This window comes from Lissotriton helveticus, chromosome 8 (assembly GCF_964261635.1).
Source record: "Lissotriton helveticus chromosome 8, aLisHel1.1, whole genome shotgun sequence".
Taxonomy (NCBI): Eukaryota; Metazoa; Chordata; class Amphibia; order Caudata; family Salamandridae; genus Lissotriton; species Lissotriton helveticus.
Window position 1 is genome coordinate 1,380,383,443 of NC_136069.1, and position 144,179 is coordinate 1,380,527,621.

The following is a 144,179-nucleotide window of genomic DNA, read 5'->3' on the forward strand; positions in this document are numbered from 1 at the left end:
AAACAAGACGAAAACAATAAAAATCTCAAACTAGAACTTGAAATATTACATTTTAAAGTTTAGAATGAAAAACGTGTGCAAGAAGCAAAAAGCTCTAATGGGGATATCAGGTCATGCCTGACCGTGACAAAGTCAAAGGTTCAGGCCGCACAGGATGGTGTGTAGGTCGGCTACAGAGAGCCAGTTAGGTCTGCTGAACCAAAGTATCTTAATCCTCATTGCAGAACACATTCATGGATCCACGTTGAGCGGGTTAAGGTTTAGGCTTTACTGGGCCATGACCCATACTTTCTGACCAGGTTGAAACCAGAGTGGCTGCCTGGTCGTACCAGAGCTTAATGACTACTGACTGACCTCAAGATTACTTTTCACCTTTTTCTAGAAGAGATACATCTGGTTTTGGAGGGCCAGCATGTAGTTGACTATATCCTGGGGGTTTCCTGGGACCTTGCTCCCACCCCTCACTGAAAAGGCTCAGAAATCCTCTAAAGGATGGCTATAGAGGAGTTCAAAGGGGATGAATCCTAATACTTTCTGCAGCACCTCCTGTAGTCAAAGAGTAGACATTGAAGGAGGGCGTTCCATTTGCTCCTCATAGGCTCAATTAGGCCCATAATCACGCCCTTTAAGGGTGTGTCAAATCTTTGCACAAGACCATTTGTTTGGAAATGATAGGATGTGGTGAACTTGCAGGTTACTCCACACTTATCACACATGGACTGCATGCATGTGGACATGAAGTAAGTGCCTTTATCATACACTACCTCCTTGGAGAACCCCATGTGGTTAAAGAGCCCCATCAGAGTCCAGCCGCCATGAGTGCAGTCACTGTTCTCAGAATGATGGCGTCTGGTTAGCAGGAGGCATGGTCCATTAGGAACAGGACAAACCAGTTGCCTAAGGCTGTCTTGGGGTCCAAGGGCCCAATGGTGTTGATTCCCTTGGTTTCAAAGGGGGTGCCAATGACTGGTAGTGGGATCAGGTTTTTCTTTGATTTCCCAGTGGCCTGGCAGGTGTGACAGGACCTACCGAAGGCAGCTGAAGCTGCCTTCATTCTGGGCCAATAAAAGTAGGAGACACGCCTGGTGAAGTTCTTGTCTTTCCCTAAATGTCTTGCCAGGTGTATATCATGAGCCAAACCAAGTAGAAAGATCCTGTAACACTTGGGGGCCATCAGCACATAGGCTGCCCCAGAACCCTTTCATGCAATCCTAACATTTCCAAGTGTGACCAGGTTGTTGCCTAACAATCTACAGGCATAGCAAGGCTCACAGCTACTTTCAGAGAACCTGAGACTTCCCCCAACTCAAATTAAACCAGAGACACTGGTAGATGGCTCTGACCATTGTCAGCTGCAGACGTAACTGACTCTAGACAGTGTCCTGCCGGCTCCTTTGTCTCGCAAAGCGTCCACCCATTGCCCATTGATGGCGATCTAATACCTATACCATGAAATATAAGCTGGCATATGGGATTTTGGCACCATCTATTTATCCCCTAGCGAAACTATTGTCACCTCTGTCTGCCCCACAAAGCTAACTGGGACTATCTCCTCCCTGAGTGCTATACTCCCCAATCCAGATGCCTGCACATCGCTTGGGGGCTGTGCACTCTTGGGACATTTGGCATCACCCTTGGAGTGACCATACATGAAGCAATCAGTATATTGGGTTACAAACTGCCCTGTCTTGTGATCAAAGCACCCCTTCTTCTTAGTATCAGACTGGTACTGGTTACCACTACTTACCTGGAAGTTATTTTGGGGGCCTTTTAGATAACTGCTTATGTTTAATCCCCCTCTTTTTTCTGGTTGGATCCCTGACCACCTATGCCCCCCAGAAAACATTTTGTACACTCTGGTGCTAGCTAAAGGTCTGCCTCCTCAACAAGCTTCCTGGGGTCAGTCAGCTTACTGTCAACTAGGTGCTTGCCCAACTCTGTGAAACAGATACTGAGCATGTGATCTCACATGAATAAATTGTACAACCCAACATAATTATGACCTTTGCTGTCCATACCCAACCATTCAGTGCCTGGTAGTCCATAAAATCTACCTAGGATTGGTTGTGTAACACCCGACTGTCCCTGAATCAGTGGTCAGCCCAAATTTTGCAAATAAAAGGGCGTGTACTTGGTTTGGTCCCCAATGGGAGTAGTTTGCATTGTAGCGCTACGCGTAGCTACGCAGAGTTCATTTCGTACTACGCAAGCTAAGCGTAGCACTACACGAACTGCGTAGTGCAGTAAGAAATGCTGTTCACAATGACTGCACAGTGCCGGGTGCTCCGCACTGTGCAATCATTGCAAACGGAAACTTGCACAGTGAAAGAGCTAATTTTCTACCGCTCGAGTAGATTTGTACTCGAGCTGCAGTTTTCTCAATGCGGACTGGTTGTTTCTCATCGCAAGCGGTCACGAGCATGCTCGAGCACTCGCAATGAGAAACCTGACATCCCCGCATTGAGAATCCTGCCGGGAGGTTTATTTTCCACACTCGCGATCAGCAACTTGATGTTTCTGATCGCGAACGAGGAAAAAGTCTCGCCGGGTTATCATTTTGCTCGCTCACGGTCGCCAACTTGACGTTGAGGACCGCAAGCAAGCAAAAAAATTCCTATGTGCAATTCGCATAGCACGTAGTTGTGCAAACTGCACAAACTACGTGAGCGTATCATAGTTTTCCGACCAGGCCTACTCTTGTCAGAAGTGTGTCCTCCCCACAGTAATCGTGTGTTTCCACGGATCGCCCCTTCATTGGCAGGAAGCCATTTGCCTATGTCATCTCCCACCAAATAACTGGGCACCAAATCCTTTGGTATGCGGATATTTTTAGCTTCTTTGGGTGCTGCACGTATGCTGCCACTATCACTGCTGGAATTTGCCTGTCTGGGCTTGATATGGAGCTATTTCTGGCTCTTCTTATGAGCCAGGATCATCTTTCTCTCCACCAAGGCCCTTCAGCCTTAATTTAGCCATATGCAGTTTGAATTCTATCTCCTCCCTCCTCTCCACCAGTTCCTATGTGGGAAAGGAAGCAGGAAGATACCCTGCTCCCTGCCCTGGTAGGAAGCTCCAATTTAGGGTTCACCACCTCATCCACTGCAGATGATTTCTCTGCCTATTTTCCTCAGCTGCGGTTTCATCCAGTAGAGAGTAAGCATCTGCCCAGGCCGTCATCACCTTTTGCAGCTCCACCTTCTTGGTATTGCTTTTAGCAGGAAGCCCAGCCTCTTTGCAGAAATCTCTAAGCTGGATCACAGTGTATACCTCTATGTTGGCCAGCTAGAAATCCGTGCCTGGGGTTTTAGATCCAGTAGACAGGGACATGATTTTGAAAAAAATAAAAAATGGAAAATTATGGAGAATTTCAAATTAGAATTGGTCTTGGATGTGGAATAGTAGTGTACACCAATTCACGGTATGGCACTGCACAAACACAAGCCCTATCCTCACCGTTGATCACCAATGCTAGAAATAGGGTTAGTGGTTGACTGGAGTATGAACCCTATGCAAGCATCCACCACATTCCTAGCAAGGGTAAGAAGCAGGCAAACCCCATATTAGCCTTTTCTCACTCTCGGGTAGCTTGCCACAGAGCAGTCACTTCAAACAGTAAAACAGTGAACACACCACACAAAATGATTCCACACATCGTTAATAAATAAAACAAGACCAAAACAATAAAAATCTAAAAAGTAGAACTCAAGATATTGAATTTTAAAGTTTATAATGACAAATAGCACAGAGAAGCTAAAAGCTCTATTGAGGACAGCTGTTTGTGCCAGACAGAGACAAGATCAAAAGTTCAGGCTGATCACGATGGAGAGTGGGCCAGCTTCAGGGACCTAGTTAGGCCTGTGGAACCAAAGTACCTTAATCCTGGTTGCAGAGCACTGATGTGGATCCATGTTGAGGGATGCGTAGGCCAGCAGGGGCAATGTTTCTGTCCCAAAATGCGATGAGGCTGTGGTATGAGGTCCATTATGCTTCGGCGTTGAGAATCCCATCAACATGGCTTTTAATCTGAAGGGCAGTGTAAAGGATGTGAGGTGCAGTGGAGACGATGTGTCAGTTCCAATGTGTGGTGAAGCTGCGATGTGGAGGTTTGTCATTGAGGCTGTTGTCAACGAGAAAAGCATGGAGCTTGCACCAAGAAAAGCATTGCGCAGTGTGGGTTCTGAAGGTGATGTGTTGGTCCCAGATATGGGATGCAGCGGAGATACAAGTCTTTTGGGATGGGTCACATCCACAAAACAATGGTGATGTGTTGGTTCCGCTCGAAGATGGGACACTTAGCCAAAGAGATGAGTTGGTTCAGCTCGGAGATGCGTTGCACAGCATAGGATGCATCCTTAGGCCAATATCCAAGCATCCAGGACTGGGGTGACACCACTTGTCAGACTATAAAAACAAATGGAGTCTAGCTGCAGAAGCAAGGTGGGTCCCTGTGACTTCGGATCAGGAGGCCAGTCAGCTCAGCTAGTACAGTACTTGGAATCACTCTAGGTTCAAGTGATGTAGGTCCAGCCCCCTCACCCAGGCAATAAGCAGGAAGCAGGTCATCACAGCAAGGTAGGAGTACAGCAGAACAGCAGTCCAGCACAGTGGCAGTCCTTTAAGCAACACAGCAGAGACTTCACAGGTGCAGAAGTGTACTGAAGCCTTTGAAGGGGGTGAGACTTCAAACACAGCCTCTAAATTTCACAGTGTTACTCCCTTTTAGCTCTGACTCCAGACTCAATGCAGGCGGCTATGCAGCCCTCTGTGTGGAGACAGGACACAGCCTATTCAGGTGTAAGTGAGGCTGGTTCCTGCTCCTCCCTCCCATCCTGCCAGGATGGCCCATCAAGTAACATCTAAGCTCCCTTTGTGTGTGGCGGTCTCGGAGGAATTCACAAAGCCCAACTGTCATCCACCTCAGACATGTGATCAGAGACAGGCAGCAGGCACCACATGACTAAAGTAAGAAAATGGCAACTTTCTAAAAGTCCAATTTTCCAAATTGCAACTTAAAATCCAATTTCACCCTAAGTTAGGATTCTACACCAGGCTTGGGGGTTTTATCTCTTTCCAATTGGAAAATATGTTAATAGAATGTAATGAGGTATTTCATATATTTTCAGATGGGAGAGATATGCATTGGAGAAATAGAAAATGACTTTGGAAGTTTTCAACTTCTAGAATATGTGAAACTGCCTTTTAAATACATAACAGCCTGACGTCTGGGTTATCCAGGGCCTGCCTTAAGGGTGACTTATATATATAAAAAGGGAAGATTTGGTCTTGAGAAAAGGTTTTAGGACAACCTTTAGGACAGGGCAGTGTAAACTGCACACATAGGCTCTGCAATGGAAGGCCTGAGACATGGTTTAAGGGCTACTTAAGTGGGTGACACAATCAGTATTGCAGGCCCACTAGTAGCATTTAATGTACAGGCGCTGGGTACTAGAGACTCATAGGAACATTAAAAATGCTAATTGGGGATGAACCAATATTACCATGTTTAGGAGCGAAAACACAATCACTTTAGTGCTAGTTTGTAGTGATAGATTGCACAGAGTCCTAATACCAGCAAAAACGTGGAAAGGGGAGAGGCAAGCAAAAGGATGGGTGGGACCCACCCTAAGAAGGTGCGACCCACCCACCCTAAGAAGGTGCGACTCACCCTAAGAATGTCAGGTCTAAATCCTAGGTATTCAAACATCCTTAATTTTCCTTATAAGATCGTGTTTCTTAGCATCAGGAATCCTTTGGGCATCAGTGTGCTATACAGGCTAAAATACAAATTTAAAACTGGTCAATAACTAGGCCTGGGCAGAGTTCATGGAGTTCTGCTAGCGGGTGGAGTTTGTCGGTTTGCCTGTTCGCGTTGCTATGGGAATGGAGAGTGCATCCTCACACTCCAAATCGCGAGCGAATGGCACCATGTGGTTCTCAAGTCTGTCCACGTATTCTATACACCGATCTGGCACTAGAATATAACGAATGCCCTAACGAATGTGTCACTATATTTAGCCGGTCCTTATCACGATATGGATGACTGGCACTGAGAGGGATAAAACACTCCACTCGTCGAGCATGCACACAAAAGAGAGCATGCATGTGTATGGACTACGCACTGTGAATCAACTGTATATTCATAATGTATATATGATTTTGTTTCTCTGTAATCTTTTCTTGTGCCCTACAGATGGAGCCTGGCAATACAGAGACACTCTCATACACTGACAAGGAGAAGCTACTCTTCCCTTGAATGACAAATAGGATAGGGACTCCCCTCCTATAATTCCCCACACATAAAGGGGGATTACAAATTTGCCCTGAAGAAAGTCCTGGACCTTTACGGCCCTTGTGGACTGAAACATGTCAAGACTAGGGTCTTAGGACCATTAAAATCCAAAAAGACCGATTTTTAAATAATTTTTTTAACAACCCGATTTGACCCAAAAATAAAGGGAAACCAGGGGTCAGATTTAGGTTTTTTATATTTAAGTCCCCCTGTTTTCATCTTACTAAGAGCTACCCAACACTGTGGTTGAGCCCACCTCGACTTTTACGGGTCGGGGTGATCCGATGATGAAGCATGACACCACTAGGGTGTGTGAGGGTAACTAAAAAGAACTAGTTGTTTTCCCCTTACACAGCAGGGACATGATTAGCATGATCCCATTTCCCAAAATTGGCTAGGTGAATATTCCATACCACATTAGTTGTTTATTTTTATAAAACACACTATTCGAGAACTGGTCTTGAAAAGAGTGTAATTGGAATATTTTTTGTGATTTAGTTCTCAAAGAGGTCTGCATGGGCACGGCCATCTTGTATTTCTACTCTCTGTTCTGGTGAAATCTTAATCTCTCCTTAATCTGTGTAATCCTCCTCCTTTAAAATGTATTTACCACTCATTTTTATTTTTTATATTAGTGTGCGTCTTTGTGTATTTGATGTTTCTGGGAATTTTTTTAGTGTTTTTCATCACTTTTTGTATTTTGTTTATTATTTCCCCTTACTTCCTTATTTCTCCTTTTATATCCCTTCCTTTTCCTTCTTTTCTTCTACTCCACCGAGCGTCATGGCAGAGGGACAGCTTTCTTGTGGGCAGCACTTGTTTTTCTTGCACAGATTCACCTCACCTCCATGTTGGCAGTAGGCCCGGTGTGAGTTTGTTTATGTAGCTCGTACAGTTCTAAGTTATTTATTTCACAGCGATGTTTTGTATGCATCTATGTATTGAAGAAAAGGGAGATTGAGTTGGTCCATCAACGGGGTTGAGAAATCAAAATAGAATCAAAGCTCATTCCCTGCAATGCATTAGTTCCAAATGTAATTTTTATTGAGGAAATTTAGAATATGGATTTATGGATTAGTATGGGCAACTCAACGACAGTTGATAGACTCAGTCGAGACCCTAAACCAGTAGTACTGTAGGCTATCTGTTTAAGAGAAGTTTAATGTGACTGTGTTTGCTTGCCGCGGTAAAACCTTTGTGGAGTTTTTTAACTGAATCACTAATCTATTTTTTAAATCTTCTTAATTTCTTACATAAGCTCCCAAATGCATGAAGAGGGACATCATTGAGGGTCTGGGAGAAGCTGGTCAACCAGAGCCAAACACCAGTGCCACTGCTGAGGGTTTTACTGGCCCCAGTAAGTCTTATTATTCATTATTAATATTTCACTATTGTTGAGTTTTATGATTCTAGTAGACTTCTTAGGGTAGAATCTTGGGTATTGGAAGGTTGGTGCTGTCTATCGTGAAGATTCAGATTGTAGGCTCAAGTTAGCTAGTGTTATAAATAAAATTCACCAAGTATGTTTGTTGAGAAGGATTTCTTTACTTGTTCATGCTCTAACACAATTTAGTTCATGAGAGAGTGGCCATGGCCATCATGGACCACCCCGCCAATCTAGTGTGCTGTTGTCTCATTCCATTATAGTTACAGTATATTAGCATGGCTGGAAAAAAAGTATGAGGTCCCACTCTCATTTAGTTTACCAACCTACACCATATGTCTTTAGGTGACCCTTATTCCACCCCTGGCTTGTCTAACTTTGTGAACCAATCAAATGCCCAGATTGAAAGTTAGAAGATACTTCAGTACTAACTGAACTGTAGTGCTGTATTGCAGTTGTATTTGGGGCGGTGTATCTGGCATGAGGCCGGCTTCAGTGCCGCTGCAGGAGGAGACGGGTCAGTTGGAGGGGGAGAAGCGGCAGCAAGGATGGGCACAGGTAAGTCATTTAGGCCCAGATGTAGGCAAATCTCATTTACCGATTCATAAATACCGAATTTTACCGATTCGGTATTTATGAATCTGTAAATGAGATGTAGGTAAAAATTCGGTATTTTTTACCGAATCGGTAAGATTCGGTATTTACCGATTCGGTAAATACCGAATCGGTATTTGCTATTGAATCCTATGGGCCTTGAAGCCCATAGGATTCAATAGCAAATACTGATTCGGTATTTACCGAATCGGTAAAAATACAGATTTGCTAAGGGGGACAGGGTGTCACTTTGACACCCTGTTGCACCCCTGTAACTGGCGTTTGCGCCATGTGGCACACAGACATGCCCTTAGGGCATGTCTGTGTGCCACATGGCACAGGTGTACATGCACAGATGTGCATGTACACAAGAATTCGTAATTTACCATGCAATTGTATTGCATGGTAAATACCGAATTCTAAAGGCCCAGTAGCACTGTTAGAAGTGCTTCCTACATCCCAAAATACATTTTCGGTATTTTTACCAAATGGTAAATTTACCGATTCGGTAAAATTTACAGAATCGGTATTTTTACCGATTCTGTAATTTTACCGAATCGGTAAAATTACCGATTTGGTAAAATTACCGAAAATGTACGTTTTTTTAGCCCCTACATCTCCATAGCCCTTTACCGGTCGGAAACGGACGAAAATTGGTATTTTCGGCCGTTTCCGACCGGTAAAGGGCTACCTACATCTAGCCCATAATTTCTTGCAATTGCCAAGCTCACTAGCTTGTACCAGGTAGATAGTACCAGGGCATCGTCATCGACATGTGAAGTGAACCGTCCCAGAGTTATTATGGCCTCTTCTATCTGCAACACAGCAAAAGCTCACATAATGAGCATTAAATGTTTGAAGAAGGCATGACAGAACGGAAGGTTAAAAGAAAGGAAATGGTATATCAGTGAAATGGTGAGTAGATAAAAGGGTGAATGGGTGGGTGAAGGGATGGTTTGAAGAAAGGGTTGATCATAGATTGCAAATTTTGGTAAAAAAGAAAGTGAAGCTTAATCATGGTGGCTATGGGTGAACTAAAATGAAAGGATGAATGAATATATGGATTGATTGGATGAATAAGCAAGGCAGCTCTTTTCATGAGGAGCATGCTGCTCATGCGCAAGATGCACAACGTGGGGGTTTCCGTGGACAAGAACTGTGAGGATAAGGAGATGAGAGAGGGAGACAATCGCAAGGAGGAGGCAGCCCAGAGACGCCCCAGCAGGTAAGTGCCAGTTTTTTTAGAATTGAAGTAGGGAGGGTGGAGGGGAGCGGAGTTCTGCTGCGTTTTTTTCCAATTCTGTGGAACTCCGCATAGCAGCACTGTGCCAGCTACAACCGGGCTTATTCATGACTGCAGTGTTGGGTGTGCAATGTACGTCTGCTTCAGTTATTGTGGTATTTACAATGTTTTCAATGCATTGCAAACCAAACACTCAGCATGTATTGTTTCCCTTAACCCACTAAGTCACCTCCTAGTACACCACTCCTTTATTTTTTCCTAAATTCTTTCGTCCCAGCCTACCAAATTGTAAAATCCATTCTTGACATGTGCCACATTTCATTTTATAACCATGTGAAGTAAAGTGATGCCAGAATATATTCCATGGTTTGCCATAACAGATTTATTTTACAATTGTTCAGATTTTTCCCTTTCGAATTGTTCAGTGACTGAATAAGCCAAAGCTGATAAATCGATGATCAGAGTAGTGGCCCCTCTATTCTATATCAAAAAAGCTCTACCCTATCTGTCTAATCCCTCTACCCTACCCCCACCAGTAGAGTAAATCAAGTTTCCTTTCCCTGCTTTCTGCCAATGAATTTGTTGAAAATATATGGTTGTCTGTGTGGCCACAGATTAAAGTGTGAGTCAGTGTATGACTTGATGTCAAGTTTGGCATATGGGATACACAGTGACAAATGTGACAAATACAATCTATATAGCCTGTTCCTTTCCCTGTCGTGCAGACCATCAGATTCCTTTACCCCAATGTCTACTTATGGCCGACAGGATAATATTAATATCCTCATTTCATACTTGAGGTGTGTGACATACTATCTAATTTATTATTAATTTGCCTCTTTGGAGTCAGGGTAGTAAGAGAAAAGCATTGGAAAGAGCAGGACAAATGGAAATAAAAATAGATAATTGTCAACGACAGCTGCCCAGCTGCAGAAAGTAGCAAACTATTCCACGTTCTGGCTAGCAATGAGTATGGCTTCATTATTTTATCACAACACACAACTTGTACTCCATATAGTGCATACAGCTGTACTCATTGATGAGATGTAATTTATTTTTCAATTCAAGGTATCTGTATCTCGTTATGTGAAAAGCCCTTAGAAGAAAGAAATAACCAAACCCAGTTTTTTTTATCTTGTGCTGTTATTCTGCCTTTCAATAATTTTCTGCACAAAATCAGAGCTTTTTTATTCAAGGCATGTGTGGATAAAGTATAAAATTAGCCTTGTGACTCTCCTAATCATAATCAAATCAAATTCCAATGCAAAGTACTGCTACTGTGCCTCCCAGTAATTTCAATGTATTGTTTGCACAGATAATTATTTATAATTTGTCTTCTTAGTTTTTCTCAATATAGCTGCTCCTGCTGGACCAGCTGAAAAGCCCAACAGGCAGGAGACAGCGGCCTGTTTGTGGCAGCAGAGGCTAGAGCATATCCAGAAAGAGTATTGATGGCTGGTAGTCCTGGAACAAGAGGAGGAGGAAACAAACGCTCCTCACCTGGGACCCAGTGCAGCCAGTCCCCCTCAGCCTCCAGACTCCTGGCCATCCTGGCACCGTTGTCAGCCAACTGCTGCCACCCCTTATCACACTGACAACACGCCATTGCTGCACCTCATCCTGCAGTGTCTGGACATCATCAAGGGCTGGCTCACCGCGATGGAGCAGAGTCTGTACCAGCTCCAGACTTACATCCTTAATACCGTCTTCTAGCTCTTTAAAAAAAATGCTTTAGTGGGAGGGGTGTTTGTTGGGGCTGGGTGGAGAGGATGGGATGGGAGTTGGTACTGGAGTGACTTTTTCCTTGGACATTTTGAGTTTTGGGACTTTGAGACTTGGGTCCGTTTTGTTTGGGGAAAGGGGTGGGCATGTTGTTTGGGTGGAAAGTGTGTGTTTATTTGTAAACAAATAAAGGGGGAAACTATGTTATTTAATATAAATTTATGACTGAAGTAGTTTGTTTTACTTTTACATTGCGCTCCTGCCTTGAGCTAGTTGTACGTAGCCTGTTTATGTGCTTGTAACTTAACAGAGTGTAGCACTTAGTTAGAGAGTTATATTTCTATAGCTTTTAGTATTTATTTCTTGAGTGTGCATTTTAATGTATTAATGTTCTTACTTACTGGTTTTATTTTTGATATTTTTTACATTTGGGGTGAGAAACATGTTTGCAGGAGTGTTGTGTGGCCTTTGGTAGAGCTAACCGTAACATGCAAAATCAATAACTCAATCAGGGGATTGTTAAAGCGTGACTATTCACCCGTAAGGGTCTCAAGGCGCTAGGGGTGGAGGTGCAGGTTTCATTCCATCAAAGGGGGGACTGTCGAAGAGCCAGGTTTTGAGGTTTCTTGCAAAGATGGGGAGCGATGTTGTCTGTCTGAGGTGGAGCAGAAGGGCGTTCCATGCTTTGGCTGCGAGGAAGGAGAATGGCCGCGAGGAAGGAGAAGGAGCGGCCTCCCGATCTGGTCCTTCTGGTGCGGGGGACCATGGCGTAGGAGAGCTGGGCTGATCGTAGAGTCCTTTGGAGTGCATGGAATTTGAGTCGGCTGTTCAGGTATGCTGTTCCGGTGCCCTGGAGGGCCTTGTGTGCATGGGTGTGTATCTTGAAAGTGATTCTCGCCTCGACGGGGAGCCAGTGGAATGTGCGCATGTGCTGGGAGATGTGGCAGTGTTTTGGCAGGTTGAGGACTAGTCTTGCAGCAGCGTTCTGGATGTTCTGTAGATTGCAGGTCAAGTTTTTGTTCATTTCGGCGTAGAGTGCATTGCAGTAGTCGAGCTGCTGGTGACCAGGGCATGAGTCAAGGTCTTTTGGTGTTCGAGGGGGATCCATTTTAAGGTCTTATGGAGGAGGCGGATGGTATGGAAGCAGGAAGACGAGACAGAGTTGATTTGGTGGTCCAGTTTGAGCTCAGAGTCCAGGATGATTCCTAGGTTGCCTGCGTAGTCCGTGGGGGTTGGCAGGTTTCCGAGGGTGGGGGGTCACCAGGTGTCGCTCCAGGCATCGGGGTTTGGGCCCATGATGAGTACTTCCGTTTTTTTGGTGTTTAGTTGTAAGCAGCTGTTTTTCATCCATTTGGCAACAGCTTCCATGCCTTCTCGAAAGTTTTGACTGGCGGTGTTGGGTTCGTTGGATAGGGAGAGGATGAGTTGGGTGTTGTCCACGTATGACATGTTGTTAAGTCCGTAGGTTCTGATGATGGGGGCGAGAGGAGCCATGTAGACGTTGAAAAGCGTCGCGCTAAGGGAGGAGCCTTGAGTGACTCCGCAGGTGGTAGGCATAGGGTCCAAGAGGAAAGGGGGAGTCTGATCCGCTGCGTCCTGCCGGAGAGGAAGGAGCGGATTCAGTCGAGGGTCTTGTTCTGGATTCCTGCATCGTGGAGTCTGCGTATTAGGGTGTGGTGGGAGACTATGTCGAATACCGCTGAAAGGTCAAGGAGGATGAGGGCCATTGTCTCTCCTTTGTCCAGTAGGGTGCGAATGTCATCTGTTGCGTTAGGAGGGCGGTTTCCGTGCTGTGGTTATTTTGAAGCCGGACTGGGAGGAGTTGAGGATATTTTGTTCTTCAATGAATGTGGTGAGTTGGCTGTTGATGGCTTTCTCGATGACTTTTGCTGGGAACGGGAGCAGGGAGGTGGGTCTGTAGTTTTTGAGGTCAATGGAGTGCGCCAAATGTTTCTTCAGGAGGGGGTTGACCTTGGCGTGTTTCCAGTCCTCAGGGAACGAGGCGGTCGCCAGGGAGTGGTTGATGGTGTGGCGGAGCAAGGGTACGATGGTGTCGGTGGCTCTGTTGAAGATGTGGTGGGCGCAGGGGCCCGTGACATATAACGCATTGACACTCACTATCATATGACCAAATGCAATGCTAATGATCTCACCTTTGAAATTACTTATGTAATTACAAATGTCATAAATAAACTTACAGTTGACATTGTATAGCACATTAGCTTTAACACTATGGAAGAGACAACTACAAATGTTGCATGTTAGTGGTTTGAGTATGGGTTGTTACTATTAGTATAAACATGTTTATGCCTTAAGCATTGTATTTGGTGGGTGAGTTAGGGTTTACATTGCTTTTGTGGAATGTATTAAATGTTTCACGTAACAAGACAAGGTGAGGCATGACACACTTAAAACATGGAAGAGATTGCACAAATGACAATGTACATTACACTGTGTGATACATAAGACTACCTTTCCCAGAATCAGAGTCACAGTTCCAACCACTAAAGGACCAGTATACCAACACACAATTCTGAGTCAATAGCAGCAGTAGGGTATTTGACCTGACAAATACTGAGCTACCTTAGCTGGTAAACCCGGCTTTATCTTTGTTGTTTTCCCCCCGTTCAATTCCCCATGGTCCTTGCTTAGTGCCGTTAAATGTCTTAATGACCTATAGAGGTTTGTTACTGTCCTACGTAACTGTTTATTTTTTTTGTTTTTCCCTTTTACAGATCCTCCATTCTGGTTCTGCAGTGTCATTCATCATCAGCTCTTAAGTTCATTTTGTGGGGGCTAGTTACAGCATATAGACGAGTTGCACCAGTTAGGTTCCCATTTTTGTTACTTACATGTTTCAACTCCCTCCTTTTATGTGACCCTAATTAATGAATGTTCTGTCTCCCTTAGGTTGAGACCTAACATTTCTAAGTTTAGATTCAAACACTGTTCCTGAGGAATTCCATCTGAGTTCTCTGAATACCAACCTACAGGAACCTCTCTCTCTCTCTCTCTCTCTCTCTCTCCGCACCCTCTTTTTCCTTTAGTCTGGGTCTTCCTTACAAACCTTGACCTTATTGAAGTGAGTAAGTTGACTGCTAGAGGGACACAGAAGAATTACCCTCAAGATCTGCTCAATCACAGTCCCTAGTATATGATAGATTTCCACACAAAATGAAGTATGAGGCCAATCCCCTGCAGCTCATGGCAGAATTGATCGCAAGTCGGTCTTGAAGTTGCTCGCAAAGACAGTGTTTTTCTCTTAGTGAAATTGTAAAAGGCGATAAATCTGCAAAGCATCTACCGAGGGAACATTAACTCCCACTGTTCTGACTAACTGAATAGCAACCTTGATTCAGGAGATAGTTAAATTCTACCTGGTAATTTGTTAATATCTCCATCAATCTTCTCACTTTTGGCACCACCTAAAAAGTTCATAGGAGGCCTCTATTGCTTACAAGGTTGTATGGCTTAATGCTGTTTGCATTTTCTAGTGAAGCTGCAGCAATTTGTAAATGATCAAGCTAAAGTTACCTTTATGTTGTCCTGTTTTAGTTCTACACATTATCTTGAGTTAATTTGAAACCAAAGTTCCTCAATTACAATGCTTTATTTACATTTGTTCAGCTGTTTACTGCTATCTTAGGCGAAAGATAAACTTGAACCTCTGCACATGCAGTTTTACTTTCTCTACAACAAACAAAAGGAGGAATTAGTATCATACATTAGATAGTTTCAGGAGTCGAATGGATGGAAGAGCGTACAGCAGGGTCCTTTTTTCAAGGCTTGTGTGAATGAATGAAAGAGGCCCTTTCATTAGTAGTGAACCTACCTTCCATTACTACAGCCATTAAAGATCTCACTCTACAGACTGATACTCAAAAATACAAAGAAGACAAGAACAGCCATGAATTCCTACTAAGATGTGTGTTTCAGGGTCTACATTAGATTCCGAAGAAGAATACCTGTTCAGCAGAGGAAGCCATGCAAGTCAGAAATATCCATACAACATTAGCAACAAAAGGAGCCATCACTGAAGAAAAGAAGCCTTGTAAAAAAATGACTTATCACCATGGGAGATTCAAGAGCTTCATGCTCAAGTATATCCTTCAAATGCCTAAATCCTTTCACACAAGATGCTTGAGCGTATATTGCTGATGTCCCATTAGTCGTGAATGTCATGACTCGCTCCCTGCATTCTCGTGTCCACCACCAGGGGACTGAATTGTGAGGGTCTCCAGTGTTCTAAGAAGCGTCCAGACCCTGCCCCCCATGCATATACTGACTTCCAGTCATTTGGATGCCACTTGCAAATTACCATCCTTTCCAAATCCATGCCGGGTTTTGTGGAAGCCAGCCTGCTCATTCCTGAAACTCCATTACCAAGAATTCACTGCTCACTGCTTCGTCTTCACCCCTGCAGGCCAAGGATGGGTGGAGGAATTCAGCCCACCTGTGGCGGGCTTTTGCTAGCCTGCTCACACCTGATGCTTGTGATTACTGTGAGCTCCTTTAAGCCCCAGCTCCCTTCAGACCAAGGTTGGTAATTGTAGCTGTGTTCCGGTGAGAACGATCATTGTCTCCTGAGCTTTTGATATCCCTTGATTTCTGAGCTATAGTTAATGCTTGTTCCTTGATTCCTGGGCTATAGCTATTTCTTGTGCCTGAATTAGCACTGCCTGCAGTACCACCTTGTTTCGTGAGTTCCAGAGCTATAGTTCTTCTGTTTGCCTGTTCCTGAGCTTCAGCTATTGTTCCTGATTTGCACTGCTTAAAGTGCTCTCTTGACTCATTGTTTCCTGAACTATAGCTATTTCCTGTTTCCTTGAACTTTTTTGACTCCTGAGCTAAAGTAATTTCCTGATCCGGAACTAGCACTGACTGCAGTGCTACCTTGATTCCTGAGCCTTAGCTAACTTCTTGTTACTGTCCAAACACTGCCTTCAATGCTACTTTGTTTTCTTGATTCCTAAACCTGCACTATTCTAGTATACCCATGTAGCCTCCCCTTTTGTATATCCTTTTCCAGTCCCTGCCTTTCTTCCCATCTCCTTGTTTCTATTTCCTAGTTTGCTGCCTTTCTATTCCTGCTGTATTGCTTCGAATTACCTTGTATGTTTGTTACTTGCTTTCGGCCAAGTGTGTCCTGTGATTTCCTTCCTTTCCTATTAAGCACTCCTCCTTGCAGGTTTCTTGTCTATTCTGCTTATGTTTCCTCTTGCTGTTACTGCCTTGCATGTTTACATTTGATCGCCAGGATTGGTGGGCACAGCTGACAACCTAGGTGATGTTTCTTGTTCACTGTGAGTACTGTCTTTGAGTTACGTGAAAAACATCACCATAGATATCAGTTCCACATGCATATCTATGTGGGTATTTGCAGTCCGTATCTGTAACAGCAATTGTGGGTGAGGAACTTACTGAGCTCCAGTTTTACCGTTTGGAGCTCCTGAGTGCTTTACCCCCATTCCCTTTACCGTTAATGTTGTTTTTTATATATGTCTTACATATCCGTCTGGTGTGTGGTTTTTCTGAATGCAAAATCACCTCTGAGGGCCTGTCCTTTCCGCTCTTATTCTCTTGTACAGAGCTTACTCTTAAGATTCCCTTTCTCTTTGTACTCTCTGTGTGATCTTGGGCAGCTCTGCACCCAGTAGTCTGCCTACTTTGTCTTCCCTTACACCAGTCATTGCCAGAGTCCCTGACACTTGCCAGTGTCCCGGACTGAGCCCTGGCAGGGTCTCTTGAGAGGTTTATTTGCCTTCAGTTAGCTACCATTTTCTGTTACATTTATGTGTGAACATATTGAAGGTGTGTCATAATGAGAGGTGTAAGAAAGAAACACACCAGTGCATCATTTAGGTTTGTGTAGGACAGTGCCCCAGTGCCCAACAATGAGAGGCCAGCAGCGGCCGGTAGTGGGAGTACCTGCCGGGTGGTGACGTGGGGAGGGGGAGGGGCAGGGTGGGGGTACTAATGTATGGATTACGTACTTTAACAGGTAAGTAAACATATAAATAAATAAAACAAATTTCGTTGTGTGCACTGCATCACCAAATGTGATGCAGTGCGCGCAACGAAATTCGTTTTGTTTATTTATCTGATCCAGAGTCAATGTCTGTGTCAGCATGGCAAAAGGAGAATGATACCTTATTCTGCTTGCAGAACAAGAGTACTGATTCTTGCATGTCTGCTGGAAGTGGTTAATAGGTTAATATATAGCATGTTTAACCACACGAAAGACAAAGAAAGAGCAGATGCTTTATATAACCTCTGTTTTCCATTCATATGATATAGCTCAGAGTAGTGAACCAGTGAGGATCACTGTCCCTGATACTAAAGATACAATGTTTAACACTACATTCAAAGTAAACTGCAATCAGTTTAAGAAAAGAGAGAAAAGACCTACCAGAACACAGGCTGCTAAGAGTCAGTTTAAACAAGGTTTAGTTCTGTTGCTTGTTGTGAAGTAACCATGCCTACCCCTGTCCTTGTAGAGAATGGTCTACGGTCTTCACAGGATATAATTAAATTGAAGATTATGGAATTGCAACAAGAGAATAAAACATTTCAAACTCTGTTAACATGCTATAACCCAGAGTTCAAGTGGGAATTTAAAACCCCTGTACAAGAATACTTTTCTGAAGCTATGTTAGACTCCTTACAAAATAGAGAATAAAACCTTGCGCTGTCTTTTGCGTTCCCCTCAGAGCTGGTCTAGTGATTGCGTGAATAATATTGTGGCTAACCACTCAGAATAGCCATAGTGCTTGCCTCTAAGGACAGTTAATGAAAGTATTTGTTTGATTTCAGAATTTTCTAACTCCTCTGATGTGTTGTCGTCTAGTGCTAAATTACATCTAGGCTATACACCTGAGATGTGTCTCTCCACTTTTCATGAACCCCAAATACCAGGAAAGCCACAAAACATCTCTTTGCTTTCTTTTCCTGGTAGTGAGGTCAGTTCTATCTCAGAGATAAGCCATAGACAGGCTATTAACATACAGATAAAACCTGAACAATTGCCCCACATAATCCCTGATATGACAATATCTTGTGACTCAGACAACACACTTGATCGAGCTGCTGCAACTGAAGACAACCTCCTTGCTGCCAATATGCAAAATTCTGGCCCTGTTTTGTTTTCTTGCCTTCAAGCACACCACATATTGAAAAGTCAGGACATGATAGTACTCTATGCTCTGTTGCATCTGTACCACCTCGTAATGTAGAAGAACATGAAAAGATCTCCAAAGGCCAAGTGATCTTTGGCCTATTTCCTCTGACTGTGAGTTGTGAACTGCCAAATTGTGAAAGAAGTCTGACCATCAGCAACTCTAAGATAAGCACTATTCTTAGCCATCTGGAAGAAAGTACTTCCTTGTGTTCTAAGGTGACAAGGACCTATGAAGATGTCACACCTGACAAGAGCGAATCAACTGTTCACAAGCTACTACCATTCCCAGAGTTTAAAGTCTGTGAACCACTTGCCACTCCGCCCTCAGCTTGTGTTCTTGCAGAATCTCCAGAGTCCTCAGCTGATCTGCTGCCTTCATAGCCAGAGTCCTCAGCCAGTCTGCTGCCTTCAGAGCCAGAGTCCTTAGCTGTCCTGCTGCCGTAAGAGCTCAAGTCCTCAGCCGGCCTGCTGCCTTCAGAGCCCGAGTCCTCAGCTGGCCTGCTGCCTTTGGAGCCCAAATCCTCAGCCGGCATACCTACTGAACTTCTGTGGTCCATAGACTGAATATAATAATTTGGCTGGCCAATCTAAAGGCAAAAAACAACCACCGTGTTTCAACCTATATTACCTGCCTACAAAGGTCAAAAGGTCTTTTTACGGTAAAGAGAACTCCCTAGCTATACCAGTTATGCACAATATGCATTGCTGGAAAATAAAGGGTATTATCAATACCATATGGACTTCTAGTCTGACATTTACAAACAGACTCATAGCCAATGAATATTGAATATTTCTAAAGTGTATTTCTTTCAGGGGCACACAAGATCAAAAACACAGACAACATGTAACATTTATAAAGAGTAGGTAGCCTGTAGTTCCTATTTATTTCAAGATGACTATTTTTTTCAGTAATGTAGCGCTTTTGTGACGTGTCTGTTGTGGGAGAAATGCAAAATGCAATTTGCATATTTACTTGCAACAGTAGAAGTTTCTGCAAGGCAACTATCTTTATCTTAAGGTCATTTTTTCATTGTATAACCATGTACCATGTCTTGTCTTTATGATTGTGTGACTATAAAGGAGACGCTCCCTCACACTGATCCATGAAGACCATAGTTTAGTTTACATGGGTGAGTGCAATCCATATAGACCAAAGTACATGTATACAACATATCAGCATGATTTATTTTCATTTGGAATCACAGTTAGTTCCAAACAAGTACATGGTAGAGACACTGTCACATATATACATTTTGTTACAGTGTGCAATGTTCACATTATGGTGATTGGTATATTTGAAAGTAGGTTCAGACTTGGCAGGATGTCTACGTCTTTACTTTTTAATGCTGTATGCCAAATTACAAGGCTTTGTACTTCTGTAACATGTAAGAAGTTTTTTAATACATACTTGTATGTGTATGTACTTTGTGGACTCGGGAGATCAGCCCTAGGACTTGTCTACTTTCGCTTAGGTACCTTGTTTTTTGTTCAACTGCCTCTATTTAACTATCTTGATAGATAAGAACCATTAGAAGTCAGTAACATAGCGGAATTGCTTTCGGCTGAGAGACTTTCTTTTTTGAATTTTCTGGCGACAGCCTCTATTTAACTTTCTTGATAGAAAATGACCAGCAGAGGTCAGTAAAATATCAGAATCATATTAGCATTCTCTAGATTCCAGTCCATAGAAATTGTCTTTCGGAGCACCAGTAGACAATAATATTGTTCCAAATCTTGTATTTTCAGTGATATGACCACAGACTGCCCTAATTTTTCTATTAAAAACAGAGCTTTGCACTATACCATTTCACACTGAAAGGCAATATTTTTCTGCATGTGTCACCATACCTGGCATGTCATGCAGTTTTGTGCTTACGTTCCCTCCATGTTAAAGAACAGTTGATATTTCAGCATCCAGGCTAATGTGCTGCATGGCTAAATACATATAAGGTTCCAAAGACGAGAATGATTGCATTGCAAATACTTGTTTCCTTTCTCATGGTTCAATAATCAATAAATCATTTGTAAAGCGCTCTACATACCTGTGAGTGTCTCAAGGCACTGGGGAGTGGGGGGCCACTACTGATCGAACAGCCAGGTCTTGAGTATCCTCCTGAAGGTCAGCAGGTCTTAGGACTGTTGTAGGCTCAGTTGGAGGGTGCTTTATATCTTGGTGGCGAGGTGAGAGGAGGATCTCCCGCCGGTGGTTGTTCTTCGGATGCGCGGGATGGTGGAGAGTGAGAGGTCAGCGAAGCGGAGCTGGCGGTTGGTGATGTAGAAGGAGAGCCGTCTGTTGATGTAGGCTGGGCCGGTCTTGTGGAGTGCTTTGTGTGCATGGATGAGGAACTTGAAAGATATCCTCTTGTTGACGGGGAGCCAGTGCAGGTATCTCAAGTGGGGGGTGATGTGGCCGTGTCTTAGTACGTCGAGGATCAGTCGTGCCGAGGCGTTTTGGAAACGTTGTAGTTGTTTGATGAGCTTGGTCGGGGCTCCCGCATAGAGGGCGTTTCCATAGTCGAGTCTGCTGCTGACGGGGGCCTGGGTGACTGTCTTTCTTGTATCTGTCGGGACCCATCTGTAGATCTTGCAGAGCATGTGGAGGGTGTTGAAGCAGGAGGAGGAGACGGCGTTGACTTCCTTGGTCATTGAGAGCGTTGAGTCGAGGATGATACCCAGGTTGCTTGCGTGGTTGGTGGGTGTCGGGGCTGCCTCCAGTGCCGTCGGCCACCAGGAGTCATCCCAGGCTGAAGGGTAAGAGCCGAGGATGAGCACCTCCATCTTGTCCGAGTTCAGTTTCAGATGACTGATCTTCAACCAGCCGGCGACGGCCTTCATTCCTTCCTTCATGGAGGTTGGCTTTGTCGATGAAGGGGTCCTTGGTGATGGAGAGGGTCAGTTGAGTTTCGTCGGCGTAGGAGATTATGTTGAGGTTGTGCTGTCGGGCAAAGTGTGTGAGCGGGGCCATGTAAATTTTGAACAGTTTCGGGCTGAGAGAGGATCCCTGGGGTACGCCGCAGATGATCTCGGAGGCTTTGGAACGGAATAGGGGGAGGTGAACACTCTGGGTTCTGCTGGAGAGGAACAAGGTGGTCCATTCCAGAGCCTTGTTTCGGAACCCTGCGGTGTGGAGGCATGGGCGTAGAGTGCGGTGGTAGACGGTGTCGAAGGCGGTGGAGAGGTCTAGGAGGATGAGTGCTGCGGTCTCACTGTTGTCCAGCAGGGTCCTGATGTCGTCGGTGGCAGCGTTGAGGGCAGTCTTGGTGCTGTGGTTGCTGCAGAACCCTGACTGGGAAGGGTCCAGGATTCTGTTTCCTTCGAGGTATCGGGTTAGCTGTCTGTTGACAATTTTCTCGATGACCTTGACCGGGAAGAGGAGCAGAGAGATGGGTTGGAGGTTCTTGAGGTCTCTTGGGTCTGCCTTAGGTTTTTTGGGTAGGGCGTTGATCTCGGCGTGTTTCCAGCTCTCTGGGAGGGTTGCGGTCTTGAGGGAGAGATTTATGACATTATGCAGGTGGGGTGCGAAGGAGCTGCTTGCTTTGTTGAAGACATGGTGTGTGAATGGGTCTGACGGAGAGCTGGAGTGGATTGTGCTCATGGTCTTGATGGTGTCATCGACCCTCACGCTGGCCCAGGCTGGCAGGGGGTTGTGGTTGATGGTGTGCGGAGGGCCAGTTGTGTTGCTGTCTGTTGGGGCTGTCTGGGTGTTGAAGCTGTCGTGGATGTCTGCTATATTGCAGTGGAAGAAGGTGGCGAGAGAGTTGCACAGGGCTTGCGACGGCGGGATGTCGCTGGTGTTGGAGCTGGGATTGGAGAGTTCTTTCACGATGTTGAAGAGCTCCTTGCTATTGTGTGCGTTGTTGTCGAGGTGGTCTTTGAAGGAGGTCCTCTGGCCGCCCTGATGAGGTGGTGGTAGTTGAGGATGGCATCCTTGTGTGCTGCGTGGCTGTCTGGAGTTTGTTCATTGTGTCATTCCTTCTCTAGTTTCTAGCAGGCTTGCTTGGAGGCAAGGAGTTCTGGGGGTGAACCACCTCGCCCTCTTGCTGGTGTCTCTGTGGGGGGCTTTCTTCAGCGGGGCGAGGGTGTTGGCGCAGTCCTCGATCCAGTGTCTGAGGCTGTGGGCAGCGCTGTCGGAGAGTTTGGTAGGTGGGCTGAGAGCGCGGTTTGCATGTAGCTGTTCTCCTGTGATTTTGCTCCAGCAGCGGTGGGGGATCTGTTGGATGCGGTGGTGTGTGGTGGGTTTCTGGAAGGCGAAGTGAATGCAACGGTGGTCGGTCCAGAGTTCAGTGGTGTGGCTGACGAAGACATGCGGGCTTAAGGAGAAGACGGGGTCGAGCGTGTGGCCGGCGGAGTGGGTGGGCGTTGTGACGAGTTGCTTCAGTCCTAGGTTGGCGAGGTTATCGATCAGGGTTGTGGAGTTGTTGTCGTTGTTGTTCTCAAGGTGAAAGTTCAGGTCTCCGAGGAGGATGTAGTAGGTGGAGGTCAGGGCGTGCTTGCTGATGAAGTCAGTGATGGAGTCACTGAACTGGGGACCCTTGTCTACCGGGGGGTCGGTAGACAAGGGTGCCTCTGAGGGTGGAGTTAGGGTCTGTGTGGATCTGGAAGTGCATGTGTTCGACGGTGCTAAGCGCGTCGTCGGAGCTAGTCAAGACCCTGATGCTGTTCTTGTCGACGATGGCGATTCCTCCTCCGACTCCATTGGTGCGGTCTCTGCGGGTGATCTTGTAGCCGTCTGGGATGCCTATGGCGATGTCGGGTGCAGAGGAGTCGTTCAACCAGGTCTCTGTCATGAAGACGACGTCCGGGGATGTTGTGTCGAGCAGGCCCCAGAGCTCGATGGCGTGTTTGCGTGCGGAGCGGGTGTTCATTAGTATGCATCGGAGGTGATTGGGGTCTTTCTTGGCGGGTGATTTGTAGGTTCTGAGGCTTGTGTAGCTGCAGTTCCGGCAGGTGAAGGGACCATGTGTGCGTTTTGGGGTGGCCTTGAAGCAGGTGTGGGTCCGTCCGGAGTTGAGAGTGTGCAGAGTGCTGGCGTCGTCATGGCGGCGGTCATCATGGCGGGTGCGGGGTCCAGGGGTTCTGGTGCTGACCGTGGTCCAGGCACGGACGAAAGCAGATGGTTTAGCCTTAGGCGCGCCTTCAGCATATATGAGGAGGTGGGAGGGAAGAGCAGCTGGGAGGCGGTGGCAGCGAATGGGCAGTCAAGGGGGCGGGGCCGCAGGAGACGCAGCAGCGGGGCGGTGAGGGACAATGAAGGGAACAGAAGGCAAAAGAGCACAAAATCGAGGGAAAACGAGTGTCACAGAAGGCAAGAGGGCACAGAAATACAGGGAAAAACAAGTAGCACAGAAGGCAAAAAGGGCACAGAAATCGAGGGAAAACGAGTGTCACAGAAGGCAAGAGGGAACAGAAATACAGGGGAAAAACGAGTGGCACAGAAGGCAAAAAGGGCAGAGAAATACAGGAAAAACAAGTGGCACAGAAGGCAAAAAGGACACAGAGATACAGGGAATACGAGTGGCACAGAAGGCAAAAAGGGCACAGAAATACAGGGAAAATGAGTGGCACGGAAGGCAAACAGAGCACAAGAATACAGGGGCAGCTGAGAAACAGAAGGCAAAAATGGGCAGAGAGGCACAGGGGCAGCGAGAACCAAAGGGTGCCGCTCGCGAGGCTAATTCTGCTTGAACATTGTCCCTGGCTGCTGTAGCTCGCTACCGGAGTAGCTGGGAGCTGTCCTACCTCCTGGGGGTTATCTGCAGTTACTTCTGGCCGCAGTGGAGGTGAGAGGCGCGGCGAGCGGGACTGCGAGGACCAGCTCACCTTGCAACACCGACAGCTGGTTCCTCTTCCCGCCGCGCCGCGCCCCCTCCCAGTGCCACGCCCCCTTGCCTGGAGTCTTCATCACCTCTCGCGGCCCCCGCTTCGCGGGTGCCGCTCGCGAGGCTAATTCTGCTTGAACATTGTCCCTGGCTGCTGTAGCTCGCTACCGGAGTAGCTGGGAGCTGTCCTACCTCCTGGGGGTTATCTGCAGTTACTTCTGGCCGCAGTGGAGGTGAGAGGCGCGGCGAGCGGGACTGCGAGGACCAGCTCACCTTGCAACACCGACAGCTGGTTCCTCTTCCCGCCGCGCCGCGCCCCCTCCCAGTGCCACGCCCCCCTGCTATACCTAGGAGCACCTGGGCACGCGCACCGCGGGACGCGCGCGGGGCGATCCCCGGGGCGAAGACCGGGCAAAGAGCGGGCCGTTTTAGGCCGTTAGAGGCCGGAAGAGACCGGACCGGCCCACCCCTCTAACGCTCCCCGCTCTTGTCCCCTTGTAGCCTTTCCTACAATGGCGTCCAGATCCTTACGGAGCAAGTCTGTTCAACAAGGCTCAAGTACTCTGGAGAAATTTTTTCCTAAAGCGAGTGCTCTAACTAGTACTTGTCATTTATCTACAGACTCCCCCCTCCTGATGGGCCCTGAAAGTGTGTTCGTGGACCATGGGGAAACCCTTTCTACAGAGGCCAGTACACCTAATCCCCCGGATGTTACTCACATGTCACTACTGGACAGTATAGACCAGACTATTGAGTCGGTCCTCCAGCAACTAAGAACCCCCTTAACACAGAGGGTTAGGAATTCCCCCCGCCCACCTGGGATTTCTGACCATTCCCCCATCACGGACAATATGGGAATAGATTCGCCTGAAGCGGGTCAGGGCGTACTGTCTCTAGAGCCCGCAGTTAGTGGGGGGGAACACCCTACAAAAAGGAAAAGGTCCAGGTAAGTGAAGGGGGCAAAAAGGGCAAGAGTGGATACTGTTGAATCATCTTATGAAGATACCACAGACATCTCGCTTTCACCTGATCTCATTGTTGCGGAGTCTGTGGTAGACTCCGGGGGCTCTCCAGTCCCGGTGTCATTACCCTTGCCGCCGGGCCCATTTACTTTTGGGGGGATAACTTCTAACAGTGTAGATTTACTTATTAATTCACTTACAGCTATCATTAAAAACCTGTTAACCCCCATTGTAGTTAGATTGGATGCTATAGAGAATAAACTTCAAGCCCTTGGAACTAGCCACACTGGGAAAAATCCGGGGCCAGGTACAAACGTTCCAACAGCTATCGGGAATCCACATGGGAATAGATCACAGTCACCCGCAATGCCCAAGGCCCACATTGCAGCACCGGCGAGCACATCCGGCGCGTCGACGTCCCAGGCACGCCCCTTGGTACCTTTAGCGTCTGGCCCTCCTGTCCCGGCCCCTAGGAGATCCAAGCTGCCTCCTGCGCAGCGACCGGGGGGGTAGCGAGTGCCACCAATGCCCCGACTGGTGGTATCGCTCCCCCGTCCGAGAGGCGCAGGGTGGTTAACTTGCCTCCGGAAGCGGTCCCCTATACGGCAATTATGGTAGGAGTCCCGGAGCTAACCGATGGCACAAGGGAGACCCAAGATTCCTTACGCAATAAGGTTATCAGTTGGCTTAGTATTAATAGGCCGCTGCCTCCGAACCTGAAAGGCGAGGTCCTGATGGTAAGGAGGATTCCATGGATTGGCCCTACCCCAAAGAATAGGATAGGGGATTGTATCATCCTAAGCTTCAAAAGCCCACTTGTTGCTAACTACATCTGCAACTGGCTTGTAAGGCCTGACAGGTCCAACATTGAGTTAGTACCCCTCTCATACTTTTACCCTAGTGACAGCAATACGCTGACAGGGAGTAAGACGGGGTGGACTAGAGTAGGCTTTGCTGTGGATGGCTCGCGGTACAGACCTAGGCATTTTTTACCACCTGCCCAGACAAATTTCATTCACCCTAATAGATTTTCCTGCTTGGATCAGGTTGACTGACCACGAGCTAGGGAAATTTTTTCTGATTCAGGGAAGAGGATGGTTGAGGTGACGCAAGGACCGGTGGGCCCGGGTGGAACCCCTGTGACTGCCCCCAAGCGGTATGACAACGCCACAGAGCGAATTCCTGATATGGCTGATATGGCTGATAGTTCGGGACAACTGGGACCCTCCACTATTACCAGCCCTGTCCACACTCTGCAACCTGGGGTGGCGGACGTGGTCGAGCGTTCAGCTAGCATGGTTTGTTGCAATTGCCCCCAAGCTACTAATTTATCCTTGGCCGCCGTACAACCACCGTCTGGAGGCCAAGGTAACCTGCCATCGGATCGGGGGTTGAGAATTCTCTCATGGAATGTGGCGGGAATTGCAAATAAGGAGGGCACACCGGAGTGGGACCAGCTAGTAGCTGGCAGCGATATCCTCCTCCTCCAAGAAACATGGGCGAGGGACACCCAATCCAGGAGAGGGTTCGACGTATTCGAAATCCCCGCCAAATGGAGTGGGAGGGGGAGGCCATCGGGTGGCCTGGCAATCTGGATTGCGAGTCACACTGGGTGCCAGGCGGAGCAGATCCATACGTCTTCGCTGGACATTCAGTGTGTTCGGCTTACATGGCCCGACAAACCAGCGTGGGCCATCGTTAACGTCTACTCGCGTCCAGTAGCCTCGTCAAATGAATCATCAACTATAAACGAGCTGTCCTCCTTCCTGGGCCAACTCCCGGGAGGCCTCAAGGTGGTGCTTGGAGGAGACTTCAATTGCCACTTTGAACCTCTGGAGGGGTTATTGGATGGTGCCCTTACGGCCGAGGATGACTATTGGGGGGTGCCACCCTCGTCTTCTCCCCACCCCAAAGCCTGGTCTCCTCTAGCACTCCAACTCTTGTCCCTTACCTTGAATTGCGCACTGAGGGCTTGTAATGGTCGTACTCCTTCCGATACCCCCTCGGTGTGCACTTTCAACAGAAGGGGACATGAGTCGAGGCTAGATTACATCATGGTGGATATTACACTCTGGCCAAAAGTACTTGACTTTGGGGTGTTAAATAGGGCAGACAGTGATCATAATGCCCTCTGTCTAAGCATCCAGAGCCCTCTGCCCTCGGCGGTTGCATCCCCAGTAGAGCAAGGGGAAGACCTCGGGGATTTGCGCCTCTCGACAAATAGGCACCGGGTTAAGTGGGGGAAGCTGGTTAGCTCGGAAGAAGCTATTGCTAAGCTCTATGAGCTGGCATTCCCAAGGTTTGTGGAGGTGGATGTTCTCCTGGCTGAGCCAAGGATCCCAGAATTTAACGAGGAACTGGGTAATATACATCAGGACCTAGTGAGGGATCTGGCTGAGGTCTTCTACCCGGTGGTGCCAACTCGAAAGAAAAAGACCCATGCTCCAACCTGGTATACCTCCTCCTGCAGGGCAGCAAAATCCGAACTTATTGCCGCGATAAAAGAGGGGTCCAACAAGGCTAAGGTACGTGATCTCAGGAAACACTACAAATCAGTGATGGTCACTGCCAGGGCCGAGTGGGACTGGATCCACTGGCAGGATCTCTATGATGCTCTAAAAGCCAGGGATTCCAGGAAATTTTGGGCCCTTGTAAATAATGGGACTGGGGAGCTCACTAGAGCTACTGAACCTAATATTGCACCCGCAGTCTGGGAGGCCTACTTCGGGGCACTTTATCAGGACATTGATTCTTGCCCTGATGTAGCCCTCCAGGTGCCTCGGGGCTCCCAGGGTTCTGGCATGGAACTATCCTTGGGGGAAGTGGAATCTGCCCTGGAGCATCTACCATTGGGGAAGGCGCCAGGCCTAGACAAGCTACCCGGGGATCTTTTTAGGCATCACCCGGACATCTGGGGTCCATACCTTCTTATTCTTTTTAATGCCATCTTAGGAGGTATGCCAATCCCCGGGTCTTGGCTGGGGGCAGAGATTGTTCCAATCCATAAGAAGGGATCTACCCTGCTCCCCGCTAATTATAGGCCCATAAGCCTAATCGATGTCCCCCAAAAGCTTTTTGCGCGCCTCATTCTAAACCACCTCATAGACTGGGTCGAGGACAATGACATCATGAGCCCCCTTCAGGCTGGCTTCAGGAAGAACACGTCGACCATGGACCAAATTTTCCGCCTCCTTCTCCTATATTGGAAGACGGTCACGATAGAGGGCGGACGTTTGTACATGGTCTTCGTGGACCTGAGGTCAGCCTTTGACCTCGTCCCCAGAGGCAAGCTATGGGAGGTTTTGGAAAAGCTAGGAGTACCCCCCCACCTTCTCAGTATCATCATCAGGTTGCATGAGAACAACTTTGCACAAGTAAGGTGTGGGAGGGATGGCAAGCTTTCGGGCAAATTCCCGGTCCGTCGTGGCGTCAGACAGGGTTGTGTCCTGGCCCCTACCCTGTTTTGTCTGTACATCAACAGCGTCATTCAACACCTTGACGCTGTTAAAGACAATGACGCCCCACTTTTGGCAGGCAGGAGGGTCCCAGCAATAATGTTTGCTGATGATACCCTCCTGCTTTCCAAATCCCCAATGGGGATCCAGAGGATTGTGGACGGTTTTGGCATTTTCTGTCGCCAGCATGGGCTGGAGGTGAACACTGGCAAAACCAAGTTCATGATCTTCAACCCCCCTACCAAAACCAGACCCAACCCAACAATGGGGGATACTACTTTGGAGAGGGTCTCGACCTTTATATATCTGGGGGTATCATTGCAAGAAAACTTGTTGTGGGACTCCCAGGTAGCGAGGTCTAGGCTCAAACTTTCCCAGCTATCGGGTGCACTCCTGAAGGTGGCCAACAAGTCCTCCTTTAAGCCTGTAAGTCCGGCCCTGGAAACTTACAGGTCCCAAGCGAAGGCGGCAGCCTCTTATGGTAGCGAGCTCTGGGGACATAAGGCTGGTAAGGTCATGGCAGGGGTAGAAAATTGTTTCCTTAGGCGTTTACTTGCGCTCCCGCAAGGTACGCCACTCTTCCCCCTAAGACTTGACCTGGGCCTTCCGTCTTTTGCCGAGGATCTCCTGTCAAAGCCTGTGAAGTTCTGGCATCGGATCTGGACCACCGAGGAGTTGTATCACTACAGACAGGACCTCATTCACGTTATGAGGCTGAATACTAACAGCAAAATTCCCTGGTTGACACATATCAAGTCGGAACTGACTAGTTTGAATTTGCAAGACCTATGGGATGATCCAGCTCAGGGCTGCCAAAGGATCTCGCGAAAAACCCTTGCCCAGCTGTACAAGAACAAACATCTTGCTGCTATGGTTAATGTTCATGACAGTGGCACCCTGACGGGACGTTTTTTAGAATCCAAAAATTCTTATCAATTTGAACCTTTTATGGATTTTATTTTTCCTCTTTTAGCGAGGAAATTGTTCCTGCAATGGAGGTTTGGTACACTCCCTACCAAAGTTTTTACTTATAAATGGTCTACAGGGGGTGACAAACTCTGCCCGTGCTGTAAAGCCCACGACGAAGATGATCTACACATAATGTTTGGGTGTTATGCTTACCGGAGCCCGAGGAGGCGCTGGATAGCACCCTTGTGCAGGAATTTGGGCTTTAGGATGTACCCACAGGCCTACAGGGTTATGAAGACCAATACTCTGGGCCATATTGTGTTTGCGGTTTCAAAATTTTTAATGGCAGCATGGATAATAAGGAAGAAAATGTCCCCCTGATCTATATTACTTTGCTCGTGTACCTTATGCAGGCCTAGCAGGACCTCTTTTATTGTATACACTGTGTTTTAAATGTATGATTGTTTTTATTGCATCTTTTATGGCCTATGTGGCCGAAATAAAGAATTTTTGGAATTGGAATTGGAAAACCAGGCAGAGACACGGGGGCAGCGAGGGGTACAGAAGGAAAAACCGGGCTGAGAGACACGGGACAGCGAGGGGAACAGAGGGAAGAAAAACGGGCACAGACCACGAGCAGGCAGGGGGGGGAGACAGAACAACAGCAGTCTCAGACACAACATTGAAATACAGGCAATACAATAAAACAATAAAGCGGAAGATGAACAAACCTACGGCCTACCACTGGCAACCAGGGATGAGGCACAGGTGGTAGCCTGCGGGTGGTGGGGTGGTAGCCTGCGGGTGGTGGAGGGCCTCGAACTTCCTCAGCAGCGGCAGCTGGGGCAGGGATACACAGGCGGTGCTGTGCGGAGGGGGAGCGACGTACATGGTGGGGTGTATGCTAACATGTACTCGGATTCTTGATTCCCCAACAGGTGTACATCAGACTAGACATCCATTTTATATGGGTAATATCCTTTAATCTAAATAGGTGTATGTAGTGCATGACTGGTATTGCTAGGGAGTTCTCTTTACCCTGAAGAAGACCTTTTGACCTTTGTAGGCAGATAATATAGGTTGAACCATGTGGTTGTTTTTCACCTTTTGAGTGTCCAGATGAATCATCATATTCGGTCTATTGACCACATTTTTGTCGTTTTTACCAATATCAGGAGTACTTTGCAAGAAATGTCATCCCTTTGGGTATACCCCTAGGTATAATTATTTTTGTTAGTCTTCTGACTTGACCAATGACATTGTCCGTAAACCGTTACATAAGAACTCCCAAGTCTCCTCTACTTGGTTGAGTCTGATGAAGTAATACTATCCTACCCCAGTGAGAGAGGTAGCCGAGGATGAAGTATTCCATACTAAGTTGTTGGTGAGGCAACCTCTCAAATATCTGTTCGATAAACCAGTATGAATGTTCCCTTACCAATTCAGGACTAATGGGACATCATTAATATACACCCAAGTATCTTGTTTGAACGCATCTTTGCAATAGAATGCCCAGCCTGACAGGAAACTCCAAGACATAGTTCTGAAGGATAAACCCTGGTCAAGTCATTGTTCTATTCTGAAGTTCAACTCCAGCACAAGGGAATGTGGCAGAGAACATTTCGAACTCTAGGTAAAGAGCCCAGCAGCCATGATATCTTACTACTTCATATATCATTAATTGCACAGCTTAAAAGACAAAGTTTATCTAAACATTGCAAGACGGTTACATAACCTATTGTAGGGATTGTTGGGAAGCATTCGATTCCTGGGGAAGTATGTTGGGAAACCCCCTCCTTGAGAATTGCCCTAAACAATGGTCACTTTGAAACCATTCAATTCGTGCTCATTGAGAATACTCCTTTTACTATTGTATTGCGTACGCCATCACACAACTTAGTGGCAAAAACAAACCATTACATTTTCATCTCAAAGTTGTCACTATCAATTGTTTCCCTGGAAGGGGTTAGAAAAAATGCTGCTTTTAGCCTGCTATGCAGTGCAAGAAGAAAAGTAAAAGACAAAGATATCAGAGGCTTAAAAGGTATTCCATCATGTTTCCTGCAAAAAAGGAGTTTATAAACAGTCATTCCTTCACCCATATCACTGAGCCAAAGATTTGACACGCAAACCAAGATTACACATCCTTAAGAGTACAAGAAGATAAGGTTCTCCAAGAGTGCATAACTGAAAATTTAGAGAAGCAATTCATGTGCCATCTCTCTAAACTAGCTGTACATTAAATTGTTTTCATTCCTAGCCAGTTGGTGAATTTCAACACTGAATAAATTACTGTGAGAAAGCAACTATTTTTGTGTGATCACCCACATTTGTTTGCTGACTGTTATCACAGTTTTCAAACGATGCCAACTAGACTACTGCTGTCCATTACCAAGTGTATGCACTTTGCCACCAAAGTGTGGTAAATATGGCTAATTAGCAAGTGCAATATTTGCATTTCCTGTAAAGCAGTATAGGTTGCAGGAAAATACACCAATGTCATGGGTAGTGAAAAGTCACCTTTCAACTGCAGCACTTTCTTTATCATCCACTAAGCTGATAAAGAAAACATGGCTTAAGTTTGATCTATGTAGCCTGAACTACTGCTATATAGTAACTGGTAAACTTGGCTTTTTAAGCTGGTTCACCCCCTGATTTTTTTGCTTTTTGACCTCCTATTTTTGAACTTGTATTTGTTTGTTATAGGACTCAGGGCAATTTACCACTGCTATTCAGTGCTTAAGTGCATATGCTCTCCATGTAAGTCGTGTTTATGGAGTGCTGTTTCTATAATTAGCCTATTTGATTTACTACTACATCGCTAGTACAGTGCACAGGGTGTGCTCAAGGACTGTAAATCAAATGCTGCTATTGGGCCTGCAGCAGTATTGTGCCACCCACCCAAGCAGCTTTTCAAAGGTATCTCAGACCTGCCATGCAGTGTCTGCGCACAGTTTTAAACTGCAATGTCGACCTGGCAAGCGAATCCGTTTGCAAGGGCCTTCCCTTTTCTTACATCTAAGTCACCCCTAAGCTCAGCCCAAGGTAGCCCCATGGGCACGGTGAACAAAAAGTACTGTTAAAGGGTCTTCTGATTCCGCAGCCGGGCCGCACCGCCGTGGTCACCCTGTACCGTGGAATTTGTTGGGCCACAACACTGTGGTCGCTCCTGATTGGATCTCAACTTCAAGGAGATATATATAAAGCCTATATTTGCATTCACATTTTGATCACTGTATGTTGGAGTTTTATCATTTTGGTCTTGTTTTAAACAGATAAATATTGGCCATTTTTCTAATATTGGTGTGGTGTACTTTTGTAGTGTTTTCACTGTATTGCTGTGTGTTATGTGCAGATGCTTTACGCTTTGCCTCTAAAATAAGCCTGACCGCTCAAGCCAAGCTACCAAGGGGGTGAGCAGGGGTTATTTTACACGTGTAATCTCCTTATCCTGACTAGAGTGGTGGATTCTGCCTGGCTTAGGTGCCTACCCTAGCCAGCCAGAAAACCCATTTCTAAAACAGACAATTAGAATTTATCAAAGCAGAGGCTGAAATCATACTGTATGAGCATACCGTGTATATTCTGAGTTTCAAAGAAAAGGAAATCTAACCCCAGACGTTCTCACAAGAATTCACTTTTTTCATCAACATTTATATTTTCCTTGCTTCTCAGAAAATGGAGAAGATACACTTTGAAGGAGAAGATATATTAATATTCCAAGACATCAAAATACCTCATCACTGGGGTTTCTTGTTCCAACTGCTGTTCTCATTCCTTGTTTTGTGGGCTATGTTTCTGAAGAAACTGAAATGATGGAGCAAGAATTCACACGTAAAGCTACTTGCTTGTACTCATGAACCTCGAATAACAGTATTAACAAATAACCAACATGTTTGTCATACTAATTTGCATTTTCCTGAACATTCCGGGTTTCCGAGAGAAGCTTGCTTATGTGTTTACTAATACTAATACGCTTGCAATCTAAAAGGGCCACTGCTTCGCGGGAATTTAGACTGCACATGCGTCGGTCATACCCATGTGATGTGACGTATTTGTTGTCTTGGTGGGAAACTGTTTGCACTTGCGCAGTGGAGCTAAGATGGCTGCTTTGTGTTCTCACATGCCAGAAGCATGCATTGCTGCTTTTGCTAAGCTGTTCGTTTTGCTTAATCTTAATGCTATAGTTTATTATAAAGTAATGGGAGTAGTGTAGAGACTCATGGTATACAGAGAAATCATTTAGTCTGTGTTCTAAGACTGTTTCTTTTACCTTACATGTATCGTAAACTTTGGGCCTGAGAGACGGGAATACTCCCTTTTGAAAATTCCTTTGCACACGACACTCAACAAGAGGAGGGCTGAAATCATTTGTCATTGAATTCCAGCCAGATGGCAGCAACGGCCAAGATGCGCCTGGGAAAACGAACCCTCACCTAGCCTGAAGAAGCCGAACTGTACTGAAATTATTACATTGTATACAATGTTAAATTCACCTTTGTTATGTGTAAAGCATATGTCATGAGAACCTGAAATTTGATGGGCGTAGACGAAATTTAAATAAGGAGACTGTGAAAGTTCAAATTTTTAGGTGGTGTGATGACCTGTCCTCCTCCTTTGTCCAATCGAAATTGGGGATCCTTACACTTGCAACATTGGGGGGTGGTACACTGACCTGGAAAACAGTATAACTAGCGTAGGTTTAGCTAGAGAAATTGTCCCACTTGTCCAAATAGCTGACCTGTCACTGACCCAACACACTCAATAGCTGATCGAGAACAGAGGTGCTGCGAAGCACTCTGTCAGAAGACTCGCTGACCCAATCGGGATTCTGGGACCTGAAGTGCTGGCGAAGCACTTTGCTGGGAAATGCGATAACCCAATTGGGGTTCTGACTGATAGCTGCAGAGAGGGTGTAGCCCAGGCATTGCAACTGAACTGCGGGTGCTGGTCTCAACTTTGGTGGTCCGGTTCTGATCCAAATCTGGTTTCCTGACCTGTCTCTGACCTGCACTTGCTGGCCTACTGGCGTTTGCAACTTTCGGGGTTTCTTTTTTTGTTTTTATAATTTTTTTTTCCTCATTTGCCGACTCGCCACCCATACCTTCTATCTAATCCACCTCTGGGCTTTTTATCTCATAAGCTGGTTAGAGTGAAGGGGCATAAACTCCACCTATTTTGAGTCTGACCCCCAATCGATCGATTCTTCTTGGCCATGTGACTCACCAGGTGTGTCCACCTCTTACTCTATTACCGACCTGGAATCCCATATAATAAGTACCAGCGAGATAGGCGGGGGCTTAATCATCGGATGTCATATCAAATATTATTCAACCAAAACATAAAAGGAAGGGTACCCAAAATCTCCGATTTCTCTTGGTGTGATCTGAAGTATCAAGCTTAGCCGTATACCTCATAGCTAATATCCAGTCCATTAGTTTAGGGCTAAGTGGTGAGACCCACAACTTACATATTTCTCTACGGGCCAGTAAAATGGCATAAAAGGTAAGTTTTACGTTATCATTCATACATTTATTTTCTAAATCAAATCTCCCCGTTATTATTAGTTCGGGGCTTACCTCCATTCGCAGATTCAGAACTTGAGATAGGCAATTACTTACATCCAGCCAAAATTGCCTTATATTTGGGCAAAAAACGAACATGTGTAAATCATCCACATTTGGGGTCTTGCATTTCGAGCACCTCACAACTCCGCCGATTTTGAATTTTGATAATCTGCGAGGGGACCAATATGCCCTATGAATGGTAAACAAAAAATTTTGCCTTAAATTTGCAGGTTTAACAATACTGTAAAGCATAGACATCATTACTTACCATTGGTTCACTGTCGCGATCTTCGGCAAGCACTCCTTCCACAGAACCTCCGGAAGCAGTGTAGTGTAGTTCCTATCATCCCAATAGGCTCTGCGCATTGGAATAATACCTACAGCAGTAAAGGCCTAGGCCAGACGTTAACTAGGTCTACTACTGTCGATACTAGACTTAAAGTTTTGGGTTTGCCAGCTTAGCTCAGAGTTCACTAGAAACTTTCTCGAATGTTCAAGGAGGACTTAACTTCCCTGATTAGACAAGAAGGGATTTAGTTTCTGACAACCATAGAACATGACAACTTTGCTCTCCCCTAATCAAGAGTATATCTCGAGAGTCGTGTGAACAAAAGGCAATTTATTTTACTCAGTCAGTATGTGCATTCTTAGTCTCATCAGAATGTAGAGAAAAGGAAGAGACGGGCGTGTTCAATAAAAAGGTGTTATTTATTGATCAGTCTCTTTTCTCATACAAGAGAAATGGATCGATATTATTGCAATACTTATAGCTAAGTAAAGTGCATACATTATAAGCAATAGTATAAAATAATACTGTAAAAACATTGATATGGTTTCTAAGCCTTAAGATGTTTTAAAATGAATAAAATATATTACATACACATATATACATTTGACTAAACGTACTCAACTGGTGTTTCTAGATACGCCTACCGGGAATAGAAAGTTACAGTTTAAGTTAAGTTTGTTTTTGCCAAGTGAATAACTAAAGAATTCTCTGTGAGGGGTTATTCAGTTCTGTACCTGGAAGTTAGGATGAATGAGGAATGGTATCTCTCTCTCTGGTCTCGATATTCCAGGCTGCCTGCGAGGGCTACCCGGAAACGCCGGTGCTGGATTTCTCGGCAGGAGAAAGCAGCTTCTCTCAGCGCGTCAGGAAGGCGGGGCTGCTGCCAGCGGGGTCTGCTCTGCTCTTGGCTTCGGCAAGTATGGCTGCTCCGTCTCGTCACCACGCGTGTGTTTGCATAGGGCAAGATCGGTAATATTTATACCTTTAAGGTGCCGAGATTGACGTAAGGATGGACATAGATACGTCAATAAGGATGTCATACGACTTGCTCGTTAGCACATTCTTTTACTGAAGTTCTCGGTGAAATCAAAACAATGGCCGCAGGGTTTTGCCCAGGTTGTCATAGGTTTGATTTGTTATGAGAACTCCGTATGCCTTATCAGGGGCTGGAGGAATATCGCTTGTCTAATTAGATCGCAAGCGTTATGACCTAATCAGATAACACGTTCCTGTGCCGTAGTGTGACTGCGTCAGATAACGGTATCTGCATCATGGGGATTTTCTGCCTCATGGGCTGATTACTAGTTAACTTGTTAGTTTACTAACCAGAATAGGGTCAGGAATAGGGGGATCGATTCAGAACCTATAGGAATACATCACACCCACTCCACGCTAACTATGTACATATTTACTAATCTATGCATAGTATAACATAGTACAACATACTATAGAGTATAGTGTATACCTTACCACCCCAAAATACATAAATGCATTTTGAAATTTTTCAAATATACGGAAAAATTGCAGACATATGTATTGTATGCACTCAAGCTGTAGAAAAATGCCAAAGTAATCGCATTTGTATACATTATTGCTTATTTGGTATATGAGAATTACACATGAAATGGCTTCTTAATACAGAAAAAAAAGTTCGAGACCATTCCATCACAGAATAAAATATTTGTAAACGTATCAGCGGGCAGCTAATGTCTATAAGCTATCTAAAATTTAGAAACCTTAGTTCTCTAAGAATAGTTCTTACTTTAAGCAGAAGATAGTGTCCCGAAAAATATGCAAAAATATTTGGGGCTGCTGAAAAATTGCTGTCCGTGAACTGGAGGGAAAATCTGTTCATGTGACTTTATTTTTAAAGTTGAAGGCCGAATTCAGGGAACGCCGTGTGCGAGCTTGCTCAAAAGTCTCTATTTCTGTTCTGGAGAGAACATCATATCATTCAGGCTTTCGAAAAAACTGTCAACAGCTTCCTGGGAAAGTTCCACTAACTCGGAAATAGGTGTAATCATGCATTCTTGCGCATGATTGTCTCCATTGACATTCTGATTTGCATTACTGACAGAAGGTCGTACCTGTTCGATGCTGCTTTCATCTTGAACTTCACTACCCATCAATCGTAGTGGTGAAGCTTCCATGAATGCCGTCATCAGGATTGGTAGCCTTTCAGGGCAGCACAAAGCATGAACCTTGATCGGGCTCAACAATGTTTCTGCATCCATCGGCGCATCCGATTGTAGCGTCAGACAGGTGTCTAACACGCATTCTTCTCCGCATAGCAGACACCTCAATACAGGTAAAACACATCTTTGCCACATTGGTCGAAATGATAGAAACCAAGTCATGTTCAGGTCTCTAAGGCGGGAGAGTCCCAGGATTTTTGATATCCGGTCCCGGTATCCAATGGCTAGGATTGTTTCTTCTCTTGTCGCCAGAGTTTTGTCTGTGACATGGGTTGCCATAACGAAAAATAAGGACTAAGAATAGGATTCCTGCAATTAGTCCCAGGATCAGGGGAAGTCCGCCAAAAATCGAATGGACGAAATCTGGAAAAATACCCAGTATGGCTTTGAATGGTGTTAATGCCATCGAAAATACTGTCTTAAATACCTTTGAGACCCCATTGGTATCAGAAATATTTAAGATTTCATTCAGGATTTCCGCGAAATGTACGGGGGAATTAGTTGATAATAATGTATGTATCTCTGCAGTCGTCCTTGCGACTTGTAGATCATACGTTTCTTTTGATGACGAAAGCCTGGTAGGCGTCTGAAGAAGGACTGTTTTCATTCTGCTTAAAGTATCTATTCGAATAGAAGTAATTTTCAAATCGGGCCATGCCCTTGCCTCCCTGTCTGGGAAGGAGCTGGGGAACAATGAGCGTCCACAGCACTTGACCTTCGCAGTCGTAGTTACTAGATAAGGAGTCCCGGGCATAAGACTACAACATCTGCGGTCTACAATAAGAATGTAACTCCCATTATAGAGTCTTTGAAAGAATGGTTCTATTTCTGTTGCAGGTGCGCCTTGCTGGTGACATGAAAGGTTGTATGAATTCCCTTCACAGGCTCCATGCAAACTAATTCCGTTACACAGAAGTGTGCCACTTAGTGACATCGCACAATTGTTGCCACTAAGAAACACTTTCTGTCCTTTATTACTGACACATGCATGTGAATAGGGCAGGTTCCATGTTGTTTTAAGGTATCCTTTTCCCAATTTCTCGTACATGCCAGCCTGTATATATTTTTGGCAGTATTGAAACCTGAAGGTTGAGATTGGAATATTTATTATCCCATGTATTATCCATTCACTGACAGGTCGTTCTGACAATGTCACTGGTAATCTTTCGAGTTTTTCAATGCTCAAGATTGTATAATCAGCACCCTTTTGTGCCATACTGATTTGTCTATCAGTAAGGTTAAAGATTTGGAATAGTGACGTTGTGTTGATTAAACGCCAAGGCACATAGCCTGAACGCAGATTTTGTAACGTCCAGCCAAGCTGTACAATAGAACGCAATTGAGACTGACCGTGTTGTAATAACAGTAAGTCCTGCGATAATATGTCGATTGCTGAAGACACAATGCTGTCCAAAGAAAAAATTCTGGAGGACAGAGTCATTAACCCATTGTCCACTACAGAAAGTGATTTTTCCAAATTAATACGGTCAATTTCCCGTATTCTCTCTGCTGTTTCAATTTGAGTAACCTTCCAGGCCTCGTTGTATGCTGCATATACAGAGGCTGCTATGAAACGCTTTTGACGCTGTTTGCGTGGTCCCAAAGTGAAATCACGTAAGTCAGCACCATCAGTAAGTAAAGTTAGGTGTTGCTTAATTTCTGCCAGTGTGGAAGTTTGTAGCCATTGAAGGCATAATTTGCCCACACTGTAGGTTGTTATTATCCCTGGGTGATGTCTTTGAGGATATCTAGGGTCTGGCCTGGTCATTTTGAACCCCTGTGTTTTGTTCAGGAATCTGTCTTGACAGTTATTAGTATCTGTGGGCCAGATCAACCACTGTTTCCAATCAGGATGTGTTCTGTTTTGGTTTAATATATGGTTTACGTCTATCTCTTCATCTGTAGAAGTGTTGCTAAACATTGTTGGCTTTGGAATAGACGGTTTATTTAAATCTTTGATTTTGGCTAGGCCAAGACAGGTGGTTTGTTGAACAGTGCCATTTAAAAATATCATTTGTTCTGGGATCATGCAGGCTCTAAACAAAGCTTCTATACCCTGTACTTGCCATTCTTTTGTACCCCAAACACTTTTCAATTCAACATTTTTGTCCCAATAATCAAAACCAAAAGTATTCATTTTTTCAAAGAATGAGTCTGAATATAACAATTTTGTGTTGGTTATCACGGTCTTGGTCCCTGTTTTGTTTGATAATTTAAAATAAAATGTTTCAGCATTACTTGTGTTAAAACCTGAAAAATATGAATATTTGTCGTAAACGTTTCTTGAGCTCCCTTTTGGAGGTGTTGCACAATGTTCCCATTGATTATAATTTAAAACATTTCTAGGTTGTGCAGATCTATGTAAAAAGTGGTTACCATAGTGGTTATAACAGTACATACTATCATAATTTGTAGAACCCTGCAAATAATCATGTTTGGTAAATTTAGCAGACATTACTAAGTCAGACATCATATTATTAATGCTTTCGAAGTCCCAATCATCAGCAAATGAGTTTGGTTTTACAAAGTCACTCAAGGAGATCTTAATTTGGTGTGGATATTTCAGGATCTCGACCGGACCATAAATTTCATAGTCAGTGTTGTCCCAAGCTACCCCACCAGGTATCGGATTGGCTGTGAAGTTGGCTGAAGAAAGTTCTCTTTTCTCGACGTGTGAAGATGTGTGTGGTTTGAGGATCAAGTTGATTTTCTGACTTGCTGTGTCCATTTTTGCATATTTTCCCTCAATGAAGCGTCCCAAAGTTAGTATCATGATGAGCCAAAGTATGAGGATAAATGCACCAAAACCCACCCAAAATTCAATCCATGGAGAAATCAGATATGTTTCTTTCAGTTGTTTCAAAAGTTCCTTAGCTTTATCTTTAAAGGTTTTTGATGATGGCTGTGTCTTTGATTCACTGAAGCCTTCAGAGGAATCATCGAAGTTTATGAAGTAGACGGATGCAGTTCTGTCAATTGTTCCAATTGCTTCAGGATTTCTGTTTCTTGCATTTTCACTTGTTACTTCATTATAGATTGGTGTGTCTCTGCTAAATGTTTTTATTTGGGTTTTCAGAGGTCTTAGTTCTATTGCATTGTTGCATAGTCCATGTTGTTCTTCTGTAGGCGTTTCGAATGTGATGAGCCTCTTTGTTAGGACCTCTGTACTGGTAGCAAACCTTGGTGTTCTGCTACTTATTGGGAGTCCACTTGGCCTACTGTTTGTTATCGGCCACATGTTGTGGTTTTACCAGGTCGATGGATACAACTCGGTTCTCCTTTTTACCAGCAAGTGGCGGTAGTACAACTGATCTTGTCCCGTTGACAGACAAGACAGGAACTGCTTTTCTGTAAGAAGGCCCAAATTCCTTCTTTACCGCAATCTTTTCCCTGACTAGATCCCCGACTTTTGGAATCCAGACAGGTCTTGCTGGGACAGGTGGTGGTTCTTCAGTGGTTGTTGGCTGTTGTTTCAACTTTATGTTGCTCAGGTCTTTTCTTGTTTTGTTTAAGTCCTGCAAAATAGCCAAACGGTCTTTGATATCAAAGCTTTTTTCTTTCACCACTGAAGTCTGACTATCAATGTCAGAGATCATCATCCTAGTTCCAAATAATAATTCGTACGCACTGAATCCCTTCAGAGAATTTCTTGGCAAGTTATTGAGACTACGTTGGACACTTATTAGATGTTTGACCCACCCAGCTCCCGAACCTAATACCTTTCCGCTATAGATTGCTTTATGCCTTGGTTTTTTCTTTACACCATCCCGTACCCTCAGGAAGGAAGTGAGAAGATTCCCGCTGGGCTATGCTCATTTGGTCATGTTTCCCCTCAGGCTTGAGGGCTAGAGTGGAGACAATGGTCAAACGTAGCATGCTCTTAGCGTATATGCCATTTAGACTCGCAAATCTTTGTATAACAGTCCGGACGTCAGCCGAGTGCTGGTGATCTACATTATAAGTGGAACTAGCCTGTATATGTTAATCGCAACCCTTCCTTTTTACTCCTGATTTTTCCTGGAGTAAACCGACGAGGTATTAAACTGTTTCTCTCCCCACTGCGATCTCTGTTGCAGTTTGGGCAGTTTTTTACAAACATGGTGTGACGCAGGCTCATGCCTGGCCACCAGTACCTTGATTGTAATTCTTCTAGAGAATTTTTTGTTTGAGGTGTCTGAGACCCTCGCCCATATGTGCGTCTGCGATTAACAAGTTTCCCTGTCCATGTTTGGAATCACTCTATCCCCCACTCCAGGGATTCGAGAAAAAGGGACGGAGTTTGCATCGATTATGTATGTATAATTGAGTGGATAGTTGATCGGTAACGCTGAGCAGTCGCCTTTTGATGACGTTTTCACCGCCAGCACTGTTTCACCGTCAATGTATTTTAATGTACGCTTTTTTCGAACTACGGGAGCCGATTTAGTGGCTGCCGCTGTGGCTGTTTCGGCCAATGAATTCCCTGCAACGTGAACGCCATCACGCTGATGACTCAGTGAGTGTGTCACGTGAGTCTTTGGTAGCTCTTTCTGTAAAAGAGCTATTTGTTCTCAGAGCAGTTTTTGCTTTATTGGTGCATCTGTGTCATCTTTGTAACCGTTTTGAATCCATGTCTGCAAATCGCTGTTATATGATTTGACGCAGTAATATGAATCTGACACTATAAGTGTCGGGAATTCGCGATCCGCATTATCTAGCGCCATTTTCAAAGCTAATATTTCAGTTTGTTGTTCTGAATTAGTTTCTACTGAGTGTGTTTTTGTTAATAGAGGTTTTAGTTTACCTCCGCGCCACACTTCTTTTGTAATCCCACATGTGGGGTTGTATGCCTGTTCTCCCCAAACGGAGGGTTGAGCATGTCCGTCTGTATAGATTACACAGGCGTAATGTCGTAAAGGCAGAATGTCGATTGGCAGAGGGTATGTTTTTTCATATTCTAGATTTTCCATTTCTTCTAGTTCTGGATCAAAGTAGTAGTATACTTTGTCCGTTGTGATTGAATTCACCCATTGTATCCATTCCGGATTCAATGTTGTTGTTGGTAAATTACACGGTGTTGTTAATGCCTCAAAGGCTGATTCAGCTGTTCTGACTGTGATATGTCTACCGTCTGCTTGATCTTTTTCTCTAGCTATTGCGGTTTGAACTGCATGAACAATTTTTTCTTTGTTGCTGAATTTCTGTTCAGCTTTTGTGTACAAGTGTGATTTGAATGCAATTGGTACCTTTTCTCCCTCATTAGAGGTCAGGTATGTGAATCCGCATCTCCCTGGGATGACTCGAATCACAAGATTGCGTGTGTTATCACGTGTTTCTAATTTTGTTTTAATTAGCATGTCTGTTTGTAGGGATCTCAAAATTTCTGTGTGTATTTGAGTCCAATTGGATCTTTTAAAATCTGGTTTTATCAGATCATAAAGGGGTTTGACCCTTTCTGCGTAATTTGCAATGTATGTTTTTCCGAAATTTAGGAAGCCTAGAATCGACTGTAAGTTTTTTAGTGTTCTAGGTGCTTGGAGTACGGCACATTTCTCTAGGAAATTGTCAGCCAGGCTTTTGCCTTCACTTGATAATTCATATCCTAAGAACAGGACTGTCAGATGGGCAATTCTGGATTTTTTAAAGTTGAATTTGTAACCCTCTGCAGCGAACCCAAGTATTATGGTGTTCACTCTTTTCAAGTGAGTCTCCAAGTCATCATCTGTTAAGTAAATGTCATCGACATAAGATAATGCTTCATCATCATATAGTTGTAGTAATTCTGTTACTCTCGCTGAGAATACTCCCGGGCTGTTCTTGTACCCCTGGGCTAACCGACAGAATTGTTTTTGAGTGCCATTTATTGAGAATGCAGACAAATATCTGCTCTCTGGTGCTATGTTTTGACAAAAGAATCCATTAGAGATGTCTAATGTTGTTTTGTATTTTTTGCGCACTATGTTATTCATTAGTGCAGCACTGTGTGAGTTTTGCACTGCAAAAGTTTTGCAACATGTGTTAAGGTGTCGGTAATCCAAAACTAGACGATATGAATTGTCTGGTTTGGAGACCGGAAACAAAGGGTTGTTCATTTGTGAGGTGCAAGTTTCAATCACCCCCTGGTATTCTAGCTGATCTAGTATTTCATTTACCTGTTTTTTAGCTTCTTGCTTAATTGGGTACTGCCTTTGTGCAGTTGGTTGTGATTTTAACTGGATTTTGTGAGGAGGAGAATCCTCATCCCATCCCACGTGATTTTTATATAAAGCAGGAGCTAAAGCCACTGCCCACTTTCTAGCAAGTGTGTATTTTTTATGAATTGGAATTTGATTTGAGAAGGCAGGCATAATTACTTCTTCGCCATGAGGGCACTCCCTGACAAACTCTGGTGGCCAGTCTTTTTCAGCTAGAAGGATATCATAGCCCTTGGAGAGATTATCCCAAAATAGTCCCCTTATTTTTCTAGTTTTATCCCCCTCTATACGCAATGTTATTTCGTATATTTTGTGAGGTTTGCTAACTCTGGTGTCCGCAGTTTCCACTTGAAGATATTCATTCGTGTCCACTGTCTCCAGATGATTCATAAGGACTTTGCGAGCTATGCTCACTTCTGCTGCGCTGTCTAGCATTGTCTGAGCCCACTCTCCGTTTTTCAGTTGTGTCCTCAGTATTCTCGGCATTGTTAACTACCTTGATACTGGCTACCTTCTTTTTTGGAAATTGTAATTTCTTTTTTAGTTGAGCAGGTTCCTTGTCTTTGGACTTGGTGTGCTCTTCTCTTTGTTCTGATCGTCCTCTTCTTTCCGATTTCTGCGAGGAAGTCTGAAAAGATTGAGAGGGACGTGTATCAATGTCTTGATATCTATCAGGCTTTTTAATATTATCCCTATTTCTAAGGTTATATCTATTCCCAGAGGGGTCACTCTGGGGTGACCTGTGTCTTTGGTTCGGAGATTTTTCTCTTCGCCTAGGAGACCTTCCTCGGGACTGGAATTTCTTTTCTTTAGGATTGGATTGTTTGTTTCCATCCCAGTTCTTTTTTGGTGATGTAGATTTATTATTAAAAAATATTTTTTCTGGACTTTCAATCAGTTGCGGTTTTACTGGTATTCCACCTAAACTATCTCTACCTAGTTCCTCATGGGATTTTTCTATGATTCTGGCAATTTCCGCTGGTTGGTCTGCTATATCTGTCTCTTTTAACGTTTGCTGCTTCACCTTTTATGTTGGCTAATAATATAGCCGAGACCTGCTTGAAGTCTTTTAGTAATTTCATACCAAGAGTTAAAGCGGGTTCAGGGCCATATTCATCTTGAATTTGTTTTAGCACATCTGGTATTACCGAAATGGATGGAACACCGTGCGTTTTTGTGTAGATGGAAGCAAAGACTGTACCCCAAGTGTCACAGTCCTCAATGTGTGGTGCGATTCCCATTGGAAGACAGATAGTCAGAATCCTGTGCTTTTCTAGCGGGGTGGTGTCTGGAAACACCGCCTCTATTTGGGTGATTTTCTGTGCCAACCAGAATGGTATTTGTTCCCGTTTAGCCGGTACTTTACCTAGGCAGGACTGGATGTTCTGTGGTGTAATTTTATTTGTGTTCCCCTGGTGAGGGGTCAGCTGTGGGAGTTTAATCGCTGGCTGAATTGTTGAAGTCCGCATCACATACTGGACTAATTGTCTATGTATTTTATTAATTGTTTTAGCTGTGTTAAAAGGTTTGGTGCAGACATCCCATCGATGTCTGGATGTGGTGTGTATCCGGCTAGGACCGGCCACGTTGCTCCTGGTCTACCTAAAGGACCGAGCCTGGTGATGTGATTATTGTGTTTTAGGGCGCTATCAAATAAGAGCAAATGCTCTTGAAATTTAAGTGGTACTTCCACCTCCTCGAAAGGAGTGTACATTTCAGGAGGTTCCTCTATTTTGTAATAGTGGAAGTACTTTGTTACAGCATTTGCTGCTGGAAAATGTATCCATGAATAGTATACCTCTGTCTGCCGATATTCGTGTGCCTCAATTACGAATATGACTGTGCCACCTCTAGGTGTCAGTCCATTTTCTATAAGTTTTAGAGTTATAGATCTCCTTTTGATGACCGGGATGAGTATTATATCCTGGTCTGCTGCCTGCATGGTAGCATCAGCTGCTGCGAGTTCAGTTGCTAATCTAACTGCCTCTCTTTCATCCTCATTGTCTGACATTTTACTGACAGGATGGTTATTTCTTTTGTTTGCAGATAAGGTTTCTTATGGAAACAAAGGTTAGATGCACAATATTTTGGAACTGTTTATCCTTCAACGTTGACTATAACAAGAACCATACATAGGAGTTCCCTCCTGCGAGGTCTGTCGGATATAACCTTTCACCCACTCCAGACGTCTTTGGAGTATTATGGGAAAAGGGGTCTGAGTGAGAAAGCACGACTGAGTTACTCTAAATGTCTTACGTTAGTTTTATCGCCCTTTCCAAACGCGTTGGGCGCCATGTAGTGTAGTTCCTATCATCCCAATAGGCTCTGCGCATTGGAATAATACCTACAGCAGTAAAGGCCTAGGCCAGACGTTAACTAGGTCTACTACTGTCGATACTAGACTTAAAGTTTTGGGTTTGCCAGCTTAGCTCAGAGTTCACTAGAAACTTTCTCGAATGTTCAAGGAGGACTTAACTTCCCTGATTAGACAAGAAGGGATTTAGTTTCTGACAACCATAGAACATGACAACTTTGCTCTCCCCTAATCAAGAGTATATCTCGAAAGTCGTGTGAACAAAAGGCAATTTATTTTACTCAGTCAGTACGTGCATTCTTAGTCTCATCAGAATGTAGAGAAAAGGAAGAGACGGGCGTGTTCAATAAAAAGGTGTTATTTATTGATCAGTCTCTTTTCTCATACAAGAGAAATGGATCGATATTATTGCAATACTTATAGCTAAGTAAAGTGCATACATTATAAGCAATAGTATAAAATAATACTGTAAAAACATTGATATGGTTTCTAAGCCATAAGATGTTTTAAAATGAATAAAATATATTACATACACATATATACATTTGACTAAACGTACTCAACTGGTGTTTCTAGATACGCCTACCCCGTGTACCTGACCTAAGTCTAATACGTGGGCGGGAATAGAAAGTTACAGTTTAAGTTAAGTTTGTTTTTGCCAAGTGAATAACTAAAGAATTCTCTGTGAGGGGTTATTCAGTTCTGTACCTGGAAGTTAGGATGAATGAGGAATGGTATCTCTCTCTCTGGTCTCGATATTCCAGGCTGCCTGCGAGGGCTACCCGGAAACGCCGGTGCTGGATTTCTCGGCAGGAGAAAGCAGCTTCTCTCAGCGCGTCAGGAAGGCGGGGCTGCTGCCAGCGGGGTCTGCTCTGCTCTTGGCTTCGGCAAGTATGGCTGCTCCGTCTCGTCACCACGCGTGTGTTTGCATAGGGCAAGATCGGTAATATTTATACCTTTAAGGTGCCGAGATTGACGTAAGGATGGACATAGATACGTCAATAAGGATGTCATACGACTTGCTCGTTAGCACATTCTTTTACTGAAGTTCTCGGTGAAATCAAAACAATGGCCGCAGGGTTTTGCCCAGGTTGTCATAGGTTTGATTTGTTATGAGAACTCCGTATGCCTTATCAGGGGCTGGAGGAATATCGCTTTTCTAATTAGATCGCAAGCGTTATGACCTAATCAGATAACACGTTCCTGTGCCGTAGTGTGACTGCGTCAGATAACGGTATCTGCATCATGGGGATTTTCTGCCTCATGGGCTGATTACTAGTTAACTTGTTAGTTTACTAACCAGAATAGGGTCAGGAATAGGGGGATCGATTCAGAACCTATAGGAATACATCACAGCAGGAAAGGTCCATCTTCCATTTCCAATATCGTCCAATACCATGTGGCCACCTCCTTCTTAAAAGTCCCTATCCCCAGCTTCGACTCAAAATCATTTTGACTCCCAATGACAATTTCTGGATCGTTTGCCCAACTCTGAATCTGCAAATACTTGTATCTCGAAAAGACCTGACCCCACAATTGCTGGCAGAGGCCCAAAGGCACCAGTTTACCCTCCTGGAACAAATCTTTCCATCTCTGCAAAGCATCCTCTTTTTTAACTGGAAAGCCAAAGTATCCTTTGTCCAAAGTGGAGCTCCAGGAGAATCCCATATTGGGGCCATATAACTGAAATAAGGCAATTTTAATAGTCTTCTTATCTTATACCATACCTTTGCCAAATCCCGGACGACCTTAAGTCTCACCTTTTTGAAAAATGTAGGGTCTGCAAACTTATATAGAAAACCAAAATCATTATATCCGCAACTTTTCAGCATCACACCAAATAATTCTCCCATCGTTGATATAGTTAGGGTACCCAGCAGCATCCTACAATTCTTTAAACAAAAAGCCCATGCATAAATTTGCAAATCTGGAGACGCCAGACCACCTTTATTAGTTCTCCTCCTTAGTTTCTTCCACGATAATCGTGATCCTTTTGATGCCCAAATAAATGACGCTATCTCGCTCTGTAGTTTAGCCAACCATTCTTTCCTAAATCCGAGGGGGATAGTCTCAAACAAAAATGTAACTTTTGGCACAATCATCATCTTCACAAGATTAGTCCGACCATATGATGACAGGGGAAGATTCATCAATCCTTTTAAAGTGGCCACAACTTCTTTTTTAATCTTAAAAAAGTTGACTCTAGCAAGATCTGAAATATTTTGAGTTATCCTAACCCCCAGATATCTCATTTCTGATTTACTGATTAACCCTTCCGTATTTAAATTCCAAGCCATTATCTCTGTTTTATCCTGATTTATCTGATAGCCTGAAACGATTCCAAATTCCTTAGTTATTTTCACCAAACTTTCGGGGTTTCTGTCCTTAACTGACTCGTGGCCTGGTCTTGGTCTTCACACCGCTCTAGGTAAATATAATCGCTGTGGGTAACAAATAGTATAATTGTGTTTTTTCCTTACCCTCCCCTCAAATTTGCTGAAGTTATATATTGCATATGTTCCTTTTCTTTTCCCTTCCTTTGTTACAAAGTACCAAGTCGTAAATCTTGCCATTATTAGCATGTTCCATTTTCTCCCCTACCTTATAGTTGGATGTTGAGAACTGTCTTGAATAAATAGATGATCCTCTTTCTTTACCCTCCCTTTAAGGAAAACTGAAGTGGTTATCCTGATTTATTAGCGTTTTCCATTTTCTTACCTTCCCTACAGATACATAGTAAATTCAGATACGTCATTATAATTTGTGTATCCTCTTTTTACCCACCCTCTTGCAAACGATTAACTGTGACATTCTAGCATGTCCCTTATTTTACCCGTCCTTTAGAAAATACCATTCCAAGTCTGATTCCTATACGGTCATTTCCAGTATGTTCCTTGTTCTTACCTTCCCTTTAGACTTCTAAATGGTTGGCTTGATATATCTTTTGTATAGTTATAGTCTTTTCATGATTCTGGTTATTGATAGCTTGCTTGCTGTAAACCTTTGGTTCATGACTTATGAAGAAGATTAGATAAAGGTTTTGAAAACTTCTCGAGTCTGTGATTATTATATGAGTGCTTAAATCGTATTGCTACCGCTCCTATTATGCTATACTCCCTGATCCCATAGGTTTGTGGATACCAGTGACCAGGAGTGTAAGTCAAAGGGTATAGGACCTAGGAAAGTACAATATCTGGTAGTAGTGCTCAGGTTACCTGTCCTGGGTAAATAAGTAATTAAATTGGATATGGGCCCAGGTGAGTATCTGGTAAAATTATAGACGGGTGACCTGCGCGCTCTATCATCATCTTACAGCTTAATAAATCTGCTGATGCTGCCACCTAGAAAAAAGAAGCTTTGAAGTAATGCACTGAAACAGCTTGATGAGTTTAGAGGACCCAGAAACAACAGCGAACATAGTGATGCTATCAAAGACAGAAAAAACTGGTCATAAAATTGTTGTCACTCTGATGATTACTTACTTAATTTTGTTATGGTAGCTGACTGTACTAGGATCCCCACGCACATGAGGTATTACTTCTTTAAGAAGTTAAGATATACCTATCATTTTGTGCTTTATCTTTCCCCCTCTCACTATTTCTAACGGGCTTTAGAAGCTTTCCCATAAGAGTTTCCGACTTTTCTTTTTTACAGGTATCGCCAAATGAGGAGCAGAAGGCTATAGTGATTGATCTTTTTATTCTCATTCTCATTTTTCTACCGAAGGAAATGGAGCACCACTTGGAAGGCCTTAATCTCCTCCTTTATGGTGGTGGGAAATGGATCACTACATGTTAAGTTAGTCTGGTATATTACCAGGATTTGAACACCACTTACAAGAAAAAACATTGTAAATGACTAGGTTTTAAGGATGTTGCAATATCATTTCCACAAGAAACACATTTGAAGTTGAAGGATGTTCAGAAGCTCTACACCCTACTTACAATGAAAATATCATCCTCTTGGTCCCATGAAGACAAAGGGTGCAGTAATATTATTTAGAAATGTACTCCATGATAAAGACGGTTGAATCTGTATACTTGGAGGCCAGCTAGAACAAACCTTGGTTACATTTACTTGTATTTGTGTCCCCATTGATGAAAAAACTTCAATTTTTATACTGACATTTTCGGATGTTATCCAAATGAACGGAAATGTTTTTTTCTTGGGGAAATTTCAACATGATAGCCCCCCCACATTGATCAACCCACCTCTAGATATGGGCAACCCATAAACCAGCTGCTTTATTTAGTGACAATAGACATTTAGATCTACGGAGAGCCTGAATTTTTTTTTAATGTTCATAAGACTTCATCTGGGATTAACATGTTTTGTACATAGATAGATTATTAGGGCAGGTTCTTCATGTGTCAGGTGGAGTCAAAGGTTATGTTGAACCACATCCTGTTGCTACTAAATTGTAATCTAATAGTACCCAAAGCATTCCCACGCAGACAATGGCGTATGTATGGAATAGCATTCAAAGATTCAGTGATAAGAAAAGTCATCGAAGAAGTGTCAAACTACTATTTACAAGAAAATGATGAGAAATCCATACCTCTTTTAATTTGATGGAATGCAGGCAACGCAGTAATGAGAGGCATATTAATATCACATACTACACATTTCCTTAGGAGAAACAGGCCCCACAAGGATGCATTAGAGAAGGATATAGACTCTCTGAAATCGATACACCAAAACACTTCTGCAGAATTTAAAGTGAATTGCAACAAGCTAGTAGAGAGTTCAAACAAATTCTCCTAGGAGAAGCTGTGAGGAAAATGTTGCACACCAATCAATTGTATTATGAAAAGGGTGACAAAGTTGATGGGCTTCTTGGTTATAAAATAATACTATTTAAAAACAGAAACAACATACAGGCAATTTAACCAACAGAGGGCCTTAAGAGAATGAAGATTAAGGGAGGTGTGGCTTGGGCAGTGACCCTTGTCTTTTGGACCTGCACCATCCCCGGCCCGCATCGGTTGGGAGTGGTGGCACTTGAACCCAGATCACCTCTGTGGGGTCCAGTGCTGGTCTTCCCCTTTTGTTCCAACCTACTGCAAGTGCCCACCTCTTGGCCTGGAACTCCCATGCTGCCTGCCTAGGCCTGATGTTGGCGTCCTTGACCTGCCCAACTTAAGGCCCGCACCATACTCTCAACTACTGCACAGCACTGCTCCCTCCACTGTGTTGCGACCAGGTTGGGGACTGCAGATAACCTTCCCTCCTAGTCTCACTTCTACCCTGCACTGGAAGTGACTAAGTATGGGCAAAATTTGCGAATTTGCGGTCCGCGAATTCATGCGAAATGGCAAAAAAATCCGCGAGTTTGCGAATTTTACAGCGAACTCGCGGATTTTTATGCCAGTTGCACAAATATGTGACCACGTGTGCCTGTAACTTTGCCAGCGTGCCAAAAGGCGCTGGGTCCCTTGAGTGAGCTGGCCATTATAGTGGAGACCGGCGGGAAGACGCTTCATACCGCTAGTGTGTGGTGGACGGGGCCAAACGGGCAGGGCTTCTATGCGAGTTCACATGCATCTTGTTTATAAAGGGTCAGAGACCGAGCAGAGCAGAAGATGAGGAGAAAGCAGCCCCCTGGTCACAGGAGCTACACAGGGATGGTGCTCGGGAAACTCATGGATGCAAAAATACGTTTGGCACAGGACCCCAGAATCCTTCAGATCTCCAAGATAGCTCTGCCTCGCGTGTTGGTACAAAGCCATTTTGTTACTGCTCAGTGGGTTCCGGCGCATGCAGATGCTGCTGCTGGACAATGTTCCATTTCATACTAAACTGCCCCGTACAGACATATGCTGGCGCTGGGCAGTAGGGTGCAGTGGCATGCGGGTGCTCCACGCCTGGTACATGCGCATACCGGTGCCAGGAGGAACACGTGTTTATTGATGCTGTGTAGCAAGTTATGACTTTACATTTTGACTGCACCAGACAGTGGTACCACCTACATGGATCAGGAGCATCCAGGCACCAGACTTCATGGTGCAGGAGCATAATGGTGCTGTGCGGTACGGGTATATATGTACTAGGGGCACTTAGCACAATGTGTGCTCACACCCAGAGGGCTCCCAGGCAATTGAGCACAAATGATTTTCACACTGAAAGGGCTCCGGGGCAGTTCAGCAGCACGGGGGCTCACACCCACTGGGCCCCGGGGAAGTTCAGTAGCGTGTGGGCTCACAACCCCATGGCAGCTCAGCAGCACGGGGGCTCACACCCACAGGGCTCCCGGGCAGTTTAGCAGTGCCACACTCTGGTTCATCACTGCCACCCTTGGGTTCTTCACTGCCACCCTCTGGTTCACCACTGCCACCCTCTGGTTCATCACTGCCACCCTCTGGTTCACCACTGCCACCCTCTGGTTCACCACTGTCACCCTCTGGTTCATCACTGCCACCCTCTGGTTCACCACTGCCACCCTCTGGTTCATCACTGCCACCCTCTGGTTCATCACAGCACCCTCTGGTTCACCACTGCCACCCTCTGGTTCATCACAGCCACCCTCTGGTTCATCACAGCACCCTCTGGTACACCAGTGCCACCCTCTGGTTCATCGCTGCCACCCTCTGGTTCATCACTGCCACCATCTGGTTCACCACTGCCACCCTCTGGTTGATCACTGCCATCCTCTGGTTCAACACAGCACCCTCTGGTTCACCACTGCCACCCTCTGGTTCATCACTGCCACCCTCTGGTTCATCACAGCTGCCTCTGGTTCACCACTGCACCCTCTGGTTCATCACTGCCACCCTCTGGTTCATCACAGCACCCTCTGGTTCACCACTGCCACCCTCTGGTTCATCGCTGCCACCTCTAGTTCATCACTGCCACCCTCTGGTTCACCACTGCCACCCTCTGGTTCACCATAGCACCCTCTGGTTCACCACTGTCACCCTTTGGTTCACCACTGCCATCCTTTGGTTCACCACTGCCACCCTCTGGTTCACCCCTGTCACCATCTGGTTCATCACAGCACCCTCTGGTTCACCACTGTCACCCTCTGCTTCACCACTGTCACCCTCTGGTTCATCACTGCCACCCTCTGGGTCACCACTGCCACCCTCTGGTTCACCACTGCCACACTCTGGTTCACCCCTGCCACCCTCTGGTTCATCACTGCCACCCTCTGGTTCATCACTGCCACCCTCTGGTTCACCATTGCCACCCTCTGGTTCATCACTGCCACCCTCTGGTTCGCCACAGCCACCCTCTGGTTACAGCATCCTCTGGTTCACCACTGCCACCCTTTGGTTCACCCCTGCCACCATCTGGTTCATCACTTCCACCCTCTGGTTCATCACTGCCACCCTCTGGTTCACCACTGCCACCCTCTGGTTCATCACTGCCACACCCTGGTTCACCACTGCCACCCTCTGGTTCATCACTGTCACCCTCTGGTTCACCACTGCCACCCTCTGGTTCATCACTGCCACCCTCTGGTTCATCACTGCCACCCTCTGGTTCATCACTGTCACCCTCTGGTACATCACTGCCACCCTCTGGTTCATCACTGACACCCTCTGGTTCACCACTGCCACCCTCTGATTCACCACTGCCACCCTATGGTTCATCACTACCACCCTCTGGTTCAACACTGCCACCCTCTGGTTCCTGGTTCATCACTGTCACCCTCTGGTTCATCACTGCCACCCTCTGGTTCATCACTGCCACCCTCTGGTTTATCACAGCACCCTCTGGTTCAACACTGCCACCCTCTGGTTCACCACTGTCACCCTCTGGTTCATCACAGCACCCTCTGGTTCATAACTGCACCTTCTGGTTCATCACAGCACCCTCTGGTTCACCACTGTAGATTATGGGGAGAAAGCACACCTGCCCAGCCTCAACCGGGGGCGGGTTAATGTGTTACTGAATTTGAGCTTCAAGTCCAGCACCTGCTTCCTATTCTGTAAGTGCTTCCTGTTGTGGTTTAATTTTTGTGACATCCTGGAGCATTGTGCCATACTTGTAACTATTCTCTGACCCTGCTTCGAGGGTCAGAGCAGGGTCAGAGAATAGTTGCAAGTAGGCAACAGCTCTGGAGGTGGCGCTCAGGAAGCACTTACAGGGTTACAGCAGGTGCCCAAGTTGAAGTTAATTTCTTTGTAACCATTTTGTAAATGGTTACAAAGAAATTAGCTGCAACTTGGGCACCTGCTGTAACCCTGTAAGTGCTTCATGTACTTCAGTTTTTTAAAATCTGTCCCGCACGCAATTTCGCGGATTTTTCTGCAATTTAGCGAGATTCGCGAACCGCAAAATTGCAGAAAATCCGCAAATTCCGCAAATGGAACGGATTTTACGCCCATGCTTAGAAGTGACCATGACAGGAGTGATCCACGCTGCCCTTGGCAATACTCTTAGTGCTCCTGGCTCACAGCTTCCAGCCCCATTCATGGGTTGTGATAGACTCTGTCTAGTAATCACTGGATTGTCTGCATGTTCTGCTGCAGTGGTAAGCATTTCCAAAATGGAACTCCTTTGGGTCCCAAACCGATGGCCAGCCGTATACTGCGTTCAGCAGTCTGTTTTTTAACCTTTTTCCGTTTCTTAACTTCTTACTCTCTTTTTTGTCCTTTAGTTATCCATGTACACATATACACTGTCCCAATCCGCATGCAAGGAAAAAGCTATTTTCCAAGTTTCTTGTGCTTAAGCTGGGCCTTCCGAGCCTCATTCAAAAACACGTATTAAAGCCAGGTTCATAAAAAGCAGTTTATTCACACCCAATGCATTTCAAGCCATTCAGGCTCTTCATCAGGGGTAACTGCCAGCAGTCCTTCATCTCGCTAAAAATCCATCATCCTACTTACTCGCAAAAACAAATTATCTTATTTTCGAATAATAGAATTGCTTAGCTAGCTGGCCTGAGGATTTTTAAGTGTTCCACTCTGAATCACTGACAGAATATCGAAATCAAAAAATCGACATACACAAATATCGAGTCAAAAATATCGAAATACAAAATATCGACAGCCTATCTTCAAACAGGTAAGTACCAAAATATCGACTCCAAAATATCGACTTACAAAAATATAGACAGTAAAAATATCGATTTTTTTAAATGTCTTAAAATTAAGTTAAAAATAATATATATAAATATATTTAATATAAACTTAGAAATAATTATTAAATAAATGTAATATTAATAAATAATTAATATAAATAAAAAAATTATATCACCAAAAATAATACATATATATATATATATATATATATATATATATATATATATATATATATATATATATATATATATATATATATACATATTATTAAATAAACATATCATTATAATATAATTTAATTTAATTTAATTTCATTAAATTAATTTAATTTTACTTTATTTTTACACTGTACCCCTGTACCCCAAAAACCCAAAACTGACCCTGAACCCTAAAAATACCCCTTTACCCAAAAACTAAAAACTGACCCTGAACCCTAAAAATACCCCTTTACCCAAAAACTAAAAACTGACCCTGAACCCTAAAAATACCCCTTTACCCAAAAACCCAAAACTGACCCTGAACCCTAAAAATACCCCTTTACCTAAAAACCAAAAACTGACCCTGAACACTAAAAATACCCCTTTACCCAAAAACTAAAAACTGACCCTGAACCCTAAAAATACCCCTTTACCCAAAACCTAATAACTGACCCTGAACCCTAAAAATACCCCTTTACCCAAAAACCCAAAACTGACCCTGAACCCTAAAAATACCCCTTTACCTAAAAACCAAAAACTGACCCTGAAGCCTAAAAATACCCCTTTACCCAAAAACTAAAAACTGACCCTGAACCCTAAAAATACCCCTTTACCTAAAAACCAAAAACTGACCCTGAACCCTAAAAATACCCCTTTACCCAAAAACTAAAAACTGACCCTGAACCCAAAAAATACCCCTTTACCCAAAAACCCAAAACTGACCCTGAACCCTAAAAATACCCCTTTACCCAAAAACCCAAAACTGACCCTGAACCCTAAAAATACCCCTTTACCCAAAAACTAAAAACTGACCCTGAACCCTAAAAATACCCCTTTACCTAAAAACCAAAAACTGACCCTGAACCCTAAAAATACCCCTTTACCCATAAACTAAAAACTTACCCTGAACCCAAAAAATACCCCTTTACCCAAAAACCCAAAACTGACCCTGAACCCTAAAAATACCCCTTTACCCAAAAACCCAAAACTGACCCTGAACCCTAAAAATACCCCTTTACCCAAAAACTAAAAACTGACCCTGAACCCTAAAAATACCCCTTTACCTAAAAACCCAAAACTGACCCTGAACCCTAAAAATACCCCTTTACCCAAAAACTAAAAACTGACCCTGAACCCAAAAAATACCCCTTTACCCAAAAACCCAAAACTGACCCTGAACCCTAAAAATACCCCTTTACCCAAAAACCCAAAACTTAAATTTAATTTCCAAAACCAATTACTTTTATTTACTAAGTAAATTTTATTTAATGGTCAATTATTAATTAATTAACAAATTTAATTAATTAACATATTTAATTAGTTATTATTAAATTACTCCCCTCCCTATCCCCCTATAAACTCACAACCCACTACAGAAATTAATTTACTAATTATTATTTATTTATTCTTTAAATATTTATAATTACCAATTATATTTTAATTATTTACCAAATAATAATTAATTAACAATTATTATTAATTTACATATGTAATTAATTACATTTAAATTACTTCCCACCCTATTCCCCTATAAACCCACAACCCGCTAAAAAAAATATATAGTAAAAAGTAATGATTTATCAATTATTCAATTATTATTAATTACCAATTATAATTTAATTAATTAACAATTATTAATTAATTAACAATTACTATTATATTACATATTTATATAATTATATTTAAATTACTTCCAAACCCTATTCCCCTATAAACCCACAACCCGCTAAAAAAAAAAATATAGTAAAAAGTAATGATTTATCAATTATTCAATTATTATTAATTACCAATTATAATTAAATTAATTAACAATTATTAATTAATTAACAATTACTATTATATTACATATTTATATAATTATATTTAAATTACTTCCCACCCTATTCCCCTATAAACCCAGAACCCGCTAAAAAAAAATATAGTAAAAAGTAATGATTTATCAATTATTCAATTATTATTAATTACCAATTATAATGTAATTAATTAACAATTATTAATTAATTAACAATTACTATTATATTACATATTTATATAATTATATTTAAATTACTTCCCACCCTATTCCCCTATAAACCCACAACCCGCTACAGATTTATATTACACAATTATTACAAATTATAAAACACCTAATTTGACATATTTTTGTTGTCTATATTCTATCTACTCGATATTATGTCTAGTCTATATTTTTGAATCGATATTTTTGCTATTAATATCGATGGTAATCGATATTTTTGTAGTCGATATTATGTCTGGTCGATATTTTGTCTAGTCTATATTTTTGACTCGATATTTGTGTATGTCGATATTTGTGAGGTCGAAATTATGTCTGTGTACCTTCCACTCTATGTTGTATTGGATGTGTGTGTGGGAGAAAGCATTTTGCTCCAGTGGTGTACAATAAGTACTAAACTAGGAACCAACAGCCTGATTCATGAAGCTAAATTGCACTCGCAAAGGGCAAGATTCTCAGAATCTTGCCTTTTGCGAGTGCAATTTTGGCATTTGGGATTCACAATCCCAAATGCAAAAATCGCTAATGAAGAATTAGCTAATATGCGAGAATTAGCATTTAAGGAATCTCTATTAGAGATTCCTTAAATGCTATTCATGACACTTTCAAAAATTGCGATTTTGCAAATTTGGGCCGCTATTTACCGAGAGGTCAGACCTCTCGGTAAATAGCAAAAACTTAGAAAAATGCTTTTAAAAGCATTTTTCTAAGTTGCATGTTGCACACACACATGTCCTTTGGACATGTGTGTGCGCAACACCTGTTCAAATGTGCATTTTAGGGGTGCTACAGGGTGTCCTTTGGACACCCCTGGCACCCTTAAAATCGCTATCTTATTTGCGAGTAGTAAATTGCTACTCGCAAATAAGGGATACTCCCCATTCATTCCTATGGGCCTTTTGGCCCATAGGAATGAATGGGGAGTTATTCCTTTTTTTGCGAGTAGCAATTTTCTACTCGCAAATAGAGAACATGTAGGAATCGCTATTTATTTAGCAATTCCTACATGAATACCGTTTTGCGTGTCCTCAATAGCGAGTCGCTATGATTCGCTATTAGGGCCACGCAAAACGGCCCGTACATGAATCAGGCTGTTAGTCCCTGTGCCTGTATCAGATACACCAACAGATCGGAACGGGACAATCAATGGCATTTGCTATCCTATTGTGTAATGTCTGTCCCAGGCATCCACAGAAGTGGGGGCATCAAAGTGAGATAAATGTAATGTATTTTCTATGATATTACATTGGAGTGATTTCAAATTTCCAGTTGCAGATCCACGTGGGCAGCAATAAGTTTACTTTTAGCCAGGAGAATCTCTACATAATGTGGTGGCAATCAGACCAAGCACAATCGCTGATAGTCAGAAAAACAATGGTGTGGTCCCAAGACCAGAGTTTGTCCAGCAAGTGTCTTTCATAATGTGTGAGGACCCATATGTGATAAATAAATCAGAAGTGGTCAAGGTGTCCGCAAATTATTTAACTAGAGAGTCATCAGCAGCAACAACCGTGTGGAGATGAAAATGTCTCACTATAAGTAATAACGAGCAGTTGAGTAGACATGTACTATTCCTTTCCATTCTATTCTATTCTATTCTGTTCTATTCTGTTCTATTTTATTCGTTTCTGATTATAAAGCACATGGCTGCCCCATAAGGGCTTCCCATTGTTGATGTAAAATGGAACACAAGAACTGAGGATTAGAAAAGCCAGGTCCTTAATAGCCTTCAAATGAGTTGCAAAAAAGGTGCTTTCCGGGGAGGGAGTTTCAAAGTTTAGGACCCACAGATTAAAGGAGCACCCTTTCTGCCTCGCCAATTTTACTTGACAAATAAAAGCAAGATGCTGCTTGCTAAAACATTGCACATGACTCGGGGAATATGGCTGTACCAGCGACCTTAATAAATGGGTCAAGCATGAGTCATGACTTTGTGCATGTAGCATAGTAACTTGAACTGCATGCATTAAGTGGGGCAGCTGAAGGTGGAGGGAAACTGATGCAGATTTCAGAATGTGGCATAGAAATAAGGCTACCACATTCTGAACAGTGGAGGGAGGTACCAGCCAAAGTATTTTCCTCATACAGCCAAGGATACCAAAGCAGAAGGCAGCCACCTTAATACTTTTCTGGTGATGATGAGTTCATAATCCAGCCAGAATCTGAGATCTGTCATCACCTGACTGGGAGTCAGACAAGGCCCCAGTTCTTCCAGTCAGCAGTGAGGACCCAATAGATGGAGTTGATTTCCAACCAGTAAACCTTCAGTCTTGTTACCATTTAGTTTTAAACAGTTCCTCATCCAGCTCACAACCTCTGAAAGGAAAGGAACAAGATAAGGCCACCCTTGGCAGAGAGTGACACAAAAATCTCTGTGTCAATCACATAGGAGAATAGTGTCAGACTTTGCACTTCTATTATGTCTGTCAAAGGGCGGACATGAATATGAAACAAAGTAGGGTTCAAAGAAGGAGCCTTGTGGAACTCCATACTGTATCATGACTTGAAAAGAGTGATCTAGCAAAAAAGATATTAACCAGGAATGAGCGATAGCTAGGATGATTAACCAGGAATGAGCGACAGCCAGGATGTCAAGGTTATATAAACCCAAGGAGATGATGCCCAAAGCACTGAAACCTTTCAGACACTCACTCCCAGTTACAGATCTGGGTTGAATCCATCATCGTTCTTTAACTCACTTCACCATCCCAGTTCAGACCTATCTATATGCAAATCAGTCTTGACCCTGTTCCTTTTGGGACAGTCCCGCCTGAACTGGCAAGCCAGGTTTTCCCTGGACCAGAAACAAGCATCCTGGGACCGGTTTTGTGGTAACACCCCTATTCAGCCAGGCCAGCTTGAATCCAGTGACAAAGTGAGCAAGGGAACCAAGTCTGAGCCTACCCTTCCAACTTAGGGCAAACAAAGCATACACAAGGGGATGATAGACTGAGCGCTGAAACTTTTCAGACACTCACCACCAGTCACAGATCTGGGTTGAATCCTTCATCGTTCCTTAAATCCCTTCACCACCCCAGTTCGGACCCAGCTATATGCAAATCAGTCTTGACCCCATGCCTCTGAAGGAGCACCTGATAGGAAACAGTTTGAAAAGGAGAGCTCACGTCTAACAGGATAACATCAGCAATATCCCTGTGTCCAATTGCAGTCTGAGGTGTTCAGTTACACCTAACAGTGCCGTTTCCATATTGTGCTTGGACTGGAACCCTGATTACGGAAAGTGGAGTAAATTTTTATTCTCCAAATAAGCTGACAGTAGGCACTTGATAGGCTTTTCAAAGATCTTTGCGCAAATAGGCAGCAGTTAGAGCACCCTTTCTGCCTCGCCAATTTTACTTGACAAATAAAAGCAAGATGCTGCTTGCAAAAACATTGCACATGACTCGGGGATTATGGCTGTACCAGCGACCTTAATAAATGGGTCAAGCATGAGTCATGGCTTTGTGCATGTAGCATAGTAACTTGAACTGCATGCATTCAGCAATAGAGAGCCAGTGGGGCAGCTGAAGGTGGAGGGAAACTGATGCAGATTTCAGAATGTGGCATAGAAATAAGGCTACCACATTCTAAACAGTGGGGGGAGGTACCAGCCAAAGTATTTTCCCCATACAGCCAAGGATACCAAAGCAGAAGGCAGCCACCTTAATACTTTTCTGGTGATGATGAGTTCATAATCCAGCCAGAATCTGAGATCTGTCATCACCTGACTGGGAGTCAGACAAGGCCCCAGTTATTCCAGTTAGCAGTGAGGACCCAATACATGGAGTTGATTTCCAACCAGTAAACCTTCAGTCTTGTTACCATTTAGTTTTAAACAGTTCCTCATCCAGCTCACAACCTCTGAAAGGCAAGGAACAAGATAAGGCCACCCTTGGCAGAGAGTGACACAAAAATCTCTGTGTCAATCACATAGGAGAATAGTGTCAGACTTTGCACTTCTATTATGTCTGTCAAAGGGCGGACATGAATATGAAACAAAGTAGGGTTCAAAGAAGGAGCCTTGTGGAACTCCATACTGTATCATGACTTGAAAAGAGTGATCTAGAAAAAAAGATATTAACCAGGAATGAGCGATAGCTAGGATGATTAACCAGGAATGAGCGACAGCCAGGATGTCAAGGTTAGATAAACCCAAGGAGATGATGCCCAAAGCACTGAAACCTTTCAGACACTCACTCCCAGTTACAGATCTGGGTTGAATCCATCATCGTTCTTTAACTCACTTCACCATCCCAGTTCAGACCTAGCTATATGCAAATCAGTCTTGACCCTGTTCCTTTTGGGACAGTCCAGCCTGAACTGGCAAGCCAGGTTTTCTCTGGACCAGAAACAAGCATCCTGGGACCGGTTTTGTGGTAACACCCCTATTCAGCCAGGCCAGCTTGAATCCAGTGACAAAGTGAGCAAGGGACCCAAGTCTGAGCCTACCCTTCCAACTTAGGGCAAACAAAGCATACACAAGGGGATGATAGACTGAGCGCTGAAACTTTTCAGACACTCACCACCAGTCACAGATCTGGGTTGAATCCTTCATCTTTCCTTAAATCCCTTTACCACCCCAGTTCGGACCCAGCTATATGCAAATCAGTCTTGACCCCATGCCTCTGAAGGAGCACCTGATAGGAAACAGTTTGAAAAGGAGAGCTCACGTCTAACAGGATAACATCAGAAATATACCCTGTGTCCACTTGCAGTCTGAGGTGTTCAGTTACACCTAACAGTGCAGTTTCCATGTTGTGCTTGGACTGGAACCCTGATTACGGAGAGTGGAGTACATTTTTATTCTCCAAATAAGCTGACAGTAGGCACTTGATAGGCTTTTCAAAGATCTTTGCGCAAATAGGCAGCAGTGAGATCATACCTAATTGGCCCCAATCTGTGACTTCCAAATTCGATATCTTAAGCACAAGTATAACCATTATGTGTTTTGAGGACCATGGAACCATGCCATTTCACAGAGAGGTGTTGAGCAGAGTTATCAATATTGAAGAGAGTAAAGCTCACCATTCTCCGACTTTCCGGTGGCAGGGGATCTAAAGATGAGCTTGACTTAGTGACATCTAGGAGAACCACACATTTGGTGTTGGTAATGGGATGAAAATATGCCAATATAGATTCAGTGGGAGAAGCTGTGGATGAGTCATAGACCAAAGCTGCAATACAGGAAGCATGCATGTTTGACATCTTTTGGCAAAAACAAAATTAGCAAGTTTGTTGCAGTTTATTAGTGACAGAAAGGAAGGTGGTGATGCTGTAGCAGGATCCTGCAACGACATCACAATTTGGAAAATGTCTTTAGAGGAGTTTTAGGTGCTAGCAACTTTATCAGAGTAGTACACAGCACCTGCTCCACGACATGCTCTTTGGAAGTCCCTCATGGCCTGCTTAACATTTTGTTTATCCTCCTGGATATAGTGTTCACACCAGACACATTCCAAATGTTTTTAATTTTTCTTTAAGGCTTGTACGGAATCATTAAACCAAATGGTCTGGAGGTGAGATTTAAATTTAGTGCATGGTTTCAAATGGAAACAACATCTAATATAGAGCTGATCCAATTGATCACCGCTTTAGGGAAAGTGCCCCAGTCCCTCCTGACTCTGACATAGACTCTTGAAGATGGGTGCAGAAAAAGGCTGGACTAAATTTGGACCAAAGTCATATTCGGTTAATAGGACCCCAAGGAGAATCTACCATCTTAGTATCACGAATTAGAATGGGGACAGTATCATGATATAAGAAGGTTAGTAGGCACGGCCCACAGCTGGGGTTAATGGAGGGGTATATGTTGAGAAGTGTGAAGGTTCAGATAATTTTCAGGTGCTCCAGCAGGTGACGTAACTGTCCGAGTACGCCAAAGAAACTATTATGGGGTTGAGTGCATTACCTCAAGTGTAAATGCATCCCTCCTTGTGGGCACTCTGTTGTGGTTCGTTGTAATTAAAACATCCGACTCCCGGTGAATGTAATTAATGAATGTTTCTTTAATTTCAAATGTCCAAATTATATTTGCAGGCTTTTAACTGATGGATTCTCAGTTACCAAATGTTCAAACATTATCATAATTCATGATTAGTGGTGAAACCAAAATTAGCCTTGCGGGCTCCGATGCATTTCGGGCCGGTTGGCCCTTTGTCAAGGAGCACTGCAAAAGAATGCAAAATTACGATCTCATCAATAAACGGAATCCAATGATTAAATCAACAAGATATCATGGTTACAATAGTGATGCATGCGAATTGGGCAGTGCGAAGTAACATGCTTTAAGGGGGGGTGAGAATGGTCGGCATTGTATCGAATTAGGTGAAAGGGGATAAGGGGTGGTGGTCAGGGGGGACGGTAGTGAAATGCACGTCGGGAGCGGGTTAAACAGAGGTTCTGTATGCGTAGGAGGGACTGGGTTAGTAGCTTGGGTGGACACGTGGTGGTTCTGGCATAAGTAGATGGTGGCTAGTGCTTGGTGTATTGAGTTACAGTGATTAATGCGATGTGCTATTAAAAAACAAGAGAAACGTGTGGGGGTTGCCTCGTCTGGACGAGACTTACGTTTCAGGATACGCGCCCAAATTCTGGGAGCCTGAAACTGAAAAGACATAAAGCGGTGGTTACTAGAAAGGTCTAAACCTAGGAGCGCGTTCACGCGGTGCTCCGAGGAAAGTGAAAAGACTTACAATTCAGATCGGTTTTCGTCGTCTCCATGCGGGGTCTTCACGAGGCGTGTGTTAGGGTTGAACGGAGTTCAGAAAAACTCTGTGAGGATACAAGCGGAGTGCTCAGAGAGTTCCGGTTAAAAAGAAGGGGTGGCCACAACTGTGAAGATGGAAGACGGGCTGAGAGATGGGTCGCCGTGGGGGGCGGCCATCTTGGAGTGGAGTGAAGTGAAGGGAGTTCGAAACTGTGGTGGGTTAGTGGGAAAATGTTCAACATTCAAGTGTAACAGACCGATACAGATAACAATGTGTATGACATGTACCAAAAGGTACTATAAATAGCTGCTTAATTCTAAACGATCATTAAGACCATTGGGCTTTATGGCTTGAAGTCTATAAATCCAAGATGTTTCTCTTTGGAGAAGTGTTTTATTAATGTCTCTTCCTTCCATTTTTGGTACGATCTCTAGGACAAGGAATTTCAATTGTGCAATGTTGTGATTAGTTTCAATGAAGTGAACAGCAATGTTGGATTTGACGTTCTTTGTTCTGATGTTTGATTTATGTTCGGTATTCGGATTTTAATCTTCCTGGTTGTTTTGCCTACATAAATCATGCCGCACGGTCAAATGTTGAGGATTAAACGTATTCTATCAGATCCTGAAACTAGCATTTTTCAAATGGAAACCATGGCAAAGAGGTTCTTGAAGAGAGGATACCCCAAAGAGATCATTGATGAAGCCATGACACATGCAGCTACCATCCCACGAGCAGAAGCCCTGAAGGGCACTGTCAAGAAGGACAATAGGAGAACAGTACTTGTCAGCAGGTACTCCCCGTCTAGTCGGACATACAGAAGCATCATAATGAAACATTGGCGCATCTTATCCTCAGAACCGGATTTCGGCGACCTATTCAAAGAAACACCCATCTTCGCTTACACCAGAGCGGAGAATATCAAAGAAATCTTGTAAAAAAAAACCTTGGATCAACTCACCTACACTGGCACTCGCCCATGTCATCACTGCAATAACTGCAACAACATAATAAAAGGGACCACCATCAACCACCCCATGAAGGGATTCAACATAAAACTGAAAGTTGATGCTACTTGTGATTCAAGCAATTTGATTTACTTGCTAAAATGTCCGTGCGGCATGATTTATGTAGGCAAAACAACCAGGAAGATTAAAATCCGAATAAACGGACATAAATCAAACATCAGAACAAAGACGTCAAATCCAACATTGCTGTTCACTTCATTGAAGCTAATCACAACATTGCACAATTGAAATTCCTTGTCCTAGAGATCGTACCAAAAATGGAAGGAAGAGACATTAATAAAACACTTCTCCAAAGAGAAACATCTTGGATTTATAGACTTCAAACCATGAAGCCCAATGGTCTTAATGATCGTTTAGAATTAAGCAGCTATTTATAGTACCTTTTGGTACATGTCAAAACATTGTTATCTGTATAGGTCTGTTACACTTGAATGTTGAACATTTTCCCACTAACCCACCACAGTTTCGAACTCCCTTCACTTCACTCCACTCCAAGATGGCCGCCCCCCACGGCGACCCATCTCTCAGCCCGTCTTCCATCTTCACAGTTGTGGCCACCCCTTCTTTTTAACCGGAACTCTCTGAGCACTCCGCTTGTATCCTCACTGAGTTTTTCTGAACTCCGTTCAACCCTAACACACGCCTCGTGAAGACCCCGCACTGAGACGACGAAAACCGATCTGAATTGTAAGTCTTTTTACTTTCCTCGGAGCACCGCGTGAACGCGCTCCTAGGTTTAGACCTTTCTAGTAACCACCGCTTTATGTCTTTTCAGTTTCAGGCTCCCAGAATTTGGGCGCGTATCCTGAAACGTAAGTCTCGTCCGGACGAGGCAACCCCCACACGTTTCTCTTGTTTTTTAATAGCACATCGCATTAATCACTGTAACTCAATACACCGAGCACTAGCCACCATCTACTTATGCCAGAACCACCACGTGTCCACCCAAGCTACTAACCCAGTCCCTCCTACGCATACAGAACCTCTGTTTAACCCGCTCCTGACGTGCATTTCACTACCGTCCCCTCCCTGACCACCACCCCTTATCCCCTTTCACCTAATTCGATACAATGCCGACCATCCTCACCCCCCCTTAAAGCATGTTACTTCGCACTGCCCAATTCGCATGCATCACTATTATAACCATGATATCTTGTTGATTTAATCATTGGATTCCGTTTATTGATGAGTTCGTAATTTTGCATTCTTTTGCAGTGCTCCTTGACAAAGGGCCAACCGGCCCGAAATGCATCGGAGCCTGAAGGACTGGGACTATTTAAGGCCCAGCGGTGCCAGGGAACAACACCTAAAACCTTCGTGGGATACCTGTTCTGGCGCACTAAAGACAGAGACACGGGAGACTTCCTTCGGCGTCAAAGATCAGCGTTTATTACTGCAGGGATGCAAAAGTCATGGGAAGTACAACAGAGTGTAGGTTCCAAGAGTCTGCTTCAAATTGTGTTTGTGGTTCGCTCTCTTTTATACAAGATCTTGTCATTGCACAATATGTAAGCAAAAGGTTACAGCTCAGTTCCCACACTAAAATTCAAAAGGATCGCTTTCATGTATTCAGAACCCCGGAACATAATTACATTTACATCACCAGTTCCAACTGTAAAAGCACATCTTCCCATCATTAGGTACATTCCACTTGAGTTGTAAATGAGCAAGAGTAAAGAGACAAGAACAGCTGCTAGGAAGTCAGGCACACCTAAAGAAAAGAGTGTGGGGGTAATATTGGAAACATGATCATAGGATCAAAGAGCTTGATCTCAGCACGTGCATGGCTGAAACAATAGGCCGGTACGACAAGATTACCCTCAAGCTGAGCCATTTGCCTCTGCAGTGTCATTCCTCCGGTCATAAAGACGCATGAAAGGAATATGCGTCTTCCGTATGGCTTGGGAACTAACAGGTCACGATGCGGACAGTTGCCTGTTCACTGACTACGTGAGGGCAAGAAACAAAATGGATGCCGTATCCGAAATGGAACCCAAGGGTTCAGATGTAGAAACACGTAAATGAGGCGAACCATGCCAGGTAGTGTAGTGAAAACGCGTACACTTACCGAACTCGCCATTTACGGTTCATAGATACCAAACTCGTCCATATTCGGCAATGCCCAAAACACCGTAACGATTTTCACGGAACCTCAGACGCTCCTTTTGCCCTCATGTAGGCAAGCACTAGTCGAAATCAGAGTCGATCTCGATATTCATCAGATCATTCAGGTGTTGCTGGAACATTATTCTATCCATCAATGCCTCTCTGGAAACAGATGGCCTTCTTATACACGTTGTAGCACAAAGGCCACATAAGGCAGGACCACACTGTACACAAAGACAACACGTGAACAGAAATGTCATGACAACCCCTATAATCATCAGAATCTTCCAACCCCAAGTTGACATTAGACCCCAAAACCATCCTAGAAGCGTCCAATCTCCCTCGTCCACGTGTATGGACTCCGAGATTTTGTGCAACTGGGAGATGGCTTGATAAACCGTTGGAGCGTTATCAGGTATGAATATGGAGCAGCTCGAATGGATGACCTTACACACACCACCTCTATCCGCTAGAACAACGTCTAGAACCATTTGGTTCTGTAACGTCATGAGCCTGTCCGCTTGAAGCTCCGCTGTCAGATTACCAAGGGCACTTGCAGTTATGTTAGCAGTTGACTCTACTACACGAGTTAACTGTCTCAGATTCCTGCTATTGACCATAGGGCCCCAAAACGGTAGGAAACCCTTGAAGAAGTCTCCTGCTTCTTGACCGGAAGTATCCTCTTTACTAATGACATCTCTCACAACTCTGGTTTTGTGATAGTCGGCGGCAACAGTGAAAGTCGGGGGCAAGAGACTTGCAATATAGCAGGTACCTGAGAAGTCGTGTGGTAACCACGTATATGCTCGGTCATAACATACAAAATAGGTACCCTTGGCAGTCAGAAGGACAGGGGAAGAAAGCATCGGTAGAACGTAAGTATCCACACAAGCACTCTTCCCAAGCTGGGCTCTTGGATTTCGGCCACGACCTTGCAGACAAAAGTGGCCTAGGTGAGGTACAATCCATATTGGAGGTGAGCTTTTAAGCTGTCTATCACCCACTGATATACTATACTCAGCCTCACTAAGGTACTTGTAGGCCTGCACTTCCTCCTTTGGGATGAGCGTAGCATCAAAAATGTCTCTATCTAGATCAGCAATCGCTGTCGCCAGAGACTTATGATACGGGCCAGGACCAAAGCTTGCTGAGCGTGGCTCTCGATGGGGGTAGGAATCTAGTGCACTACGGAACATGATTTGGAATGCCCGAACTGACCCTTGGGGGCTGTACGGGAGAACCAAATATGGAATACCCCTGTCCATGGTATGCGGCATTAGCCCACACACCCAACAATTTGTAGTATTTACCACCAACTGATGCTGATGCAAAAGTCGCACAAAGGAATTGTTTCTAAATTCCGCACGTCTGACTTGCTCATGTTGGGGCAGTAAGTGAAAAGAATGTGGAGAAACGGTGGAAGCGAAATTCAGGTTGTAGAAAGGAGGAGTAGGTGAAATGGAAGGTAATAATAATTGAATCCCAAAATATACTCCACCCACCAGTAGCATTGAAACGGTTAGGAACAACATAAAGATCTGAAATAGAAAACACTTTGTACGAAACACTTCTGATCCTTGCGCCAACATTCTCTCTTTTTCCGACAGCTTCGAGAAGTCCATCCTCTAAACGAAACCGTCCGTGACGTTCTTGACGCACTTCGTTCTGAGTAGCGATTGCCAATTCCCAGGAGTTCCCAGAAATCGACAAAAGAAACCGACCTAGTGTCGATAGCTGCTAAACAGGAGGAAGTACCCGCACGGCCCTACGGTCAACCCAGATGATAGGTTAAATGAATTAGAATCAAAGTCAATAATAGTCTCTTTGCTGCATGAAAAGAAAAGGTATATACACTATATAATGTCCACAGTGTTCATGACAACGGTAAGGGGTACTGTAAATTTCAAAAAGGGAATAAAAACAGAACTCTTTTATTTGTCCTTAACGCGCGGTCGAAGAAAGTATCGACTTCTCCCGGGTTGAGTCTGATCTTCAAACAGTGGATTGGATAGCGAACAAGTGTTCGATGGTCCAGGCAATTGTTCAGTACTTGTATTTCCCAGTGTTGAAGGAAGGGAAATTGTTTGAGGGGAGTCAACAAGGGTGTCAGATATGGGCTGAGCTTCGCTGAATGGGACAAAGCGTAGTGGAGCGTCGGTCTCGGACGAGGAAAAGCCCTTTTTTATCCAAGTATCCGCCGGCAAAGGAAACGGGACTTTCTTGGTGTGGGTGGCATGTACCCAATGCTTCCGTCCCTCCAGCCGAACCGCCGTCCTTGTTGCCAGTAGCACCTGGAAGGGTCCCACAAACCTCGGCTCAAGGTTTCGTTTTCGTCCGAAGTTACGGGTGAGGACCCAGTCCCCTGGTTGCAGCCGATGACCAGGACCCTCTGTTTGTGACGGCAGAGCCTCAAAGACCTGTTGATGAATCAAACTCAATTTAGCAGTCAGATCATATATATAGTCGATTAACATTGGATATTCAAGTCTGTTCAATTCTTTAGGCCTTGGAACCCCCCAAATGTTCGCAGGACGGCCGAACACAATCTCATATGGGCTGAGCCCTACTCGAGAGTGAACAGTAGCCCTGGTCGATAAGAGAGCTAGAGGCAGAGCGTCGGGCCATGATAAACCAGTTGTTGCCTGAACTTTAGCAAGTTTTAGTTTCAGGGTGCCATTGTATCCTTCCACCAAACCCGCTGACTGAGGATGATTAGCACTATGGAATTTCTGTACTATACCCAAACCACGACACACACTCTTCATCACACTTCCCACAAACTCACTTCCGTTGTCCGACCATACAATCCGAGGCATGCCGTACCTGGGGAAATACTCTTTGAGCAGAATTTTAGCTGTGGATAGAGCAGTATTATCCTTAAGAGGGTAAGCTTCAATCCATCTGGAGAACGCACATACTACAACCAACACATACTTCAAATTGTTGCATCTCTCCATATGGATGAAGTCCAATTGGATAACTTCGAAAGGACATGTAGGAGGGGCAAAATGACCAGGTGGAGTGGGGGTACCCTTGCCGGGATTATGCATCAAACATACCATGCAATTCCTAACCACTCTCTCTGCACATTTAGTAATCCCATCATTCTTCCATACAGGAGACAACAACTTGCATATGCCCTTCAAGCTAATATGTGCTGTGCCATGGGCCATTGTAACAACAGCAAGCACGTATGCATCCGGTAACATCCATCTCTGTTTCTCTGACAAGTCAACCCAACATCCATTCTCGTCTAACTTTCCCGTGCTTTCTTTCCACTTAGTCTTTTCCATTTCAGTGGCCTCATTCTGTATTTCCTTCACAATCTCCACTGTGTCCTCACACGTGCTAGTTTCTGCTGGCCATCTTACTGAATTCGCAACGTACATTCGATTTGTCAGATTTCTAGCTGTCTCTTTAGCAGTTTCGTCTGCAAACGCATTACCACGACCAACATCATCCGTCACTTTTCGATGCGCACTACATTTAATTATGGCCACCTGCTTAGGCAATGTGAGTGCACCTAAAAGGTCATTCACAAGCTGTCCATGCTGAATCTTCGTGCCATGCGACGTTAAGAATCCTCTTTCTTTCCACAATCGCCCAAAACTGTGTGCCACACCAAAAGCATACTGGCTGTCTGTAAACACATTCACCCGCTTTCCTCTGGACAACACACACGCTCTTGTCAAGGCGACCAACTCAGCTGCCTGGGCCGAGTTCTGACTCAATCTCGCAGTTTCCACAATCGAACTCAACGTCACTACAGCATACGCAGTCGTCACATCACCATTCGGTAACTTAAAACAGGAACCGTCAACATACAAAGTACCATCGGGATCTACCAATGGAGTATCTTTTAGGTCGATACGACCCTTCGTTTCTTCCTCAGTTCTTAGATAACAGTCATGTGATGCTACATCACTTGATTCTGTGTTGATCGGCAATAATGTTGCTGGATTCAACACATTACACCTTTTTATCCGTATATGACTAGCCAGTAACGTCAGCTCATACCCAGACAACCTTGCGCTCGTCAAATGTTGAGTTTTCGTTCGGTTTAAGAGAGTGTCAACTGCATGCGGAACCATCACCGTAAGCATATTATCCATGACCAGACCTGCGGACTGTCGAATGGACGCCGCAGCTGCCGCTGTTGCTCTTAAACAACTCGGCAAAGCTCTAGCTACTGGGTCTAAGGTCGAAGAAAAATATGCGCAGGGACGCTGTTTGTCACCAAATTGTTGCGCCAGAACACTCAACGCACAACCATCCCTCTCGTGAACGTACAGTGTAAACGGCTTACTGTAATCAGGAGTACCTAACACAGGAGCCGAACACAACGCATCACGTAATTCAGAAAAACCTTTTTGACACTTTTCAGTCCAAGGCAAAGGAGTCGGAACATCCTTGCAGGTGAGAGCTAACAATGGTTTCGCCAAGAGTGAAAAATGTGGGATCCATTGTCTGCAGTATGACGTAATACCTAGAAAGGCACGTACATCTCTCTGAGTTTTAGGCACAGTCATTCGAGAAATCGCTGCAATTCTCTCTGGGGTCAACCTTCTCCCTTCTTTTGACAATAAGTGACCTAAGTAGGTTACTTCTTGGCAACAATATTGCAGCTTGGAAGGTGACACCTTGTGATGTAAGTCACATAAATGCCGCAACAACGATACTGTAGTAGTTCTACAAATATCTTCGGTATCAGCAGCTACCAACAGGTCGTCAACGTACTGAATCAAGGCTGCGCCTGCCGGTAACACAAATGAATCAAGTTGACTTTTGAGGGCTTGACTGTAGATAGACGGACTCTCAAAATAGCCCTGTGGTGCACGTTTCAGTCTAAAACTGCGACCACCTAATGAGAATCCGAATAGGTCTCTGCTTTCCTCAGCAATCGGGATACTAAAGAAAGCATTCTTTAGGTCGATCACCGTGAACCAGGAGGCAGAAGCTGGAATCAGTGTTAGCAAAGTGGTGATATCAGGGACCACGGGAAATTGTGGAATCACGATTTTATTCACCTCTCTCAAATCGATTATGAAACGGTACACAGGAGGTTTAGATGGATCAGTGCGTTTTAAGATTGGTAGTACAGGACTATTACACACATTTCCTCGAGTTTCTTCAACTACATCCTTTTTGATCAGGTCGTGTACAATTGCTAATAGCGCCCGTTCTCCCTCAATGGAGATACGATACTGTGGTATACGTGGCAGTCGCACATTTGGTTTCAGCTTGATCATATAGGGTGGGATGTCCAAGAGACCCACGTCATTGGGACCTGTGGCCCATAGAGACGCAGGAAGGGAGCTCAATTCCGGTGGGAGTTTATCGATCGACAAGTACATAGGAGAGATTACTCTGTAAGCTCCACTCCTTCAGGGGAGCAGTACAATGTCGCATATAACCGTTTTAACAAATCCAAGCCCAAAAGATTCTCACCACAACCAGTAGATAGAATCAATGGAGCCTCCAACTCACGAGGACCGATAGTGAGGGGCAAAGGGCTGGAGACAGGATTTCTAACCGGGGCGCCAGAGAATCCAACGGAAACATTTGTTAAGCCAGACAAAGGTGCGCCAGGGAGTTTCGAATGCATGATGGAACTTTTCGTTGCACCAGTGTCTAACAGAAAAGGCTCGACTACGCCAGATGTAGCAACTGCGACGTAAGGCCCGCTCTGATCAACCGGAACTGATACTACTCCCTCTCTTTGTCGGTGGCTGTCCTAGTAATGGTCGTTTCCAACAGTCCCATGTTCAACGTAGTAATCGTCCACATGATATTGTGTAGATCTAACTGACCCCGCATTTCGCTGGTCAAAACAATTATTCGTATCTGATGAATTCTGAGGGCGATCGTTCTGATTGTGAATGGTACCGCGGCCTCTACCTCGAGATGCCTGCTGAGGACCACCACGGCTTCCTCGTGATGACACACCATTCAGACGGTCACGCAAAGCGGGACAGTCGTATTTTATATGTCCCTCTCTTCTACAATATGCACATTGGTTATACCCAAGCATAGATCTAAAGTCAGAGGAGTCAGGACGTGACTGTATTCTGGAGGATTGTGATTGTGGTCTATATTGCTGTTGTAAATCAGTGTGATTTGAACGCGGAGGATACGCTTGCTGCAACAAAACCTTCGTTTTCAGCTCCTTCGTTTTCTTATCTACACGATCACTTTCTTCTTTTTCCCTATTCTCATAATATTGAGCCGTCGCTAATATCTGTGCCGTGGTTGAAACAGCCCATGCACTTTCAGAATTTTTCAATTTGTTGCATAGTTCTGGCAACAAATTCAACACGAATTTGTCAACAAACAACCGTTGGCCTCCCTCAGTGCCCATATCCTGACCACTGTGATCGACAAATGCCTCTTCGAATCTAGTAAAGAAATCGGAGACACTCTCGTCCTTCTTCTGCTTACAAGCTGCTAATTTATCCCAGTTTACCCTCATCGCCGGCATAAGCGTTTTCATGAACGTAATTATTCTCTGGGGCAGATCCGAAATTACCTGCTCTGGCTTAGCCCCACCAATTTGTCGGCCATCAGCCGCTATTATTGCAGCCCAATCGCCGCCTAACTCATTCGCATGATTTTCCTGACAAATTTTCGCCCAAACGGGCTGTGGTACAACATTTCCGAACAGCATGTCGATGTCGGCAAGGTTCATAATAGTAGCATCTACTAATTGAGACAACTCCTTGTAGTAACCCGCCGGATTCTTGCGTGGATCAGGTAAGGACTGTTTGACTTGTAAGACTTCTGATCGCTTCCATGGGAGGTGTATCCAAACTCTTTGGAAATGCGGAGGGATCGGGGGGGCAGCACCAGGATCACCTGGCATCCATACTGGCGGAACCTCTCTCATAGGGTACTGACCAGGAGCCGCTTTCCAATTCTCAGAGTCGTCATCAAACGCCACTCGAGAATGCACTGTCGACCTATGGGCTAACAGTCGCTCTAAGGCACGTCGTACATCTCCACCTACAATCATACCGCTCGAAAATTGACTCTGAAGTTCAATCATATCGGGCGGTACGTTATCTAAATTGTTATTATACCATTCTTCCCTCAAAAAGTTACACATTTCTTCGAACACGAATCTCTGTGTAGGCTCATTAAACTGAGAAAACGTCTCGAAAACCATGCGTGGAGGGTAGTTGGCAGGATGTCTTATCCACCTATGTGCCATTGTCACTAGCGTCTCTTTTTCCCTCCCACTAGGGATCTGACTCCGTCTTTGGGGAGTTTCGGAAGTATCGGATGGAAATAACTGACCAGAAAGCGGTGAATAAAGGGTAGCAACAGTGTTAGGGATACGATTACGAACAGAAGGAGAAAGGAGAGCAGGAGCCACAACGTTTTGAAGTGAAGGCAGACACAGCAGAAGCAGGCAAGGTAGACGGGGTGGCAGGGACAAGAGGCAGAGAGGGTACAGTCAAAGGAGCAGTAGGAAAAGAGACAGGTGGTGCGACAAACGTAGGACCAACAACGGGCTGACCCGCAGCCGCCGAAACAACAGGAGGGACAACCGGAGGAACATCAGGCGGAACTATAGGAGGAACTACAGGGGCCGTAGCACCCTGTGCATGAGGAGGTGGCGATTTCATCAAATACGCTAACAGGGGATCCTCCTTTGAATCCTGACTAGTTGGAAAAACCGGATAACATTTGTCTATCCTCATATGATGTAGTCTAGTGGAAACTTCTATTTCTTTTTCTTCTTTATCTCGCTGACATTGTTGTACAACTTGCATTATCGGAACGAAACCTTCTCTTCGATCCTTTTTAAGCTGTTTGATTTCTTTCTGCTTGGCCTCTTTACGCCACAACCGAAAAGAATCAAACATAGCTGGTCTAGCTTTCCTTTTGAATAATTTAGCTTCAAGATTATCTATAATCGTAAGTTCAAAACTTCCATGCGGTGGCCAACTAAGGACACCATCTTTTTTCGTGTAACGGACCCAATATTTATTATAAATAATAGGACCCACACCATGTCGACTATAGAGCTCATATATCGGAGTTCCAACTGGAGGTATCGGACACGAGTCCTCCAACCGGGAATCCTTGTTGCAACATTTAAAGAGACCAAGAAATCCACTATGGCTAGGCATCGTGCACACTAACCTAGTATCAAACTTCAAGGGTTACCGAAGCACTAATCCTTCGTGGAACACAAAACCCTCGGTTTTTGGCAATTGCAATTGTCAAATAAAAACTAAGGACCAACAACTAAGAACCACAAATGCAATGGAACCATGCAAACAACAAAGCTTCAACAAGCTGAAACAACAACTAAGGACTGGGAGCGACCCACAAATACTTAACTGAGAGCTTCAATGGCGTCACCAGGAAGGCCCGTCTATCGTCTCGCTGTACGAAAGGTCTACGCCAGGCGTCGAAAACAGGTCGACAGTCAGGGCATCGGTCCGTCACAGCCGTCAGGAGGCGGGAATCTTCGCGGGAAAAATCTTCGGACCACTTATTTCGACAACAGGATCGATGAAGCGGGGTGCACCTTTTCCTCGGAGATTTCACACGAAGTTCCTCACAATCGTCAGGCTTTGGACCGGTACCGCCGATGTCGCCCCGCGTTGGGCGCCAACTGAAGGACTGGGACTATTTAAGGCCCAGCGGTGCCAGGGAACAACACCTAAAACCTTCGTGGGATACCTGTTCTGGCGCACTAAAGACAGAGACACGGGAGACTTCCTTCGGCGTCAAAGATCAGCGTTTATTACTGCAGGGATGCAAAAGTCATGGGAAGTACAACAGAGTGTAGGTTCCAAGAGTCTGCTTCAAATTGTGTTTGTGGTTCGCTCTCTTTTATACAAGATCTTGTCATTGCACAATATGTAAGCAAAAGGTTACAGCTCAGTTCCTACACTAAAATTCAAAAGGATCGCTTTCATGTATTCAGATCCCCGGAACATAATTACATTAACATCACCAGTTCCAACTGTAAAAGCACATCTTCCCATCATTAGGTACATTCCACTTGAGTTGTAAATGAGCAAGAGTAAAGAGACAAGAACAGCTGCTAGGAAGTCAGGCACACCTAAAGAAAAGAGTGTGGGGGTAATATTGGAAACATGATCATAGGATCAAAGAGCTTGATCTCAGCACGTGCATGGCTGAAACAATAGGCCGGTACGACAAGATTACCCTCAAGCTGAGCCATTTGCCTCTGCAGTGTCATTCCTCCGGTCATAAAGACGCATGAAAGGAATATGCGTCTTCCGTATGGCTTGGGAACTAACAGGTCACGATGCGGACAGTTGCCTGTTCACTGACTACGTGAGGGCAAGAAACAAAATGGATGCCGTATCCGAAATGGAACCCAAGGGTTCAGATGTAGAAACACGTAAATGAGGCGAACCATGCCAGGTAGTGTAGTGAAAACGCGTACACTTACCGAACTCGCCATTTACGGTTCATAGATACCAAACTCGTCCATATTCGGCAATGCCCAAAACACCGTAACGATTTTCACGGAACCTCAAGCCCGCAAGGCTAATTTTGGTTTCACCACTAATCATGAATTATGATAATGTTTGAACATTTGGTAACTGAGAATCCATCAGTTAAAAGCCTGCAAATATAATTTGGACATTTGAAATTAAAGAAACATTTATTCTGTTGTTTTAATTACAACGAACCACGACAGAGTGCCCACAAGCAGGGATGCATTTACACTTGAGGTAATGCACTCAACCCCATGACAGTATCATGATCTCACCAAATAAGGCATGTAGAAGAATATGCAGATGCATTTGCTAGGGCTAGGTTAGAGGTAATAGGCTCTAAAAAGAATCCCACTCTTTGAGTGGGTCCTTTAACTAGGAGGTGTAAGTCCAAAGCCTTAAAATCTCCAATGAGAGAGGCTGCTAAACTTTAACAGGTATCATAAAAATGAATGTTAAAATCACCGAAAATGTTAAATGAGCACATTTAAGTGCAAAGGAAGCTAATGCCTCCGCCACCAGAGAGCTCCACCTGTTTGGTGGTAGATCAAAGAGCCTGAAAAAGTAAAGTTCTTAGCCAGACATTGTGAGAAAAAAATACACTAACTGTCTGAAATTAGGGGATTTAGGTTACCATGTTTAAGAAAACGCAAAAATGAGATTCGATCTTGATACTGCATCGTAAAAGCAAGCAGATTGTTGGACGTAGGTTTGTGATGATATTTGACTGTAAACAAACTAATGTACAGTTTAACAAATATATTGATATATTTTTATACAAAAATGAATGTAATGAACAAACAATAACATATAAAACTCTTTGAAAAAAATAAAACGGTTATGTGTTATGAAAATGGGTATTTAACATTAGAACATGTAATTTGAGTACTGACATTATGAGAAAATAGATGCAATAATAATTTGTGCTATGTAAAGTTTTATTTTAATTGAGCTTTCGAATCCGGAATGGAAAAGAGGATTGCAAATTAATATGAGAAATGATAATGAGGTGTTACTTTTTTTATTAGGGGTACTTTATACTTACGTGATGTAGATGCGGTGGAATACTGCAATAGTCTACTGCTCGGCGCTAATGAATCCATGATCAATAGGTTACAGCGCACCATGAATGCGGCAGCCCGTACACTGTTAGTCATGCCATGCCTAAGTATAGTTCAGCCTCTGTTCTTATGCGACGCCTTCATTGGCTGTCTCAAGAACTAAGAATCCACTTCAAAGCACTTTGCATTTCACACAAAATCCTTGCAGACGTAGGCCCAGCGATTCTGAGCAATTTGTGTTACCCTGAGATCCCGGCCCGCGTTCTTCGGTCTGCCCACCTACATCTGGCGTGCGTCACGGTTCCGCAGATCCAGAGCAGGAGTACGCTCTTTCAAGGTGCTTGCCCCAACTCTTTGTAATTCTCTGCCACGTTCTAGCAGAAACACTCCTAATCTCCTGTCCTTTAGAAGGGCAGTGAAAACCTGGCTTTTCAAATGATCTGCTTCTCCTCTCCTACCCTATCCTCCAGCATTTTAGTGCTGGGACATCGTTTTCCCAGGACAGCCATGCACTCTATAGAGTACATAACATAACATAACATAACATACCGTAACAAATCATTAATATGCCTAAGTGAAGAACTAATACATGGTATTTAATAATGTGAGCTTCATATTTTAGCACAAATTCATTGTGCACAAGCCTTGTTTCATGACGGCCTCAAACTTCCTTTAAATTCCTAGCATGAATTTATGAGCTGGATATTCTGAAGCCTATGGAAACCTTCCATAAAGCTTCTACTTGTGCTTTAACACTCAATAATTATTTTTACGTTTGTAGCTTGCTTGAATGGACTTGCAACAAAATTGTTACTTCCTAGAGCACATGATGGGAAAGAACTGGCAAAGGATGAGAACATGAACTCGCCTGAACTCGCCTATTTCCTAACAATCATATGCCAAGGTACAGTGGTCCTAAGGAAACGCAAAGTAATGGATTACTTAATTCTTCCATATTTGTATACTATTGCCTACTACATCATCTCATCCTACTGAAACTGACCAATTAGAGAGAGTGCTCTGAGAAAACTGGTTATGCCAAGGGGTGTAAACCAGAAATTGATGGAGTATAATTGCCCAAAGTACAGACAGGGGCAGACCCTATACTGTCTACTGTCTACCTTTTCTAGCCATCTTGCTCTACAGAGACTGATGATTTGGACTTCCAGAAACAAACTCGAACTGTGACAAAAAACTATGTTTCCTGCTTGCTGCTTGCATAATGGAATCTTTGTGACTGGAAGGTTTGCAACAACAGCTGTGACATTGACTGCTGTACGGACAGGGGCAGAAAAGCCTGTCCATAAATTGGAACTGGCCATTTGGTGATTTACTGGATCCCTAGGGTTTGTATGAGAAAAATTGCTTTTTATACACTCACTGCTTCAGGATATAATCCCCCTCAGCTGAGGAAGACAGCTCCTTTCAGAATGAATTCACAGTTGTTAATACTTATAAAATCCTTTTGATTTCTAAATTAAATTGGTATGCTAATCATTTTTAAATTTGATAAAAATACAATTTGAGATAAATTACTCTGCTGATGCAGCTTCCTTCTTTGATGAGGCCGAATTATTTACTTCAAATTTTACTGACCTAAAGGGTAGATTTAATATGAGAAATTCAATCAGTAATGAATTAAATGTTAACAATAATCATAATATTCCAGGTCCTCCTATGATAATTGCTCATCCGCTAAGTATTCTTTCAGCAGCGAACAAGATCCATTGGGGTCCTAATGAGATTAGTATGGTAGCTGAGGTTATTCTGGGATACATATTCCACGATTTGAAAACATTCATGTGGCCCAACACATTTACATTGAAACAGCTGTCTAACTATGCAGTGATCTGCATGTAGCGCTACTCCAATCATTGAGCAAATTTTTGGTAAGAAAAAATGCCTCAGGATTATGATCAATCAAAAAAATGTAACACTTCCAGTTGATGCTTTGCTACGAGGCAGCAGTTTGGACTAAAATGATGATATGGTATTTTCCGCATTCTTTAGGGGTATCAATAGCGGTAATACTCTTTACAACGTTCTCCTCTCCATAGTGATAGCCACAATACAGGCCGGACTGTATACTATATAGGGGATCCACACTAAACATACAGTCTGCTAGCAATATATAAATGAACAACGTTTCTAGGTTTTAATTGTAGGAGACTTCAATGCAAAATTATCATGACATGTTCTGGATATTTCTAGAAATGCTGAAACTGAAGATACCTGAAATACTACACTGGTCTTTTTCCACCAAACCCTTGAGCAGATCAGCATGGTGTAATGATGTTGAAGAACGTAAGGGAGCTTGGTTATGGAATAATTCAATGGTTAAATGCAAAACACTCATCAATGGATTTCAGACACTCTAGCAATGAGGAAGTTCAAAGTCTGTTGGTAGAGATAAATAGGTTAATCTGTAGACAGCTAACAAACCATTCTATGGGCAATGCCAAATTAATCAGTCGCTAGAGGAAGAGTCAATCAAGATATTGGTCCAAATTTAGAGTTTGGCACATGGTACATAAACGTGATGAATATCGTGTCCGCCTTATTATAAGTAACACAGGATAAAATGAATTTGAAATGAGGCACACAAGATATCTTTCGTATCTGTGACGTGTAACCAGTCACCAAACTCTAATTCAGGCCCATGGTGTGGCTATGAAAAGGAAATAGGCAGGTCTACTCTACTCACTACTCAATACTCTACTCACTGTACTCACTACTCTGCACTCAATACTCACTACTCTACTCACTACTCTACTCACTACTCACTACTCACTACTAACTACTCTACTCACTACTCTACTCACTACTCTACTCACTACTCTACTCACTACTCTACCCACTACTCACTACTCTACTCACTACTCACTATTACACTCACTACTCACTACTCTACTCACTACTCTACTCACTACTCACTACTCTACTCACTACTCACTACTCTACTCACTACTCTACTCACTACTCTGCACTCACTACTCACCACTCTACTCACTACTCTACTCACTACTCACTACTCTGCACTCACTACTCTACTCACTACTCTACTCACTACTCTACTCACTACTCTACACTCACTACTCACTACTCTACTCACTACTCACTACTTTGCACTCACTACTCTGTCTGGGTTAAGGGAGACCCTCGAGGCCCTGGTGTCACTGCACCTGCTGCACCCCTGGACACACACAGCCACTGGTAGTAAAATACAGCACTGTCGGCGTTAAGGGAGACGCTCGAGGCCCCGGTGTCACTGCACCTGCTCAACCCTCACAGCCACTGGTAGTAAAATACAGCACTGTCTGGGTTAAGGGAGACCCTCGAGGCCCTGGTGTCACTGCACCTGCTGCACCCTCACAGCCACTGGTAGTAAAATACAGCACTGTCTGGGTTAAAGGAGACCCTCGAGGCCCCGGTGTCACTGCACCTGCTGCACCCTCACAGCCACTGGTAGTAAAATACAGCACTGTCAGGGTTAAGTGAGGCCCTCGAGGCCCAGGTGTCACTGCACCTGCTGCACCCCTGGACACCCACAGCCACTGGTAGTAAAATACAGCACTGTCAGGGTTAAGGGAGACCCTCGAGGCCCCGGTGTCACTGCACCTGCTGCACCCTCACAGCCACTGGTAGTACAATACAGCACTGTCAGGGTTAGGTGAGGCCCTCGAGGCCCCGGTATCACTGCACCTGCTGCACCCCTGGACACCCACAGCCACTGGTAGTAAAATACAGCACTGTCAGGGTTAAGGGAGACGCTCGAGGCCCTGGTGTCACTGCACCTGCTGCACCCTCACAGCCACTGGTAGTAAAATACAGCACTGTCTGGGTTAAGGGAGACCCTCGAGGCCCTGGTGTCACTACACCTGCTGCACCCTCACAGCCACTGGTAGTAAAATACAGGACTGTCTGGGTTAAGGGAGACCCTCGAGGCCCTGGTGTCACTGCACCTGCTGCACCCCTGGACACCCACAGCCACTGGTAGTAAAATACAGCACTGTCGGGGTTAAGGGAGACCCTCGAGGCCCCGGTGTCACTGCACCTGCTGCACCCTCACAGCCACTGGTAGTAAAATACAGCACTGTCTGGATTAAGTGAGACCCTCGAGGCCCAGGTGTCACTGCACCTGCTGCACCCCTGGACATCTCTGTTAAACTCTAACATATTGAAGGGAGGAGAAAACAGCAACGGAAATCACTCCTCGCAGAGAAGAGGCAAATGCGCACTTTTATTTTAGAAGATACGCGGATTGGCGAGGCAAGGGTGCTTGTCTTAGCTTTAAGAATATGCGAGGTATCTTAAAAAGTACTGTGACTGCCCTTGAAGCTACAGGAAACTTCTTTCAATTATCTCTGCCGTGAACCCGGCACTCTGACAGCTCCTAATTAAAATGAATGGACTGCCGTGCGCGAAAGGTACATGTTACACGCGCGCATGATGCATGCAATGCAATGGTGAGCGCGCTCCCACCATCTGTATTGCATTACACGGGCACTCTGACAGCTCCTAATTAAGATTAATAAGTCTACCGTGCACGTAACCACACACAACATGCCATGAAACTGAAATAAATGACGGACGAAAAGTAAATCTAGCCTATCACGTCAAGGCTACTAAATATACAGCACAACAAAGACGAATCACTAGGCAGATGCTATAAAAAACGCGGCGCGCACTAAGGAATGTGGCAGCCCAGACCCCTAAAGAATTTTTTTTTTCTAATGCATAAGAGCTCGGAAGCTCCGCCCCACATCGTGGTGACGTAGGCCCGAGCCCTAAAAAAGAAAGTTACAAACAGTCACATGTATCAACGATAATTGCATTCGCAAACGGTGAGAATCGCATTTTTCGGCCGTTTGCGAATGCAATTATCAAAATTGGAATGCATCATGTATTTCGTAATTTTAGGAATCGCAATCATGTTGCGATTTCTAAAATTGCGATTGCATTTAAGAAATCGCAATTTCAGATTTCTTAAATGCAATGCATGATCATTTTTAATTTGTGAATTGTGAATTTGGAAGTGGTAAATTAGCATGAGGTTGAACCTCATGCTAATTTACCGAAAACCTTCAAACATGCACAAAAATGCATTTTTGAAAGTTGCATTTTACACACACACATGTCCTTGGGACATATGTGTGTGTAAATTGCACTTAAGTTTAATTTCAGGGGTGCAGGGAGGGGTTCTTTGGACCCCCCCTGCACCCGTGAAACTGCATTTTCAATTTGCGATTCGCAAATTGAAAATCGCAAATTGTAAATGCCTTCCCATTCCAATGATTCCTATGGGCCTTCCCCTTGATTCCTATGGGCCTCAATTAAGGAAAACCCTTCCCATTGATTCCTATGGGCCTATTGGCCCATAGGAATCAATGGGAAGGGTTTTCCTTAATTGTGATTCGCAAATTGTGAATCGCAATTAAGGAAAAATAAGAAATCGCTAAAAAAAATGCGAATTATTCATGCATTGCCGTTTGCAAATCCTTAATTGCGATTCCTTAATTTTCGCAATTAAGGATTCGCAAACGGCAACATTGATGCATGTGGCCGTAAGTGATCAAACATGATGGTCTGCTCACCCCAGCACACTATCAGCCCGGTGAGCAGCTGCTGTCCATCTCATTTATATTCATAAAATTATGGTTTTTTTTGTACCCACTCTGAATAGAAGTTAAGGAAACCAAACTTCAGTACATAGGTTAGAGCGCAAAATCAGAATTCATTGCAAAATGTCAGTGCATAAATTTGTGACCACCTTATGCAGATCGATTCTTAGTACATCTGGCAATAAGTGACTTCTCATGTCACTGGAGGGTTCTAGGATTATTACTTAATACTTACAGCAAGGACGTCTGTGATTAGTGGATCACCTGAACAGAAAAAGGCATGGAGAAAAAAAGGTTAAAGACATTTAGTCAAATTGTATGTATCTTTTACAACACTGTAAGGAGCCCATATTTTGTACTTGATGATGAAAAACCTTAATATGCATAAATGGTATACATGAATTAATACTCTATCTTCCCAGCTGCACTTTGAAAAATGAGCTTTTGTACTCTATGACTATTATCTTTGATTGACATTCTTATTAATCTTGACATTCGAAAAAAGTATTTGAAAACAATATGTTCTGTTCTTAATGGATAGCTTTTAATATCTTCAGTTGAATTAGAGTGAACTGAATGTATTTAAACGTGACTAGGAATTGTGCGTCCTGTTTAACAGATTTTATTTTCTCAGTTTGTTCAGTGCTTTTTTTATGATATTATAAATTCTCAAACTCGAATATACCGAATTAAAGACAACTGCAATCATGCATTTTATGTGTTTATCTTTCTTGCTTTACGAAGAGTAGACATTGCCCAGGTGCATCATAAAACTGTAAAGGATGAATCCTATCTATAACACAACGTCAACGTTGAAGATATAAAGCGTAAATGTTGCATAAAGAATACATTAGTATGTAGTATTGCAGAGCAATGAGTCAACAAGGGAAAATGACCAAGAGTGGACAATCAAAACTAATTCAAAATTGCAGTCTTATGTCGGGGTGGAAAAACACGGAAGGTGTGATTAGGAAAAACTCAAGATATGGGGTAGGAAGAGAAAAAAGCAAGGCTTTAAGAAGAAGCAATCTGAAATTGAGGTGAAGACATTTTAGTTTGTTAGTGTTCACGCATAATTGTGAGTAAATATTTGCAGGTATGCCAGTGTGTACATGTGAAAAACAGTACGGCTAGAATAAAAATAGTCAAAAGTATAGATATTTGTGTGATGGAAATGTTTAAATGATTTCATGAAAATAAATAAAGGCAGAGCATTCCTGATGTGGACATGCATAACGCTTCAGAGTCCTTGGGAATTTTCAAAGAAATAGCTAAGGACAGTGGCTTTTTTAGCAATGATATTTCAAAATTGATATATTTCAAGCTACTGTGGTAGTCGCAGATTTCAGAAAGAGAGAATTTCTTGGTCAATTATTTGGTGATGTAAAGCATCAGCGCTTATTATGTGAGATTTGCTAATTTGAATTAAATACAAGCTTTAATGAATACCCATGTAAGAAATATGAGGTCAGGGGTGAAGTAGTCATTTTTGAGTCTCAGCTCTTGACATACTTGATGTTTCCAATATATGCGGTGTGGGTTTTCGGTCCCTCACTCACGACTGGATTGCTTTGTTGTCTAGCTGAGTTGTAGGATCCTAATTAGATTGGTCTTGTCCCTATTCTTGTGTTTGTTTTGCATAGGACCATCTTGGTCTGACAGTGTTATGATTCAATGTGTTGTATCCTTCCACTACTTACTTGTGGGGACCTAAGACCTATTGGCATTCCCAATGCTTGCTTAATTAGTGATACTTCAAGCTAGAGAGTGAAGCTCCACTTTGAAAGTTGCAAGATGGGCGTTTGGGAAACCTGGTAGAAGAGAATTTCAGAATTCCAAGCTGGAAATAATAAATGCTTCCAGTATCACTGTGAGATCGTCTTCAAATAAGATTTTGATTTTTCTCACTTGACAAAGTGTGACTCATCACCATTATAATTTTATCTAGATGCAGGAATCTAATTGGATGATTTTGTAAACTATAAAGTCAAAGAATTTAACAGAGGTAGTGATTTTGGAAGTGATGCCTGGTCTTTCGCTGGGTGAGGAGCCAGAATTCTTCAAACTAGCTTTTAAGGTTATAGATTTAGGAGAGACCATAAATTCACTGTTGTGTCTGGGTGGAGGGGAAGGGCGTCTAGGTGCTTGCCGCTGAACACACAGAGCAACAGAGAGATGTTGAGTCTCTAGTACTCGAGGAGAGGTTATAAGGTATATAGCCAGGTTTTGAGTCCTTTCCTAAAGGAAAATAGGTCAGGAGATTTTTAGGCTTTAATTGTAGCTTATTCCACCATCTGGTAGTGATACTAGAGAAGATTTTTCCTCCCCATCTAAGAAGTCGGAAATTTGGTTCTTTCACCAACTTCAGGGAAGCCGAACGAAGTGTAGGTACTGGAATGTGCCATTGGAAGCGATCTGTCAAGTAGGCAGGGCCTAGGTTGTGTAGTGCCTTAAAGGTGATGCTTAGTGCCTTAAACTTGATTCTCTTCTCCATAGGTAGCCAATGTAGGGTATTGAGTGCATGTTTGGCTGATGAATATTTGGCTAAGCCAAAGAGCAATCGAGCTATAGAATTTTGGAGTACCTGCAACTTTGCCACTACTGTTTTGGTACTTCAACCAGAAGCCCATTGTAATAGTAGAGTTTAGACAGAACTAAAGCTACCTCCACTGTTTTATGTAATTCTGCTGGTATAAACGGGAGGATTTTCCTCAGAATTTTCATAGTAAAATAGATTGATGCAATAAGCGTCTTTGCATGATGGGCAAAAGATATGGTAGTGTCAATAATGACTCCAAGATTTTTGGCCTTGGTAACTGGGGTGGGAAAAATGTCCCCAGCTCCGCTGGCCATCGTTCTGAGGACCAGAACGGTGTTTCTCTGCCGAAGAGTAGGACTTCAACTTGAGGCAATTCTCTGCCATCCAATCTCATACACATCTCATGCACTCCTTAAAGTTGCTAGCTGTAGCGTGATTTTTGTTCAAGATAGATACAATAATCTGAGTATCATCTGCATATGATACTAACTTAAAGCTGTGGGTTTTAATCAGACAAGCCAGAGGTGTAACATATATATATTAAATAGGGTAGGGCTCAGAGATGAGCCCTGTGGCACCCCATGTGGGAGCCTGTAGCACTGTGATTTAAAGCCTTCTACTTCAACATATTGTTCACAATTTAACAGAAATGATCTGAGGAGTGAAAGAGCTGGGCCTGCTATACCTACTTCTGGAAGCTGATTTATTAGAATACCATGATGTATTATATCGAAGATAGCTGACAAATCTAGCAATATCAGACCTGCCGAACCTCCATTGTCAACCGCATGTCTGATTTCCTCTGTTGTGGTGATTAAGGCCAGTTCAGTAGTGTGCTTAGTTCTGAAGCAATACTGGGTAGAGTCCAAAACGTGGTTATTCTCAATAAAGTTATTTAATTCTTGATTCATATGTTTCTCCAAGATTTCTGCGGGCAGAGGTAAATGGGAGATAGGGTAGTCATTTCCTGGGTCTGTTTTATCTAAGTTTGACTTTTTTAACAGAGGTGGAATAGATGTTTTTTTCCACATCTTGGGGAAAAAATCCCTGTTTCAATGGCAGTATTAAGTACCTCCATAAGTGGACGAGCAACTAACACCACTATCATATGAACTACTCTGGGAAGACATGGATCCAACGGAGATCCAGATTTAGTGACTAAAAGAAATGTTGAGGTTTTTTCATAAGAAATCATTGTGAAATAAAAAAAATTGGGACAGATCGAGTTCTAGATATAATTTGGGCACTGTTGAAGATAAATTTCCAGCGCCTAACAATGGAGCCTGTACACTCTGAATATTTACAGCTCATAAGGCAAAGGTATTGTAAATGGTGGAAACTTTATTGCAGTAGGCGGAAGCCAGACTATTACAAAAAGCTTGGTCTATTGTATTTCGTCTAGTCTCCTGCAAGTGGCTAAGTTTCAGCACTGTCGCAAATAGCTCTTTGGAGTTATTCTTTGCTCCTTTTATTTTTTCTGAATAGTAACTAATTTTAGTTTTTTGAATCAGTTCTTTATATTGTGCCAATTTAGTCTTATATATTTCTTTTGCCCTAGGATCATAGTGTTGGCGCTATCATCTTTCTTGTCTGCGACAAAGTCCTCTTGATAACCTTTGTTTCCTCTGAGAACCATGGTTCAATGGGTGCTGTCCTGTTAATTTTCCCTGCTCTCTGGGGAATAGTAGCATGTACTGCTGCATTAATCCAGTTATGATATTCTGATGAAGCTGCTCCTTGGTCTTGGGAGAAACAGGGTTTGTTCTGACTCAAATGAGTAGTTAAGTCTGTTTTACCTATACGCTGCCACAGATAATTTCTTTTGCTTCTTGCTGAACAATGCTCAAAGCCTGTTGAAGGAGGCAAGATAAGAGTTAACATCACTGCTAAGTGGTTGGACCAATGAAGTTGTAAATTGTTAATATATTTCAGAAAAAAGGCAATCTGTAAAAACTGTGTCCTGGAGGTATCCAGCTCAATGAGTGGGCCCTTCCATAATCTGCTCTAGGCCTATACTTGTCACCAGGTCCACGAGGGGCAGGGCATCTTTATCAGAACGGTTGTCTAGGTGAAAATTAAAATCACCTAGAATAGTGTATATAGAATAGTGTAATCTTGTGAATTCACTTTATGTTCAAGAAAATGGCCCATTGTTTCCATAAAATTAGTTCTGGGTCCTGGTGGGCGATACACTAGTAGCCCATTAAACGAGTACACATGATTGACCGCTATCTTAAAAGAGAGTACCTCAGCTTCCGTATCTGTGGGAATATCTTTAAATGATGCTTTCAAGTGATCTCTATAGATTATTGCCAGACCCCCTCCTTTTTTGCCCAATCGAGTCTTCCTAGCTATTACAAACCCTGGTGGGATAGCTATCACTAAGACGGTCTCTGAGGTTTCATCAGCCCAGGCTTCTACGACAAAGATAAGATCAAGGGCATGTGAGTCAACAAAGTGCCCAAATTCATGTTTAAGTTTGATTTTTGACCATGCATTTAACAGTCACATAACAGCTCTCGGATATGTTTTTTTATCTTAGGACCAAATTGGTCCTCCCTTATTCCTACTGGATACTCCTTATAGATATCCTTTAGGTCATCATCTCATTTTGCAACTCGGACATACCTGTGTCCCAGTGTCATTTGTGCCACCTAAGATTGGCCCTGGAAATTTTTGAAGCATGGAAAATATTTCCAGGAGCTCACCTCTGGTACATGGCCACTGTTCTGGTTCCTGAAACAGACAGTGTTGCTGGAGCTGAGCGTGGGCTGAGTGCGGATGGGCTCAGATGGGCTTGCCTTAGGCGCAACTTCGGCGCCTAAATGTCAGGGGTGCTTCATGTACCCTTCCCTTGTGGGATTAGACAACCAGAGCGGTAACCGCTCAAAGATGGCTACCGTGAAATGCTCAGCCCAGGCTTGTTGCCTGACTTGCCTGACTCTCGCCACTCAATCAGCTCTAGCGGAAGCTGTGGGGCCCGAAGAGCGGCACCTAACAATCACACAAGTAGGACCAATAAAATAGGAATATAAACTGGTTAAAATATCTAGAATTTCAAGTCTCAAAATGATAAGAATCTGTGCCAGATAGCTATGCTAAAAGGATAAGTTAAAGTGCAATGCATAAAAAGAGGTAAAATACCTTCCTCAACGCTCTATGTGTAGCGCTGCCTTGTGGCTATGCTTCCGCATCAGGGGTGCCTTATGTACCCTTACCTCGTGGGATCAGACAACTAGAGTGGTAACCGCTCAAAGATGGCGGCCATGAAACGCTCAGGTCAGGTTATTTGCCTGACTTGCCTAACTCTCTCCACTCAATCCGGCTTTATCGGAAGCTGTGGTGGGCCTGAGAGTGACACTTAACAATCACACAGGTAGGACCAATAAAATAGGAGTGAAAACTGGTTCAAATATCTAGAATTTCAAGCATCTCAAAATAGTAAGAATCTGTGCCAGAAAGCTGTGCAAAAACGCTATGTTAAAGTGCAATGCATGAAAAGAAGTAAGACATCGTCCTAAACTCTCAATGTGTATGTTGTTCTCTTGGAGTCCCCTGTGGAGATACTGAGGGGCTCTCTCTTGGGGGGATCCTCTCAGGGGGGCACTGAGATACTCCTTTGTGATTCTTGTCCCGGATATTCCTTCCTGGGGGTGTCTTTTCCCAGCGATCCTGTCTGGCTGTCTGGGTGATTTCCTCTCGGGTCCCCTGTGCAGGCCCTGGGGGGCTCTCTCTGGGGGTGATCCTCTCCGGGGGGCTCTGCTGCTCCTGCAGATCCCTCACCTCCTCTGCGTCTTCGCAGCTCAAACTAACAAAAAAAATATTTCTAGGTCTAACTGAGACCCACCTGGTTTATAAGGATTGATCTGTTTTCAATCAGCTGGGGTATGATGTGCTAATATGCACCTATCAAACAGTCTCCATAGGGGGGTTGCTATACTAAAATCTAGAAATGTAATGGCCACTGTCCTCTGTGAGCTAGCTGACTCTAAAGGGAGATGGGCGATAGTCTAGCTGATGATTTCGGGTAACAAAAGCACGATATGCGAAGTGAACGGCCCTTATCTTGACAACCAGGACATATTCCATTATTCAAGCTCCAAATTATTAGGTTGGGATGGGGATCTAATAATCATGGGGGACTTTAATTAAATTGTGGATAAAAATATTGATACTACTGATAGAAAAAAGCAGGTTAGGATGGTCAGGACATGAGCAGCTATACTTGAACGTTTGCATATTCTTCAGCTAGGTGACGCCTGGAGGACACTGTGTCCAACACTGCCAGGGTTTTCATTCTATTCATCCCTGCATAAACAATACTCACGCATTGATATGATTTTCATAAAAACACCACTTCTAGAAAATGCTCATATAGAGATCTGTCCTAAAATTACCTCATACCATAATCCAGTGATGTTAACATTTAAGATGCAGACAACAACTAGGAATGCCCATTGTGCTTTTTCTTTCCCCCAACATCTCCTCAACAATTCAGAGTATATGCTTATCTTTGATCAGCAATCAGAGAGTCTTTAGATAATAACAAGGGCACGCTCCTACCCCAGTGGTCTGGGATTGCATGAAAGCTTTTATCAGGGAGACTGCTCAGCAGTTTATTCTTCCACATAACAGGGGAATAGCTCAAAAAGCTGAACAATGCCGCACTGAGTACTCAGATCTAGAATGCCAGCACCCACAAGCAATCATCACAAGGGATCCAGCGGAAAAGTTGATATTCTTCAAACCTCTTAGAAACCCGATTATCCTAAGTAGAAGGCTAAAGAGGAAAGTGGCTGCTAGCTATCAAAGATATAAAAAAACGCTCTAGTATGATTATGGTGAGAGGGCAGGGTGGCTGCTGGCTGCCAAGATTGCTGAGAAGAAGGCAAGATCTGATATCTAATTTATCAAAGGGGAGGGTGGAGTGTATTAATCTCGGGTTCAGGATATAGTTGAGCAATTCGGTTTATTCTATTCCAAATTATACAGGATATCAACTTCTCATAATAACCACTTGCTTTAGGAATACTTACGAGAGAGCCATATACCTCGGCGCTATTGAGTTGGCAATACTACAAAAAGATAAAAGATATAGAGATAGTGGAGGTAAAATATGCAATTAAATCTCTGTCCTCGAGCAAGGCAGCAGGCGAGGATACTGTTCCTCTTGAATTTTTTTAAAACTTTCAGGATATTGTGGCACCTGAGTTTACAGAATTAATCACTTATATTACCAACGGGGGAGATGCCCCGGCGTCCTGGAGTGTGACTAATATAGTTGTATTTCCCAAGAAGGGAAAATTACCTGAGGACAGAAGCTCTTACCGTTCAATATCTACGATTAATGCTGGTGCTAAAATCTTTTCTAAAATCTAGCCCCCTCTATTTATTGGCTTGTCTCCCATCAACAACATGCGTTTGTCTCTGTAAGACATACTTCAGCTCATATCACACTGCTATAGCGACTTTTGATGTAGTTGGCAAGCTGAATAAACACATGGTGATGATCATGTTGGATGTGAGAAGGCTTTTGACAGAGTAAATTGGGAAACACTCTGGTCAAATATGAAAGCTTTCGGATTTGGCACTCGATGTATATCTCTGTTGCAAAAGCTTTATAACAACCCGGTTGCCATGGTCAAACTGAACAGCATGTCATCAGCATCTTTCTCTTTTCAAAGGGGCACGCAACATGGTTATCCACTTTTCTCCTCTGCTGTTTGCCTTCGACATTGAGCCTTTTATCAGCCATTTGTTGCAGAATAGGGGATCCCTCTGGTATGTCTTAACGGTATAGAACTAAAGCTTACTGCATATACAGATGATATTGGTGTGTTCTCAGCTGACCAGGATGTAGCCATAACTTGTATAACAGAAGCAGGAGAGCTCTTCGGCTCATTCTCAGCATGCAAGTTAAACTTGTCTAAGACCCAGAAAATTCTGAATTACCAACCAGGTTCTGTACCAACGTCTTTTGGTGTCACATGTACAGCCACATATCCGGGTATCAAACTTAGTAGTCAGGTAGAGGATGTTTTTACTCTAAATGACAAGCCACTTCTCAAGGAAGTCGTAGTCAAGCTGTGTAGCTGCCACTGGTTCCCCATTAGTATTCTGCCTAGGTTTAATGTAATTAAGATGTGCATCCTGCCTAAGTTCTTATATCTCTATATCGATCAATCCCCTTACGAGTCCCTAGTTCTAGACATGCTAGAAGGGCCTTAAGTTATATTAAAATGCCTTATAAGCAAGGGGGCTTCAAGCTCCAAGACTTCAAGTTGTACTATTGGGCCACATTTATCAGGCGGATCCAAACTTTGCTAAACGGGCATGAAGCAGGCCTGTCTTCAGTTGTGTATCAAGTAGCTTGCGGACCATCAATAGGATTTACCCTGTATAAGACCTTGGACCCTAACTATTTTAAATGAGTCAGATTCAAGGCTTTTAAGGATATCACCAATATCTGGCAAGAAATCTGAAGGAATACACTTTGCTGACATTACATCAATATACACCTTTATGGGGTAACCCAACATTTCCAGACATTTTTGGGGACGTTACTGGTAGAGTATAGCTGTGTAAGGGTATCATCAACCTAGGACAATTGTTTGACAGCCAGGGGTTTCACTTGTTTTCTGCATTAAAAGCGAAGTTTGGGCTTTCGCACAGCTCCTTTTATTATTTATTTTCTACATGGACAGAAGATATTAGATTTACCCTGCATGTCGGAAATACTGTAGTTGTATATTTGAGTTCTCGAAAAGGCGCCATTAGTGCAATGTATCAGAGGTTTATCACAACATTGTGTGATGATAGTCGGCAGATTTCCACTAAATTAAGCCGTCTTCTTAATACTCATATATCTGCAGAAGAAATACAGGAGGGACTTGACACTTTAGATCAATCAGTATCTTCTGTTAACTTGAAATTACAGCAACATAGGACAATATTTATGTTATATTATATGCCTAAGCTCATCTCTAGGTGGGTAACCTCTGGATCTTTCATGAAAGCACACTGTCCAAAATGAAAGTCTTTTGCGGCGTACTTAAAACATATGTTTGTTGACTGTCCGTGGTTGAATCTATTCTGGAACAAAGTATTCACAATGTTTACAGGGCATCCTGGCTGGGATTTTCACGTCACAGATAAGGAAATTCTCCTTAGGTGCCAACACGGAGCTAACAGCCAAGAGAGGTCACTAAACTCTATCATCATCGTATGTCCACGCCTGTGCAATGTATGAGCTTGGATAGACCCTACCAGCCCAAATGAGAATGAAGTTTGGACACTGCTCAGACAGGTGTTTGAGTCTGAACTAGCGTTAGCTTGAGCTAGAGGCCTTAGCTCCTGTCTCAGATCTAAACAGATATGGGGTAGTCTTCAATGGATGTAATCCCATATCATTATTATTACTTTATTACTCTACTCTTTGTATTATAGAGTATGGTTCTTCCTTTTTTTTCATTATGGGTTGCATCGAATGTGTGTACTAACTAAGGGCCAGATGTAGGTAGGCCAATACCGGTCGGTAACAGCCGATTTTACCGAATTTCGGCCGTTACCTACCGGTATTGGGTATTTGGGATGTAGGGGACCCGAAAACATCCGAATCAGTAAAATTACCAAATAGGTAAATGTACCGATTCGGAAATCATACCGAATCGGTAAAAATACAGAATCGGAAAATATACCGAATCGGTAAATTTACTGAATCGGAAAAAATACCGATTCTGAAAATATACCAAATCGGTAAAATTACCGAATCGGTAAATTTACTGATTCGGTAAATAAAAAATGGTAAAAATTAGTTTTTGAGATGTAGGAAACCTCTTAAATACCGAATTTGCATGAAATTCGGTATTTAAGAGTCGGTATTTACCATGGATTCAAATCAGGTGGTAAACAGGTGCATGGTATAAAAAAGGCCCCAAAATGCAACATTTTCACCAGAATGGCGGCATTCTATGTCATTGCGAGGCGGATACGGCTACAGGCAGAAGGAGAGAGGGTCTGGAGGATGGAGGAGCAGGTGTACAGGCAGAGGATCACTCTATTCCAGCTAACAGAGCCAGGGATCCTACAAAGGTACAGGCTGGCTCCCCAAACTATCTATCCTGGTCCTAATCAGGGACCTTCACCCACTATTGGAACATCCAACCACAAGGGCACACGCCATCCCACCCCATGTGCAGGTGCTGTGCAGCCTACACCTGCTTGCATCTGGGAGTTACCAGAGTGTGGTTGCTGCGGTAGGTGGGGTGTCCCAGAGCTGTCTGTCACGTTTCATTACAAAATTCCTTGATGCCATGTTGCAGAGAATGCATTTCTACATCAGCTACCCTGCAACGCATTCAGAACTGCTAAGGACAAAGACAGACTTTTATCAGATGGCACATTTCCCAAACATAATTGGCTGTATTGATGGTACCCACATACCAATATGCCCACCTGCTGCCACTGAGTACATTTATCAGAACCGCAAGTCCACACACACCATCAATGTACAGGTGATCTGTGATTCCAAGTACATGATCACTGACCTAGTAGCCAAGTACCCCGGGAGTACCCACAACTCCTACATCTTCCAAAACTGTGGGATCTACGCACGCCTGACAGCGGGGGAATTTGGATAAGGATACTTGCTAGGTAACACACTGTGTGAAACTCCCTTGATACGTAATACAGGTGGATGTGTGTGTGTGTGCATGTGAGTAATGTTTTTTCTCTTGCCATTAGGGGACAGTGCATATGCCCTCCGGTCCTTCATCCTCACTCCCTACCTCAACCCTACAACACCAAGTCAGAGTAGATACAACAGGGCACACAGAACTCCCGAAACATTGTGGAGCGCACCTTTGGCAGGTGGAAGAGCAGGTTTCGCTGCCTCCACAAGAGTGGAGGTGCCCACCAGTACACACCTAACATCTGCTGCAAGATGATTGCAGCCTGTGCAATGCTGCACAATCTTGCGGTCAAGAAGGGCACAGCAGTGGATCTCTCAGATTATGAGGACCACGATGATGAGGAAGCAGTGCCTGAACCACACGCATCTGGAGTAGCAACACCAACTGATGGCAGATACAGGCGGGATGAGATCACACGCAACTACTTCTAAGTAAGTAAGGAGACACAGACAGGTGGAGTATGCACCAAATGTAGTTTAATTTGGTAATGAGGTAGGTTGTTTAAGCACAACTGTGCAACAAAAATTATTTAACTGCAATGATGTCAGTCCTGGTTCCCTCACCATGAAATCTAAAAGTCATTTCCTTGCTCATTTCCCTGTAACACCTGTAGGTTGCTCACCATGCTCACTGTCCTGCTGGCCTGTGGCCTCAGCATGGCGCCTGCTCCTCCTAGTTTCAGGGACAAGGGTGCTTCCCATGCTGCTCCTGCTAGTGCTCTTCTCACTTACAGGCACATCCAGAGCAGCTGTATGCGCAGTTTGGGCGTTTAATAGCGCCTCAAGAGCACTGGTCATCCTGCCCATGCCCCTAGTGACCTCATTGGTGTTTTGGGTCACGGCCTCCTGCATGTTGTTGCTTCTCCTGCATGACAGGGATATGGCAGTGGCCAGGCGGTTGATGGCTTTAATTAGCCCATGACCACGCTGCCTTTCTCTGCGCCTTGCCTCAAAATCAGTGTCTAGTTTGGTGCATAGCACCTGCACTGAGTTGCCAATTCCGCGCATCCCTGCTGACATCTCTTTGTTGACTTGTACCAGCTCACTGATGCCCTTTCCTATTTCTCCTACGTTGCTCTTCAGGGACCTCATTTGTCGCTGGCATGCCTGGATGGCTCTTCCCTGCATCCTCTGTATTCTTACCATGCTCCCCTCCAGTCCACGGAACACACTTGGACGTTCAACTGGTGCATCTGCTGGCTTCTCTTGGACTCTGCGGCGTCTTGCACCACTATGGGCCACCCCTGCACTGGAGTGCCTTGTACCAGTGCTGACATCTGCAGGCAAGTTGTGTGTTTCATCGCCCTCAATGTCAGCTGCTGCTGACTCCATTTCTAGGAGTGGGGCCACAACATGCCTCCTGCTGGGTTGTGATGCAGGTGTGGGATCATGCAGTGATGCTGGCATTCCTGGGGATGACAGCAACAGAGGGGATTGAGATCTGCCAGGGGAGGCCAGGAAATCTTGAGGCATTTCTGAGTCTTGTGAAGGAGGATGGCTACTTGAAGCACCTGTATCCAGTGGTACGATGTGGGTAGTTGGACCTGCTTCCTGACTCTCCTCCCACTCAGGTGGTGTGCCTTCAGTCTCCTGTGAGTGCCTGCGAGACGTTTCACCTGTGGACATAAGAGCGTACATTATCTGGGCGCTACTGTCTCACAGTCACTACAATTAAATATGTATCACATTGGCTATGATCTCTATGCAGTCATTTCATTCACTAGTTGGTTGTTGTGCTGTATGACATGTTATTCCATCTCCTGACTACATATCTCGTCATGCATTGGCCCTGCATAGTGCTAGCAGTACTGGACTGGGGTTCACTTGGCCACAAAGGGTACCGGTAAGGATGATGGTATGGGGGAATGCTGTGCATGTTTCTTACCTTTTTTGGTTGCAGCTCTGCCTGAGCTGTCTACTTCTCCCAGTCCGCAGACACTCTCCGGTTCAATGGTTGAGGCCACCATCTCTTCCAGGTCAGTAAGGGGGGGTGTTGGGTTCTTGCCTCCACCAGTATTTGATGCCTGCTTGTGATGTTCAGCAATTTCCTTTTTGGTTTGGCTCCTGAGGTCATAAAATCGTTTTTGCATGTCCTCTGTGTCTCTGGTGGTCACCCCAACTGCATTTACTTTGTCCAAAATGTCCAGCCAGGTTTTTCTTTTGGCTGATTCTGCCACAGTGAGGGACTGCCTGCCAAACAGTTTGTGGTGCACCTTCACCACCTCCTCCACAAGGACCTGCAACTCCATGCTGCTGAATTTGAGTTTCCTCCTCCTCTCAGGCTGCTCTTTTTCCTTCCTGCTTGCCATTTTACACTTTTAAAAGTGCACCAAACCCTTTCTGCTGCTCAGTGACTCAGCTCTGCTCCAACTGCCTTTCCAGGAGCTACTAATTAGTTGCAGCTGCGTGTGTAGACACTTCCTGGGAGGGAGGGGGAGGGTGGTAGCACCTGATTGGCTGCCTACTTAAGTTTCACTTTTGTTTGCTTTCCGATTCGGTATTTACCGATTCGGTAATTACCGATTCTGTATTTACCGATTCGGAATTCCCAATGCACTCCTATGCGGCAAAAGGCCCATAGGAATGCATGGGGAATACCGAATCGGTAAATACTGAATCGGTAATTACCGAATCGATATTTTCCGATTGTCCGATACCGAATTTTACCGATTATCGGTTTTTTACCGAATTTATTTTTACATACCATTTACCGATTCTAATATACCGATTCGGTAAAATTCGGTATTTTAGAATCGGTAAAATCGGTTTACCTACATCTGGCCCTAAGCACTGTGTGCTCCATGTTTCGTGTAAATGTGATTTTTTATTGCTTTCTTCCCCTGTGTTGTTCTGCTGTATTTGTATTATATTACCTTCTTGTTTTTTTTTCTGTCATACTAATGGCTAATAAAAAATAAACAAAAAAAAACGATTTAGGAGAGGTAGTCACTAGGAGTCATCTACTTGTTTATTGAAAGAAACATGAAAACCATAAGAAAGCCCATGAGAAGTGCCATATAAAGTCTAAGAGAAGACAGATCCTTGAGGCACATTGTCATGTTGAGGCATAGGGTAGAGAGTTTCCAGATTTAAAAACTGAATGTGGTCAAATGTTTCTTTCTTTATTTCTTTCTTTCTTTCTTTCTTTCTTTCTTTCTTTCTTTCTTTCTTTATTTCTTTCTTTCTTTCTTTCTTTCTTTCTTTCTTTCTTCCTTTCTTTCCCTGTTAGATCTGATGCAGGTGCCAGAGCACTTTACAATCATTCCTAGGAAAGTCACATCATTAATGGCATAAGGAAAATTACAGCGACTAGTGTACTTTAACTATGAAAGAATATAGGATAAATGTACAAAGTCTATATACAAAATGGCGAAGTATGAATCCAGTTAACCAATGAAGGGTAAAAGTTCAGAATCTGCATACAAAGTGATTAAGCACTTATGTACATAATTTATTAGTTATTTCAGACTCAATAGATGTTTTAAGTTCTTAAAATACCACAGATGGGGTGGGTTTCTGGGCCAAGTATTTGGAAGTGGAACAGAGTAGTGGTTTGTGTGTAATGCAGGCAACTTTGACATTGATTTTGGCTTGAATCTGGATTCTGTTGAGAATGATAAGCACAGGAGAGCTCCTATTGAATGGTTTGACTCTTGAGATCGATCATGCTGTAGCATTGAGGGTTGCCTTCTTTGGAGATAGGTATTGTTTATGGATTCCAGTGAGCAGGGTACTGCCATATTCAAATCTTAAGCTGACTAGAAAGTCTACCACATTTTAAAAATCTGATTCTGGATTGAAATTATTAACATTTCTGAGAAGTTGGAGTTGGTGTTGAGCACCTTTTGTTGTAGCATGTACATGTGCTTGAAGGCTTAGGTTCCTGTTCAATGAGCTTTCACAAGATTTTGTGTATTCAGTGACTTTTGGTTTGCAGTTAACATTACAGAACATTACAGTATATTAAGCTGGTCCAACCACTCTTGGATAATGATTTAACTTGAGAGATCAGTGGGATGTAAGGAGGAATTCTGTCTTTAAAGGGGTGAGCATCAGCTAGGCTTGTGTGTCTTTCAGAGTTTTACCTGTGATGAGGATATCGTATTGAGATATTGCTGAAGTTGGCCCTTTTTGCAGGATTATACCCAAACTTTTTGCTTCTTCCTCCTATTTTTCCTGACCTGTTTTTGTTGGCCTTCAGACTCTGGGCACTTTACCACTGCTAATCAGTGCTAAAGTCCATATGCTCTCTGTGTAAACTGTGACCATAATTGATTATCCATGCTTGGCATGTTTGATTTACCTGTAAGCCCCTAGTAAAGTGCACTAGGCCAGGGCCTAAAAATCAAATGCTACTAGTGGAACTGCAGCACTGATTATGCTGCCCACATAAGTAGCCCTTCAAATGTAAAGCTAACAATTTATGGACAAAATGTAGAACAATGCCATACATTCACCCCAGTACAAAGATATGGGTCTAAATCCATCGTTATTTTGCTCACCATGCCATTCCAGTTCGGACTCAGCCATATGCAAATCAGTCTTGACCATGCGCCCAATGGGAACAGTCCAGCCCGAACTGCCAGGCCAGGTCCTTCCTGGCTGGCTCCAAACTGTGGTAAGCAAAAGAATGATGGATTGAACCCAGATTCTTGTCGCTGGGGGTGAATATATGCATTATCCAGCATTCTGTACAGCAATTGTTTAATTTGCATATGTCACCCTAAGTGTGAAGGATATGCCCAGATGTGGGTCCCGGGCTCACTACGCCACTGGATTCAAGCTAGCATGGCTGATGAAGGGTGATCCCCAGAAACTTGTCTCAGGGTGCTTATTTCCGGTCCAGGGAGGACCTGGCTTGGCAGTTCGGGCTGGACTGTTCCCACAAGGAACAGGGTCGAGGCTGATGTGCATATGGCTGGGTCCAAACTGGGGTGGTGTGGTAAGCAAAAGAATGACTTTGGGTGAATGTTTGCAATGTCCAGCATTCTGTCCATCAATTGTTTCATTTACATATGTTGCCCTAAGTGTGAAGGGTATGCCCAGACGTGGGTTCCGTGCTCACTACACCACTAGATTCAAGCTAGCCTATCTGATGAAGGGTGATGCCCTAAAACCGGTCCCAGGATGGTTGTTTCCTGTCCAGGGAGGACATGTCTTGTCAGTTCGGGCTGGTCTGTTCCCACAAGCAACAGGGTCAAGACTGATTTGCATATGGCTGGGTCTAAACTGGGTAGTGTGGTAAGCAAAAGAATGATGGATTAAACCCAAATTCATGTGACTAGGGGGTGAATGTTTGCATTATCTAGCATTCCATCTATCAATTCTTTCATATGCATATGTCACCCTAAGTGTGAAGGGTATGCCCAGACGTGGTCACTACACAAATAGATTCAAGCTAGCCTGGCTGATGAAGGGTGATGCCATGAAACCGGTCCCAGGATGCTTGGTTCCGGTCCAGGAAGGACCTGACTTGGCAGTTCTGGCTGCTCTGTTCCCACGAGGAACAGGGTCCAGACTGATTTGCATATGGCTGGCTCCAAACTGGGGTGGTGTATTAAGCAAAAGAATGATGGATTAAACCCAGATCCTTGTGACTTGGGTTGAATGGTTGCATTGTCCAGCATTCCGTCCATCAATTGTTTCATTGCAAATATCACCCCTCAGGTCGGCCCAAGGTACCCCCATGGGCAGTGTGCTTTCTATGTGAAAGGTAGGACATGTACTGGTGTGGGTGAGATGTCCTGATAGTGAATTATTGCCAAATTCATATTTCACTATTTGTCCCATAGGATAGCATGGGATTTACTTTGTAACATCTTACTAGTATAACTTCCCATTGGGGCAAGATTGAAAAATAAAGTGGAGGATCTTTGAACTCAGAATTTAATAACAAATTGTTTAGTAAAGAAGGATTTTAAATTATGTGTTAGAAAATGCCACTTTTAGAAAGTAGTACAAAAGGGGGTGGTGATGGACGGAGCATCTGAACCAATCAAACACTCACACCCAGTCAAATGATCTGGGCTTGATCCATCACCGTTCTTTAGCCCACTCTGCCACCCCAGTTCAGACATGGCTATATGCAAATCAGTCTGACCCTGTGCCTCATGGGAACAGTCCAGCCCGAACTGCCAAGCCATGCCTTTCCTGGACCGGAAACAAGCTTCCGAGCACCAGTTTCTGGCATTCCAGCCGTCTTCAGCCAGCTTGCTTGAATCCAATGGCAAAGTGAGCAAGGGACTCACGTCTGAGCATACCCTGCCACACTTATGGTGGCCAAAGCGGTACAAAAGGGGGTGGTGATGGACAGAGCATCTGAACCAATCAAACACTCACACCCAGTCAAAAGATCTGGGTTTGATCCATCACCGTTCTTTAGCCCCCTCTGCCACCCCAGTTCAGACATGGCTATATGCAAATCAGTCTGACCCTGTGCCTCATGGGAACAGACCAGCCCGAACTGTCAAGCCATGCCTTCCCTGGACCGGAAACAAGCTTCCGAGGACCGGTTTCTGGCATTCCAGCCGTCTTCAGCCCGGCTTGCTTGAATCCAGTGGCAAAGTGAGCAAGGGACTCACGTCTGAGCATACCCTGCCACACTTATGGCGGCCAAAGCGGTACAAAAGGGGGTGGTGATGGACGGAGCATCTGAACCAATCAAACACTCACACCCAGTCAAAAGATCTGGGTTTGATCCATCACCATTCTTTAGCCCACTCTGCCACCCCAGTTCAGACATGGATATATGCAAATCAGTCTGACCCTGTGCCTCATGGGAACAGTTCAGCCCGAACTGCCAAGCCATGCCTTCCCTGGACCGGAAACAAGCTTCCGAGGACCGGTTTCTGGCATTCCAGCCGTCTTCAGCCCGGCTTGCTCGAATAGGTGGAGCTATTTGTTTTCTACCAGCTTTATTTTTGATGTAAGTGTTTTTAAGTGCTAGTTTTACTACCTGTATTTTGGATTTTTGTCATTTTGGTCTTGTTCAGTTTAAATAAAGATACTTTATTTTCCTAAACTGGTGTGATGTCCATGTGTGGTGTTATCACTATATGACTGTGAGTTTTGAGTACAAACACTTTACGCATTACCTTTGGGATAAGCCTCCCTGCTTGTGCCAATCTACCAAGGGGGTGAGCATGGGTTGTCTAAAGTGTGTACTCCCTTTACCCCGACTGGAATCAAGGGTCCCCACTTTGACCTACATCTGACAACTATAGACCCCCATTTCTAACAGCTGGGTATCAATGATATTAAGATGATAGGAGATATTTATGACTTTAAGGACTGTGGTCAGAGAGTCCATATACACCTTGAAAAGAATTGGGGATGGTACTGATTTTTGAGACTCCCCTTGGATAACCTATGTCAGATCTGATAGCGAACTCTTCAAGTTAAATACTTGTTCAGGTAAGGGAAAAACAACCAAGGACAGGACGATGTATCCCAATTATTTCTTCGAAAAGTGTTTAATAACCCTCATTGTCCAGAAAGCATAGAATATTGTTGATGATCTATAGAACGGCTATCTTTGTGCTCTAGCCAGCTGTAAACATGACTGCAAAGTTTCTACTAAAATGTCATTGTTTGAGTTGCAATCCTGAATTTTAGTAAGGAAAGGGAGATTAATCACTGTTCTGAAATTGATTAGGGCTTTAGAGTCAGGTCCTGTTTTTTTAAGAGTGGGGTAATATGCCCTGTTTTCAAACAGTTCAGCAGTTCACTTCGAGTCAGGGGAGAAGTTGATCAGATTAGTCAAGTTCTGTGATTCTTGTGTAATTAGGATGGCAAGAATCAGCCTGCAAAGTGTGTGGCTAGTCTCATATTAGCTATTATCTTTAATTAGCTCACTTTCTTTTATTTCTCAGGACTCCCTCAGTGAAGCATTGGTCTTTGGGTGAGGAAGGAGGATTTGTCTGTCACCTGCATTTCTTGGCAGTGAAAGCTCTTTCATTTTAAACTTCTCAGCAAAGAAAACAGACATTTTCTCACAGTATTCTTGTGAGTTGGTGACAGAATGAGTTGCATGACTGCTGTGTTGCTCAATATTTTCAAATCATTTTCTAGAGAGGTTTCTTGCCAGGTCTTATTGTGCTTAAAAAAAAACTTTTGCCTAATAGATGCTATTTTTTTATCTGTTCCAGTCGAGTCATATTCAAGAATAGGGGATGTTGTCTCCACAGTTGTTCCATTGATGTCAGATGCCTTCTCCCTACATAAAGGCTCTTATTGTACTATTGCTAGGAGATTGTTTTTGCCCTTTAAGTTTCTTGGGCACTACTTCCTCAATTATATTTGCCATGGTTTTATTGTTGTGATTGGTTAAGTCATTTGCTGTTTGTACCTTGTTCAGTGGCTAAAATTGTGTCCAGAATTTTGCAGAGATCTTCAAGGGGTTTACATGTCTTCTGTCTTTCATCCACACTTCAAGCCCATTGGTTTGGCCTTTGTTTAAAGGTCTTTCGAAGCAGTGGTTGGAAAGATTGAAGTAGATGACCCCCGTTTTCGCAATCAGAGGGTCAAGACTTGATCCCTTTGTGTGGGTAGGACTTGTTCATATTTGCATTAGATCTTTGTTATTCAGGAAGCCGCTGAGTTTGGCTAGCTGAGAGTCCATTGGGACACAACAGTGGAGATTAAAGTATTCTACCAACATATTATTGGTGGAATCAAGGGATTGTTTATAAATTATATCTATTATTTGCTCTATGGAGACATGGTTGTCCCACAGTGGGTGGTAAATGATGTGTATTTTGGGGATATTTTTTTCGACAGTATAGACTTCTACTGCCACGCCTTCAAACATGGAGTATTTCTTGAAAATGAAGCATTTGATTTGATGGCATTTCTATGTATGACAGTGACTAGCCCTCATGAACAGCTCTCTCTGCCAAGCCTCTTAATAACAAATGGGCATATCCACAAACTACATTTTATAGGACAATTATTAGTACTACAATAATACTACTGTACTACAAAATACTCTTCACAAAACACCATGCAGAGGTCTCTGACTCCTCCTCTCCTATCTGTTTTGAGATGTTCACTCCAATTGTGGATATCCTTACAAATGTGCATGTACAGTTCTGTAGTAAATGTGGAAGGGATGGGAGAGCATCTAAAATGGGAAATACTTACTACAAAATGATAAAGGTTTAGCACAACACAATACACATACATTACCCTCCCATCCACTGCATGGTTGTACGCATCATGTAATAACATTTTTCACACGTCTCTGTTGCAGATTGTTGGAATTGGCCCTTTTTGCAGGGTCATCCCTGAACTTTTTGCCTTCCTCCTCTCTTTTTTCTGACTTGTTGTTGGCTGTTTTATGACTCTGGGCACTTTACCACTGCTGATCAGTGCTAAAGTGCATATGCTCTCCCTATTGTAAATTGATGCATGGATTAGTGACTCCATGATTGGCTGGTTTGGTTTACTTGTCACTCCCTAGTACAGTGCATGGAGTTGTGCCCAGGGCTTGTAAACCAAAAGCTGCTGGTGGGCTTGCAGCACTGGTTGTGCCATCCACAGAAGCAGCCTTGTAAAATGTGTCTCAGGCCTGCCATTGCAGAGCCTGTGTGTAGTCTGGTACTGTCTTGCTGACTGGGCAAGTGCACCCACTTGCCAGTCCCTAAACCTTTCCTTTTCTTCATATCAGACACCACTATGGTAGGCCCAAGGGCAGTGTGCATTGTAAGTATATGGTAGGACATGCCCTGGTGTGTGTGGCATGTCCTAATAGTGAATTACAGCAATTTTCGTGTCTTACTACTGTAAGGCTTTCTATTCTCCACAGGCCAGAATGGGCAGTTAGATTATTACATCTTATAATACTAACTGACTCAGGGAACATGGTGGACATTTGAATTTAGAATGCCTGGACTCAGAATGATAAAATACATCTGTTAGTGAAGTTGGTTTTAACATTCTGTGTTTGAAAATATCACTTTTAGAAAGTAGGTATTTTCTTGTCTAATTAACCAAAGCTTGCCTCTGCTAAGTTGTCTATTACTTGTCTGGTGTTTTTGAATGACAGGGTTGGGGATTCCTGGAGACAGAATGAGTCAGCCCAGTGGTGAATAGAGAGATCTGCATCTAGATGGTTGGGAGGAGTAGCACCTGGGACCTGAATAGAGCTGTGCCTGCCTTCCCCAATGCTGGCTCCACCCCCCTGTGGTGCATCTGGTGCCTCTGTCCTGCACTGTGAAAGGAGAGAAGGAATCATGTCAACAAAGTGCTCCAGAGCGGTTCTTTCCCTCCACAATGCTGGCTCCACCTCTTGTGGGGTGTCTGATGTTTCTGCCCTGCACTGTGAAAGAAAAGAGAGAGTCATGTAAACAGAGTGCTCCAGAACTGGTTTGGACTTGGGCAAAGGCCCCTCTGCCCTCAGACGAAAAAGGATTTTGGGGAATAAATATTGGGACCCTGATCTCAAGAAATTAGATCACTTTTGGACTACAAGAAGAAACCTTTGCTGAGGAGAGGAACCTGAAGAAACTAAGAGACTATCCCTAAGCTGAAGTGCTGCTTGCGGAATTGGCCCGCAGTGGTTGCCTGACTGCCAAAGAGAGGAGAAAGAACGTTGTGTGCTTTACTTTCAACTAGTGAAGGATCTCCAAGGGCTTGGAAAAGAGCTTGCCTCCTGCTGAAGTCTCAGGGACAACAGACTTCAAACCCCAGCTCCCCAGAGTTCTTTGAAAGTGCCTGCTGCTGTTTTGGGCCTTCTGAGGGACTGCATGTCGCAAGGAGCTGGAAGCGCGACTCAACGAGGAAGAAGCGTGTCACCGTCGCTGCTGGTGCCGTCACATCTTGCTCACTTTGCCACTGGATTCAAGCAAGCCGGGCTGAAGACGGCTGGAATGCCATAAACCGGTCCTCGGAAGCTTGTTTCCGGTCCAGGGAAGGCATGGCTTGGCAGTTCGGGCTGGACTGCTGCCATGAGGCACAGGGTCAGACTGATTTGCATATAGCCATGTCTGAACTGGGGTGGCAGAGTGGGCTAAAGAACGGTGATGGATCAAACCCAGATCTTTTGACTGGGTGTGAGTGTTTGATTGGTTCAGATGCTCCGTCCATCACCACCCCCTTTTGTACCGCATCTTGAATGTCGGCACTGTAGCTGCCGTATTGCACCGCATCGAGAGAAGCGTCTAGCAATGAAGAGGAAGCGTGTCACCGTCGCTGCTGCAGTCGTCGCACCTCCAAGGGAGGTTTTCGCCGATGTAGCTGTCGTGTTGCACCGCATCGAGAGAAGAGTCTCGCAACGAAGGAGAAGCGTTTCGCCGTCGCTTTTGCTGCCGTTGCATCATCGTTGTCGGTGCCGTAGCTGTCGTATTGCACTACATAAAGAAAAGCACCTCGCTCCCCCGGAGAAGCGCGCTGCTGTGGAGCTGCTGCCATCGCATCATGGATGTCGGCGCTGTAGTTGCCGCATTGCGCGGAAGCCTCTCGCAATGTCGGAGAAGAGTGCTATAGCCAAGGCTGTTGCCATCTCATCGCTAAACAAGGGTGTTGCCGCTGCAGCTGCAGCTGACGCATTGAACCGAGACTCCTTGCATCCTTGGAGAAGCGCGCCGCATCTTGAAGATCTTCACGTCTTTATTTCTGTGCACCGGAACTCTGACGCATTTCCATCGCTGCAACATTACTTGTTGTGGAAGTGCAACGCATCGTAAGGTACATTGACGCAAAGTGACGCATCTTAAGAACTGAACTGAACTAAGCTAAAACTACCATTTTTAAGTATAAGATTGTGAATTTTTGTCGTTTAATGGTCTTGTGTTAGTCTATATAAAGAATACCTATTTCTGATATAAACCTGGTGTGGTGCCCATTTGTAGTGTTGTCACTGGGTTACTGAATGGGGTCGCAAATGCTTTACACACTGCCTCTGAGATAAGCTACCAAGGGGATGAGCAGGGGTTATTTTAGGAGTGTACCCCCTTACCCTGACTAGAGGCAAGGGTCCCCATTTGTCACAAGTCCCTCCCTGTGCCAACTGGAGACCCCCAAATCTAACACACATTATGTCAGGGAAGTTCTCTCTCCACATCTCCTCACACCCTACAGACATGCAACTACATTAACTCAACATAGGTATAATAGGGAATCCATACGTACAAAGGCCACAATTGAATGCACTCCTTGGATCCTTCCGTTGTGATGCAGAAGTCTTTACTGAATGGGGGTTGCTGATGTACTCCCTAGGGGTTGCATGCTAAGTTGTTGTAGCCTGATGCGTGTTACATAACATTGCATTGTGATGGGACTTACATATAGATCCTGATCCTTATCTGCACCCATATCCAGGTACCCGGGGTGGGTACTGAATAGAGGTCACAGTATTCAGGTGAGGGATCAGCTATTTATCTAATTTTTTCTTGAATTGCTCATTTGTTGCTGCATTAATGCGATTGAACATTTTCTTGCCAATTATAAGCAATGGACTCCTACTACACTGTCCATATAGGCCATCATTAGACAACTTTGTGTATTTCCCATAATGTCATCAACTAACATGCAATGTTCGTGCTAAAATTTTCCACTGCATTAAAACTCTATTCATTAACAACTCCTAAGGACAAAGGGACCTATGTAGGAAGCCTAATTGCGCTCACAAATGCTGAAATTCTCAGAATTTCAGTATTTGGGATCGCAATTAGGGCAGTGTGCTATGTAGCACACAAAAAGCTACACGCAAAATAAGGAATCGCAAGATTTGCGATTCCTTATTTTGAGATTGCATTTAAGGAATTGCAAATTGCGATTCCTTAAATGCAATGTAGGAAGCACCTAAGTTGTGTGAATTGTGGCTGAAGGAATCACAAAATATCACCAACTTCAGGTTGGTGGTAAATTGCGATTTCTTTGAAAAATTCACGTTTTGGCATTTTTCAAAGTGCCATGTGGGTCACATACATGCCCTTAGTGCATGTATGTGGGGCACATGTGCACACATGTTCATTTCAGGGGTGCAACAGGGTTTTCTATTGACACCCTTGCAACCCTGAAATTGCACTCTCAACTTGCGATTCTCTAATTGAGAATCGCAAATTGAGAATGTCTTCCAATTCATTCCTATGGACCTTCGAGCCCACAGGAATGAGTGAGAAGGTATTCCTTATTTGCAAATCGCAATTTGCGATTTGCAAATAATTAATAATTGGGATTCACAAAAAAATGTGCTAATCCCACCTACATTTCGTTTTGCGATTCTCTAATTGCGATTCCCAAAAAATTGCAATTTGAGAATCGCAAAGCAAAAATTACCTACATATGGCCCAAAATCTCATATAGTGCACTTAAGTTTAATGTCCAGCATACTAAAAATATTATTTTCTACACATTCATTAGGTACACAAACAATGCATGTTAATAGTTTCATGTTTTTATGAATGTTGTTAGTGTTTTAACTACATGCAGCGGTATGCCACCTGCTTGCATAGCTATCTCTCCTGAATGTAGGGGGTCTCACCCACATGCAGATTTTTTGCCCTGCATTTGGGTTGGAGACTCTGTAGTCGGGGTCCTCCAGACACCACTACGAACAGGAAAGAACCTATTGGAAGAGGAAATCAGCCATCTTATGATTCTTCAGAGCCAACCTCTCATCACCACAACTCAATCCTTCTGCTCTTGACTAGACTCTAACCCCCACCATGGAAGGAGGACTTGATGACAAACTCTCCTTCCAAATCACCTATTAAGAATTAGAGATCATTAGCAAGGGGGGAATCCAAACGCACCCTCAGCTTTATAGGGGTTTAGAGACCCAGCTCAGTGAAGAAGTGCCAACCCAAATCTGGCATGACATTGCCTTGTGCATAAGTGCATTGTATGTATATCTGGTAGGAAAAGATGTGCTGCAAGCACTGGGAGGACATTTGTCTTTGGGCCTGAATTAAGGCTCAGGGCATTATAGACTCCTAGCCACATTCTCAGCACCACTGTATGCCATCAAAGTATAGGAGGGTCCTGAGATTAGCCTGGCTGTCCCTTCATGCTGAGCTGGAAGAGTTTGATCAGCAGAACTACACTAAGTGCACTTGCATTTTGAGAGTGGTTTCCTGTCATTTGTTCAGTTTGAGCTTTGTTCTAACCAACCAAGTTATATTTAACCTATGCGTGTTATGAAATGATTGAAAGTTTAAAATTACCAACGTGCATATAAAGTTATAGACTTTTTTTTGGATTGACTAATCATCTGATGTTGACATCATGAACATGGTTTTACGGTTGAAAGGTAATGACAGCATAACATGTTTCACTTTGTCAAATTTAGGGGCACTTATACAAGCTCCTAGGGCCACCCAAGCGGCACTTTTTTTTGTCCGCTTCAGTGATGCTATGTTCATCCTATATTTACAAGACCATGCAAAGCCACTTTGTGTGGCTTTATACAGCCTTGTAAATATGGCTCTCTTTTACGCAGTATTCTATGTTAAAGGGACTTGCCATGGGTGTTGCTGTGGGTGTTCCCATGCAACACCCATGGTTTGTTGACCCTGCCCCAGAGTAACAAGGGTTGGTTAATCTGAGGCAGCACCAACAACGAATGCCTTTCAAGAGCTGGTGTAAAGTGGCACAATAAGTAGAAAGACTTTTATTTATCCGTATTTGCTGCTCTTTCTATGTGTATTGCATTCTGCCGCACACATAGAAGGAGCAAAATGCCCTTAGTGAATGTTTTTGTGCAGGAAGGTGTCTATACCTGCACAAACACAATCATCCCTGCAATACAGGCACCCTTGCACCATGATGCAAGGGTGCCTGTTTTGGGGCATGGCTGCTGTTTTTGCATCGGCCCAGTGGAGAGCACAGGGGTGTGCCATAATCCTGTAAGTATGGTGCATTCCTGCATTTTTTAAATGACGCAGCTCGGAGCAGCAAGATTGCTGGAGGCACCTCGCTGTGCCATTTCATTGTAAATCTCCCCCAATGATTATGTGATGTTGACAATGTGTGCCTTTACTTACTGTTTAACTACCATTTATTTTGTCACAATTATATTCTTAATTCACACAATAAATTGATATTCTGGCGAATATGTTGCCCAAAAATCAACAATAAGTTATAATCCTTTAGTATATTTTGTTTCAGTGGAGAACCATCCTCTGATGTCAGATTGCCAATGTGTGGAAGTGGCAGGAAAACATCTTTTTAGTCGTTAAGCACAAAATTAGCAAAATTATCTTTGAGCACAACCATTCCTTCTCCTTTGAATATAGCTTGAATAGAGTTTTTTTTATATTGAATATCAGTTCTGCACATTTGGTAGGGCACCAATCCTAGTTCTATTGCATTGGATACCTACATGTTTGTTAAAGACTTCCCAATGTCAGCTTTTGTATTTAGGGATAAAATACCCCTTTCAACTAAAGTAATGCTGATATGCAGTAGTGAATATAAGAATTAAAAATGCCTTTCTTTTTGTCAGATTCACTTTCAGTGGACTGGGATGACCAAGAGACCTCACAGCAGGACCCAGGGCAAGGAAAAAATCCTCAACTGCAAGACAGACACAATCACTTAAAACACCAGTTAGGAGGAGGAAGTAGCCACCATCAGCAGGGGGAGTGTGCATACGTGGAGACATCGAAGTTCTGTCACAAACAGGTTGTGGCAACCAATGATAGATGGAATGTGAATAAATCAAACATTCAACCCCAGTCAAGAGATCTGGGTTACATCCATCTTTCTTTTACTCACTACACCACCCCAGTTTGGACCCACCCATTTGCAAATCAGTCTTTGACCTTCTCCTCATGGGAAAAGACCAGTTTGAACTGCCAGCCCGGGTCCTCCCTGGACCGAAAACAAGCATTCTGAGACCGCTTTCGGGGTATCACCCTTCATCAGCCAGGTTAGCTTGAATCCAGTGGCACAGCGAGCAAGGGGCCCATGTCTGGGCATACAGATCCAACTTGAGGTGAAAAGTGCTGCAGCAAAAAATGATGGACAGAATGCTGAATACATTAAACATTCACCCCCAGTCAAGACATCTGGGTTAAACCCATTGTTATTTTGCTCACTACGCCAACCTAGTTTGGACTAAGCCATATGCAAATCAGTCTTGACCCTATCCCTCAAAAGAATAGTCCAGTCCGAACTACCAAGCCTGGTCCTCCCTGGAACGGAAATAAGTATCCCAGGACTGATTTTGTTGTATCACTACTCATCAGACTAGCTTTAACACACTTAGGGCAAAAAGTGATACAGCAACAAATGATGAAGGAATGATGAGTAACTCAAACTTTCACCCTCAGTCAAGAGATCTGGGTTAAATCCATTGTGCTCCTGCACTTCATGCCATGCCATGAGGTGCAGGTTCAAGGTTTATTTGCATATGGATGGGTCTAAACTGCGGTAGCATGGTTGTGTCTTTTTCTTTCTCATGAAAAGGCTCTGGGGAGAAGCTGAAGAAAAGATAAGGAGAACAGGCATGTGGACACCATCTGCTACAAAGAGGCAGAACTTGGGGCCCTTACTGGTATTAAACACCAACCTGTAGTGTTCAGACAACAGGCCAGACCACCCTCTGGGCATGCACCCAGCCACTCCTTTATTCCAGAGGCCCCCCATTCCATGGGGTATCCAGCAGTATCCCTTCACTGGTACAATGCCCTCTTACCAGTGCCCCCCAAGACAACAGTTGAGGGGCACCTCAGGCCCCAACACCCCACAGCCCTATCTGAATATATGCCCTAGGTCCTCAGGCCTGTCACAGAGGTTCGGAGAGTGATTTCTTATGATATCCAGAACTTAGAAAGGTCTATATGCTCCGAGAGGTGGTCACTGAACAGCATCACTCTTTAAATGACATCATGTGGAGTAGTGTGGCTCACTGGTTAGAGGCGGCAGGCCTGAGAGCAGAAGTCAGCCTGGGACCTGGGTTCAATTCCCGACGCGGCAGGGTCGTGGACCTTGGTCAGCGAACTCGATAATTCTCGCTTCGGTGCTTACTCTAATTAGGGGTTCCACTCGGCAACTCTGGGCATTAGCTTGCCTAATCTCCACAACGGCCCCACCAATTCCGGGGATGCCTGGCTCCACCTTGGGGACTCCCAGCAAGGGACCATCCCACAGGGAAAGCCAGGACGGGTTCCCCAGAGTTATACAGCGCCGGGACGCCCCGTTGCTGGGGCAGCTGTGCGCTTTACAAGTATACTACATTTACATTTACATGTCCTCCTTGAAAGAAGGTCTTATGTCACATTAATCTCCCCAACACTTCCCACCACATGCTGTCCTGTATCACAGTGTGTCTGTCATACCTGATCCCCTGGTACCTCTGTGTTTTCTTCTTCTTCTTCTTGTGGGGAGTCTGGCCCTGCAATGGTCAACCAATAAATGACCGCATCAGAGGATAATTTCAACATCATTGTGGGGAAGACAGAGAGTGAAAATATCTTGGGACATATGCTCCTAACACACGAACTTGATCCGGATGCCACCTGAAACTTCCTAAAAACCCCCCTGGTTTGGGTGAATGATTTGTTATAATTTTAATGCAAAAACATTTTGATGAACAGAATGTAGAACAATGTCATACATTTACCCCAGTACAGAGATCTGGGCCTAAATCCATGGTTTTTTTGCTCACCACACCACCCCAGTTCAGACATGGCCATATGCAAATCACCCTTTACCCGGTGCCTCATGGGAACAGTCCAGCCCGAACTGCCAAGCCATGTCTTCCCTGGACCGGAATCAAGCATCCTAGGACTGGTTTCTGGCTACCAGCCATCTTCAGCCAAGGATAGCTTGACTCCAGTGGCGTGGAGAGCACGGGACTCACGTCTGAGCATAACCGTCCCACTCGGGGTGACAAATGCAAAAACAAGTTGATGGACAGAATGCAGAACAATGTCATACATTCACTCCAGTACAGAGATCTGGGCCTAAATCCATCGTTTTTTTGCTCACCACACCTCCCCAGTTCAGACATGGCCATAAGCAAATCAGCCTTGACCCTGTGCCTCATGGGAACAGTCCAGCCCGAACTGCCAAGCCATGTCTTCCCTGGACCGGAATCAAGCATCCTAGGACCAGTTTCTGGCTATCAGCCGTCTTCAGCCAGGATAGCTTGACTCCAGAGGCATGGAGAGCACTGGACTCACGTCTGAGCATACCCGTCCCACTTGGGGTGCCAAATGCAAAATCAAGCTGCTGGACAGAATGCAGAACAATGTCATACATTCATCCCAGCACAGAGATCTGGGCATAAATCCATCGTTTTTTTGCTCACCACACCACCCCAGTTCAGACATGGCCATATGCAAATCAGATTTTACCCTGTGCCTCATGAGAACAGTTAAGCCCGAACTGCCAAGCCATGTCTTCCCTGGACCGGAATCAAGCATCCTAGGACCGGTTTCTCGCTATCAGCCGTCTTCAGCCAGGATAGCTTGACTCCAGTGGGGTAGAGAGCACAGGACTCACGTCTGAGCATACCCGTCCCACTCGGGGTGCCAAATGCAAAAACAAGTTGATGGACAGAATGCAGAACAATGTCATACATTCACTCCAGTACAGAGATCTGGGCCTAAATCCGTCGTTTTTTTGCTCACCACACCACCCCAGTTCAGACATGGCCATATGCAAATCAGCCTTGACCCTGTGCCTCATGGGAACAGTCCAGCCCGAACTGCCAAGCCATGTCTTCCCTGGACCGGAATCAAGCATCCTAGGACCGGTTTCTGGCTATCAGCTGACTTCAGCCAGGATAGCTTGACTCCAGTGGCGTGGAGAGCACAGGACTCACGTCTGAGCATACCCGTCCCACTCGGGTGACAAATGCAAAAACAAGTTGATGGACTGAATGCAGAACAATGTCGTACATTCATCCCAGTACAGAGATCTGGGCCTAAATCCATAGTTTTATTTGGTCACCACACCACCCCAGTTCTGACATGGCCATATGCAAATCAGCCTTGACCCTGTGCCTCATGGGAACAGTCCAGCCCGAACTGCCAAGCCATGTCTTCCCTGGACCGGAATCAAGCATCCTAGGACCGGTTTCTGGCTATCAGCCGTCTTCAGCCAGGATAGCTTGACTCCAGTGGCGTAATAATTTTAGGCAATGGATTTCTTTTTTGACAAATTATGGATTTTATTTTGGCCCTTTTGTATATAGTGGAATTACTTGACATTTCCTGATGTGTTTTTATTATTTGCCTAACCATTGCAAGCTAGCATGCATTTTAACTCTGCTTTAGGACTTAATTTGATGTATTTATTTTTCTCCTTCCCAAGGACAGTGTATTCTATAGTTTCCTAAAAATAAGTGTGTGCTTGACATTTTACAGAGTAATGTATCATATGTCAACCAAAATAAATGTTTGAAATGCATTTCACTTTCAAGGTAAACAAAGATGGGATCAGATATTACAGTTTCCTTTGTAGTTAATGCAACATCAAGTATCCACCACTGATTAAAGTTAGATACAGGCCTGTTATAGAAAAGTGTACTCATTGTTGTTACATTAAAATAGTTACCCTGATCGTTTTAGGGATATAAATGCTGATCTTCACACATCAAAAGGTATTTTGTGTGTGTTCTCCTGCCCATGCAATGCTGGTTGCAGATAGCTTGAGACTATGCTTCTGCTGTGAGTAGTTGAGCTGGTGGTGTTAGAGGTGGATTGGATTATCTCCTCTGATTGCATGCTGACCTCCACTTGCAAATGTTTCAGCATCATCGTCCAGCACAATGTCCCCAGTACCTGGAAGAAGGAGTCAAGAGTTCAAGTATAATAAATCGAGTTTGTGTCTAAATTTCAACTCAGTGCTTTAATAAACATTTTTCCACAAATAATTAATAAAGTTAATAATGTGAAAATAAACAATCATATGAAAATAATTAAGTGTTGTTACATGTATAGAATTAATGTATCTCAAAAATGTGAACTCACCAGATTCAGCCACATTCATTTGCCTTTGGAGATCACCCAAGTGGTCAGCTGATGAATCTGTGTCCTTGAAGTTTTTTTTCCAAGTTGTGTTTTTCTGAGGCATCTTCAGTTCCAGAAGCTATAGAGATACAAATTATGTTTAATGCATTTTGTCAGTTTATAAAAGACATCATGCCTACAATTGCTCACACATTAAAGATACATGCTTGAAAGGAAAACAAACAATACCAACAACAAAATGTGTAACAGTTGATATGCAGTTAATATACTTAAAATTGAGATTAATGAGTTACTGAAATGATTGATGGTGAGATGCAGAAGATAAGATCAGAAGATCCTAGGCTGACCGGGCTCACAGCTGGTAGAGGGCTTAGTACCTTCTACCAGGATGACTGCTGATGTCATTAGAATCGAGGTTCATAAGGTTGACACTAGAGGCTGTTGTATGACAGATTGTGCCTGAGATGAGAAGCATGCATAGGTGCATAAGCCATTGCAAATCATACAAGAAAATGCTATTTATCTGGTTTCAGTACTCATTTTGAGTTCCACATACTGTTTGTCCGCTAAACAAAAATCTTACAGTGCTATCATTACATTGGCAGGTCCAGCGGCAGTTTTACGAGACAATTTATAATATGTGAAATAGAAGCAGTACATACTGAGCACAGAATCAATCAGGGTATGGGGCGAAAACTTACAGCTACCATCTACTATGCTGAAGATACCACCCAAAATAAACAAAAACATGCCTGTGTAAGAAGATAATCAATTGTATCTAGGTACTTAAGTGAGTTGCCAAGCACAGGCACTAAAGCATGGCAACTGGTGGTAGTTCACCACTGCAGCTCTACCTGTGTGAAGAAAATGTTATGACCACCCTCAACTCGCTGCGAGTGAAAGATATGAAAGAAGGTAGTGAGGTCAGAGGAATCCCTGGTAAGAGACATGAGAGTCATAATGGAAGAACATGTGGTTGTTAAAAAGCTAGCTTTTCCTGCAAACGATCATGATTGTGACATTGACTGAGATTGAACTACAACATTCATAATGCATTTTAATATTGATGGTGAAGGGTTGATTTACCTGCCCAGTATCTTAAAGGTGATCTGTCACCACAGTATGACTCATGTTGTTATTTGCTAGGATCACCATGCTGTTTTCACCAGAGACCCTTACACAGTAGATCAGTATACACAGATTCACATCACACTGCTTTTCCACATGAATTGTGTGCTTCATTTTCCTGTTTCAACACACTTGTTCCTGTGTACTCAAGGTAACTAGGCATGCATGAGTGCAGCCAATTGGCCCTTTAGAAATCATGCTGTAGCATCGATATTTGCTTTGCGGGCATCAATGGTATAGGGGTCCAAAAGGAATTGTATTTTAGCAGAGAATTTACGATTGGTTGACTGAGAAATACCCGCACCAATTCAACAGTCTGCTGTGTGGGGCTTAGTGCAAAGAATTCTAGTACTGCAAACATTTCCAGGAAAGGTTAGTTGCAGTGAATCCCTATGTTGGGCTCCAGGGTATACATATTGTTGAAAATATGTTTTTTATGGTGCCCATTGGATCTCATGTTTACTCATGTTTATTGGTTTCAGCCTTACTCTGTCAATCCTGGCTCTTATGCTGTATGTTGTGTTGCTACGCCATTTGAAGTCATTCAAATGGCCTGGCTTCCATCCTAATGCTGCATGGTTTGTTGTCACTGAACATGGATCTGCTGTAACATGATATAGTGGCCGAGCAGTCCTGCTGCCATGATGGTGTATGACTGAATGGAACTGTGAGCTGCTGCAATCAACCTATGCGACATTCACCGCTCCATGGCTATTTAAGTAGATGTGGGCCTTTACACAGGTGCTTGTGGAATGTTGTTTTTCAGCTCAAACAATGCATTTACTGTGTTTATATTTTACATTATTGGATTGTTTATTATTATTATTATTATTATTTTACACTCCTTTTATTTAATTCCCTGCACTTTCAGGCATTTTACCAGCTGCTTTTGACTCGAGTTATTTAAAGGTGGTAGTGTCCACTGGTTTTTAATGATCCCTCTTACCTAAAAATGAGTGTTATTTACCACATGTGTTATTCTTCGTGTGTGTATAAAACATCACAAGCAGTACAGAGTGCACACATTAAATAGTGCATGTGGATTACACACATGTGTATTTAGAACAGGTGCTAAAATAACACATTCTTTTTTAGACTTGTGATCAGACAATTCATTAAAGTAATGTGCTATTTACCTCAGCCTGCAGTAATTACCACTCTGCCTAACTAATAATAAGGCAAACATAAGGAGATGATGGACAGAGCGCAAAAACTTTTCAGACACTCACCCCCAGTCGTAGATCTGGGTTGAATCCATCATCATTCTTTAGCTCACTTCGCCACCTCAGTTCAGACCCAGCTATAAGCAAATCAGTCTTGACCCTGTGCCTCAAGGGAACAGTCCAGTCTGAACTGCCAAGCCAGATCTTCCCTGAACCTGAAACGAGCATCCTGGGATCGGTTTCTGGGCAACACCCTTCATCAGGGAGGCTAGCTTGAATCCAGTGGCAAAGAGAGCAAGGGACCCACATCTAGGCATACTCTGCCAACTTAGGGCGAACAAACCATGCCACTGGAGTCAAGATATCCTGGCTGAAGAGGGGTGAAACCCCGAAACCGGTCCTCGGATGCTTGTTTCCAGTCCAGGGAGGACCTGGCCTGGCAGTTTGGGATGGACTGTCCCCATTGAGCACAGGGTCAAGACTGATTTGCTTTTAACTGGTTTCAAACTGGAATGGCATGGTGAGCAAAAAAACTATGGATTTAGGCCCAGATCTCTGTACTAGGGTGAATGGACGACATTGTTCTTCATTCTGTCCATCAATTGTTGTTTTTGCATTTGTCACCCCAAGAGGGACGGGTTTGCCCAGACGTGGGTCCCCCTCTCCATGCCACTGAAGTCAATCTATCCTGGCTGAAGAGGGGTGAAACCCAGAAACCGGCCCTAGGATGCTTGATTCCAGTCCAGGGAGGACCTGGCCTGGCAGTTCGGGCTGGACTGTTCCCATTGGGCACAGGGTCAAGACTTATATGCATATGGCTAGCTTCAAAATGGAATGGCATGGGGAGCAAAAAAACAATGGATTTAGGCCCAGACCTCTGTACAGGGGTGAATGAATGACATTGTTATGCATTCTGTCCATCGATTGTTGTTTTTGCATTTGTCACTCCAGGTGGGTACGGGTATGCCCAAACATGGTTCCCGTGCTTTCCATTCCACTGGAGTCCAGCTATCCTGGCTGAAGAGGAGTCAAACCCTGAAACTGTACCGAGGATGCTTGTTTCCAGTCCATGGAGGACCTGGCCTGGCAGTTCAGGCTGGACTGTTCCCATTGGGCGTAGGGTAAAGACTGATTTGCATATGGCTGGCTTCAAACTGGAATGGCGAGCAAACAAAACAATGAATTTAGGCCCAGATCTCTGTACTGGGGTGAATGTATGACATTGTTCTGCATTCTGCCCATCAATTGTTGCTTTTGCATTTGTCACCCCGAGTGGGGGTGGGTATGCCCAGACATGGGTCCTGTGCTCTCCATGCCACTGGAGTCAAGGTATCCTGGCTGGAGAGGGGTGAAACCCCAAAACCGGTCCTAGGATGCTTGTTTCCAGTCCAGGGAGGACCTGGCCTGGCAGTTCTAACTGGACTGTTCCTATTGGGCACAGTGTCAACTGATTGCATATGGCTGGCTTCAAACTGGAATGGCATGGTGAGCAAAAAACGATGGATTTAGGACCATATCTCTGTACATGAGTGAATGTATAAAAAATGTCTGCATTCTGTCCATTAATTGTTGTTTTTGCATTTGTCACCCAGAGTTGGATGGGTATGCCCAGACGTGGGTCCCCTGCTCTCCATGGTACTGGAGTCAAGCTATCCTGTCTGAAGAGGGGTGAAACCCAAAAACCGGTCCTATGATGCTTGTTTCCAGTCCAGGAAGGACCTGGCCTGGCAGCTCGGGCTTGACTGTTCCCATTGGGCACAGGGTCAAGACTGATATGCATATGGCTGGCTTCAAAATGGAATGACATGGTGAGCAAAAAACGATGGATGTAGGCCCAGATCTCTATACTGGGGTGAATGTATGTCATTTGCTGCATTCTGTCCATCAATTGTTGCTTTTGTATTTGTCACCCCAAGTGGGTACGGGTATGCCCAGACATGGGTCCCGTGCTCTCCATTCCACTGGAGTCAAGCTATCGTGGCTGAAGAGGGGTGAAACCCCGAAACTGGACCTAGGATGCTTGTTTCCAGCCCAGGGAGGACCTGGCCTAGCAGTTCAGGCTGGACTGCTCCCATTGGGCACAGGGTCAAGACTGATTTGCATATGGCTGGCTTCAAACTGGAATGGCATGGTGAGCAAAAAAACAATGAATGTATGCCCTGGTCTCTATACTGGGGTGAATGTATGACTTTGTTCTGCATTCTGTCCATCAGTTGTTGTTTTTTCATAACTCACAATAAGGACTATAGTATGTTGTCAGATTGTTTGCATAAGGACATATCAGTGTGTGAGTGAGCTGCTTTGCAAGACCTGCCCTGTATGTAACCCTACTGTACTTGTACTAACTCAACTGCACTTGTAATAACTCATGCCCAAGTATAATAAAGGAACATACTTGAAAGAGTGGCCTTATTAAAATGGCATAACAACAAAAAAATTAACATAATTTATAGAAATGTATAGCACTTCTGTATGAGGGAGTTTTTGCTGGGTGTATATTTATGATGTGTGCATAACAAAAAGGGATGAGTGAAAGACATATATGGGTAGGCAATTGTAGGCTTGCTTTTAGACATGATGGGTTTGTCTTTCATAAACTGTATGATTGACAAAAAGAGGTTATGAACATCTGTTCTTTAGATAATTTGTCACAGCAACCACTGTCATAATTTAAATGTCCAGACCAATGTCTAGTATGAAAACCAATGTGAAACGTGCCCATCCTGTGCTACAAATACAAAGTTTGCAACTCTACTGGGTTAGTAAAACCAAGACATGGCTCCTTAGCCATAATGGGCTTAATTTTCCAGTGAAGAATTAGGGTCTCATTATAAATTGGCCAAAAGTATCCTTGTTGATTCACCTGATTGTACGTATGTGGCTACTAACATGTGGAAATCTGTGTTTCTGCTCCTGCAGGTTTTCATGCGGTGTTTCCACAGTTACCTCAATTGATCCCCTATCTCTGTAGAAAATCACCACTTGTATGCACCATGTGCTGGTAAACTTCCATTACAAGCCATATTGGGATTAATGGTGCACCCATATGAAGATTGGGTTTATCCTCTCTATTCTCTATGGATGAAAATCCTGAATACAAAATTGGATTTGTGGGATCTCTTGACTATACTGTCCCTATGAGTGACAGACCACCTGCCAAATTTATAAATTACCCCCAAGCAGGTGGTCTTTTATAAAGGCATTGGCAGAAACCACCGTCACAGCAGTTCCTTCCAATGAATTTTACTCTTTGCTACAGGGCTGCATTGGAAGGATGCAGCCCTGTAGCAAACAGTATTCTTGTTTTTCTTTTCAAAAAGAAAATCCCCAAATGGTATTTTCTTTTCGAAAAGAAAAAATATAATGCTTCCCTCACCTTGGGAGTCCTCTCCAATGGTTGGGTGAGCATTATAATGATTTTACCATTCCTGAAACAGTAAAAAATGACTACATGTCTACCCATCCAAATTAGTTGAGAGGACAAGTAACCATTTCTGCGATGGCCCTTACACCCCGGGGCCGTCGGAGAAGTTTGACCATGGCAGAGACAGAGTAGTCTCCGACGTGGCCATGCTGAAGGTCTACCTGCATTTAAATCGGGTAAACAGACAGACCTTTATATTAGCAGTATGTATACTCAGCCACCGTGGCAACAGAGTATATATACCACCAATACATAAATTGGGGCCTTAATTGCAAAAGTTGTCTAATCCAAAGGTTCTCATTTTTGTTTATTAGTGTGCCCCTTAACTCAGCAACATAAAAGGCAGCAGAGATAGTCCAAGCGTCTTAAGCATTTATTGCTCACTCAAGTAAATCATCTGTGTTAGACCTGTCTGGCTTTTTGCGTAGTTCCTCCAATTTATTATTTATTTTGTCCCCTTTTTGCCCCTCATACCCTTGTTAATTTTTGTCCACTAACTTTTTATAGGTGTTGGTCAAGGGGATAGGTGTTCTTTTTCCCCCTCATAGTTTTTCACCTCAGGCCCAGAGGCCTGTTCTGACAGGAAAAGTTGGAACCACACAAAATGGTGGCTACCAACTGCCTTAACTGCCAAACCCAGAACTTGCCCATAGACCAGTATAGGGCATTCCAGAACCTTCTGGTCCATTCTGGACCACTGAGGGTCAGCCTATATAAGGCGGAATGCGGGGCAGCCATTTTGTCTACCTGAGAGAGTCAGCTGGAGGACAGGCTGTAGCTAAGGGTGGGAAGAGGCTAGACATAGGGTTGACCTCCTGGACTGGGAAGCTGCCTTACTGATTTGCCACACTGCCCCCTTTGGGTTACTTGTCCTGGCCCCGCTGTTGAGGGTTACTGGAGACCCTGGGCGCCTAGCTTGCCCCTTGTCTAAATTACACAGGGGGAGTCTACAGGAGAAGGAGACTGCAGCGCTGCGGGGTGCAGTCCTCTGCCCAGTAAACAGACTTCTGCTGTGATTCCTTCAAGCGGAGGAGGGCTAAACCTGGTGCCCCCCCCTTGCCCAGTTCGTTAATGGGGTGTTGACTGCCTGCTGGGAACCCCCCCCCTTTTGCGCTATATCCCCACCGTGCCTTCTTCCTACCTGTTGCAGTGGAGGTAGTGGGTCGAGGAGCCGCTCTGCTCTGGAGCCGGCGTGTGCGTGCTGAGGGAGCGGAGGTGGCGAGTTGTCAGGCTGTTCTGCCCCATTACCGGTGCGAGGTGAGCGGCGCCGTGGCGGAGCAGAGGCTGAAAATCCTGAGGTGAGGAGCGGATCTGTGGAAACCCCGGTCTGTTTCCGGGTGGGCGGAGACGAGGAGAGGTGTCTCCTAAGGAGCGCGGTCTCCGGCGGGGAGACACTCGCTCTCCGCGCATGCCTAGTGGAGCCGCCGGGCTTTGTGAGGAGGAGCCGGCAGAGGAGGCGTGAGCGGAACCAGCGCTTGCCTGCGCAGCTCAGCCTCGGCTGAATTAACCACGAGGGTGTGTACGGGGGCTAGGCGCCAGCCGCGGAGACGTCCTTAGACCGGGGGAAATTGGGAATTAACGTTTTCCCCACGCCAGCGCCGAGTAAGCAGCTTGCTGGGCGTGGAGTCGTGAACTTGGCAATTTGAGCTATTGAGGAACCCCAGAGCAGCAGCGACGCGTGGAGACTGGGAAAGCATCGTCTCCACGCTACAGTAAGAAGAACGTGGGGGTAGCTTTAACTCTGGTCATTACCCTCAGCTGTGTAGAAGAGGTGGGGCCTGCTGAGTAAATAAAGATAACAGTTCCTCTTAGAGACTGCTAAAGCCCATGTGAAATTCTTGTGGATCTGAACCCTCACAGTGACTGCTTAGTTGTTAGGAGGGTGAGAGGAATTGTGGGAGGAAGATTAAGGGCACCTTATGGAAGCTAAAGTTAATTAATGCTGGAGTCCAATTACACATTCCAGGAGTATTTACAGATTGAATGTAAAATATTAATGTTGGTGTCTGATTCAATGTGTTATTGATAATAATTATTGAAACAGGTTAACCTCTCTGGAAGTGGAACTACTGATTTGAAGACATCTAAATGTAATGTACTGAAGAAGCTAATTGATAATTTGCTTAGCAGTTTAAAAGGTGTAATTGCTATTTCTAACTGAAATGTCCTAAGCTGTATATTTGGAAACCGAAGAACAGAGTATATTATTTTTATAAACCAGTACATATTTTCCTAACAAATTGGTGTAGCGTCCTTTTTAAGTGTTATTGCGTGGATTTACTGCTGGGTGGTCTGCAACCTTCACACTTGTGCCTCTAGAATTGCTTGTCTTACCCCTAGGCCAGGCTACCCTAGGTGACCTGACATCCCGGGTTCTAACAATCTGTCAATCAATCAATCTAAATTTATAAAGCACAGCTAATTACCCAGTAGGGTATCCAGGCTCTTCCTGGTCCCAAAGGCTTATTCGAGCAGCCAGGTCTTGAGGGCCATTTGGAATTCCAGAAGTGAGGTGATGGTCCAGAGTTGCATGGGGAGGATACAATGTGGGAGAGGTAGAATCCTCCACTTCTGCTTCAGTGGCTGTTGGCAGTATAGGCAAGTGAGAGGGAGGTGGAGTCTCACGAAGGTTAGTGGAAGTTCAGGCAGTGGTCAATGTAGGCAGGTCCTTAGTTGTGTAGAGCCTTATGTGCGAGGGTGAGCAACTTGAATTGGCATCTCTTTTGTACCGGGAGCCGGTGGAGTTGCCTGAGGTGGAGTATGATGTGGGTTCATTAGGAAAGGGCAAGGGTGTGTCTGGCTGTGACGTTCTGTAGTCTCTGTAGGTGGTGTGTGGGGATTCCTATATACAGGGTACTGTTGTAGTCCAGTCGGCTGGTGACGAGGGCCTCTGTCACAGTGTGCCTCAAAACCCAGTACTGGTGGCCTGGCATGATTGATCAAGTAGTGAAATGGGTTGTGAAGTGCAGTGTCAGCAAGGAGGTGGAGAAGAGACTTAGAGTGCTTAACAATCCATCAAGGGGCAAATACCCGACCCGGTAAAAGCTTGGCACAGTCTTTGTTTTGATTTTATTGGTCAAATGTCTGATGTGAATAGTTAGTGTAGGTTTGTTTTGGTGGCTGTGGGTGTGGATGTGTTTTCAAGGTGGTTGACAGTTTTCTTCGTGAGAGAAATCACTACTGCGGCGACCATGTTTGCATTGAGGAACATGTTTTTGAAGGAGGGAGTACCATCCATCCTCAGTGCTGTCAATGGAAGAAAGGTTGTTATATGAAGACATTTCTCTTGAATATTGGCATTAGACATCAACCAACATACTTTTACAACCCACAAGGAAATGGCATGGCTGAGAGAGCTAACATAATAGTCAAGGGGTGATTCAAATGGGTGAGGTACTTGATATCAGAAGAGTGGTGGAGGACTTGGTATGGGCTTTCCACACTATAATGCCGGAGATCCCTGGCAAATCCCCTTTAGAATTTATGAGAGGGAGAATTCCCAGTTCCAAAATGGTGCCTTCATCGACCGAAGAGTGGGTAACAAATGGTGGGGTGGTAATGCATTAGTTCAACTTCTCTGGTATTAATACCAGGTGTGCAATGGAGAAAGGTGATTGGTTCAAGATTACATCTGGAAGGGTGATGAAAGTGTCTCAAAGAATGGTAAGCGGTAGAATAGATTCAAAATCGCATTCTACCACAAGTTTGGAAATTATGAAAAAGAAAAGTTGGAGGACTGTAGTGCCTACATGCCGATTAAAGATGGTGAATTTACCCTGGCAGAAAAGAGGATGTTTGGTGCTATGTCTTCTTTTCAGGAGAAGGTGTTATGCCTTCTTGTTCAGGAGAATCAGGAGTGGGAAGGGACAGAGGGAGGAGTGAAAGGGATCTAAACCCCCTAGCATATTTGAAAGATTATATTTATCAAGTAGTGGTACTGCCACCCTGCTCAAGCTGCAAATGTTGGTAAGCTCTTAAGTCGTATTAGAGTTGCTTTACTATTTGCTTATTTCGTTGTTATTTATTTTAATGTAATTTTATCTTGTTTTGTTTTTACGATGCATTTATGTTTTGCTCTGTAATGAAATTTGGAACGAGAGGTGATGTGTTGTATAAGGCTTATGTGTTATGAGTATGAGATGGGGCTTGTCCTTGCCTCGTGCATTCAATTTAAGGGAATCCTGGCACTACAGTATTCCATGTTAATGTTCAGCAGCAGGGTTCTGCGGTGGGCAGTTGAACACTGGCCAGCAGCTGCGGCCCGTGGAGGGAGTTTCGATGGGGCAGAGAGGCGGGGCGGGGGAGGGGCAGGGTGGGGGTGCTAAAAACCGGACTATGGATAATTGAAGGTAAGTAAACAATGTAATTAATAAAACGAATTTCGTAGCGCGCCCGCTACGAAATTCGTTGTATTTATTAAATTGTTTACTTACCTTCAATTATCCATTCTCCGTTTTTTAGCACCCCTGACCCTGTCCCTCCCCTGCCCCGCCTCTCTGCCCCACCATAACTCCCTAATCTACTTAACTGCAGATTCCTGCTTTCCGCGATATTTATGAATAATAGATTTGGTGGCCAACTGTTATTAATAATTAGCCCCACATTTTATAGTACGTTTCTAAAGTGAATTTGGTTTAGAGTGGGGCCATGTTAAATTACAACAGAAGTTAAAGAACGTCCGCCTCCTCACGGGCTTATTGGAAAGATCACTGAATTCCCACAATCACTCTTTTTCCTATATATATATATATATATATATATATATATATATATATATATATATATATATATATATATATATATATATATATATATATATATATATATATATATATATAAATATATATATATATATATATATATATATATACATACATACATACATATATATATATATATATATATATATATATATATATATATATATATATATATATATATATATTGACCACCATGTGTTCCAAAGCTGAATGCATGTGCAGGTAAAAAATAGATCATAGCTCACAAGAAATAAAGAACCATTGCATTATTTTGCAACACAGACTAGAAGACAACTGCACATAGTGATTCCTGCACGTTATGATATGAAGCTATAGCCACCTCGACGTAATTTATTGAACATTGGTGACATGACATGTAGGATCGACGATTAAAAACAGCAAAGACCGTTTTCCTTCCATGATACACTCCAGGAACACTGACGGACATTTGCACGTGTATTCGATCAATCATTTTTGGTCGGGAGTGCTGGCTCTGGATTTATATGAATGGGTTGTCTGTAGACAGTATAGGTCATGATGGTGTGAACATCTTGAAAGTTTATGCAATAAATCAATATGCCTATATAGGTGTCTCTAAATGAAATCTATTAATGTGTGCAATTTCCGCTGAATGTAATTAGTATCAACTACAATGTGGAACTGTTCACATTTTTATTGTTGAATCGCTGGAGAACATCATGGGGAGTTTTAAGGAAAAGAACCTACTGGCACGTTGGCATACACATTTTACGTTTTGTGCACATTTTACCTGATCTGTTTATGAAATGCTAAGCAATTAATGAAATGCTAAAGGTCCACTTGCACAACCTTATGCTAATTACTAGCCAGCTATTCCTGTCTGCAGTGCTTTTGATTTACAGTGGCAATAAATCATACAGCGCTTGAAAGGACATTCAAACCTTTAATGTTTTTACTCATCATGAGAGTATGCTACATGCCATTACTGTGATTGGAAGCTGCATAAATATAAAAATCTATCGGCATTTTGTACCATTCATCATCGTTTCCACTGAATAGTGCGTTAAGTTCTACTTCTGACAACAACTCCTATACGAAAACAGGTGTTAATAATGTATTGCTGAACCTGGAGATGAATGAGAAAAACATGGCTAAAAATCAAATGTCGTAAATTGCACCCAACGCACGAAATCCTTCCCTCTCCTGGTGCCAAAAAATCCTCATTATTTTTCACTGTTACACTATTTGAAGGTGGTCTTGCAAGATAGTACAGAGGAGGAGAGAGAATACTGTGCAGGAGGGGAGAACGTAGGAAAAAAGTATTGAATAGGACCAATTCACCAAGCAATTTCTGCGAGTTTCATTTGCCAATTTTAGTTGACAAGAGATATTTTGGGCTATTTGATTGCTTTGCATAAAAGAGGACAGTGCAGGTAGAAATATACTCCAATGTTCCATATCGTTGGCTAGAGGAAACATCAGTTGGGCTATTTTCATTGTCTCTATTGGAGAGCACGTTTACATTAGCATTTATGTTAGACATGTCGTCCTTAGAGTGGTTTCCCCTCAACTATTTGCCTGCTTACCTCCTCTTTTTGCTGCAACCTTTTTTTGCGTGGAGTACTCTGAGTAACTTTACCTCCTAACCAGTACTAAAGTGGATGTACTTCTTCCCTAAACAGTGAGGTATATATGATTGGCATATTTAGTTTACTTATAAGTCCCTTGTAGAGTGGTATACCGTATACCCGGGACCTGTAACTTAAATGATACTAGTGGGCCTCCAGCACTGGTTGTGCCAGCCACAGAAGTAGCCTTTTAAAACCTGTCTCAGGAATGCCATTGCAAGGGCTGTGTGTGTAGTTTAGTGTCCCTTCACTTGCCAAACCCTTAAACATCCCTATTATTACACATGTCACTCCTAAGGTAGGCTCTAGACATCCATATGGGCAGGATGCTGTGTAAGTAAATGGTAGGACATGAAGTGGTACGTTTTACATGTCCCGGTAGTGAAAAACAGCTTAATTCGTTTTTCACTACTATGAGGCCTACTTCTCTCATAGGCTAGCATTGGGAATTCCTTAAAACACTTTTAAGCTGTAATTTCTGATTAGAAAAGAGTAACTGCAAATTGTTTCATATGTTTGGAATAGTAATGAGAAATGCTCTATTTTAGAAATGCCATTTTTAGAAAGTGGACATTTCTCTGCTGTTAAGTTAGCTTAACTTAACTATATCTGTGTGCCAGCAGCCTGTCTCCAATTCACGTCTGGGGTGAGTGACAGCTACACTTTGTGCATTCCCTCTAGACAGCTAAAAAAAGGAAGGATTGGTGTGACAGATGACTAATCTGCATTCATCTGCATTCTGATAGCTCTTCCTTAGTAGGAAGAGAGGGGGATCTAACACTTACACCTGAATAGGCAGTGTCTTGTTTCCCAGACGAAGGGCTGAATAACCCCCCTCTCTCCCATGGAAAATCTAAATGACTGCACGAGTCAGTGATGCTATAATTGAAGCCTACATTTGCTATGTCTTGTTGAAATCTCTGGTCATAATGTTGTTTCTCAATACTTATGACAACTGGCTTAATCAAGAGTTGAATTCAATCAGAAAGAACCTTATTTCTGTAGGCCTCTATATAGCTACAATAAGAATTACCATGCCAAACAGGGGCCTTAAACAGGGATGATTCTGGCCCCTTACTCTTCAACGTATATCTAGCTGACTCAAAAGACCACATTAGCACTGCAAAGTGTTTTGCACCAAAATCCTAAGGTGAAGTGTTAACTTACTGCAATACATTGATGACACAATGCTATTAGATCAAACAGCAATTACACTCCAAATATTCTTGACCAGCCTAGCCGTATACGACTAAATGAACAAGATTTTAATCTTGATAAAAGGAACATCAAACATTGAGCATGGTGTGTAAATGGCCAGAAAGTGGAAAGAGTGCCTAATATTAAATATCTTGGAGTTTGGTTAAACAACCAGGGCCTCCTAACCGCTCACCTTGAGGCCCTGGAAATACCAGCAAATGCCCTCACTCTTGCCTTTCAGTGTCTCTTAATAACCTCTCAAGCCTGGATCTTTCAACAATCTGTAAAACCATTGATTGTAAATGGATGTCCATGCTTGCCACAATCATTTGTTTACCAAAATTGCCTAACAAGCTGGTTGGACCAAGCGCAATGCCAATGTTACAGGCACCTTTTTAAGCTACCAACCTGCACAGTGCAGGATCAGGCACACTTAGAGTTCAACTAGGAAAACAAAGGGGAGAGTAAGGGATTGTGTCCACTGAGGTGGACGAGGAATACTCCTATTCCCCTGGTCAAGGATTTTGAAGAACAAAAGAAGGAGTATTACTCGACGTAATGTCTGGAGGTTTTTCGAAGCTGGAAAAATGTTTTTCTTTTCTAAAAAAACCCTCACTCACCACCTAGTGGTGACATGCTTCATCATCGGGGTCCACCCTGGTGGCCTAGCGTCACCAGGGTGTGCTTCGACACCTGTAATACAGTGGAGCAGGTTGTGAGTTGTAGGTGCAAAAAAAGGGATGTTAAAAATTGTCCTGGTTTGAACTTTGAAAAAGTGAATTTTATTAAAAAGCAACTGGACAATAATAAAAAAAATAGTGCGAGATACTGGGAGGGGAGTTATGACCTACATATCTCTATATGTGTTGTAGTGCATTGGTCAACATGTTTCAACCTTATGGGAAGATTCCCGGTATTCATCAGGACCAAGGAGATGGATGGTATGAGTCCCCTAAAAGACTCACCCTATCCTAAATCCTTTCTGTGCAAATGGCAAAATTGTGCCAAAAGCGAATGCTCTGAAAAATAAGGAGCATGGGCAAAAACCTGTGGAAAGAGAGAATAAATGGGCGTCAGGCGCAAAACATTCTTACTGGCCTGTTACGTCGTGCAGACTCTCAGTGCTTTCATACTGCATGCCACAGTAGTGTATAGAATAACCTCGAAAAATTGATGAGCATGATGATATCGTGTGCGTGAACGCTTATTATTAAAGCCAAAGGAATCATATATCAATGATAATAGGTGTGTGCAAAATTGCATGCAATAATGCTATTGTTATTCGTAAGTTCCAATAGTAGGAGGAAATTCGTTGGTTGGTCGCAAAACTATCTTGATGCGCAATAATGTTTCATAACGGCCACCCAGTGGTAGTCCATCATAATTATTATGCTGGTAACAGACATACAAGACTGACAAACAAGTAACATAGAGGAGGTCTCGTATACTACATGGCAGAGAGCAGGCTTACTATATGTAGTTTTGTATTGTACTTCGGCGGGCAGGGGGTAGGCACATCACGCGTTATAACGTATTCTGAGTGTTAGAGTTCAACCTGTCCTGCCATGAGTATGTCCTCAATGCTAGCTTCTCTACTTCTGTGCTACGTTATCCACTGCTGAGTCGGGGTCTCTAAAGCAGCTCTTCTCAGACATTGTCCAAAACTAATCATCAGAACATTACAAATTCCATCAGGTGGCCATAGACCAACTTGTAACTAAAGAGCTTAAGCAGACCTCTCTCCCCATGTAAAGTCTGTCAAAGCTACTATTGAAACAAGCCAAAAATGAATTTTCATCTAACATCTTGCTTACATCAACCTATAACTCTTCCGGCACATTTATCGCTCCCAATCAAACTTAATATCAAGATACAACTCTTGCCCCTGAGACTTGGTCTAATCCCACTTAAAGTGTATAAGTATGGTCCCTTAAACAGCTTTCAGAAGGTCTCATGCACAGACTGTGGATCACCAAAGGAAGTCTTTTACTCATCCTTTGCTTATACCCCTTTTCGTCCTCTCTTAGACTCTACTGAGTCCTACCCATATTCAGGCAATTGTATATTAGGGCCTGAGAAGATGCTATTGAAGGATGCTATAGAGGGGATTTGAGCCAATTAATAGCAAGCTTTGTACATTTTTTGAAGACCGCTTTGGTATTGCTGAATAATGCAACATCATGAACTTAACACTGGTGGTCAATGACTGCAACTTAGAATATTATGGTGTTGAGACTGAATTGTACATTCACTTATGATCTCATCAGTAGTCTGTTGATTACACAGTGCAATTTTGACAGTTTTTCCACAGCAAGTCCCGAAGGAAGTAATCTCCCAAGCTGATGTACTGACTAGAAGCTGTCATCCTCCTGCCGAGAATCCAACTCCAGTGTTTCTGACTACCCTTGCGGGATGTTGGGAAATCGAGTTCTTGGAAAGAGATACCAACTTCTCTCATTCTAAGGTATGGAGCTGATTAGAACCTAGAGAAATCTTTGGCAATTCATGGCAAAACTAAAGCTATGCTAAAGCAGCACCTACTTCTTCCCTCATACTAGACCCAGGTTAGGTACACCGGGGTAGGAGTATTTTAGAAGCACCAGTTGAGTATTTTAGCCTGTGTTATTTATGTATGTATTTGTATATATGCTATAGCAACAGACAGTGCTATTACAGTATTATTTTATATTACTGTTTACGCTGTACGCATTATACTTCGCATTCTGTCTAATGATTGTAGCAGTTCATATCTCTTACATGAGAAAGAAGACTGTTCAATAAACCCTTTTATATTGAAACGCCCATCTCTCTATTGCTATGTAACTCTGTAGAAACGAAGCATGCACGATGGACTGAGTGAAATAGTTATCTATTGTTTCCATGACTCTGAAGATATTGTTACGACTTAAGGGAAACAAAGTTGTCATGTTTATGCGGTTGTCAAAGACTAATCCCTTCTCTTTTATTCAAGAACATTTCTAGTGACTTCTGAATTATCTGGCACACACAATTAAGTTTAATATACTCGATAGAGAATACTGACCTCAGTCCTATGTCAAATCTATAGTGTACGTTATTCCAATGTGCAGAGCCTATTAGGGATATAGGAACTACACTACATGGCGCCCAACAGTTTGGTAAGGCACTAATTTAACGCTAGACACTAAAGTAACTCAGTTGTGTTTTTCACAGATACCCCTTTTACTCATAATACTCCAATAGACGTCTGGAGTGGGTAAGGGATAATATCGGCCATAGCTGAGTAGGACGAAAAATCTTATATATTAGCTTTTTGGTTTATTCAACATTGAAGGATACAGTGTTCCAAAATATTGTGCACCTTATCTTTGTTCCCTTGAAACTTACTCTGCAACTTTCATTAAAATGGCTGACGAGGATAACGCCTCGACTGCAGCTACAGGCGGCAACACTGAAACAGCTTTAAACTTCACAGGTTTTAAAGAAACCAATGCGAATGCTGTAATAATTCCTCAACATTCAAGGAAAGCCATCACTATAAAACTTATAAAACATAGCCTATTTTCAAGAGGTGGTAGAGCAGTTTTTGTGATAGAGGCACATGAATATCACCAGACAGCGGTATTCTATTCATGGATAGTCTTCCCAGAAGCAAATCCAATAACACCTATGTTTCACTTCTACAAAGAAGATGATCCACCAGAGGAATATATTCCTTTTAAAGATATTGAAATTCCACTTACATACCAGGAGCACGAGCTCTGGTTTAACGATGCCCTAAAACATTTAAATCACATCACAAGGCTCGGTACGCTAGTTGAACCAGGAGCAACATGGTCAGCCTTAGCCGGCTACACACCTGAGCCTGACATTGAAGTAATGTTGGATGATGAATTACTTAGTAATATACAAAGATTAATAGAATTATACAGTGAAACCACAACTATCTGAGAGTCCTGAAAAGGCCTTTACGAAAAACACTCCTACTCCTTCTAATAAGAAGTGGGAAAATAGCAAAGAACCTTCCACAGAGAAACGTTCTCATTCCCGTGGTAGGTCTCCTCAAAAGGAGCCCTCTGAAAGGAGGTATAACCTCAGGAATAGGGATAATTTGAGAAAACCTGATAGATATCAAGATACTGATACAAGTTCCTCTCATACCTTTCAGACTTCATGATAGAAATCAAAAAAAAAAGGACGGTCAGAAAACAAGGAAGAATGTGTGAAGTCCAAAGACGATCAACACGTTCAGAAAAACAAAAAACCTCAATTCACCAAGAAGAAGGTTGCAGGTCTAAAAATCAGGCATGCCGAGGATCTTGAGGACATAACTCAAGAACGGAGAATGGGCTCTGACAATGTTTGACAGTGCAGCAGAACTAATAATAGCTTGCCAGAACCTAAAATGACTTCTGGAGACAGTGGACTTGAATGAGGACATTGAAGTTGAAACTGCAGATGCCAGAGTTAGTTTTCCACATAGGTTATATGAAATAACCCTCCAGATGGAGGGAGACATACCAAGAAAAGTGAAAAAACTCTTTTGGGAGCGAATTTCTAAGGGTTATGATATACTTCTAGCTGAACAAGTTTGGCCACCAGAGTTTGTCAGGGAGTGCCCACATGGCAAATACATCATTATACCAGCCTTCTCTAACCATATTCCAATACACTTAAAATATACTTATGTCAGGAAATGGGCAGTTGCCCAAGCCCCAGCATTATATAAGAATCATGTAGGATGGGATGAGGACTCACCTCACCATAAAATCCAATTGAAAAATCAACCAACTGCACAAAGGCTGTATCTAGTTAAGCAAGAAGCAGGTCAGGGAGATCTTAGATCAACTTGAATATCAAGGGGTGATTGAAACATGCACCTCATCAATGAACAATCCTTTGTTTCCTGTCTCCAAACCAGACAATACATATCGTCTAGTATTTGATTACAGACATCTAAACTCTTGTTGCAAAAGATTTGCAGTGCAAAATGCACACAGTACAGCATTAATGAATAACATGGTGCGTAAGAAATATAAAACCACATTAAACATATCAAATTGTTTCTTCAGCAAGGGCAACAGAGTTACTAAAAACTTATGATGATGAAGCATTTTCTTATGTAAATGATATCTATCTGACAGACGATGACTTGGATAGGCACTTAAACAGGGTGAACACCATTACACTGGGCTTTGCCTCTGAGAGGTATAAATCCAAGTTTAAGAAATCAAGAATTGCCCATCTCAACGTCCTTTTTGTAGGATATCAATTATCAAGTGAAGGCAAAAGCCTGGCAGACAACTTTTTAGAAAAGGTACACAACTTAGTGATCCGAATCATTCCAGGTCAATGCAGATTCACCTACTTAACTTTTAACGAACGTGAAAAAGTACCAATTGCATACAAATCACATTTGTACACACAAGCTGAAATGAAATTCACTTCTACAGAAAAAATTCTGACAGCTGTTCAAACCGCTGTAGCAAAAGAAAGAGCCCTGGTGCAGAGAAAACGCATTATGATCGTGAAACCTGTACCTGCCTTAGAAACAGTAACAAAAACGAGCATTTCAAATGCTAAAGCTTTACATCCGAGATGGATACAATGGGTAAATCTCTTATTACAACTGATGTTGAATACGTTTTTGATCCTTATTTGAAAACACAAGCATTTCTACAATATGAACAAGAATGTTCTTTACCTACTGAAATTCTGCCTGTAGACCGTTGTTGTACTGACGGAGCAGCACAACCCCCTACGGGGTAAACAAGCTTATAGTGCTGCATGGGCGATCGTTAAAGGTTGTATGTGTGATGGCAAATTAGGACCTATGGTCACAAAAATGCAATCTCTATGTGATTGTACAGCTCAGCTAAGTGAACTAGAAGCATTCAAAATGGCACTGGACAATACGGATCGCGAATTCCCCACTTTCATAGTGTGCGATTCTTTCTATTGTGTCCAGTCTTACAATTAATATTTACAGAATTAGCTTCAAAACGGGTTCAAAGATGCAAAAGGTGGCACAATTAAGCATGAAACGCTTTGGGTACAAGTAGTTCAGTTACGAGAAGGACTAAAAAACACTCACGTGATACACACGCTGAGTCATAAACGTGATGGCGTTCACGTTGAAGGGAATTCATTGGCTGATGAAGCCGCGAAGGCAGCTGTGCAAATGGCTCCCGTAGATGCAATCACTCGTTCTGGCTGTCAATGCTACAAGCAAAGGCAGCGGTGCAGTGTTACCTAAAGGGTTTCCACTCAAATACTCGTATATAACTGATACAAATAATGTTCAGTTTGCTTGAATCCCTTGAGTGGGGGATAGGGTAGTTCCAAACATGGAACAAAGAACAGGACTAATCCTAGCAGCACATGATGGGTTCGCCTTTGCACATGCATGTGTTTCAGCCGCAGTATCATTATTAAAACAGGAGTACTGGTGGACCGGCATTAGGAAACAGACCAGAAACTATGTTCTGGACTGTGAAATATGTCAAATGATGAAAGTCTCAACTGTAAAACGTACTGCGCAGACACCCCTGTTTATTTCGGATAAACCATTAGCTTACGTTTACCTGGACCACTGCGGTCCCGTACACAGGGATGGTAACTATAAATATATCATGGTCGCAGTGGATTCGTGTTCTAGGTTCCTTTGGATGTGGCCACAGCTCTCTCCTGATCCTCAAACTGTTATAAAGTCTTTATTTGCACATACGCAATAGGCACGCAACATTCTGACCAGGGTCCTGCGTTTAGCTCTCGAGCTTACAAAGAAGCCATAGCCAGTTTGGGCGTTGCATTGCGGTATTCTAGTCCATTCCATCCTAAGGGAAATTTAGTTGTGGAGAGAAAAAAACGGGACATAAAGCAATCAATAACAGCTAGGGTATTAGGTTCGGGTGACTGGTGGGTCAAACATCTAATAAGTGTCCAATGTAGTCTTAATAACTTGCCAAGAAGTTCTCTAGGGGGTATCACTCCATATGAGGTCTTTTTTTGGGACAAGAATGTTGGTCTCGGACCTTGATTGTTACACATCAGTGGTGGAACAAAAGAAATTTGATATCAAAGATTGTTTGGCTGCTTTACAGGACTTAAATGAACTAAGAACGAAACAAAGCAACGTGTTCCTGAAGCCAACCACCACTGGAGAAAAAACAACCATCCCAGCAAGGCCTGTCTGGATACCAAAGCTTGGTGATCTTGTCAGAGAAAAGATCGCGGACAAGAAGGAATTTGGGCCTTCTTATAGAGAACCAGTACCTGTCCTAGCAATCCACGGATCAAGAACAGTTTTACTGTAGCCCCTTGCTGGTAAAAAGGAGAACAGATTTGTGTCCATCGACGTGATCAAACGACACTATGGGGCCGATACTAATCAGTAGGCCATGTGGACTCCGACCAAGCAGCAGACGCTCTCCTCTAGCTACAATCCAATAGGTTTAAACTGAGAGACTCATCACCATTGAGGATTCTGCATTGACAAAAGAAGGACTAAGCAACAAAGCTATGGAACTTGTACCTCTTGAGACCCAAATAACAGTTCGTCATGAAACACCTAAGTACAACAAAGTAACACATGTCTACAACGAAGTAACAAGTGATCAAGTGGTTCCAGCGATTTCAACAAATCCAGATGCACTTCCCACCATTGACAGAACTCCTCTGGCTATTTCATTAACTTTGATACATTTTCTGAGGATCTCAGCAAGCCTGAAACGACGCCAGCGAAAAGAACTTTCAAAGAACAAGCAACTGACCTTTTTCATCACTGTGAAAAGACTCATCTGGTTTCACCATGGATTGAACTTTGGATTGTGCTGGGAATAATGTTTCTTCTACTTTGGTTAGCTCTGGTAATAACTCTGGGTATGCTGATAAATGCAAGATATGTCAAAATGCACACAGCAAGTGAGAAAGTCAACTTACTCCTCAAACCACATAAATCATCCCAACATGAACAAAGAGACTTGTCATCAGTGAACATCACAGCCATTCCTATACCTGATGGTATAGCTTGGGACAAGACAGAATATGACATTTTTGGCCAGTCGGAGCTGTTGAAGATTCCACACCTATTCAAGATTTTATTTAGTGACTTTGTTTCATCTAGTGCCTTTTCTGATGATTGGGACTTTGGGGCTGTAAATAATATGATGTCAGATCTAGAAATGTCTGCAGTATTCACAAATCATGCATATTTAGAAGGTTCTTCAGACTATGAACACATGTATTGTTATAACCATTATGGTCATCATTTCTTGTACAAATTTACAATGCCTAGAAATGTATATATGTATAACCAATGGGAACATTGTCCTACGCCACCAAAGTGTAGCTCAAAAACATTTGCTATGAAATTTACATACTTTTCAGGGTTCAATGTATCCAATCCAGAATCATTTTACTTTAAGAATGTAAACGAATCAGGAACAAAAAGTATGTTAACAAATACCAAACAGATTTATTCTGCAGCCTTTTATGCCCAACTGTCTAGACTAGGTTTCGACTTTTGGAAAGACAACATTGAGACAAAAACTGTCTGGGGTATAAAAGATTGCAAGTACAAGGTATAGAAGCTATGTTTAGAGCCTGTATCATCCCTGAGCAAATTATGTTTTTGAATGACACTGTCCAACAGACTTCTTGCCTTGTGTTACCCAAGATCAAAGACATGAACAATCCGTCCATACCTACACCTACACCTGAGAGTGATGACACTTCAAAGGGGGAGGTCGACGTATTTACTATTTTGCATCACAACAGAACAGATCCAGATTGGAATAAATGGTTGATCTGGTCCACAGACACAAACAACTCTCAAGATAGATTCCTGAACAAAACACAGGGTTTCACATTCAATAGGCCAGACCTAAGATATGTTCAAAGACAGCATCCTGGAATAGTAACAACATACAGTGTAGGAAAACTCTGCCTTGATTGGCTACAGAAATCTATACTTAAGGATGTAAAGCAACACTTATCTTTACTTAAAGATGGCACAGATCTTAGGGAATTCTAGCTAGGACCAAGAAAAACACATCAAAAACGTTTCATATATGCCGGTATATATGCTGCATATAACGAAATATGGAAGATTACGCAAGCAGAAATTTCAGAACGAATATGAGAAATTGATCGTATTAATTTAGAGAAATCTCTCTCTGTAGTCGACAATGGGTTAACGACTCTGTCGTCCAGGATATATTCATTGGACAGCATGGTGTCTTCTGACATAGACATCATGGAACAATACATGGTCATGTTGCAACATGGTCAGTTTCAACGACGTTCTATCATGCGATTAGGCTGTACGTTACAAAACCTTTGTTCAGGCTATGTGCCTTGGCGTTTAAACAATACTACGTCATTGTTTTCAGAATTCAATCTCACTGATAAACAGATCAAACTGGTACAAAGGGGAGCATACTATACGGTGCTGAGCATTGAAAAACTGGAAAGACTGCCATTCATGGTAGCAGAAAATCCAGATACTGAATGGATACTACATGGAACAAACACTCTGCCTGTTACAATTTTCCATTTTCAATAGTGCCTAAAACACATACCAGCAGGCCCATATGAAAGATTGGGTAAAGAAAACATCAAGACATCCTGGGATTTACCATACACACACAAATGTTGGAGTAGGGGACATGAAGTGTTTCTTAGAGGTTCAAACTGTGAAAACACACTAAGCAGTTCTCTCCTTTGTCAGGTTATTAACTTACACGGGGCCTGAGATGGTTCCTCCAACAATTTATCCTGCCACCTGCAAGGTTCACCAGCTGCAGTGATTGATCCAATTTTTGGACAACTTTCAAATGGAAGTTACCTCATATTGAACAATCATAGTTGCTGTGGCATGTTGCTAGGTAAACCATATTAGTAACTGTGTCATCCAGGGTCACTTGCTGTATGCAAGTATTGTTTCCAAACACCAAGACAGTCAGGGAGTCGCCACTTTGGCCTTCACTGAACATCTCTTCTATACGAATTGATACTCTAAGTAGAATGAAAGCCATTCTTTTGCAAAAAACTGTGCTACTGACCTCGGCCAAAAAGAGCTATGACCTAAAAGTCGCAAGGACTTCTGCCGACATACATGCCATTTTGAATACAAACTGCCCTATACATGTTAAGTCGTATCTTAAACATGTCTGATACGAGCGGTATTGTAAATGTATTTAAGACCGCATTTTCCGAACTGTTAGCACCTTCAGAAACCAACTCAAAACTTGGCTATTTGATAGGTAGCGACTCCCCCCCATAAGCGCCTTGAGACCCTCTGGGTGAGTAGTGCGCTATACAAATCTTTACTTGACTTGACTTGACTTTTGAAGCAGTCCTCAGAATCCTTCCAAACCTCGTGCACTCTGTGTTTGGCGGACTGCCCCTCCTTTTGTGACTCTTTGCAGGGATACTATTTTGGTTCCTACTGCTACGATATGGCAAGCCAAATCACCAACGACACCCAGTTCTCCATGGAGAGAACTCTATTGGCGATGAAGTGTCGTGAGCGCATCGTCCAAATTTTGGGGTTACCTCTTCTACAGAATTAAATACCACATGGTTTCTGTCATTCGGACCAATTTGGCAAGATTGCATATTACCTGTTCTACGCTGCCTGCTATGCAGAGAAGAGTGCATGCTAGACACCTGTCTAACACTCCCATCAGTCATGGCAACGGATGTTGATACTTTGCGGGACCCAGTAATGGCCCATGCTCTGTGTGGTCCCCAGCAGCTACCAATTCTGATGACGGCATTCGTTGAGATCTCACAGATACAAAGTGCAACTCCTGAGGTACGAGAGGAAACAGGCGTGCAGGTACCATCCAATACGAATGTTGCTGATGCGTCCAATGCTGAATGGGATAGTTCACATGTATGTGCTGGTAATCTTCTAAATGAGGTAATCCAACTTTCACCTACAATGGTAGACAACTTTTTGTCAACAGACATAGAAGATTTAATCTTTTCTCCAAGCCCTAACACTGACTTTTGAGTTTGGCACACAGTGTTCTGAGAGTCTTTGAATTTCACCTTCATTTTTCAAAACAAGAAACTAACTTTGGAACTTTTTCCAATGATAATTTTTTTTTTCCAACTTTGTATTTTTCATTTTTTGGCACAAGTAATCTGCTTATAGTAGAACTATTCATAGAGAACAAGAATACTTTGAATACTTCCAGAGACAATATATGACCTTGTCCACATACAAACAGTTTTATGTAATCTAATATGAAATGGTTTTGGCACCTTTTTCTTCTGTATTAACGAGCCATTTCATAAATGTTTATTTTCGTGATTCATTCAGTTAGCATTTAAAATGTCAACATGTGCTTAGAATGAATACTTGCTTTAATATGTACAGCACCAATGCTTTAGTTTGAGTACATCATTTACAATGTATTTGAAACATGCTTTTAGCACTTCTTGTATAGATATGATTTAGATATGTTTAACATGTTTAGAACTTAGTAACGTCATACATAAGAAAGTGGAGTGGGTGTTGTGTATCGATTTAGATTCTGTATGAAATTCCCGATTCATGCCCATATATAGGTACAATTAACGTTGCCCTTATGTAGGCATACAAATCCAGTTCTTATTTAGACATAGTCCAGCTACCCAAATAAAGGTGATGGAGCAAGGATTCGCACGTAAAGCGCCTTGCTTGTATTCATGAACCTCAAATAACCCCAATTAGATTAACCAACCTGTTTGTCTTATTAAGTTACCCCTTATTCTGACATTTTGGGTGTCCCAGTGACGCTTGCCTATGTGTTTACTAATAATAATATGCTTGCAGATTAAAATGGCTGCTGCTACGCGGGAATTTCTACTGAGCATGCGTCGGTCATACCCATGTGACGTGACATACTCGCAGTTCTGGTGGGAATCTGTTGCACTTGCGCACTAGAGCTAAAATGGCTGCTTTGTGTTCTCACATGCCTGAAGCTTGCATTGCTGCTTTTGCTATGCAGTTCGTACTGCATTAATTCTAATGCTATAGTTATTACAGAAAATGGGAGTAGTATAGTGATTCATGGTATACAGTGCATTCATTTTTTCCTGTGTTCTAAAAAACTGTTTCCTTACTATTTCATGGTACATTGCGAAATGTGGACTGCCTTCCCTTGCCGTACTCCATTTTGATTGAAACTGAGTCTGCGCGAGCCTCCCAAAGCAGATGACCTTTGAAATACTGCCAAGGAGCTGACTTACTGAGAAGATGCTCATGGGAACTTTACCTTACGAACTCTAGTCATATACATTGTATTTGTGGAAAAGAACATGTATTGTTGTACATCATGAGAACCTGAAGTTCCATGGGCGGTCTTGAAAAATGCAAATATTGAGCTTGAGTAAGTCAAATCCTAGGTGGGGTGATGACCTGTCCTTTCTTTTGTCCGATCGAAATTGGGGATCCTTACACTTGCAACATTTGGGGGGTGGAACACTGACCTGAAAACTGTATAACTAGCCTAGGATAGCTAGAGATATTGTCCAACTTGTCCGAATAGCTGACCTGTCACTGACCCAACACACTCAATAGCTGATCGAGAACAGAGGTGCTGCGGAGCACTCTGTCAGACAGACTCAGATACCCAATTGGGGTTTTGAGAACCTTAAGTGCTGGCGAAGCACTTTGCTGGGGACTTCGAGAACCCAATCGGGGTTTTTGACTAATAGCTGCAGAGAAGGTGTAGCGCAGGTGTTGCAACTGAACTGCGGGTGCTGGTCTCAACTTTGGTGGTCCTGTCCTGATCCTAATCTGGTTTTCCTGTCCTGGGTTTCCATTCTGCACCTGCTGGCCTACTGGCAAACTACATTCCTTGGGGTTCCTTCTGTCCTTAACTGACCCGTGGCCAGGATTGGTCTCCACATCGTTCTAGGTAAATATAAATCTGTGAGGGAAACACATTTGCGTAATTTCTTTTCTACCTTTTTCCTGAAATCTTGCTAAAGTTATAATTGCATATGTTCCTTTTTTTTCCTTTCCTATTATAACAAAGAACTAAAGTCGTGAAAAGCTTTTATTAGCATGTTCCAATTTTCCCCTTACCTTATAGCTGGATATTAAAAATACTGTTTATGAATAAATAGATGATTCCTTTTCTTTACCCTCCTTTTAGCCGAATTAAATTGATGGCTCTGAATCATTAGCGTGTTCCAATTTTTTCCCTTCCCTATAGCTGCATGGTTACTTCAAATTCCTTTAGTACAAATTAAAGTTCTTTTGCCTTACCCACCTTCTAGGGGTACTCAAACTGTGGCATTCTAGCATGTTCCTTATTTACCAACTCTAATTTCTGAAAAATCTTACTAGCATGTTCCCTGTTCTTACCTTCCCTTTAGAGTTCTAAATGGTTGGCATAATCTATTTTCTGCATGGTTACACGATTTTCATGATTTTGGTCATTGATAGTTTGCTCGCTGTGAATTTCATGCTTTCTGACTTTGACGAGAACTAGATAAAGGTTTTCAAAACCTTCTGAGTATGTGGTTATTATAAAGAGTGCAAATATTATAAATGTTATTGTATTTTTGGTGACTGCTTATCTTTTCAGCTAGCTCCCTGATCCATTGTGATCATAGGTACCAGTGACAAGGATTGGTAAGTCGAGTATAATAGGAAATAGGTAGGAACGAACTGGGTTACTGGTAGTAGAGTGTAGGTTACCTGATTAGAATAAATATGGTAAATTAAATTTATGGGCCCAAGTGTGCATATGGTAAAAATTATAGTCGGGTGACCTGCGCGCTCTATCAAAGGCATGGCTACTTACATCCGTTCATCTACGTCACGACGAGTTCCTGGAAAACCAGACTCTTAAGCTCTTAGGGACTTCCTCTTGCTTGAATATTGATTTCTCCAAGAACTAATTTATTATGCATGAACATCTATTCCTTAGGGGTTCATTCATGACGTTCAATATGCCTGAGTTTTACGTCAATACCGGTATTCCTAAACACCTTCAAGGTATAAATATACCTTCACTTACTATGGCAAAGCGCAGTGTGGTTCGGTGCAGTTTGACTACCTCCTTGCACGACGCAGCTCACCACAGCAAGTCCCGAAAGAAGTCATCTCCCAAACTGACGCACTGACTAGAAGCTGTCATCATCCTGCCGAGAATCCAGTGCCAGTGTTTCTGACTCCCCTTGCGGGGTGTTGGGAAATCGATTCCCGGGAAAGTGATATCAACCTCTCTCATTCTAAGATATGTAGCTGATTAGAACCTTTGGCAAACCTTAGCAAAACTAAACCTAGGCTAAAGCAGCACCTACTTCTTCCCTCGTACTAGACCCAAGTTAGGTACACTGGGGTAGGCATTTTTTAGAAGCACTAGTTGAGTATTTTAGCCTGTGTTATTTATGTATGTATTTTTATATATGCTATAGCAACAGACAAAGCTATTACAGTATTATTTTATATTACTGTTTATGCTGTACGCATTATACTTCACATTCTGTCTAACGATTGTAGCCGTTCTTATCTCTTGCATGAGAAAGAAGACTGTTCAATAAACCCCTTTTTATTGAAACGCCCGTCTCTCTATTTCTATGCAACTCTCTAAGGGAAACAACGTTGTCATATTTATGCGGTTCTCAGAGACGAATCCCTTCTTGTTTATTCAAGAAAGTTTCTAGTAACCTCTGAGTTAGCTGGCACACACAATTAAGTTTAATATACACGATAGAGACATACTGACTTCATTCCTATGTCAAATCTATAGTGTTTGTTATTCCAATGCGAAGAGCCTATTAGGGATATAGGAACTACACTACAGTACCAAGCACATCATTTTGAAGTGATAACCGTTGATTGGGAGCTAATGTACTGATCAATCTTAGAAAGCATGTGGGTTTTATAATATATTTCGTAACACTTTTAAAGTAGTTATGCGCCAGATATTTAATCCTTGCACTGCATCCTGTCGCTAGCAACTACCCCAAAAAACACAGTATTTTATAATGGCCCAAAGCAAAGGGAAAATAAAAGGCATAGGCAAGACTCTACTAAAAAATCTATCTTAATGAAATTACCCTGAAAATATTAAATATATTTTCGGTGTGCTTTCTATTTTACTTTTGTGACAATCATCCACTGATCACAACAGGAGTGTTCTTACTAGTGAATGTATTTAAAAAACGAATGCAATGTGCTAATCGTCCCACAACTTTCATACAAGAACTGGTCTAGCCTTAATTAGGAGGGACATATGGTTGCAACTATTTACCCATTGCATGGTTTCAATTGATAACAAATCTGCTGATCGTCAATGGAAAAAAAAGCAATAATCTTAAATCTTATTTGTATGAAAGGTGAATAATTGATAGAACATTCACAAAACCATTTCACAACCTAAGGGGTCAACTGCAGGTGACTTCGATGAGTATGAGGAAGTTTTTAAACAAAACTACATATTGGTTAAACAATAATAGGCCTTTGCCAAGGCAAATAGATGGAAAGATTCTGTTCGCTAGAAGAGTTGGCTTGGTGGGCAGTAGAGTAAAGGATGTCCCAGGCGATTGTATCCTTGTTAATTTTCGGGATATGCGCGCCGTAAAGTTCATTGGCAACGATTACAACAAGTCTGGCAATAGTGGAATAAGAGCTTTTGGTTTGGGGCACTTCTATCTGCAACAAGTCCCTCATTCCCAATGGCAGAATCATGGATACCAATCCTGGGGAGGGCTTCCTAGTGACTATTGAATCGATCCCACCTTAAACTTTGGTAATAGGCGAGAACAATATGGCCCTGATTTAGGGTATTGACGTATCGATTCCTCCTTTTCCCATCTAGCAGATAGCTTCATAAGTGACCCTCTGATCCTAGCAGTATATCCAATTGACCAGGGAGATGCCCCGGATTTGGGCATATCCCCTCGGCTTACCCTGGCTATTGAGTCAGTTAGAACAGAACCTAACCCCCCCAGAGTACGACTGGACTACCTAATGAATCAAGCCTCAGATACTACTGAATTACGTAAGGTTATCAGCTGGAATATTGCAGGTATTTATAGGAAATTAGGCTCACCAGATTGGGACACCTTGGTGGAGGCACATAAGATTTGTGTTTTTCAGGAGACTTGGAGCCTGAAACCCCTCCACAGAGCTGACTATGTTACCTATTTTCTACCTGCAGTACCCCCAATCACTGGGAAGGGTCGCCCTTCGGGGGGGCTTCTTATTTGGGTAAGCATTTCCCTGGGTTGCCACATTACGCAGAAGCAGTGTAACTCCCCATATATTCTTAGAATTTCGTTGAGGGGTCCTAATAGGGGGCGAACCCTTGAGCTATTTAACAACTATGCTAGGGGTACAAAAAATGGCTCTCTGTCTCCAATAGTAACTATCCTTGAAAGTGAGCTTAGAGATTGTAATGATGGCACCCAAGTCCTGGTTGC